Here is a 144179-nt window from a genome sequence, read left to right on the forward strand (position 1 = left end):
TTCTGTGTAGTTTATATTTGAAGATATTACTTTTTCCAGTATTACCCTCTTAGCGCTCCGAATGTCCGCTTGCATTTTCTACAGAAAGAGTGTTCAGAACGGCTCAATTAAAAGTATGGTTTTACTCTATTAGTTGAATGCCCATATCAGAAATAAGTTTCACAGAATGATTCTGTGTAGTTTTTATTTGAAGATATTCTTTTTCCCAATATAGGCCTCTTAGCGCTCAGAATGTCCAATTGCAGTTTCTACAGAAAGAGTGTTTCAGAACGGTCCATCAAAAGTAAGGTTCAACACAGTTAGTTGAATGCACAGAACACAAAGAAGTTTCACAGACTGCTTCTGTGTAGTTTATATTTGAATATATTCCTTTTCCAGTATTACCATCTTAGCGCTCCGAATATCCACTTGCATTTTCTACAGAAAGAGTGTTTCAGAACGGCTCAATCAAAAGTAAGGTTCAACTCTGTTAGTTGAATGCACAGAACAGAAAGAAGTTTCATACAATGCTTCTGTGTAGTTTATATTTGAATATATTCCTTTTTCCACTACTACCCTCTTAGCGCTCCAAATGTCCAGTTGCATTTTCTACAGAAAGAGTGTTCAGAACTGCTCAATCAAAAGTATGGTTTAACTCTGTTAGCTGAATGCTCAGATCAGAAAGAAGTTTCACAGAATGCTTCTGTGTAGTTTATATTTGAATATATTCCTTTTTCCACTACTACACTCTTAGCGATCAAAATGTCCAGTTGCATTTTCTACAGAAGGAGTGTTCAGAACTGCTCAATCAAAATTATAGTTTAACTCTGTTAGCTGAATGCACAGATCAGAAATAAGTTTCACAGAATGATTCTGTGTAGTTTATATATGAAGATATTACTTTTTCCAGTATTACCCTCTTAGCGCTCCGAATGTCCGCTTGCATTTTCTACAGAAAGAGTGTTCAGAACGGCTCAATTAAAAGTATGGTTTTACTCTATTAGTTGAATGCCCATATCAGAAATAAGTTTCACAGAATGATTCTGTGTAGTTTTTATTTGAAGATATTCTTTTTCCCAATATAGGCCTCTTAGCGCTCAGAATGTCCAATTGCAGTTTCTACAGAAAGAGTGTTTCAGAACGGTCCATCAAAAGTAAGGTTCAACACAGTTAGTTGAATGCACAGAACACAAAGAAGTTTCACAGACTGCTTCTGTGTAGTTTATATTTGAATATATTCCTTTTCCAGTATTACCGTCTTAGCGCTCCGAATATCCACTTGCATTTTCTACAGAAAGAGTGTTTCAGAACGGCTCAATCAAAAGTAAGGTTCAACTCTGTTCGTTGAATGCACAGAACAGAAAGAAGTTTCATACAATGCTTCTGTGTAGTTTATATTTGAACATATTCCTTTTTCCATTATCACCCACTTAGCGCTCCGAACGTTCAGTTGCATTTTCTACAGACAGAGTGTTTCAAAACTGCTCAATCAAAAGTATGGTTTAATTCTGTTAGCTGAATGCTCATATCAGAAAGAAGTTTCACAGAATGCTTCTGTGTAGTTCATATTTGAATATATTCCTTTTTCCACTACTACCCTCTTAGCGCTCAAAATGTCCAGTTGCATTTTCTACAGAAAGAGTGTTCAGAACTGCTCAATCAAAAGTATGGTTTAACTCTGTTAGCTGAATGCACAGATCAGAAAGAAGTTTCACAGAATGATTCTGTGTAGTTTATATTTGAAGATATTACTTTTTCCAGTATTACCCTCTTAGCGCTCCGAATGTCCGCTTGCATTTTCTACAGAAAGAGTGTTCAGAACGGCTCAATTAAAAGTATGGTTTTACTCTATTAGTTGAATGCCCATATCAGAAATAAGTTTCACAGAATGATTCTGTGTAGTTTTTATTTGAAGATATTCTTTTTCCCAATATAGGCCTCTTAGCGCTCAGAATGTCCAATTGCAGTTTCTACAGAAAGAGTGTTTCAGAACGGTCCATCAAAAGTAAGGTTCAACACAGTTAGTTGAGTGCACAGAACACAAAGAAGTTTCACAGACTGCTTCTGTGTAGTTTATATTTGAATATATTCCTTTTCCAGTATTACCGTCTTAGCGCTCCGAATATCCACTTGCATTTTCTACAGAAAGAGTGTTTCAGAACGGCTCAATCAAAAGTAAGGTTCAACTCTGTTAGTTGAATGCACAGAACAGAAAGTAGTTTCATACAATGCTTCTGTGTAGTTTATATTTGAATATATTCCTTTTTCCACTACTACCCTCTTAGCGCTCCAAATGTCCAGTTGCATTTTCTACAGAAAGAGTGTTCAGAACTGCTCAATCAAAAGTATGGTTTAACTCTGTTAGCTAAATGCACAGATCAGAAATAAGTTTCACAGAATGATTCTGTGTAGTTTATATTTGAAGATATTCCTTTTTCCACTATTACCCACTTAGCGCTCCAAATGTCCAGTTGCATTTTCTACAGAAAGAGTGTTTCAGAACTGCTCAATCAAAAGTATGGTTTAACTCTGTTAGCTGAATGCACAGATCAGAAAGAAGTTTCACAGAATGCTTCTGTGTAGTGTTTATATGAAGATATTCTTTTTACCTATATAGGCCTCTTAGCGCTCAGAATGTCCAATTGCAGTTTCTATAGAAAGACTGTTTCAGAACGGCTCAATGAAAAGTAAGGTTCACCTCTTTTAGTTGAATGCACAGAACAGAAAGATGTTTCACAGAATGCTTCTGTGTAGTATTTAGTTGAAGATATTCCTTTTTTGACATTTATCCACTTAGCGCTCCGAATGTCCACTGGCAGTTTCTACACAAAGAGTGTTTCAGAACTGCTCCTTCAAAAGTAAGGCTAAACTCTGTTAGTTGAATGCACAGAACAGAAAGGAGATTCAGAGAATGCTTCTATGTAGTTTTTATTTGGAGATATTCCTTTTTCCTCTATTACAATCTTAGCGCTCCGAAGGTCCACTTGCATTTTCTACACAAAGAGACTTTCATAACTGCTCAATCAAAAGTATGGTTTATCTCGGTTAACTGAATGCAGAGATCAGAAATAAGTTTCACAGAATGCTTCTGTGTAGTTTTTATTTGAAGATATTCTTTTTCCCAATGTAGGCCTCTTAGTGCTTAGAATGTCCAATTGCAGTTTCTACAGAAAGAGTGTTTCAGAACGGCTCAATAAAAAGTAAGGTTCAACTCTGTTAACTGAATGCACAGAACAGAAAGAAGTTTCACAGAATGCTACTGTGTAGTTTATATTTGAATATATTCCTTTTTCCAGTATTACCCTATTAGCGCTCCGAATGTCCACTTGCATTTTCTACAGAAAGAGTGTTCAGAACTGCGCAATCAAAAGTATGGTTTAACTCTGTTAGCTGAATGCACATATCAGAAATAAGTTTCACACAATGCTGCTGTGTAGTTTTTATTTGAAGATATTATTTCTCCCAATATAGGCCTCTTAGCGCTCAGAATGTCCAATTGCAGTTTCTACAGAAGGAGTGTTTCAGAACGGCTCAATCAAAAGTAAGTTTCAACTCGGTTAGTTGAATGCACAGAACAGAAAGAAGTTTCATACAATGCTTCTGTGTAGTTTATATTTGAACATATTCCTTTTTCCATTATCACCCACTTAGCGCTCCGAACGTTCAGTTGCATTTTCTACAGACAGAGTGTTTCAAAACTGCTCAATCAAAAGTATGGTTTAATTCTGTTAGCTGAATGCTCATATCAGAAAGAAGTTTCACAGAATGCTTCTGTGTAGTTCATATTTGAATATATTCCTTTTTCCACTACTACCCTCTTAGCGCTCAAAATGTCCAGTTGCATTTTCTACAGAAAGAGTGTTCAGAACTGCTCAATCAAAAGTATGGTTTAACTCTGTTAGCTGAATGCACAGATCAGAAAGAAGTTTCACAGAATGATTCTGTGTAGTTTATATTTGAAGATATTACTTTTTCCAGTATTACCCTCTTAGCGCTCCGAATGTCCGCTTGCATTTTCTACAGAAAGAGTGTTCAGAACGGCTCAATTAAAAGTATGGTTTTACTCTATTAGTTGAATGCCCATATCAGAAATAAGTTTCACAGAATGATTCTGTGTAGTTTTTATTTGAAGATATTCTTTTTCCCAATATAGGCCTCTTAGCGCTCAGAATGTCCAATTGCAGTTTCTACAGAAAGAGTGTTTCAGAACGGTCCATCAAAAGTAAGGTTCAACACAGTTAGTTGAGTGCACAGAACACAAAGAAGTTTCACAGACTGCTTCTGTGTAGTTTATATTTGAATATATTCCTTTTCCAGTATTACCGTCTTAGCGCTCCGAATATCCACTTGCATTTTCTACAGAAAGAGTGTTTCAGAACGGCTCAATCAAAAGTAAGGTTCAACTCTGTTAGTTGAATGCACAGAACAGAAAGTAGTTTCATACAATGCTTCTGTGTAGTTTATATTTGAATATATTCCTTTTTCCACTACTACCCTCTTAGCGCTCCAAATGTCCAGTTGCATTTTCTACAGAAAGAGTGTTCAGAACTGCTCAATCAAAAGTATGGTTTAATTCTGTTAGCTGAATGCTCATATCAGAAAGAAGTTTCACAGAATGCTTCTGTGTAGTTCATATTTGAATATATTCCTTTTTCCACTATTACCCACTTAGCGCTCCAAATGTCCAGTTGCATTTTCTACAGAAAGAGTGTTTCAGAACTGCTCAATCAAAAGTATGGTTTAACTCTGTTAGCTGAATGCACAGATCAGAAAGAAGTTTCACAGAATGATTCTGTGTAGTTTATATTTGAAGATATTACTTTTTCCAGTATTACCCTCTTAGCGCTCCGAATGTCCGCTTGCATTTTCTACAGAAAGAGTGTTCAGAACGGCTCAATTAAAAGTATGGTTTTACTCTATTAGTTGAATGCCCATATCAGAAATAAGTTTCACAGAATGATTCTGTGTAGTTTTTATTTGAAGATATTCTTTTTCCCAATATAGGCTTCTTAGCGCTCAGAATGTCCAATTGCAGTTTCTACAGAAAGAGTGTTTCAGAACGGTCCATCAAAAGTAAGGTTCAACACAGTTAGTTGAGTGCACAGAACACAAAGAAGTTTCACAGACTGCTTCTGTGTAGTTTATATTTGAATATAGTCCTTTTCCAGTATTACCGTCTTAGCGCTCCGAATATCCACTTGCATTTTCTACAGAAAGAGTGTTTCAGAACGGCTCAATCAAAAGTAAGGTTCAACTCTGTTAGTTGAATGCACAGAACAGAAAGTAGTTTCATACAATGCTTCTGTGTAGTTTATATTTGAATATATTCCTTTTTCCACTACTACCCTCTTAGCGCTCCAAATGTCCAGTTGCATTTTCTACAGAAAGAGTGTTCAGAACTGCTCAATCAAAAGTATGGTTTAACTCTGTTAGCTAAATGCACAGATCAGAAATAAGTTTCACAGAATGATTCTGTGTAGTTTATATTTGAAGATATTCCTTTTTCCACTATTACCCACTTAGCGCTCCAAATGTCCAGTTGCATTTTCTACAGAAAGAGTGTTTCAGAACTGCTCAATCAAAAGTATGGTTTAACTCTGTTAGCTGAATGCACAGATCAGAAATAAGTTTCACAGAATGCTTCTGTGTAGTGTTTATATGAACATATTCTTTTTACCTATATAGGCCTCTTAGCGCTCAGAATGTCCAATTGCAGTTTCTATAGAAAGACTGTTTCAGAACGGCTCAATGAAAAGTAAGGTTCACCTCTTTTAGTTGAATGCACAGAACAGAAAGATGTTTCACAGAATGCTTCTGTGTAGTATTTAGTTGAAGATATTCCTTTTTTGACATTTACCCACTTAGCGCTCCGAATGTCCACTGGCAGTTTCTACACAAAGAGTGTTTCAGAACTGCTCCTTCAAAAGTAAGGCTAAACTCTGTTAGTTGAATGCACAGAACAGAAAGGAGATTCAGAGAATGCTTCTATGTAGTTTTTATTTGGAGATATTCCTTTTTCCTCTATTACAATCTTAGCGCTCCGAAGGTCCACTTGCATTTTCTACACAAAGAGACTTTCATAACTGCTCAATCAAAAGTATGGTTTATCTCGGTTAACTGAATGCAGAGATCAGAAATAAGTTTCACAGAATGCTTCTGTGTAGTTTTTATTTGAAGATATTCTTTTTCCCAATGTAGGCCTCTTAGTGCTTAGAATGTCCAATTGCAGTTTCTACAGAAAGAGTGTTTCAGAACGGCTCAATAAAAAGTAAGGTTCAACTCTGTTAACTGAATGCACAGAACAGAAAGAAGTTTCACAGAATGCTACTGTGTAGTTTATATTTGAATATATTCCTTTTTCCAGTATTACCCTATTAGCGCTCCGAATGTCCACTTGCATTTTCTACAGAAAGAGTGTTCAGAACTGCGCAATCAAAAGTATGGTTTAACTCTGTTAGCTGAATGCACATATCAGAAATAAGTTTCACACAATGCTGCTGTGTAGTTTTTATTTGAAGATATTATTTCTCCCAATATAGGCCTCTTAGCGCTCAGAATGTCCAATTGCAGTTTCTACAGAAGGAGTGTTTCAGAACGGCTCAATCAAAAGTAAGTTTCAACTCGGTTAGTTGAATGCACAGAACAGAAAGAAGTTTCATACAATGCTTCTGTGTAGTTTATATTTGAACATATTCCTTTTTCCATTATCACCCACTTAGCGCTCCGAACGTTCAGTTGCATTTTCTACAGACAGAGTGTTTCAAAACTGCTCAATCAAAAGTATGGTTTAATTCTGTTAGCTGAATGCTCATATCAGAAAGAAGTTTCACAGAATGCTTCTGTGTAGTTCATATTTGAATATATTCCTTTTTCCACTACTACCCTCTTAGCGCTCAAAATGTCCAGTTGCATTTTCTACAGAAAGAGTGTTCAGAACTGCTCAATCAAAAGTATGGTTTAACTCTGTTAGCTGAATGCACAGATCAGAAAGAAGTTTCACAGAATGATTCTGTGTAGTTTATATTTGAAGATATTACTTTTTCCAGTATTACCCTCTTAGCGCTCCGAATGTCCGCTTGCATTTTCTACAGAAAGAGTGTTCAGAACGGCTCAATTAAAAGTATGGTTTTACTCTATTAGTTGAATGCCCATATCAGAAATAAGTTTCACAGAATGATTCTGTGTAGTTTTTATTTGAAGATATTCTTTTTCCCAATATAGGCCTCTTAGCGCTCAGAATGTCCAATTGCAGTTTCTACAGAAAGAGTGTTTCAGAACGGTCCATCAAAAGTAAGGTTCAACACAGTTAGTTGAGTGCACAGAACACAAAGAAGTTTCACAGACTGCTTCTGTGTAGTTTATATTTGAATATATTCCTTTTCCAGTATTACCGTCTTAGCGCTCCGAATATCCACTTGCATTTTCTACAGAAAGAGTGTTTCAGAACGGCTCAATCAAAAGTAAGGTTCAACTCTGTTAGTTGAATGCACAGAACAGAAAGTAGTTTCATACAATGCTTCTGTGTAGTTTATATTTGAATATATTCCTTTTTCCACTACTACCCTCTTAGCGCTCCAAATGTCCAGTTGCATTTTCTACAGAAAGAGTGTTCAGAACTGCTCAATCAAAAGTATGGTTTAACTCTGTTAGCTAAATGCACAGATCAGAAATAAGTTTCACAGAATGATTCTGTGTAGTTTATATTTGAAGATATTCCTTTTTCCACTATTACCCACTTAGCGCTCCAAATGTCCAGTTGCATTTTCTACAGAAAGAGTGTTTCAGAACTGCTCAATCAAAAGTATGGTTTAACTCTGTTAGCTGAATGCACAGATCAGAAAGAAGTTTCACAGAATGCTTCTGTGTAGTGTTTATATGAAGATATTCTTTTTACCTATATAGGCCTCTTAGCGCTCAGAATGTCCAATTGCAGTTTCTATAGAAAGACTGTTTCAGAACGGCTCAATGAAAAGTAAGGTTCACCTCTTTTAGTTGAATGCACAGAACAGAAAGATGTTTCACAGAATGCTTCTGTGTAGTATTTAGTTGAAGATATTCCTTTTTTGACATTTACCCACTTAGCGCTCCGAATGTCCACTGGCAGTTTCTACACAAAGAGTGTTTCAGAACTGCTCCTTCAAAAGTACGGCTAAACTCTGTTAGTTGAATGCACAGAACAGAAAGGAGATTCAGAGAATGCTTCTATGTAGTTTTTATTTGGAGATATTCCTTTTTCCTCTATTACAATCTTAGCGCTCCGAAGGTCCACTTGCATTTTCTACACAAAGAGACTTTCATAACTGCTCAATCAAAAGTATGGTTTATCTCGGTTAACTGAATGCAGAGATCAGAAATAAGTTTCACAGAATGCTTCTGTGTAGTTTTTATTTGAAGATATTCTTTTTCCCAATGTAGGCCTCTTAGTGCTTAGAATGTCCAATTGCAGTTTCTACAGAAAGAGTGTTTCAGAACGGCTCAATAAAAAGTAAGGTTCAACTCTGTTAACTGAATGCACAGAACAGAAAGAAGTTTCACAGAATGCTACTGTGTAGTTTATATTTGAATATATTCCTTTTTCCAGTATTACCCTATTAGCGCTCCGAATGTCCACTTGCATTTTCTACAGAAAGAGTGTTCAGAACTGTGCAATCAAAAGTATGGTTTAACTCTGTTAGCTGAATGCACATATCAGAAATAAGTTTCACACAATGCTGCTGTGTAGTTTTTATTTGAAGATATTATTTCTCCCAATATAGGCCTCTTAGCGCTCAGAATGTCCAATTGCAGTTTCTACAGAAGGAGTGTTTCAGAACGGCTCAATCAAAAGTAAGTTTCAACTCGGTTAGTTGAATGCACAGAACAGAAAGAAGTTTCATACAATGCTTCTGTGTAGTTTATATTTGAACATATTCCTTTTTCCATTATCACCCACTTAGCGCTCCGAACGTTCAGTTGCATTTTCTACAGACAGAGTGTTTCAAAACTGCTCAATCAAAAGTATGGTTTAATTCTGTTAGCTGAATGCTCATATCAGAAAGAAGTTTCACAGAATGCTTCTGTGTAGTTCATATTTGAATATATTCCTTTTTCCACTACTACCCTCTTAGCGCTCAAAATGTCCAGTTGCATTTTCTACAGAAAGAGTGTTCAGAACTGCTCAATCAAAAGTATGGTTTAACTCTGTTAGCTGAATGCACAGATCAGAAAGAAGTTTCACAGAATGATTCTGTGTAGTTTATATTTGAAGATATTACTTTTTCCAGTATTACCCTCTTAGCGCTCCGAATGTCCGCTTGCATTTTCTACAGAAAGAGTGTTCAGAACGGCTCAATTAAAAGTATGGTTTTACTCTATTAGTTGAATGCCCATATCAGAAATAAGTTTCACAGAATGATTCTGTGTAGTTTTTATTTGAAGATATTCTTTTTCCCAATATAGGCTTCTTAGCGCTCAGAATGTCCAATTGCAGTTTCTACAGAAAGAGTGTTTCAGAACGGTCCATCAAAAGTAAGGTTCAACACAGTTAGTTGAGTGCACAGAACACAAAGAAGTTTCACAGACTGCTTCTGTGTAGTTTATATTTGAATATATTCCTTTTCCAGTATTACCGTCTTAGCGCTCCGAATATCCACTTGCATTTTCTACAGAAAGAGTGTTTCAGAACGGCTCAATCAAAAGTAAGGTTCAACTCTGTTAGTTGAATGCACAGAACAGAAAGTAGTTTCATACAATGCTTCTGTGTAGTTTATATTTGAATATATTCCTTTTTCCACTACTACCCTCTTAGCGCTCCAAATGTCCAGTTGCATTTTCTACAGAAAGAGTGTTCAGAACTGCTCAATCAAAAGTATGGTTTAACTCTGTTAGCTAAATGCACAGATCAGAAATAAGTTTCACAGAATGATTCTGTGTAGTTTATATTTGAAGATATTCCTTTTTCCACTATTACCCACTTAGCGCTCCAAATGTCCAGTTGCATTTTCTACAGAAAGAGTGTTTCAGAACTGCTCAATCAAAAGTATGGTTTAACTCTGTTAGCTGAATGCACAGATCAGAAAGAAGTTTCACAGAATGCTTCTGTGTAGTTTATATTTGAAGATATTACTTTTTCCAGTATTACCCTCTTAGCGCTCCGAATGTCCGCTTGCATTTTCTACAGAAAGAGTGTTCAGAACGGCTCAATTAAAAGTATGGTTTTACTCTATTAGTTGAATGCCCATATCAGAAATAAGTTTCACAGAATGATTCTGTGTAGTTTTTATTTGAAGATATTCTTTTTCCCAATATAGGCCTCTTAGCGCTCAGAATGTCCAATTGCAGTTTCTACAGAAAGAGTGTTTCAGAACGGTCCATCAAAAGTAAGGTTCAACACAGTTAGTTGAGTGCACAGAACACAAAGAAGTTTCACAGACTGCTTCTGTGTAGTTTATATTTGAATATAGTCCTTTTCCAGTATTACCGTCTTAGCGCTCCGAATATCCACTTGCATTTTCTACAGAAAGAGTGTTTCAGAACGGCTCAATCAAAAGTAAGGTTCAACTCTGTTAGTTGAATGCACAGAACAGAAAGTAGTTTCATACAATGCTTCTGTGTAGTTTATATTTGAAGATATTCCTTTTTCCACTATTACCCACTTAGCGCTCCAAATGTCCAGTTGCATTTTCTACAGAAAGAGTGTTCAGAACAGCTCAATCAAAAGTATGGTTTAACTCTGTTAGCTAAATGCACAGATCAGAAATAAGTTTCACAGAATGATTCTGTGTAGTTTATATTTGAAGATATTCCTTTTTCCACTATTACCCACTTAGCGCTCCAAATGTCCAGTTGCATTTTCTACAGAAAGAGTGTTTCAGAACTGCTCAATCAAAAGTATGGTTTAACTCTGTTAGCTGAATGCACAGATCAGAAATAAGTTTCACAGAATGCTTCTGTGTAGTGTTTATATGAAGATATTCTTTTTACCTATATAGGCCTCTTAGCGCTCAGAATGTCCATTTGCAGTTTCTATAGAAAGACTGTTTCAGAACGGCTCAATGAAAAGTAAGGTTCACCTCTTTTAGTTGAATGCACAGAACAGAAAGATGTTTCACAGAATGCTTCTGTGTAGTATTTAGTTGAAGATATTCCTTTTTTGACATTTACCCACTTAGCGCTCCGAATGTCCACTGGCAGTTTCTACACAAAGAGTGTTTCAGAACTGCTCCTTCAAAAGTAAGGCTAAACTCTGTTAGTTGAATGCACAGAACAGAAAGGAGATTCAGAGAATGCTTCTATGTAGTTTTTATTTGGAGATATTCCTTTTTCCTCTATTACAATCTTAGCGCTCCGAAGGTCCACTTGCATTTTCTACACAAAGAGACTTTCATAACTGCTCAATCAAAAGTATGGTTTATCTCGGTTAACTGAATGCAGAGATCAGAAATAAGTTTCACAGAATGCTTCTGTGTAGTTTTTATTTGAAGATATTCTTTTTCCCAATGTGGGCCTCTTAGTGCTTAGAATGTCCAATTGCAGTTTCTACAGAAAGAGTGTTTCAGAACGGCTCAATAAAAAGTAAGGTTCAACTCTGTTAACTGAATGCACAGAACAGAAAGAAGTTTCACAGAATGCTACTGTGTAGTTTATATTTGAATATATTCCTTTTTCCAGTATTACCCTATTAGCGCTCCGAATGTCCACTTACATTTTCTACAGAAAGAGTGTTCAGAACTGCGCAATCAAAAGTATGGTTTAACTCTGTTAGCTGAATGCACATATCAGAAATAAGTTTCACACAATGCTGCTGTGTAGTTTTTATTTGAAGATATTATTTCTCCCAATATAGGCCTCTTAGCGCTCAGAATGTCCAATTGCAGTTTCTACAGAAGGAGTGTTTCAGAACGGCTCAATCAAAAGTAAGTTTCAACTCGGTTAGTTGAATGCACAGAACAGAAAGAAGTTTCATACAATGCTTCTGTGTAGTTTATATTTGAACATATTCCTTTTTCCATTATCACCCACTTAGCGCTCCGAACGTTCAGTTGCATTTTCTACAGACAGAGTGTTTCAAAACTGCTCAATCAAAAGTATGGTTTAATTCTGTTAGCTGAATGCTCATATCAGAAAGAAGTTTCACAGAATGCTTCTGTGTAGTTCATATTTGAATATATTCCTTTTTCCACTACTACCCTCTTAGCGCTCAAAATGTCCAGTTGCATTTTCTACAGAAAGAGTGTTCAGAACTGCTCAATCAAAAGTATGGTTTAACTCTGTTAGCTGAATGCACAGATCAGAAAGAAGTTTCACAGAATGATTCTGTGTAGTTTATATTTGAAGATATTACTTTTTCCAGTATTACCCTCTTAGCGCTCCGAATGTCCGCTTGCATTTTCTACAGAAAGAGTGTTCAGAACGGCTCAATTAAAAGTATGGTTTTACTCTATTAGTTGAATGCCCATATCAGAAATAAGTTTCACAGAATGATTCTGTGTAGTTTTTATTTGAAGATATTCTTTTTCCCAATATAGGCCTCTTAGCGCTCAGAATGTCCAATTGCAGTTTCTACAGAAAGAGTGTTTCAGAACGGTCCATCAAAAGTAAGGTTCAACACAGTTAGTTGAGTGCACAGAACACAAAGAAGTTTCACAGACTGCTTCTGTGTAGTTTATATTTGAATATATTCCTTTTCCAGTATTACCGTCTTAGCGCTCCGAATATCCACTTGCATTTTCTACAGAAAGAGTGTTTCAGAACGGCTCAATCAAAAGTAAGGTTCAACTCTGTTAGTTGAATGCACAGAACAGAAAGTAGTTTCATACAATGCTTCTGTGTAGTTTATATTTGAATATATTCCTTTTTCCACTACTACCCTCTTAGCGCTCCAAATGTCCAGTTGCATTTTCTACAGAAAGAGTGTTTCATAACTGCTCAATCAAAAATATGGTTTAGTTCTGTTAACTGAATTTACAGTTCAGAAATAAGTTTCACAGAATGCATCTGTGTAGTTTTTATTTGAAGATATTCTTTTTCCCAATGTAGGCCTCTTAGCGCTTAGAATGTCCAATTGCAGTTTCTATAGAAAGAGTGTTTCAGAACGGCTCAATCAAAAGTAAGGTTCAACTCTGTTAGTTGAATGAACATAACAGAAAGTAGTTTCACAGAATGCTACTGTGTAGTTTATATTTGAATATATTACTTTTTCCACTATTACCCTCTTAGCGCTCCGAATGTCCACTTGCATTTTCTACAGAAAGAGTGTTCGAAACTGCGCAATCAAAAGTATGGTTTAATTCTGTTTGCTGAATGCACATATCAGAAATAAGTTTCACACAATGCTTCTGTGAAGTTTTATTTGAAGATATTATTTTTCCCAATATAGGCCTCTTAGCGTTCAGAATGTCCAATTGCATTTTCTACAGAAAGAGTGTTTCAGTACGGCTCAATCAAAAGTAAGGTTCAACTCTGTTAGTTGAATGCACAGAACAGAAAGATGTTTCATACAATGCTTCTGTGTAGTTTATATTTGAATATATTCCTTTTTCCACTACTACCCTCTTAGCGCTCCAAATGTCCAGTTGCATTTTCTACAGAAAGAGTGTTCAGAACTGCTCAATCAAAAGTATGGTTTAACTCTGTTAGCTAAATGCACAGATCAGAAATAAGTTTCAGAGAATGATTCTGTGTAGTTTATATTTGAAGATATTCCTTTTTCCACTATTACCCACTTAGCGCTCCAAATGTCCAGTTGCATTTTCTACAGAAAGAGTGTTTCAGAACTGCTCAATCAGAAGTATGGTTTAACTCTGTTAGCTGAATGCACAGATCAGAAAGAAGTTTCACAGAATGCTTCTGTGTAGTGTTTATATGAAGATATTCTTTTTACCTATATAGGCCTCTTAGCGCTCAGAATGTCCAATTGCAGTTTCTATAGAAAGACTGTTTCAGAACGGCTCAATGAAAAGTAAGGTTCACCTCTTTTAGTTGAATGCACAGAACAGAAACATGTTTCACAGAATGCTTCTGTGTAGTATTTAGTTGAAGATATTCCTTTTTTGACATTTACCCACTTAGCGCTCCGAATGTCCACTGGCAGTTTCTACACAAAGAGTGTTTCAGAACTGCTCCTTCAAAAGTAAGGCTAAAGTCTGTTAGTTGAATGCACAGAACAGAAAGGAGATTCAGAGAATTCTTCTATGTAGTTTTTATTTGGAGATATTCCTTTTTCCTCTATTACAATCTTAGCGCTCCTAAGGTCCACTTGCATTTTCTACACAAAGAGACTTTCATAACTGCTCAATCAAAACTATGGTTTATCTCGGTTAACTGAATGCACAGATCAGAAATAAGTTTCACAGAATGCTTCTGTGTAGTTTTTATTTGAAGATATTCTTTTTCCCAATGTAGGCCTCTTAGCGCTTAGAATGTCCAATTGCAGTTTCTACAGAAAGAGTGTTTCAGAACGGCTCAATAAAAAGTAAGGTTCAACTCTGTTAATTGAATGCACAGAACAGAAAGAAGTTTCACAGAATGCTACTGTGTAGTTTATATTTGAATATATTCCTTTTTCCAGTATTACCCTATTAGCGCTCCGAATGTCCACTTGCATTTTCTACAGAAAGAGTGTTCTGAACTGCGCAATCAAAAGTATGGTTTAACTCTGTTAGCTGAATGCACATATCAGAAATAAGTTTCACACAATGCTGCTGTGTAGTTTTTATTTGAAGATATTATTTCTCCCAATATAGGCCTCTTAGCGCTCAGAATGTCCAATTGCAGTTTCTACAGAAGGCGTGTTTCAGAACGGCTCAATCAAAAGTAAGTTTCAACTCGGTTAGTTGAATGCACAGAACAGAAAGAATTTTCATACAATGCTTCTGTGTAGTTTATATTTGAACATATTCCTTTTTCCATTATCACCCACTTAGCGCTCCGAACGTTCAGTTGCATTTTCTACAGACAGAGTGTTTCAAAACTGCTCAATCAAAGGTATGGTTTAATTCTGTTAGCTGAATGCTCAGATCAGAAAGAAGTTTCACAGAATGCTTCTGTGTAGTTTATATTTGAATATATTCCTTTTTCCACTACTACCCTCTTAGCGATCAAAATGTCCAGTTGCATTTTCTACAGAAGGAGTGTTCAGAACTGCTCAATCAAAAGTATGGTTTAACTCTGTTAGCTGAATGCACAGATCAGAAAGAAGTTTCACAGAATGATTCTGTGTAGTTTATATTTGAAGATATTACTTTTTCCAGTATTACCCTCTTAGCGCTCCGAATGTCCGCTTGCATTTTCTACAGAAAGAGTGTTCAGAACGGCTCAATTAAAAGTATTTTTTTACTCTATTATTTGAATGCCCGTATCAGAAATAAGTTTCACAGAATGATTCTGTGTAGTTTTTATTTGAAGATATTCTTTTTCTCAATATAGGCCTCTTAGCGCTCAGAATGTCCAATTGCAGATTCTACAGAAAGAGTGTTTCAGAACGGTCCATCAAAAGTAAGGTTCAACACAGTTAGTTGAATGCACAGAACACAAAGAAGTTTCACAGACTGCTTCTGTGTAGTTTATATTTGAATATATTCCTTTTCCAGTATTACCGTCTTAGCGCTCCGAATATCCACTTGCATTTTCTACAGAAAGAGAGCTTCAGAACGGCTCAATCAAAAGTAAGGTTCAACTCTGTTAGTTGAATGCACAGAACAGAAAAAAGTTTCATACAATGCTTCTGTGTAGTTTATATTTGAATATATTCCTTTTTCCACTACTACCCTCTTAGCGCTCCAAATGTCCAGTTGCATTTTCTACAGAAAGAGTGTTCAGAACTGCTCAATCAAAAGTATGGTTTAACTCTGTTAGCTAAATGCACAGATCAGAAATAAGTTTCACAGAATGATTCTGTGTAGTTTATATTTGAAGATATTACTTTTTCCACTATTACCCACTTAGCGCTCCAAATGTCCAGTTGCATTTTCTACAGAAAGAGTGTTTCAGAACTGCTCAATCAAAAGTATGGTTTAACTCTGTTAGCTGAATGCACAGATCAGAAAGAAGTTTCACAGAATGCTTCTGTGTTGTGTTTATATGAAGATATTCTTTTTACCTATATAGGCCTCTTAGCGCTCAGAATGTCCAATTGCAGTTTCTATAGAAAGACTGTTTCAGAACGGCTCAATGAAAAGTAAGGTTCACCTCTTTTAGTTGAATGCACAGAACAGAAAGATGTTTCACAGAATGCTTCTGTGTAGTATTTAGTTGAAGATATTCCTTTTTTGACATTTACCCACTTAGCGCTCCGAATGTCCACTGGCAGTTTCTACACAAAGAGTGTTTCAGAACTGCTCCTTCAAAAGTAAGGCTAAACTCTGTTAGTTGAATGCACAGAACAGAAAGGAGATTCAGAGAATGCTTCTATGTAGTTTTTATTTGGAGATATTCCTTTTTCCTCTATTACAATCTTAGCGCTCCGAAGGTCCACTTGCATTTTCTACACAAAGAGACTTTCATAACTGCTCAATCAAAAGTATGGTTTCTCTCGGTTAACTGAATGCACAGATCAGAAATAAGTTTCACAGAATGCTTCTGTGTAGTTTTTATTTGAAGATATTCTTTTCCCCAATGTAGGCCTCTTAGCGCTTAGAATGTCCAATTGCAGTTTCTACAGAAAGAGTGTTTCAGAACGGCTCAATAAAAAGTAAGGTTCAACTCTGTTAATTGAATGCACAGAACAGAAAGAAGTTTCACAGACCGCTACTGTGTAGTTTATATTTGAATATATTCCTTTTTCCAGTATTACCCTATTAGCGCTCCGAATGTCCACTTGCATTTTCTACAGAAAGAGTGTTCAGAGCTGCGCAATCAAAAGTATGGTTTAACTCTGTTAGCTGAATGCACATATCAGAAATAAGTTTGACACAATGCTGCTGTGTAGTTTTTATTTGAAGATATTATTTCTCCCAATATAGGCCTCTTAGCGCTCAGAATGTCCAATTGCACTTTCTACAGAAGGAGTGTTTCAGAACGGCTCAATCAAAAGTAAGTTTCAACTCGGTTAGTTGAATGCACAGAACAGAAAGAAGTTTCATACAATGCTTCTGTGTAGTTTATATTTGAACATATTCCTTTTTCCATTATCACCCACTTAGCGCTCCGAACGTTCAGTTGCGTTTTCTACAGACAGAGTGTTTCAAAACTGCTCAATCAAAAGTATGGTTTAATTCTGTTAGCTGAATGCTCATATCAGAAAGAAGTTTCACAGAATGCTTCTGTGTAGTTCCTATTTGAATATATTCCTTTTTCCACTACTACCCTCTTAGCGCTCAAAATGTCCAGTTGCATTTTCTACAGAAAGAGTGTTCAGAACTGCTCAATCAAAAGTATGGTTTAACTCTGTTAGCTGAATGCACAGATCAGAAATTAGTTTCACAGAATGATTCTGTGTAGTTTATATTTGAAAATATTACTTTTTCCAGTATTACCCTCTTAGCGCTCCGAATCTCCAATTTCATTTTCTACAGAAAGAGTGTTTCAGAACGGCTCAATCAAAACTAAGGTTCAACTCTTTTAGTTGAATGCACAGAACAGAAGGAAGTTTCACTGAATGCTTCTGTGTAGTATTTAGTTGAAGATATTCCTTTTTCGACTATTACCCTTTTAGCTCTCTGAATGTCCACTGGCAGTTCCTACACAAAGTGTGTTTCAGAACTGCTCCTTCAAAAGTAAGGCTCAGCTCTGTTGGTTGAATGCAGAGAACAGAAAGGAGTTTCAGAGAATGCTTCTGTGTAGTTTTTATTTGGAGATATTCCTTTTTCCACTATTACAATCGTAGCGCTCCGAATGTCCACTTGCATTTTCTACAGAAAGATTGTTTCAGAACGGCTCAATCAAAACTAAGGTTCAACACTTTTAGTTGAATGAACAGAACAGAAAGAAGTTTCACAGAATGCTTCTGTGTAGTTTTTATTTGTAGATATTCTTTTTCCCAATATAGGACTCTGAGCGCTCAGAATGTCCAATTGCAGTTTCCAAAGAAAGAGTGTTTCAGAACGGCTCAATCAAAAGTAAGGTTCAACCCTGGTAGTTGAATGCACAGGACAGAAAGAAGTTTCACAGAATGCTTCTGTGTAGTTTATATATGAATATATTCCTTTTTCCACTATTACCCTCTTAGCGCTCCGAATGTCCACTTGCATTTTCTACAGAAAGAGTGTTCTGAACTGCGCAATCAAAAGTATGGTTTAACTCTGTTAGCTGAATGCACATATCAGAAATAAGTTTCAAACAATGCTTCTGTGTAGTTTTTATTTGAAGATATTATTTTTCCCAATATAGGCCTCTTAGCGCTCAGAATGTCCAATTGCAGGTTCTACAGAAAGAGTGTTTCAGAACGGCTCAATCAAATGTAAGGTTCAACTCTCTTAGTTGAATGCACAGAACAGAAAGAAGTTTCACAGAATGCTTCTGTGTAGTATTTAGTTGAAGATACTCCTTTTTTGACTATTACCCACTTAGCGCTCCGAATATCCACTGGCAGTTCCTACACAAAGAGTGTTTCAGAACTGCTCCTTCAAAAGTAAGGCTCAAATCTGTTAGTTGAATGCGGAGAACAGAAAGGGGTTTCAGAGAATGCTTCTGTGTAGTTTTTAATTGGAGATATTCCTTTTTCCTCTATTACAATCTTAGCGCTCCGAATGTCCACTTGCATTTTCTACAAAAAGAGTGTTTCAGAACTGCTCCTTCAAAAGTAAGGCTCAACTCTGTTAGTTGAATGCGGAGAACAGAAAGGGGTTGCAGAGAATGCTTCTGTGTAGTTTTTAATTGGAGATATTCCTTTTTCCTCTATTACAATCTTAGCGCTCCAAATGTCCACTTGCATTTTCTACAGAAAGAGTGTTTCATAACTGCTCAATCAAAAATATGGTTTAGTTCTGTTAACTGAATTTACAGTTCAGAAATAAGTTTCACAGAATGCATCTGTGTAGTTTTAATTTGAAGATATTCTTTTTCCCAATGTAGGCCTCTTAGCGCTTAGAATGTCCAATTGCAGTTTCTATAGAAAGAGTGTTTCAGAACGGCTCAATCAAAAGTAAGGTTCAACTCTGTTAGTTGAATGAACATAACAGAAAGTAGTTTCACAGAATGCTACTGTGTAGTTTATATTTGAATATATTACTTTTTCCACTATTACCCTCTTAGCGCTCCGAATGTCCACTTGCATTTTCTACAGAAAGAGTGTTCGAAACTGCGCAATCAAAAGTATGGTTTAATTCTGTTGGCTGAATGCACATATCAGAAATAAGTTTCACACAATGCTTCTGTGTAGTTTTTATTTGAAGATATTATTTTTCCCAATATAGGCCTCTTAGCGCTCAGAATGTCCAATTGCAGTTTCTACAGAAAGAGTGTTTCAGAAGGGCTCAATCAAAAGTAAGGTTCAACTCTGTTAGTTAAATGCACAGAACAGAAAGGAGTTTCATACAATGCTTCTGTGTGGTTTATATTTGAACATATTCTATTTTCCACTATTACCCACTTAGCGCTACGAATGTCCAGTTGCATTTTCTCCAGACAGAGTGTTTCAAAACTCCTCAATCAAAAGTATGGTTTAACTCTGTTAGCTCAATTCTCAGATCTGAAAGAAGTTTGACAGAATGCTTCTTTGTAGTTTATATTTGAATATATTCCTTTTTCCACTACTACCCTCTTAGCGCTCCAAATGTCCAGTTGCATTTTCTACAGAAAGAGTGTTCAGAACTGCTCAATCAAAAGTATGGTTTAACTCTGTTAGCTGAATGCACAGATCAGAAAAAAGGTTCACAGAAAGATTCTCTGTAGATTATATTTGAAGATATTCCTTTTTCCACTATTAACCTCTTAGCGCTCGGAATCTCCACTTGCATTTTCTACAGAAAGAGTGTTTCAGAACGGCTCAATCAAAACTAAGGTTCAACTCTTTTAGTTGAATGAACAGAAAAGAAAGAAGTTTCACAGAATGCTTCTGTGTAGTTTTTATTTGTAGATATTCTTTTTCCCAATATAGGCCTCTTAGCGCTCAGAATGTCCAATTGCAGTTTCTACAGAAAGAGTGTTTCAGAACGGCTCAATCAAAAGTAATGTTCAACCGTGGTAGTTGAATGCACAGAACAGAAAGAAGTTTCACAGAATGCTTCTGTGTAGTTTATATTTGAATATATTCCTTTTTCCACTATTACCCTCTTAGCGCTCCGAATGTCCACTTGCATTTTCTACAGAAAGAGTGTTCTGAACTGCGCAATCAAAAGTATGGTTTAACTCTGTTAGCTGAATGCACATATCAGAAATAAGTTTCAAACAATGCTTCTGTGTAGTTTTTAGTGAATATTTTTTTTTTCCCAATGTAGGCCTCTTAGCGCTTAGAATGTCCAATTGCAGTTTCTACAGAAAGAGTGTTCGGAACTGTGCAATCAAAAGTATGGTTTAACTCTGTAAGCTGAATGCACATATCAGAAATAAGTTTCAAACAATGCTTCTGTGTAGTTTTTATTTGAAGCTATTATTTTTCCCAATATAGGCCTCTTAGCGCTCAGAATGTCCAATTGCAGTTTCTACAGAAAGAGTGTTTCAGAACGGCACAACCAAAAGTAAACTTCAACTCTTTTAATGGAATGCACAGAACAGAAAGAAATTTCATACAATGCTTCTGTGTAGTTTATATTTGAACATATTCCTTTTTCCACTATTACCCACTAAGCGCTCCGAATGCCAGTTGCATTTTCTACAGACAAAGTGTTTCAAAACTGTTCATCAAAAGTATGGTTTAAGTCTGTTAGCTGAATGCTCAGATCAGAAAGAAGTTTCACAGAATGCTTCTGTGTAGTTTATCTTTGAATATATTCCTTTTTCCACTACTACCCTCTTAGTGCTCCAAATGTCCAGTTGCATTTTCTACAGAAAGAGTGTTCATACCTGCTCAATCAAAAGTACGTTTTAGCTCTGTTAGCTGAATGCACAGATCAGAAATATGTTTCACAGAATGATTCTGTGTAGTTTATATTTGAAGATATTCCTTTTTCCACTACTACCCTCTTAGCGCTCCGAATCTCCACGTGCATTTTCTACAGAAAGAGTGTTTCAGAACGGCTCAATCAAAACTAAGGTTCAACTCTTTTAGTTGAATGCACAGAACAGAAAGAAGTTTCACAGAATGCTTCTGTGTAGTATTATTTGAAGATATTGCTTTTTCCACTATTACCCTCTTAGCGCTCCGAATGTCCACTGGCAGTTTCTACACAAAGAGTGTTTCAGAACTGCTCCTTCAAAAGTAAGGCTTAACTCTGTTAGTTGAATGCAGAGAACAGAAAGGAGTTTCAGAGAATCCTTCTGTGTAGTGTTTATTTGGAGATATACCTTTTTCCACTATTACTATCTTAGCGCTCCGAATGGCCACTTGCGTTTTCTACACAAAGAGTGTTTCATAACTGCTCAATCAAAAGAATGGTTTAACTCTGTTAGCTGTATGTACAGATCAGAAAGAAGTTTCACAGAATGCTTCTGTGTAGTATTTAGTTGAAGATATTCATTTTTGACAATTACCCACTTAGCGCTCCGAATGTCCACTGGCAGTTTCTACACAAAGAGTGTTTCAGAACGGCTCAATAAAAAGTAAGGTTCAACTCTGTTAATTGAATGCACAGAACAGAAAGAAGTTTCACAGAATGCTACTGTGTAGTTTATATTTGAATAAATTCCATTTTCCAGTATTACCCTATTAGCGCTCCGAATGTCCACTTGCATTTTCTACAGAAAGAGTGTTCAGAACTGCGCAATCAAAAGTATGGTTTAACTCTGTTAGCTGAATGCACATATCAGAAATAAGTTTCACACAATGCTGCTGTGTAGTTTTTATTTGAAGATATTATTTCTCCCAATATAGGCCTCTTAGCGCTCAGAATGTCCAATTGCAGTTTCTACAGAAGGAGTGTTTCAGAACGGCTCAATCAAAAGTAAGTTTCAAATCGGTTAGTTGAATGCACAGAACAGAAAGAAGTTTCATACAATGCTTCTGTGTAGTTTATATTTGAACATATTCCTTTTTCCATTATCACCCACTTAGCGCTCCGAATGTTCAGTTGCATTTTCTATAGACAGAGTGTTTCAAAACTGCTCAATCAAAAGTATGGTTTAATTCTGTTAGCTGAATGCTCATATCAGAAAGAAGTTTCACAGAATGCTTCTGTGTAGTTCATATTTGAATATATTCCTTTTTCCACTACTACCCTCTTAGCGCTCAAAATGTCCAGTTGCATTTTCTACAGAAAGAGTGTTCAGAACTGCTCAATCAAAAGTATGGTTTAACTCTGTTAGCTGAATGCACAGATCAGAAAGAAGTTTCACAGAATGATTCTGTGTTGTTTATATTTGAAGATATTACTTTTTCCAGTAATACCCTCTTAGCGCTCCGAATCTCCGCTTGCATTTTCTACAGAAAGAGTGTTCAGAACGGCTCAATTAAAAGTATGGTTTTACTCTATTAGTTGAATGCCCATATAAGAAATAAGTTTCACAGAATGATTCTGTGTAGTTTTTATTTGAAGATATTCTTTTTCCCAATATAGGCCTCTTAGCGCTCAGAATGTCCAATTGCAGTTTCTACAGAAAGAGTGTTTCAGAACGGTCCATCAAAAGTAAGGTTCAACACAGTTAGTTGAATGCACAGAACACAAAGAAGTTTCACAGACTGCTTCTGTGTAGTTTATATTTGAATATATTCCTTTTCCAGTATTACCGTCTTAGCGCTCCGAATATCCACTTGCATTTTCTACAGAAAGAGTGTTTCAGAACGGCTCAATCAAAAGTAAGGTTCAACTCTGTTAGTTGAATGCACAGAACAGAAAGAATTTTCATACAATGCTTCTGTGTAGTTTATATTTGAATATATTCCTTTTTCCACTACTACCCTCTTAGCGCTCCAAATGTCCAGTTGCATTTTCTACAGAAAGAGTGTTCAGAACTGCTCAATCAAAAGTATGGTTTAACTCTGTTAGCTAAATGCACAGATCAGAAATAAGTTTCACAGAATGATTCTGTGTAGATTATATTTGAAGATATTCCTTTTTCCACTATTACCCACTTAGCGCTCCAAATGTCCAGTTGCATTTTCTACAGAAAGAGTGTTTCAGAACTGCTCAATCAAAAGTATGGTTTAACTCTGTTAGCTGAATGCACAGATCAGAAAGAAGTTTCACAGAATGCTTCTGTGTAGTGTTTATATGAAGATATTCTTTTTACCTATATAGGCCTCTTAGCGCTCAGAATGTCCAATTGCAGTTTCTATAGAAAGAATGTTTCAGAACGGCTCAATGAAAAGTAAGGTTCACCTCTTTTAGTTGAATGCACAGAACAGAAAGAAGTTTCACAGAATGCTTCTGTGTAGTATTTAGTTGAAGATATTCCTTTTTTGACATTTACCCACTTAGCGCTCCGAATGTCCACTGGCAGTTTCTACACAAAGAGTGTTTCAGAACTGCTCCTTCAAAAGTAAGGCTAAACTCTGTTAGTTGAATGCACAGAACAGAAAGGAGATTCAGAGAATGCTTCTATGTAGTTTTTATTTGGAGATATTCCTTTTTCCTCTATTACAATCTTAGCGCTCCGAAGGTCCACTTGCATTTTCTACACAAACAGACTTTCATAACTGCTCAGTCAAAGTATGGTTTATCTCGGTTAACTGAATGCACAGATCAGAAATAAGTTTCACAGAATGCTTCTGTGTAGTTTTTATTTGAAGATATTCTTTTTCCCAATGTAGGCCTCTTAGCGTTTAGAATGTCCAATTGCAGTTTCTACAGAAAGAGTGTTTCAGAACGGCTCAATAAAAAGTAAGGTTCAACTCTGTTAATTGAATGCACAGAACAGAAAGAAGTTTCACAGAATGCTACTGTGTAGTTTATATTTGAATATATTCCTTTTTCCAGTATTACCCTATTAGCGCTCCGAATGTCCACTTGCATTTTCTACAGAAAGAGTGTTCAGAACTGCGCAATCAAAAGTATGGTTTAACTCTGTTAGCTGAATGCACATATCAGAAATAAGTTTCACACAATGCTGCTGTGTAGTTTTTATTTGAAGATATTATTTCTCCCAATATAGGCCTCTTAGCGCTCAGAATGTCCAATTGCAGTTTCTACAGAAGGAGTGTTTCAGAACGGCTCAATCAAAAGTAAGTTTCAACTCGGTTAGTTGAATGCACAGAACAGAAAGAAGTTTCATACAATGCTTCTGTGTAGTTTATATTTGAACATATTCCTTTTTCCATTATCACCCACTTAGCGCTCCAAATGTCCAGTTGCATTTTCTACAGAAAGAGTGTTTCAGAACTGCTCAATCAAAAGTATGGTTTAACTCTGTTAGCTGAATGCTCAGATCAGAAAGAAGTTTCACAGAATGCTTCTGTGTAGTTTATATTTGAATATATTCCTTTTTCCACTACTACCCTCTTAGCGATCAAAATGTCCAGTTGCATTTTCTACAGAAGGAGTGTTCAGAACTGCTCAAACAAAAGTATGGTTTAACTCTGTTAGCTGAATGCACAGATCAGAAAGAAGTTTCACAGAATTATTCTGTGTAGTTTATATTTGAAGATATTACTTTTTCCAGTATTACCCTCTTAGCGCTCCGAATGTCCGCTTGCATTTTCTACAGAAAGAGTGTTCAGAACGGCTCAATTAAAAGTATGGTTTTACTCTATTAGTTGAATGCCCATATCAGAAATAAGTTTCACAGAATGTTTCTGTGTAGTTTTTATTTGAAGATATTCTTTTTCCCAATATAGGCCTCTTAGCGCTCAGAATGTCCAATTGCAGATTCTACATAAAGAGTGTTTCAGAACGGTCCATCAAAAGTAAGGTTCAACACAGTTAGTTGAATGCACAGAACACAAAGAAGTTTCACAGACTGCTTCTCTGTAGTTTATATTTGAATATATTCCTTTTCCAGTATTACCGTCTTAGCGCTCCGAATATCCACTTGCATTTTCTACAAAAAGAGTGTTTCAGAACGGCTCAATCAAAAGTAAGGTTCAACTCTGTTAGTTGAATGCACAGAACAGAAAGAAGTTTCATACAATGCTTCTGTGTAGTTTATATTTGAATATATTCCTTTTTCCACTACTACCCTCTTAGCGCTCCAAATGTCCAGTTGCATTTTCTACAGAAAGAGTGTTCAGAACTGCTCAATCAAAAGTATGGTTTAACTCTGTTAGCTAAATGCACAGATCAGAAATAAGTTTCACAGAATGATTCTGTGTAGTTTATATTTGAAGATATTCCTTTTTCCACTATTACCCACTTAGCGCTCCAAATGTCCAGTTGCATTTTCTACAGAAAGAGTGTTTCAGAACTGCTCAATCAAAAGTATGGTTTAACTCTGTTAGCTGAATGCACAGATCAGAAATAAGTTTCACAGAATGCTTCTGTGTAGTGTTTATATGAAGATATTCTTTTTACCTATATAGGCCTCTTAGCGCTCAGAATGTCCAATTGCAGTTTCTATAGAAAGACTGTTTCAGAACGGCTCAATGAAAAGTAAGGTTCACCTCTTTTAGTTGAATGCACAGAACAGAAAGATGTTTCACAGAATGCTTCTGTGTAGTATTTAGTTGAAGATATTCCTTTTTTGACATTTACCCACTTAGCGCTCCGAATGTCCACTGGCAGTTTCTACACAAAGAGTGTTTCAGAACTGCTCCTTCAAAAGTAAGGCTAAACTCTGTTAGTTGAATGCACAGAACAGAAAGGAGATTCAGAGAATGCTTCTATGTAGTTTTTATTTGGAGATATTCCTTTTTCCTCTATTACAATCTTAGCGCTCCGAAGGTCCACTTGCATTTTCTACACAAAGAGACTTTCATAACTGCTCAATCAAAAGTATGGTTTCTCTCGGTTAACTGAATGCACAGATCAGAAATAAGTTTCACAGAATGCTTCTGTGTAGTTTTTATTTGAAGATATTCTTTTCCCCAATGTAGGCCTCTTAGCGCTTAGAATGTCCAATTGCAGTTTCTACAGAAAGAGTGTTTCAGAACGGCTCAATAAAAAGTAAGGTTCAACTCTGTTAATTGAATGCACAGAACAGAAAGAAGTTTCACAGAATGCTACTGTGTAGTTTATATTTGAATATATTCCTTTTTCCAGTATTACCCTATTAGCGCTCCGAATGTCCACTTGCATTTTCTACAGAAAGAGTGTTCAGAACTGCGCAATCAAAAGTATGGTTTAACTCTGTTAGCTGAATGCACATATCAGAAATAAGTTTCACGCAATGCTGCTGTGTAGTTTTTATTTGAAGATATTATTTCTCCCAATATAGGCCTCTTAGCGCTCAGAATGTCCAATTGCAGTTTCTACAGAAGGAGTGTTTCAGAACAGCTCAATCAAAAGAAAGTTTCAACTCGGTTAGTTGAATGCACAGAACAGAAAGAAGTTTCATACAATGCTTCTGTGTAGTTTATATTTGAACATATTCCTTTTTCCATTATCACCCACTTAGCGCTCCGAACGATCAGTTGCGTTTTCTACAGACAGAGTGTTTCAAAACTGCTCAATCAAAAGTATGGTTTAATTCTGTTAGCTGAATGCTCATATCAGAAAGAAGTTTCACAGAATGCTTCTGTGTAGTTCCTATTTGAATATATTCCTTTTTCCACTACTACCCTCTTAGCGCTCAAAATGTCCAGTTGCATTTTCTACAGAAAGAGTGTTCAGAACTGCTCAATCAAAAGTATGGTTTAACTCTGTTAGCTGAATGCACAGATCAGAAAGTAGTTTCACAGAATGATTCTGTGTAGTTTATATTTGAAGATATTACTTTTTCCAGTATTACCCTCTTAGCGCTCCGAATCTCCAATTTCATTTTCTACAGAAAGAGTGTTTCAGAACGGCTCAATCAAAACTAAGGTTCAACTCTTTTAGTTGAATGCACAGAACAGAAGGAAGTTTCACTGAATGCTTCTGTGTAGTATTTAGTTGAAGATATTCCTTTTTCGACTATTACCCTTTTAGCTCTCTGAATGTCCACTGGCAGTTCCTACACCAAGTGTGTTTCAGAACTGCTCCTTCAAAAGTAAGGCTCAGCTCTGTTGGTTGAATGCAGAGAACAGAAAGGAGTTTCAGAGAATGCTTCTGTGTAGTTTTTATTTGGAGATATTCCTTTTTCCACTATTACAATCGTAGCGCTCCGAATGTCCACTTGCATTTTCTACAGAAAGAGTGTTTCAGAACGGCTCAATCAAAACTAAGGTTCAACACTTTTAGTTGAATGAACAGAACAGAAAGAAGTTTCACAGAATGCTTCTGTGTAGTTTTTATTTGTAGATATTCTTTTTCCCAATATAGGACTCTGAGCGCTCAGAATGTCCAATTGCAGTTTCCAAAGAAAGAGTGTTTCAGAACGGCTCAATCAAAAGTAAGGTTCAACCCTGGTAGTTGAATGCACAGGACAGAAAGAAGTTTCACAGAATGCTTCTGTGTAGTTTATATTTGAATATATTCCTTTTTCCACTATTACCCTCTTAGCGCTCCGAATGTCCACTTGCATTTTCTACAGAAAGAGTGTTCTGAACTGCGCAATCAAAAGTATGGTTTAACTCTGTTAGCTGAATGCACATATCAGAAATAAGTTTCAAACAATGCTTCTGTGTAGTTTTTATTTGAAGATATTATTTTTCCCAATATAGGCCTCTTAGCGCTCAGAATGTCCAATTGCAGGTTCTACAGAAAGAGTGTTTCAGAACGGCTCAATCAAATGTAAGGTTCAACTCTCTTAGTTGAATGCACAGAACAGAAAGAAGTTTCACAGAATGCTTCTGTGTAGTATTTAGTTGAAGATACTCCTTTTTTGACTATTACCCACTTAGCTCTCCGAATATCCACTGGCAGTTCCTACACAAAGAGTGTTTCAGAACTGCTCCTTCAAAAGTAAGGCTCAAATCTGTTAGTTGAATGCGGAGAACAGAAAGGGGTTTCAGAGAATGCTTCTGTGTAGTTTTTAATTGGAGATATTCCTTTTTCATCTATTACAATCTTAGCGCTCCGAATGTCCACTTGCATTTTCTACAAAAAGAGTGTTTCAGAACTGCTCCTTCAAAAGTAAGGCTCAACTCTGTTAGTTGAATGCGGAGAACAGAAAGGGGTTGCAGAGAATGCTTCTGTGTAGTTTTTAATTGGAGATATTCCTTTTTCCTCAATTACAATCTTAGCGCTCCAAATGTCCACTTGCATTTTCTACAGAAAGAGTGTTTCATAACTGCTCAATCAAAAATATGGTTTAGTTCTGTTAACTGAATTTACAGTTCAGAAATAAGTTTCACAGAATGCATCTGTGTAGTTTTTATTTGAAGATATTCTTTTTCCCAATGTAGGCCTCTTAGCGCTTAGAATGTCCAATTGCAGTTTCTATAGAAAGAGTGTTTCAGAACGGCTCAATCAAAAGTAAGGTTCAACTCTGTTAGTTGAATGAACATAACAGAAAGTAGTTTCACAGAATGCTACTGTGTAGTTTATATTTGAATATATTACTTTTTCCACTATTACCCTCTTAGCGCTCCGAATGTCCACTTGCATTTTCTACAGAAAGAGTGTTCGAAACTGCGCAATCAAAAGTATGGTTTAATTCTGTTGGCTGAATGCACATATCAGAAATAAGTTTCACACAATGCTTCTGTGTAGTTTTTATTTGAAGATATTATTTTTCCCAATATAGGCCTCTTAGCGCTCAGAATGTCCAATTGCAGTTTCTACAGAAAGAGTGTTTCAGAACGGCTCAATCAAAAGTAAGGTTCAACTCTGTTAGTTAAATGCACAGAACAGAAAGGAGTTTCATACAATGCTTCTGTGTGGTTTATATTTGAACATATTCTATTTTCCACTATTACCCACTTAGCGCTACGAATGTCCGGTTGCATTTTCTACAGACAGAGTGTTTCAAAACTGCTCAATCAAAAGTATGGTTTAACTCTGTTAGCTCAATTCTCAGATCTGAAAGAAGTTTGACAGAATGCTTCTTTGTAGTTTATATTTGAATATATTCCTTTTTCCACTACTACCCTCTTAGCGCTCCAAATGTCCAGTTGCATTTTCTACAGAAAGAGTGTTCAGAACTGCTCAATCAAAAGTATGGTTTAACTCTGTTAGCTGAATGCACAGATCAGAAAAAAGTTTCACAGAAAGATTCTCTGTAGATTATATTTGAAGATATTCCTTTTTCCACTATTAACCTCTTAGCGCTCGGAATCTCCACTTGCATTTTCTACAGAAAGAGTGTTTCAGAACGGCTCAATCAAAACTAAGGTTCAACTCTTTTAGTTGAATGAACAGAAAAGAAAGAAGTTTCACAGAATGCTTCTGTGTAGTTTTTATTTGTAGATATTCTTTTTCCCAATATAGGCCTCTTAGCGCTCAGAATGTCCAATTGCAGTTTCTACAGAAAGAGTGTTTCAGAACGGCTCAATCAAAAGTAAGGTTCAACCCTGGTAGTTGAATGCACAGAACAGAAAGAAGTTTCACAGAATGCTTCTGTGTAGTTTATATTTGAATATATTCCTTTTTCCACTATTACCCTCTTAGCGCTCCGAATATCCACTTGCATTTTCTACAGAAAGAGTGTTCTGAACTGCGCAATCAAAAGTATGGTTTAACTCTGTTAGCTGAATGCACATATCAGAAATAAGTTTCAAACAATGCTTCTGTGTAGTTTTTATTTGAATATTTTTTTTTTCCCAATGTAGGCCTCTTAGCGCTTAGAATGTCCAATTGCAGTTTCTACAGAAAGAGTGTTTCAGAACGGCCCAATCAAATGTAAGGTTCAACTCTGTTAGTTGAATGCACAGAACAGAAAGAAGTTTCACAGAATGCTTCTGTGTAGTATTTAGTTGAAGATATTCCTTTTTCCACTATTACCCTCTTAGCGCTCCGAATGTCCACTTGCATTTTCTACAGAAAGAGTGTTCGGAACTGTGCAATCAAAAGTATGGTTTAACTCTGTTAGCTGAATGCACATATCAGAAATAAGTTTCAAACAATGCTTCTGTGTAGTTTTTATTTGAAGCTATTATTTTTCCCAATATAGGCCTCTTAGCGCTCAGAATGTCCAATTGCAGTTTCTACAGAAAGAGTGTTTCAGAACGGCACAACCAAAAGTAAACTTCAACTCTTTTAATTGAATGCACAGAACAGAAAGAAATTTCATACAATGCTTCTGTGTAGTTTATATTTGAACATATTCCTTTTTCCACTATTACCCACTTAGCGCTCCGAATGTGCAGTTGCATTTTCTACAGACAAAGTGTTTCAAAACTGTTCATCAAAAGTATGGTTTAAGTCTGTTAGCTGAATGCTCAGATCAGAAAGAAGTTCCACAGAATGCTTCTGTGTAGTTTATCTTTGAATATATTCCTTTTTCCACTACTACCCTCTTAGTGCTCCAAATGTCCAGTTGCATTTTCTACAGAAAGAGTGTTCATACCTGCTCAATCAAAAGTACGTTTTAGCTCTGTTAGCTGAATGCACAGATCAGAAATATGTTTCACAGAATGATTCTGTGTAGTTTATATTTGAAGATATTCCTTTTTCCACTACTACCCTCTTAGCGCTCCGAATCACCACGTGCATTTTCTACAGAAAGAGTGTTTCAGAACGGCTCAATCAAAACTAAGGTTCAACTCTTTTAGTTGAATGCACAGAACAGAAAGAAGTTTCACAGAATGCTTCTGTGTAGTATTATTTGAAGATATTGCTTTTTCCACTATTACCCTCTTAGCGCTCCGAATGTCCACTGGCAGTTTCTACACAAAGAGTGTTTCAGAACTGCTCCTTCAAAAGTAAGGCTTAACTCTGTTAGTTGAATGCAGAGAACAGAAAGGAGTTTCAGAGAATCCTTCTGTGTAGTGTTTATTTGGAGATATACCTTTTTCCACTATTACTATCTTAGCGCTCCGAATGGCCACTTGCGTTTTCTACATAAAGAGTGTTTCATAACTGCTCAATCAAAAGAATGGTTTAACTCTGTTAGCTGTATGTACAGATCAGAAAGAAGTTTCACAGTATGCTTCTGTGTAGTTTTTATTTGGAGATATTCTTTTTCCCAATGTAGGCCTCTTAGCGCTCTGAATGTCCAATTGCAGTATCTACAGAAAGAGTGTTTCAGAACTGCTCAATCAAAAGTAAGGTTCAATACTGTTAGTTGAATGCACAGAACAGAAAAAGTTTCATACAATGTTTCTGTGTAGTTTATATTTGAAGATATTCCTTTTTCCACTATTACCCACTTAAGGCTCCAAATGTCCAGTTGCATTTTCTACAGAAAGAGTGTTTCTGAACTGCTCAATCAAAAGTAAGGTTCAACTCTTTTAGTTGAATGCACAGAACAGAAAGAAGTTTCACAGAATGCTTCTGTGTAGTATTTAGTTGAAGATATTCGTTTTTGACTATTACCCACTTAGCGCTCCGAATGTCCACTGGCAGTTTCTACACAAAGAGTGTTTCAGAACTGCTCCTTCAAAAGTAAGGCTCAACTCTGTTAGTTGAATGCAGAGAACAGAGAGGGTTTTCAGAGAATGCTTCTGTGTAGTTTTTATTTGGAGATATTCCTTTTTCCTCTATTACAATCTTAGCGCTCCGAATGTCCACTTGCATTTTCTACACAAAGAGTGTTTCATAACTGCTCAATCAAAAGTATGGTTTAGCTCAGTTAACTGAATGCACGGATCAGAAATAAGTTTCACTGAATGCTTCTGTGTAGTTTTTTTTTTGAAGATATTCTTTTCCCCAATGTAGGCCTCTTAGCACTTAGAGTGTCCAATTGCAGTTTCTACAGAAAGAGTGTTTCAGAACGGCTCAATCTAAAGTAAGGTTCAACTCAGTTAGTTGAATGCACAGAACAGAAAGAAGTATATATCTTCAAATATAAACTATACAGAAACATTCTCTGAAACTTCTTTCTGTTCCATGCATTCAACTAAATGTGTTGAACCTTACTTTTTATTGAGCAGTTCTGAGGACGCTTTCTTTAGAAAATGCAAGTGGACATTCGCAGCTCTAAGAAGGTAATCGTGGAAAAAGGAATATCCTCAAATATAAACTACACAGTAGCATTCTGTGAAACTACATTCTGTTCTGTGCATTCAACTAACAGAGTTGAACCTTACTTTTGATTGATCCGTTCTGAAACACTCTTTCTGTAGAAACTGAAATTTAACATACCGAGCGCTATGAGGCCTATATTGGGATAAAGAATATCTTCAAATAAAAACTACACAGATGCATTCTGTGAAACTTCTTTCTGATCTGTGCATTCAGCTAACAGAGTTAAAAGATACTCTTGATTGAGCAGTTCTGGAACACTCTTTCTGTAGAAAATGCAAGTGGACATTCGGTGCGCTAAATTGGTAATAGTGGAAAAAGGATTATCTTCAAATAAAAACTACACAGAGGCATTCTCTGAAACTTCTTTCTGTTCTCTGCTTCCAACTAACAGAGTTGAGCCTTATTTTTGAAGGAGCAGTCCTGAAACACTCTTTACATAGAAACTGCAAGTGGACATTCGGAGCACTAAGAGGGTAATAGTGGAAAAAGTAATATCTTCAAATAAATATTACACAGAAGCATTCTGTGAAACTTCTTTCTGTTCTGTGCATTCAACTAAGAGGGTTGAACCTTACATTTGATTGAGCCGTTCTGAAACACTCTTTTTGTAGAAACTGCAATTGGATATTCGGAGCGCTAAGAGGCCTATACTGGAAAAAAGACTGTCTTCAAATAAAAACTACACAGAAGCATTCTGTGAAACTTCGTACTGATCTGTGCATTCAGCTAACAGATTTAAACCATACTTTTGATTGAGCAGTTCGGAAATACTCTTTCTGTAGAAAATGCAAGTGGACATTCGGAGCTCTTAGAGGATAATAGTGGAAAAAGGAATATCTTCAAATACAAACTACACAGAAGCATTCTCTGAAACTACTTTCTGTTCCGTTCATTCAACTAACAGTGTTGAACCTTACTTTTGATTGAGCAGTTCGGAAACACTCTTTCTGTAGATACTGCAATTGGACATTCTGAGCGCTAAGAGTCCTGTATTGCAAAAACGAATACCTTCAAATAAAAACTACACAGAAGCATTCTGTGAAACTTCCTTCTGATCTGTGCATTCAGCTAACAGAGTTAAACCATACTTTTGATTGAGCAGATCTGAACACTCTTTCTGTAGAAAATGCAAGTGGACATTCGGAGCGCTAAGAGGGTAATAGTGGAAAAAGGAATATATTGAACTATAAACTACAAAGAAGCATTCTGTGAAACCTCTTGCTGTTCTGTGCGTTCAAGGAACAGAGTTGAACCTTACATTGATTGAGCCGTTCTGAAACCCTCTTTCTGTAGAAAATGCAAGTTGACATTCGGAGCGCTAAGATGGTAATAGTGGAAAAAGGAATATCTTCAAATATAAACTACACAGAAACATTCTCTGAAACTTCTTTCTGTTCCGTGCATTCAACTAACAGAGCTGAGCGTTACTTTGGAAGGAGCAGTTCTGAAACACTCTATCTGTAGAACCTGCAAGTGGACATTCGGAGCAGTAAGAGGGTAATAGTGGAAAAAGGAATATCTTCAAATATAAACAACACAGAAGCATTCTCTGAAACTTCTTTCTGTTCCGTGCATTCAACTAACAGAGTTGAACCTTACTTTTGATTGAGCAGTTCTGAAACACTCTTTCTGTAGATACTGCAAATGGACATTCTGAGTGCTAAGAATCTCATATTGGAAAAACCAATATCTTCAAATAAAAACTACACAGAAGCATTCTGTGAAACTACTTGCTGTTCTGTGCATTCAAGTAACAGAGTTGAACCTTCCTTTTGATTGAGCCGTTCTGAAACCCTCTTTCTGTAGAAAATGCAAGTGGACATTCGGTGCGCTAAGATGGTAAATGTGGAAAAAGGAATATCTTCAAATAAAAACTACACAGAGGCATTCTCTGAAACTTCTTTCTGTTCTCTGCTTTCAACTAACAGAGTTGAGCCTTATTTTTGAAGGAGCAGTCCTGAAACACTCTTTCTGTAGAAACTGCAAGTGGACATTCGGAGCGCTAAGAGGGTAATAGTGGAAAAAGGAATATCTTAAAATAAATACTACACAGAAGCATTCTGTGAAACTACTTTCTGTTCTGTGCATTCAACTAAAAGAGTTGAACCATACTTTTGATTGAGCCTTTCTAAAACACTCTTTCTGTAGAAATTGCAATTGGACATTCTGAGTGCTAAGAGGCCTATATTGGGAAAAAGAATATCTTCAAATAAAAACTACACAGAAGCATTCTGTGAAACTTATTTCTGATCTGTGCATTCAGCTAACAGAGTTAAACCATACTTTTTGTTGAGCAGTTCTGAAACACTCTTTCTGTAGAAAATGCAACTGGACATTTGGAGCGCAAAGTGGGTAATAGTGGAAAAAGGAATATCTTCAAATATAAACTACACAGAAGCATTGTATGAAAAGTCTTTCTGTTGTGTGCATTCAACTAACAGAGTTGAACCTTACTTTTGATTGAGCCACACTGAAACACTCTTTCTGTAGAAACTGCAATTGGACATTCAGAGCGCTAAGAGACCTATATTGGGAAAAAGAATATCTACATATAAAAACTACACAGAAGCATTCTGTGAAACTTATTTCTGATATGAGCATTCAGCTAACAGAGTTAAACCATACTTTTGATTGAGCAGTTCCGAACACTCATTCTGTAGAAAATGCAAGTGGACATTCGGAGCACTAAGAGGGTAATACTGGAAAAAGGAATATATTCAAATATAAACTACACAGAAGCATTCTGTGAAACATCTTTCTGTTCTGTGCATTCAGCTAACAGAGTTGAACCTTACATTTGATAGAACCGTTCTGAAACACTCTTTCGCTAGAAACTACAATTGGACATTCTGAGCGATAAGAGGCTTATATTGGGAAAAGGAATATCTTCAAATAAATACTACACAGAAGCATTCTGTGAAACTTATTTCTGATCTGTGCATTCAGCTAACAAAGTTAAACCATTCTTTTGATTGAGCAGTTATGAAACACTCTTTCTGTAGGAAATGCAAGTGGACAATCGTAGCGCTAAGATTGTAATAGTGGAAAAAGGAATATCTCCAAAAAAAACTACACAGAAGCCTTCTCTGAAACTCCTTTCTGTTCTCTGTATTCAACTAACAGAGTTGAGCCTTACTTTTGAAGGAGCAGTTCTGAAACACTCTTTGTGTAGAGACTGCCAGTGGACATTCAGAGGGCTAAGAGGGTAATAGTCGAAAAAGGAATATCTTCAACTAAATACTACACAGAAGCATTCTGTGAAACTCCTTTCTGTTCTGTGCATTCAACTGAAAGAGTTGATCCTTACTTTTGATTGAGACGTTCTGAAACACTCTTTCTGTAGAAAATGCAAGTGGAGATTCGGAGCGCTAAGAGGGTAATAGTGGAAAAAGGAATATCTTCATACATAAACTACACAGAAGCATTCTCTGAAACTGCTTTCTGTTCCGTGCATTCAACTAACAGTATTGAACCTTACTTTTGATTGAGCAGTTCTGAAACACTTTTTGTGTAGATACTGCAATTGGACATTCAGAGCGCTAAGAGTCCTATATTGGAAAAAGGAATATCTTCAAATAAATACTACACAGAAGAATTCTGTGAAACTTCTTTCTGATCTGTGCATTCAAATAACAGAGTTAAACCATACTTTTGATTGAGCAGTTCTGAACACTCTTTCTGTAGAATCTGCCAGTGGACATTCGGAGCGCTAAGAGGGTAATAGTGGAAAAAGGAATATATTCAAATATAAACTACACAGAAGCATTCTGTGAAACTTCTTTCTGTTCTGTGCATTCAACTAACTGAGTTGAACCTTATTGTTGATTGAGCCGTTCTGAAACTCTCTTTCTGTAGAAACAGCAATTGGACATTCTTAGCGCTAAGAGGCCTATATTGGGAAAAAGAATAACTTCATATAAAAACTACACAGAAGCATTCTGTGAAACTTATTTCTCATCTGTGCATTCAGTTAACAGAGTTAAACCATACTTTTGATTGAGCAGTTATGAAACTCTCTTTCTGTAGAAAATACAAGTGGACATTCGGAGAGCTAAGATTGTAATAGTGGAAAAAGGAATATCTCCAAATAAAAACTATACAGAAGCATTCTCTGAAACTCCTTTCTGTTCTCTGCATTCAACTAAAAGATTTGAGCCTCAATTTGAAGGAGCAGTTCTGAAATACTCTTTGTGTAGAAACTGCAATTGGACTTTCTGAGCGCTAAGAAGCCTATATTGGAAAAAAGGATATCTTCAAATAAAAACTACACAGAAGCATTCTGTGAAACTTCTTCCTGATCTGTGCATTCAACTAACAGAGTTAAACCATAGCTTTGATTGAGCAGTTCTGAACACTCTTTTTGTAGAAAATGCAAGTGGACATTCGGAGCGCTAAGAGGGTAATAGTGCAAAAGGGAATATATTCAAATATAAACCACACAGAAGCATTCTGTGAAACTTCTTTCTATTCTGTGCATTCAACTAACAGAGTTCAACCTTACTTTTAATTGAGCAGTTATGAAAAACTCTTTCTGTAGAAAATGCAAGTGGACATTCGGAGCGCTAATATTGTAATAGTGGAAAAAGGAATATCTCCAAATAAAAACTACACAGAAGCATTCTCTGAAACTCCTTTCTGTTCTCTGCTTTCAACTAACAGATTTGAGCCTTACTTTTGTAGGAGCAGTTCTGAAACACTCTTTCTGTAGAAACTGCAAGTGGACATTCGGAGCGCTAAGAGGGTAATAGTGGAAAAAGGAATGTCTTCAACTAAATACTACACAGAAGCATTCTGTGAAACTTCTTTCTGTTCTGTGGATTCAACTAAAATAGTTGAACCTTTCTTTTGATTGAGCCGTTCTGAAACACTCTTTCTGTAGAAACTGCAATTGGATACTAGAAGCGTTAAGAGGCCTATATTGGAAAAAGGACTACCTTCAAATTAAAACCACACAGAAGCATTCTTTGAAACTTCTTTCTCATCTGTGCATTCAGCTAACAGAGTTAAATCATACTTTTGATTGACGAATACTGAACACTCTTTCTGTACAAAATGCAAGTGGACATTCGAGCGCTAATACGGTAATAGTGCAAAAAGGAATATATTCAAATATAAACTGAGCAGAAGTATTCTGCGAAACATATATCTGTTCTGTGCATTCAACTAACAGAGTTGAACCTTACTTTTGATTGAGCCGTTCTGAAACACTCTTTCTGTGGAAACTGCAATTGGACATTCTGAGCCCTAAGAAGCCTATATTGGGAAAAAATATCATCAAATAAAAACTACACAGAAGCATTCTGTGAAACTTATTTCTGATCTGTGCATTCAACTAACAGAGTTAAACCATACTTTTGATTGAGCAGTTATGAAAATCTCTTTCTGTAGAAAATGCAAGTGGACATTCGGAGCGCTAAGATTTTAATAGTGGAAAAAGGAATATCTCCAAATGAAAACTACACAGAAGAATTCTCTGAAACTCCTTTCTGTTCTCTGCATTCAACTAACAGAGTTGAGCCTTACTTTTGAAGGAGCAGTTCTGAAACACTCTTTCTGTAGAAATTGCAAGTGGACATTCGGAGCGCTAAGAAGGTAACAGTGGAAAAAGCAATATATACAACTAAATACTACACAGAAGCATTCTGTGAAACTTCTTTCTTTTTTTTTTTTTTTTTTATTATTATACTTTAGGGTTTTAGGGTACATGTGCACAATGTGCAGGTTTGTTACATATGTATCCATGTGCCATGTTGATTTCCTGCACCCATTAACTCGTCATTTAGCATTAGGTGTATCTCCTAATGCTGTCCCTCCCCCTCCCCCCACCCCACAACAGTCCCCGGAGCGTGATGTTCCCCTTCCTGTGTCCATGAGTTCTCATTGTTCAATTCCCACCTATGAGTGAGAACATGCGGTGTTTGGTTTTTTGTCCTTGCGATAGTTTACTGAGAATGATGTTTTCCAGTTTCATCCATGTCCCTACAAAGGACACGAACTCATCATTTTTTATGGCTGCATAGTATTCCATGGTGTATATGTGCCACATTTTCTTAATCCAGTCTATCGTTGTTGGACATTTGGGTTGGTTCCAACTCTTTGCTATTGTGAATAGTGCCGCAATAAACATACGTGTGCATGTGTCTTTATAGCAGCATGATTTATAGTCCTTTGGGTATATACCCAGTAATGGGATGGCTGGGTCAAATGGTATTTCTAGTTCGAGATCCCTGAGGAATCGCCACACTGACTTCCACAATGGTTGAACTAGTTTACAGTCCCACCAACAGTGTAAAAGTGTTCCTATTTCTCCACATCCTCTCCAGCACCTGTTGTTTCCTGATTTTTTAATGATGGCCATTCTAACTGGTGTGAGATGGTATCTCACTGTGGTTTTGATTTGCATTTCTCTGATGGCCAGTGATGAGGGGCATTTCTTCATGTGTTTTTTGGCTGCATAAATGTCTTCTTTTGAGAAGTGTCTGTTCATGTCCTCTGCCCACTTTTTGATGGGGTTGTTTGTTTTTTTCTTGTAAATTTGTTTGAGTTCATTGTAGATTCTGGATATTAGCCCTTTGTCAGATGAGTAGGTTGCAAACATTTTCTCCCATTGTGTAGGTTGCCTGTTCACTCTGATGATAGTTTCTTTTGCTGTGCAGAAGCTCTTTAGTTTAATGAGATCCCATTTGTCGATTTTGGCTTTTGTTGCCATTGCTTTTGGTGTTTTAGACATGAAGTCCTTGCCCACGCCTATGTCCTGAATGGTATTGCCTAGGTTTTCTTGTAGGATTTTAATGGTTTTAGGTCTAACATATAAGTCTTTAATCCATCTTAAATTAATTTTTGTATAAGGTGTAAGGAAGGGATCCAGTTGCAGCTTTCTACATATGGCTAGCCAATTTTCCCAGCACCATTTATTAAATAGGGAATCCTTTCCCCATTTCTTGTTTTTGTCAGGTTTGTCAAAGATCAGATAGTTGTAGCTATGCGGCATCATTTCTGAGGGCTCTGTTCTGTTCCATTGATCTATGTCTCTGTTGTGGTACCAGTACCATGCTGTTTTGGTTACTGTAGCCTTGTAGTATAGTTTAAAGTCAGGTAGCGTGATGCCTCCAGCTTTGTTCTTTTGGCTTAGGATTGACTTGGCGATGTGGGCTCTTTTTTGGTTCCATATGAACTTTAAAGTAGTTTTTTCCAATTCTGTGAAGAAAGTCATTGGTAGCTTGATGGGGATGGCATTGAATCTATAAATTACCTTGGGCAGTATGGCCATTTTCACGATATTGATTCTTCCAACCCATGAGCATGGAATGTTCTTCCATTTGTTTGTATCCTCTTTTATTTCATTGAGCAGTGGTTTGTAGTTCTCCTTGAAGAGGTCCTTCACATCCCTGGTAAGTTGGATTCCTAGGTATTTTATTCTCTTTGAAGCAATTGTGAATGGGAGTTCACTCATGATTTGGCTCTCTGTTTGTCTGTTATTGGTGTACAAGAATGCTTGTGATTTTTGTACATTAATTTTGTATCCTGAGACATTGCTGAAGTTGCTAATCAGCTTAAGGAGATTTTGGGCTGAGACAATGGGGTTTTCTAGATATACAATCATGTCATCTGCAAACAGGGACAATTTGACTTCCTCTTTTCCTAATTGAATACCCTTTATTTCCTTCTCCTGCCTGATTGCTCTGGCCAGAACTTCCAGCACTATGTTGAATAGTAGCGGTGAGAGAGGGCATCCCTGTCTTGTGCCAGTTTTCAGAGGGAATGCTTCCAGTTTTTGCCCATTCAGTATGATATTGGCTGTGGGTTTCTTGTAGATAGCTCTTATTATTTTGAGATACGTCCCATCAATACCTAATTTATTGAGAGTTTTTAGCATGAAGGGTTGTTGAATTTTGTCAAAGGCCTTTTCTGCATCTATTGAGATAATCATGTGGTTTTTGTCTTTGGTTCTGTTTATATGCTGGATTACATTTATTGATTTGCATATGTTGAACCAGCCTTGCATCCCAGGGATGAAGCCCACTTGATCATGGTGGATAAGCTTTTTGATGTGCTGCTGGATTCGGTTTGCCAGTATTTTATTGAGGATTTTTGCATCAATGTTCATCAAGGATATTGGTCTGAAATTCTCTTTTTTGGTTATGTCCCTGCCAGGTTTTGGTATCAGGACGATGCTGGCTTCGTAAAATGTGTTAGGGAGGATTCCCTCTTTTTCTATCGATTGGAATAGTTTCAGAAGGAATGGTACCAGTTCCTCCTTGTACCTCTGGTAGAATTCAGCTGTGAATCCATCAGGTCCTGGACTCTTTTTGGTTGGTAAGCTATTGATTATTGCCACAATTTCAAAACGTGTTATTGGTCTATTCAGAGATTCAACTTCTTCCTGGTTTAGTCTTGGGAGGGTGTATTTGTCGAGGAATTTATCCATTTCTTCCAGGTTTTCTAGTTTATTTGCATAGAGGTGTTTGTAGTATTCTCTGATGGTAGATTGTATTTCTGTGGGATCGGTGGTGATATCCCCTTTTTCGTTTTTTATTGCATCTATTTGATTCTTCTCTCTTTTCTTCTTTATTAGTCTTGCTAGCGGTCCATCAATTTTGTTGATCTTTTCAAAAAACCAGCTCCTAGATTCATTAATTTTTTGAAGGGTTTTTTGTGTCTCTATTTCCTTCAGTTCTGCTCTGATTTTAGTTATTTCTAGCCTTCTGCTAGCTTTTGAATGTGTTTGCTCTTGCTTTTCTAGTTCTTTTAATTGTGATGTTAGGGTGTCAATTTTGGATCTTTCCTGCTTTCTCTTGTGGGCATTTAGTGCTATAAATTTCCCTCTACACACTGCTTTGAATGTGTCCCAGAGATTCTGGTATGTTGTGTCTTTGTTCTCGTTGGTTTCAAAGAACATCTTTATTTCTGCCTTCATTTCATTATGTACCCAATAGTCATTCAGGAGCAGGTTGTTCAGTTTCCATGTAGTTGAGCGGTTTTGACTGAGTTTCTTAATCCTGAGTTCTAGTTTGATTGCACTGTGGTCTGAGAGACAGTTTCTTATAATCTCTGTTCTTTTACATTTGCTGAGAAGAGCTTTACTTCCAACTATGTGGTCAATTTTGGAATAGGTGTGGTGTGGTGCTGAAAAAAATGTATATTCTGTTGATTTGGGGTGGAGAGTTCTGTAGATGTCTATTAGGTCCACTTTATGTAGAGCTGAGTTCAATTCCTGGATATCCTTGTTAACTTTCTGTCTCGTTGATCTGTCTAATGTTGACAGTGGGGTGTTAAAGTCTCCCATTATTATTGTGTGGGAGTTTAAGTCCCTTTGTAGGTCACTGAGGACTTGCTTTATGAATCTGGGTGCTCCTGTGTTGGGTGCATATATATTTAGGATAGTTAGCTCTTCTTGTTGAATTGATCCCTTTACCATTATGTAATGGCCTTCTTTGTCTCTTTTGATCTTTGTTGGTTTAAAGTCTATTTTATCAGAGACTAGGATTGCAACCCCTGCCTTTTTTTGTTTTCCAGTTGCTTGATAGATCTTCCTCCATCCCTTTATTTTGAGTCTATGTGTGTCTCTGCACGTGAGATGGGTTTCCCGAATACAGCACACTGATGGGTCCTGACTCCTTATCCAGTTTGCCAGTCTGTGTCTTTTGATTGGAGCATTTAGCCCATTTACATTTAATGTTAATATTGTTATGTGTGAATCTGATCCTGTCATTATGATGTTAGTTGGTTATTTTGCTCGTTAGTTGCTATAGTTTCTTCCTAGCCTCGATGGTCTTTACAATTTGGCATGTTTTTGCAGGGGCTGGTACCGGTTGTTCCTTTCCATGTTTAGTGCTTCCCTCAGGAGCTCTTTTAGGGCAGGCCTGGTGGTGACAAAATCACTCAGCGTTTGCTTGTCTGTAAAGTATTTTATTTCTCCTTCACTTATGAAGCTTAGTTTGGCGGGATAGGAAATTCAGGGTTGAAAATACTTTTGTTTAAGAATGTTGAATATCGGCCCCCACTCTCTTCTGGCTTGTAGAGTTTCTGCTGAGAGATCAGCTGTTAGTCTGATGGGCTTCCCTTTGTGGGTAACCCGACCTTTCTCTCTGGCTGCCCTTAACATTTTTTACTTCATTTCCACTTTGGTGAATCTGACAATTATGTGTCTTGGAGTTGCCCTTCTCGAGGAGTATCTTTGTGGTGTTCTCTGTATTTCCTGAATCTGAATGCTGGCCTGCCTTGCTAGATTGGGGAAGTTCTCCTGGATAATATCTTGCAGAGTGTTTTCCAACTTGGTTCCATTCTCCCCATCATTTTCAGGTACACCAATCAGACGTAGGTTTGGTCTTTTCACATAGTCCCAAATTTCTTGGAGGCTTTGTTCATTTCTTTTTATTCTTTTTTCTCTAAACTTCCCTTCTCTCTTCATTTCATTCATTTCATCTTCTATCAGCGATACCCTTTCTTCCAGTTGATCGCATCTGCTACTGAGGCTTCTGCATTCTTCGCGTAGTTCTCGAAACTTGGCTTTCAGCTCCATCATCTCCTTTAAGCCCTTCTCTCCATTGGTTATTCTAGTTATCCATTCTTCTAATTTTTTTTCAAAGTTTTTAACTTCTTTGCTATTGTTTTGAATTTCCTCTCGTAGCTCAGAGTAGTTTGATCGTCTGAAGCCTTCTTCTCTCAACTCATCAAAGTCATCCTCCATCCAGCTTTGTTCCATTGCTGGTGAGGAACTGCGTTCCTTTGGAGGAGGAGAGGTGCTCTGTTTTTTAGAGTTTCCAGTTTTTTTGGTCTGTTTTTTCCCCATCTTTGTGGTTTTGTCTACTTTTTGTCTTCGATGATGGTGATGTACAGATGGGTTTTTGGTGTGGATGTCCTTTCTGTTTGTTAATTTTCCTTCTACCAGACAAGACCCTCAGCTGCAGGTCTGTTGGAGTTTACTAGAGGTCCACTCCAGACCCTGTTTGGCTGGGTGTCAGCACCGGTGGCTGCAGAACAGCGGATTTTCGTGAGACCACAAATTCAGCTGTCTGATAGTTCCTCTGAAAGTTTTGTCTCAGAGGAGTACCCGGTTGAATGAGGTGTCAGTCTGTCCCACTGGGGGGGTGCCTCCCAGTTAGGCTGCTCAGGGGTGAGGGGCCCACTTTAGGAGGCAGTCTGTCCGTTCTCAGATCTCCAGCTGCGTGCTGGGAGAACCACTACTCTCTTCAAAGCTGTCAGTCAGACAGGGACATTTAAGGCTGTGGAGGTTCTCGCTGAGTTTTTGGTTGTCTGTGCCCTGCCCCCAGAGGTGGAGCCTACAGAGGCAGGCGGGCCTCCTTGAGCTGTGGTGGGCTCCACCCAGTTCGAGCTTCCTGGCTGCTTTGTTTACCTAAGCAAGCCTGGGCAATGGCGGGCGCCCCTCCCCCAGCCTCGTTGCCGCCTTGCAGCGTGATCTCAGACTCCTGTGCTAGCAATCAGCAAGACTCTGTGGGCATAGGACCCTCCGAGCCAGGTGCGGGACACAATCTCCTAGTGTGCCGTTTTCCAGGCCTGTTGGAAAAGCGCAGTATTAGGACGAGACTGACCCGATATTCCAGGTGCCGTCTGTTTTCCCTTTCTTTGACTACGAAAGGGAACTCCCTGACCCCTTGCGCTTCCCGAGTGAGGCAATGCCTCGCCCTGCTTCGGCTCGCGCACAGTGCGCTTCACCGACTGTCCTGAACCCACTGTTAGGCACTCCCTAGTGAGATGAAACCGGTACCTCAAGCAGAAATGCAGAAATCACCCGTCTTCTGTGTCGCTGGGGCTGGGAGCTGGAGACCAGAGCTGTTCCTATTCGGCCATCTTGGCTCCATCCCCGAAACTTCTTTCTCTTCTGTGCATTCAACTAACTGAGTTGAACCTTTCTTTTGAGGGAGCCATTCTGAAACACTCTTTCTGTAGAAACTGCAATTGGACATTCTGAGCGCTAAGAGGCCTATATTGGGAAAAAGAATATCTTCAAATGAAAACTACACAGAAGCATTCTGTGAAACTTATTTCTGTTATGTGCGTTCAGCTAACAGAGTTAAACCATACTTTTGATTGTGCAGTTCTGAACACTCTTTCTGTAGAAAATGCAAGTGGACATTCGGAGCGCTAAGAGGTTAATAGTGGAAAAAGGAATATATTCAAATATAAACTACACAGAAGCATTCTGTGAAACTTCTTTCTGTTCTGTGCATTCAACTAACAGTGTTGAACCATACTTTTGATTTAGCCGTTCTGAAACACTCTTTCTGTAGAAATGGCAATTGGACATTCTGAGCGCTAAGAGGCCTATATTGGGAAAAGTATATCTTCAAATAAAGAATACACAGAAACATTATGTGGAACTTATTTCTGATCTGTGCATTCAGCTAACAGAGTTAAAGCATTCTTTTGATTGTGCAGTTATGAAACACTCTTTCTGTAGAAAATGCAAGTTGACATTCGGAGCGCTAAAATTGTAATAGTCGAAAAAGGAATACCTCCAAATAAAAACTACAAAGAAGCATTCTCTGAAACTCCTTTCTGTTTTCTGCATTCAACTAACAAAGTTGAGCCTTACTTTTGAAGGAGCAGTTCTGAAACTCTCTTTGTGTAGAATCTGCCAGTGGACATTCGGAGCGCTAAGAGGGTAATAGTGGAAAAAGGAATATCTTCAAATATAAACTACACAGAAGCATTCTCTGAAACTTCTTTCTGTTCTGTGCATTCAACTAACAGTATTGAACCTTACTTTTGATTGAGCAGTTCTGAACACCCTTTCTGTAGAAAATGCAAGTGGACTTTCGGAGCTCTAAGAGGGTAATAGTGGAAAAAGGAATATCTTCAAATATGAACTACAGAGAAGCATTCTGTGAAACTACTTTCTGTTCTGTGCATTCAAATAACAGAGTTGAACCTTACTTTTTTTTGAGCCATTCTGAAACACTCTTTCTGTAGAAACTGAAATTGGACAATCTGAGCGCTTAGAGGCCTATATTGGGAAAAAGAATATCTTCAAAGAAAACTACACAGAAGCATTCTGTGAAACATCTTTCTGATCTGTGCATTCAGCTAACAGAGTTAAACCATAGTTTTCATTGAGCAGTTCTGAACACTCTTTCTGTAGAAAATGCAACTGGACATTTGGAGCGCTAAGAGGGTAGTAGTGGAAAAAGGAATATATTCAAATATAAACTACACAGAAGCATTCTGTGAAAATTCTTTGTGATCTGTGCATTCAGCTAACAGAGTTAAACCATACTTTTGATTAAGCAGTTCTGAAACACTCTTTCTGTAGAAAATGCACCTGGACATTCGGAGCGCTAAGTGGGTAATAGTGGAAAAAGGAATATCTTCAAATATAAACTACACAGAAGCATTGTATGAACCTTCTTTCTGTTCTGTGCATTCAACTAACAGAGTTGAACCTTACTTTTGATTGAGCCGTTCTGAAACACTCTTTCTGTAGAAACTGCAATTGGACATTCTGAGCGCTAAGAGGCCTATATTGGGAAAAATAATATCTACAAATAAAAACTACACAGAAGCATTCTGTGAAACTTCTTTCAGATCTGTGCATTCAAATAATAGAGTAAAACCATACTTTTCATTGAGTAGTTCTGAACACTCTTTCTGTAGAAAGTGCAAGTGGACATTCGAAGCGCTAAGGGGGTAATACTGGAATAAGGAATATATTCAAATATGAACTACACAGAAGCATTCTGTGAAACTTCTTTCTGTTTTGTGCATTCAACTAACTGAGTTGAACCTTACTTTTGATTGAGCCGTTCTGAAACACTCTTTCTGTAGAAACTGCAATTGGACATTCTGAGCGCTAAGAGTCCTATATTGGGAAAAAGATTATCTACAAATAAAAACTACACAGAAGCATTCTGTGAAACTTCTTTCTGATCTGTGCATTCAACTAACAGAGTAAAACCATACTTTTGATTGAGCCGTTGTGAACACTCTTTCTGTAGAAACTCTAAGTGGACATTCGGAGCGCTAAAAGGGTAATAGTGGAAAAAGAAATATCATCAAATAAATACTACACAGAAGCATTCTGTGGAACTTCTTTCTGTTCTGTGCATTCAACTAAAAGAGTTCAACCTTACTTTTGATTGAGGCGTTCAGAAACCCTCTTTCTGTAGAAAATGCAACTATACATTCGGAGCGCTAAGAGAGTAATAGTGGAAAAAGGAATAGCTTCAAATATAAACTACTCAGAAGCATTCTCCGAAACATCTTTCTGTTCAGTGCATTCAACTAACAGTGTTGAACCTTACTTTTGATTGAGCAGTTCTGAAAATCTCTTTCTGTAGATACTGCAATTGGACATTATGAGCGCTAATAGTCCTATATTGGAAAAAGGAATATCTTCAAACAAAAACTACACAGAATAATTCTGTGAAACTTCTTTCTGATCTGTGCATTCAACTAACAGAGTTAAACCACACTTTTGATTGAGCAGTTCTGAACACTGTTTCTGTAGAAAATGCAAGTGGACATTCAGAGCGCTAAGAGGGTAATACTGGAAAAATGAATATATTCAAATAGAAACTACACAGAAGCATTCTCTGAAACTTCTTTCTGTTCTGTGCATTCAACTAACAGAGTTGAACCTTACTTTTGATTGAGCCGTTCTGAAACTCTCTTTCTGTAGAAACTGCAATTGGATATACTGAGCGCTAAGAAGCCTATATTGGGAAAAAGAATATCTTCAAATAAAAACTACACAGATGCATTCTCTGAAACTACTTTCTGATCTGTGCATTCAACTAACAGAGTTAAACCATACTTTTGATTGAGCAGTTCTGAACACTCTTTCTGTAGAAAATGCAAGTGGACATTCGGAGCGCTAAGATGGTAATAGTGGAAAAAGGAATACCTTCAAATATAAACTACATAGAAGCATTCTCTGAAACTTCTTTCTGTTCCGTGCATTCAACTAACAGAGTTGGACCTTACTTTTGATTGAGCAGTTCTGAAACACGCTTTCTGTAGATACTGCAATTGGACATTCTGAGCGCTAAGAGTCCTATATTGGAAAAAGGAATATCTTCAAATGAAAACTACACAGAAGCATTCAGTTTAACTTCTTTCTGATCTGTGTATTCAACTAACAGAATTAAAATATACTTTTGATTGAGGAGTTCTGAACACTCCTTCTGTAGAAAATGCAAGTGGACATTCGGAGCGCTAATAGAGTAACAATGGAAAAAGGAATATATTCAAATATAAACTTCACATAAGCATTCTGTGAAACTTCTTTCTGTTCTGTGCATTCAACTAACAGAGTAGAACATTACTTTTGATTGAGCCGTTCTGACACCCTCTTTCTGTAGGAACTGCAATTGGACATTCTGAGCGCTAAGAGGCCTATATTGGGAAAAAGAATAACTTCAAATAAAAACTACACCAAAGCATTCTGTGAAACTTCTTTCTGATGTGTCCATTCAGCTATCAGATATAAACTATACTTTTGTTTGAGCAGTTCTGAAACACTCTTTCTGTAGGAAATGCAAGTGGACATTCGGAGCGCTAAGATGGTAATAGTGGAAAAAGGAATATCTTCAAATATAAACTACACAGAAGCATTCTCTGAAAGTTCTTTCTGTTCCGTGCATTCAACTAACAGAGTTGAGCCTTACTTTTGAAGGAGCAGTTCTGAAACACTCTTTCTGTACATTGTGCAATTAGACATTCTGAACGCTAAGAGTCCTATATTGGAAAAATGAATATCTCCAAATAAATACTACACAGAAGCATTCTGTGAAAATTCTTTCTGATCTGTGCATTCAGCTAACAGATTTAAACCATGCTTTTGATTGAGCAGTTCTTAAACCCTCTCTGTAGAAAATGCAAGTGGACATTCAGAGCGCTAAGATGATAATAGTGAAAAAAGTAATATCTCCAAATAAAAACTACACAGAAGCATTCTCTGAAACTTCTTTCTGTTCTCTGCATTCAACTAACAGAGTTGAGCCTTACTTTTGAAGGAGCAGTTCTTAAACACCCTTTCTGTAGAATCTGCAAGTTTACATTCAGAGCGCTAAGAGGGTAATAGTGGAAAAAGGAACATCTTCAAATTAATACTACACTGAAGCATTCTGTGAAACTTCTTCCTGATCTGTGCATTCAGCTAGCAGAGTTAAACCATACTTTTGATTGAGCAGTTCTGAAACACTCTTTCTGTAGAAAATGCAAGTGGATATTCCAAGGGCTAAGAGGCCTATAGTGGTAAAACGAATATCTTCAAATAAATACTACACAGAAGCATTCTGTGATACTTCTTTCTGTTCTGTGCATTCAACTAACAGAGTTGAACCTTTCTTTTGATTGAGCCGTTCTGAAACACTCTTTCTGTAGAAACTGCAATTGGACATTCGGAGCTCTAAGAGGCCTAGAGTGGGAAAAGGAATATCTTCAAATATAAACTACACAGAAGCATTGTGTGAAACGTCAGTTTGTTCTGTGCATTCAACTAACAGAGTTGAACCTTACCTTTGATTGAGCAGTTCTGAAACACTCTTTATGTAGAAACTGCAAGTGGACATTCGGACCGCTAAGAGACCTATAGTGGAGAAAGGAATATCTCCAAATAAAAACTACACAGAAGAATTCTCTGAAACTTCTTTCTGTTCCCTGCATTCAACTAACAGAGTTGAGCCTTACTTTTGATTCTTCAGTTCTGAAACACTCTTTCTGTAGAAACTGCAAGTGGACATTCGGAGCGCTAAGAGGCATAAAGTGGAGAAACAAATATCTTCAAACAAAACTAGACAGAAGCATTCTGTGAAACTTCTTTCTATTCTGTGCATTCAACTAACAGAGTTGAACCTTACTTTTGGTTGAGCCATTCGGAAACACTCTTTCTGTAGAAACTGCAATTGGACATTCAGAGCGCTAAGAGGCCTATATTGGAAAAAGGAATATCTACACATAAAAACTACACAGAAGCATTCTGTGAAACTTCTTTCTGATCTGTGCATTCAAGTAAAAGAGTTAATCCATACTTTTGATTGAGCAGTTCTGAAACACCCTTTCTGTAGAAAATGCAGGTGGACAGTTGAGCGCTATGAGGCCTACAGTGGAAAAAGGAATATCTCCAAATTAAAACTACACAGAAGAATTCTCTGAAACTTCTTTGTCTTCTCTGCATTCAACTAACAGAGTTTGTCTTACTTTTCATTGAGTAGTTCTGAAACACTCTTTCTGTATAAACTGAACGTGGACATTCGCATCGCTAAGAGGCGTATAGTGGAAAAACAAATATCTTCAAATAAAACTACACAGAAACATTCTGTGAAATTTCTTTCTGTTCCTTGCATTCAACTAACAGAGTTGAACCTTACTTTTGATTGAGCCGTTCTGAAACACTCTTTCTGTAGAAACTGCAAGTGGACTTTCGGAGTGTTAAAAGGCCTATAGTGGAATAACGAATATCTTCAATTAATACTACACAGAAGCATTCTGTGAAACTTCTTTCTGTTCTGTGCATTCAACTAACAAAGTTGAATCTTACTTTGATTGAGCAGTTCTGAAACATTCTTTCTGTAGAAACTGCAAGTGGACATTCGGAGCGCTAAGAGGGTAATAGTGGAAAAATTAATATCTTCAAATATAAACTACACAGAAGCATTCTGTGAAACTTCTTTCTATTTTGGGCATTCAATTAATAGAGTTGAACCTTACTTTTGATTGAGCAGTTCTGAAACACTCTTTCTGTGGAAACTGCAAGTGGACATTCGGAGAGCTAAGAGGCCTATATTGGAAAAAGGAATATTTTCTAATAAAAACTACATGGAAGCATTCTGTGAAACTTCATTTTGTTCTGTGCATTCAACTAACAGAGTTGAAACTTACTTTTGATTGAGCTGTTCTGAAATACTCTTTCTGCAGAAACTGCAATTGGACATTCTGAGCGCTAAGAGGCATATATTGGAAAAAGGAATATCTTCAAATAAAGACTACACTGAAGCATTCTGTGAAACTCTTTTCTGATCTGTGCCTTCAACTAATGGAGTTAAACCACAGTTTTGATTGTGCAGTTCTGAAAGAGTCTTTCAGCAGAAAATGCAAGTGGACATTCAGAGCGCTAAGAGGGTAATTGTGGAAAAAGGAATCTCTTCAAATATAAACTACACAGAAGCATTCTGTGAAATTTCTTTCTGTTCTGTGCATTCAACTAGCAGAGTTGAACCTTACTTTGGATTCAGCAGTTCTGAAACACTCCTTCTGTTGAAACTGCAAGGGGACATTCGGAGTCCTTAGAGGCGTAAAGTGGAAAAACAAATATCTTCAAATAAAACTGGACAGAAGCATTCTGTGAAACTTCTTTCTGTTCTGTGCATTCAACTAACAGAGTTGAACCTTACTTTTGATTGAGCCGTTCGGAAACACTCTTTCTGTAGAAACTGCAATTGGACGTTCGGAGCGCTAAGAGGCCTATATTGGAAAAAGGAATATCTTGAAATTAAAACTACACAGAAGCATTCTGTGAAACTCTTTTCTGATCTGTGCATTAAACTAACAGAGTTACACCATATTTTTGATTTAGCAGTTCTTAAACAGTCTTTCAGTAGAAAATGCAAGTTGACATTCGGAGCGCTAAGAGGGTAATTGTGGAAAAAGGAATATCTTCACATATAAACTACACAGAAGCATTCTGTGAAACTTCTTTCTGTTCTGTGCATTCAACTAACAGAGTTGAATCTTACTTTTGATTGAGCAGTTCTGAAACACTCTTTCTGTAGAAACTGCAAGTGGAAATTCGGAGCGCTAAGAGGCCTAGAGTGGAAAAAGGAATATCTTCAAATAAAAACTCCACAGAAGCATTCTGTGAAACTTCATTTCGTTCTGTGCAATCAACTAACAGAGTTGAACCTTACCTTTGATTGAGCAGTTCTGAAACACTCTTTATGTAGTAACTGCAAGTGGACATTCGGACCGCTAAGAGGCCTATAGTGGAAAAAGGAATATCTCCAAATAAAAACTACACAGAAGCATTCTCTGAAACTTCTTTCTGTTCTCTGCATTCAACTAACAGAGTTGAGCCTTACTTTTGATTCAGCAGTTCTGAAACACTCTTTCTGTACAAACTGCAAGTGGACATTCGGAGTGTTATAACGTCTATAGTGGAAAAAGGAATATCTTCAAATAAAAACTACACAGAAGCATTCTGTGAAACTTCATTTTGTTCTGTGCATTCAGCTAACAGAGTTGAACCTTACCTTTGATTGAGCAGTTCTGAAACACTCTTTCTGTAGAAACTGCAAGTGGACGTTAGGACCGCTAAGAGGCCTATAGTGAAAAAAGGAATATCTCCAAATAAAAACTACACAGGAGCATTCTCTGAAACTTCTTTCTGTTTTCTGCATTCAACTAACAGAGTTGAGCCTTACTTTTGATTCAGCAGTTCTGAAATACTCTTTCTATAGAAACTGCAAGTGGATATTCGGAGCGCTAATTGGCATAAAGTGCAAAAACAAATATCTTCAAATAAAACTTGACAGAAGCATTCTGTGAAACTTCTTTCTGTTCTGTGCATTCAACTAACAGAGTTGAACCTTACTTTTGATTGAGCAGTTCTGAAACTCTCTTTCTGAAGAAACTGCAAGTGGACATTCGGAGCGTTAAGAGGCCTATATTGGAAAAAGGAATATCTACACATAAAAACTACAAGGAAGCATTCTGTGAAACTTCTTTCTGATCTGTGCATTCAACTAACAAAGTTAAACCATACTTTTGATGGAGCAGTTCTGAAACACTCTTTCTGTAGAAAATGCAGGTGGACATTTGAGCTCTAAGAGGCCTATAGTGGAAAAAGGAATATCTCCAAATAAAAACTACACAGAAACCTTTTCTGAAACTTCTTTCTCCTCTCTGCATTCAACTAACAGAGTTTGTCTCACTTTTCATTGAGTAGTTCTGAAACACTCTTTCCGTAGAAACTGCAAGTGGACATTCGGATCGCTAAGAGGCGTATAGTGGAAAAACAAATATCTTCCAATAAATCTACACAGAAACATTCTGTGAAACTTCTTTCTGTTCCGTGCATTCAACTAACGGATTTGAACCTAACTTTGGTTGAGCCGTTCTGAAACACTCTTTCTGTAGAGACTGCAAGTGGACTTTCGGAGCACTAAGAGGCCTATAGTGGAAAAACGAATATCTTCAATGAAATACTACACAGAAGCATTCTGTGAAACCTCTTTCTGTTCTGTGCATTCAGCTAACAGAGTTGAATCTTACTTTTGATTGAGCAGTTCTGAAACATTCTTTCTGTAGAAACTGCAAGTGGACATTCGGAGCGCTAAGAGGGTAATAGTGGAAAAAGGAATATCTTCAAATATAAACTACACAGAAGCATTCTGTGAAACTTCTTTCCGTTCTGTGCATTCAACTAAGAGAGTTGAACCTTACTTTTGATTGAGCAGTTCTGAAACACTCTTTCTGTAGAAACTGCAAGTGGATATTCGGAGCGCTAAGAGGACTATATTGGAAAAAGGAATATCTTCAAATAAAAACTACACGGAAGCATTCTGTGAAACTTCATTTTGTTCTGTGCATTCAACTAACAGATTTGAACCTTACTTTTGATTGAGCTGTTCTGAAACGCTCTTTCTGTAGAAACTGCAATTGGACATTCAGGGCGCTAAGAGGCCTATATTGGAAAAAGGAATATCTTTTAATAAAAACTACACAGAAGCATTCTGTGAAACTTCTTTCTGATCTGTGCCTTCAACTAACAGAGTTAAACCATACATTTGCTTGAGCAGTTCTGAAACACTCTTTCTATAGGAAATGCAAGTGGACGTTCCCAGCGCTAAGAGGGTAATAGTGGAAAAAGGAATATCTTCAAATATAAACTACACAGAGGCATTCTGTGAAACTTCTTTCTGTTCTGTGCATTCAGCTTTCAGAGTTGAACCTTACTTTTGATTGAGCAGTTCTGAAACACTCTTTCTGCAGAAACTGCAAGTGGAAATTCGGAGCGCTAAGAGACCAATAGTGGAAAAAGGAATATCTTCAATTAAACACTACACAGAAGCATTCTGTGAAGCTTCTTTCTGTTCTGTGCATTCAACTAACAGAGTTGAACCTTACTTTTGATTGAGGAGTTGTCAAACACTCTTTCTGTAGAAACTGGAAGTGGACATTTGGAGCAATATAACATGAATATATTTTCACTTTAAGCATAGGAGTATAAGAGTAAGGGAATATGCCTGCAATTCCGCAAGGTTTGATTTTATCTTACAAGTAGTTCGTTATCCAGTCAGTAAGTGTTTGTTGTACTCGATCCTGTGCCAAGTGCTGGGAATTGAGGTATGGGGACATAGTTGTAGAAACTCGGCCTATTGAGATTCTATTCAAAAGGCTCTCCTCAGTATAAGTTAGTAAGCACATAAATAGACGAGATATTGACATATTATATGGTATGAAGAAAAATCAGATTGAAGATTTTTAAAAGAGGTTGAAGGTAAAGTGAGATAAGGTGGGATCAAGAAAGGCCTGTTTGAGGAAATTAATCTCTGGCCTGAAAGAGGAGAAGATGACAAGAGATTTCCAGGCAACCAGAAGAACACATGACAAGGCCTTCTAACAGGAGAATGTTCAGCGTGTATGAGTAGTAGAAGTCCATGGTGGCCGGAGCATATTAAGTGAGGGATGCATGACATGAGGTTATACACACATTTAGAGTTAGGAGGTCCGAATATGGGGTGTGAGCTTTCTTGCACAAGTATTGGGAAGCTTCTGCAAGATTTTTCTAGGGCATTGACCTGATGTTATTCCTTTCCTGTTTTCTTTTTCTTTTTCTTTTTTTGGTGATTACTTTCTTTGCTTTCTAGAGAACAGATGGTAGAAGGGGGAAGTGGAAATATGCAGACACATTAGGGATCCATCAAAATATTGAACTGAACTGATGGGTTTGGCCGTGGTTTGACCTAGAGTGGTTATTATAGAGAATGAGCAGAATGGATGCATTAGAGAGATTTCTCAAGTTTGATATGGTTGAGCTACAGATTGGATACAGGTAGGAAGATGGTAAAGGAAGGGATGACATCAGGTATACTTCGAGTTTGGTGTTGACAAGCAGGGTGCATGGTAGAGCCGTTTATGAGAAGGCTTCAGGAGAAAAAGGAGACTTGGAAACTATTCAGAAAGGTCAGAGACTGTGTTCTGAATCTCATGGTAGAAACAGGAAGGATTCTATTGTATACAGTAACAGGAAGGAGAATGCAAATGCAACTTTTTTGACCAGCTTTACAGAGTTCAGCCAAACAAGCCATACCTAGTTCAACCTCATGTTAGAGATGAGTAAACTGAACTTCAGAACCTGTAAACAACTTGCCAGAATCAAAAACGAGCCAGAAGAATATTTCGCCAATTACATGATACTTTGTTTATTTAAATAGTTATAATTATTTTAGATATTTTACTTTCTTGATTTTATTATTAAGCACAAATAACATTGTACTTAAAGTTTATCTCTATTTTTCACTTTTCTTATTTTATCATAATTTCAGGTAAAAATCAATCAAAAAATTATATTGAAATTGAAATACTGAATTTTATACTAAAGACAAGGCATCCAACTGAAAATGAAATTTTCCAGGTGAAAATTTCCAAATCATAAATATGTAGGGACAAAAAACTTTATTTATAAAGAAAAAGATAATTCTAATTAATTGATGATTCAAAGGTTTACAACTTTAAAAGTAAATATTATCTTTGAAGTAAAGTCCATTTAAATTATTTATGCAGCCAAAGTTTTAGTAATTGTATATGTATATCATGTAAACTTTTTCGAGAAAGATGGAATTGGAAATGTTAGAGTATTATGCGGAAAAAATCACCTAAAGGAAAAAATTATCTCCTCATGAAGGATTACTTTAGCCACTTTGACAGGTGTAGGTAAAAGAACACTAAATGCACATCAATATGATTAGGAGATGCACGCTTAGAAATACGTTATCATTGAAAAGAGAATTGTATTATCAGGTTTGCAGGGGCCCTTCTTATCCTTCATATTTATGTAACTTTGTCATCTATAGAAAGATTATAGGAATTTTAAAAATAGCTGATAGTTAAGAAACATCACCATAACACTGTGCTGAATGCATAGTAAAACATTTCCCTTCTCTCTAAAAGCCTTTTAAAATTATGTACCATAATCAGTATGGCCAGCAGAGGGTCATTTCCATGTTCAAGTTCCTCTGTTTCTCGAGGGTGAGAATCCTTCTATAGTCTTCTGAGGGTGACACTGTAGTGTTTTCTTAGCCTGATTATTTTTATCTATTTTTTCCGATCCTTTCCTTTGTATATTTACATTTTACATATTGAAAGTTATTTTTTCAAATATTTTATATGCAAGTTTACAAAGTACAACGACTGTACATTAAAATAACTTATTTATGCCATATGGAAGATTAAATATAATTTTACAATATCTAATATTGATTGTTTAGTTTCTAATCATTGATACTTGACATGATTTTTCCCAGCATACCTCAAAATATTCTTCAAAATCCTGCGAATTAATTCCTGTAACACTTCTGAGGTGTATTAATAAGCTAGAGATGTAAAGAAGATTTGCAGAGAAAATTAGGTTCCCAAATTAGAAATTTTGTCCCACTATCGACTAGAAACCTCTTGAAATGATCAAAAACAATAATAATGCATGTCATAGAGGAAAACCAATAAGGCTGCTGCAGCATGACTACCTCTGTGACCTCATACAAGTTACGTGTGGGTCCCTACTTCTGTGACCTCAGACAAGTTACGTGTGGGTCCGCACTTATTTTCTTCATCTCTAATAAATATTTGACAAATCTCATTTTCAAAAGTCTTTTAAGGCCTTTCCACCTTTATTTTTCAGATGGAGTTTTGCTCTCATTGCCCAGGCTGCAGTGCAATGTCATGGTCTCGGCTCACACAACCTCCGACTCCCGGGTTCATGTGATTCTCCTGCCTCCACCTCCTGAGTAGCTGGGATTACAGGTGCGCAACACAACGCCCAGCTAATTTTTTGTATTTTTAGTAGAGATGGGGTTTCACCATGTTGGTCAGGCTGGTCTTGAACTCCCGACCTCAGGTGATCTGCACGCCTCGGCCTCCCAAAGTGCTGGGATTACAGGCATGAGCAACCGCGGCCTGTGAGGGCTTTCTACTTTTAAGATGTCAGGACGTATAGCCTGGGAGGTAAATGGTAGTATATATATACATATATATATATATATATATATATATATATATATATATGTATATATATATATATATATATATGTATATATATATACACACACACACACACACACTGTATATATATACATATATACGGTATATTATACTATATATACATATATACTGAATATTATACTCTATATATACATATCTACTGTATATTATATATATATATATATACACATACACACATACACACATGAGACAGAGAGAAGAGATAGACAATTTCATGTGAAAATATAAACTGTTAACATAATATTTTGCTTCTCTGAGGAATATTTAGCATTGTTCTCAATCTTCTCTGCAGAATTTAAGCATTTTTCTCAGAACTCACCAGATAGAATGAGGGAGGGGCCATATGATACGAGCCAGAGATGAAGGGAGAACAATAGAGAGGGTGCTTTGGGAAAAATAGTACAGTAAGGCTAGGGAATACTTCTCTCCAACAAAAAGACCAAGGTCACAGCTATATCTCTTCAGAAGCCAAACTTTCTTTTAAAATGTCAATTTCCATCTATTTCTTGCTTCACAGACATTCCATTCATTGCTGGATTTCAAATAAAGCCTTTCCATGTGCAACCTTTCTATAGAAAAAGAGAAATATGGGGGACAGTACAGTCTAATAAGTGATTAAGAATATCTAGTGGACTTTCCCAGACTGTAAATCTTTACATATATCTGAGCCTAATGAGGTGATTTATTGTGCTATAATGCACAGTGAACTATACAGATGCTTCTTTTTGATCATGCTGCAGAATGGAACTAAATACTAAATACCAAATAGCACTCCCATGATTCTTATACATGTCATTCATATGGCATATTTATGCTTTTTTATATAGCAATTCTTATTCTTAGCTCTTAGGCAATTACGGAATCTTTTTGTCATTTTAATAATCATGCTCCATTTGAGTTATGCAAGGTAGAAATTCTAAGTAGAAAATCTTGTTTTTATTGAAAGTTTTTAGTAAACATTTTGGAAAAAGTCTGTTTTTTGATGCTACTTCTGCACGCTTTCTCAACATGATATTACTTGGTATTGTCCTTATTAACCATAGTACACCATATTCTGCAAATATTAGAGAGGGTTAAAAATCAGTCATGTATAAGTAAAGCTAATGAAATAGAAAGGAAACCATATTTAGGAAATGGAAGGCAGAAGCAAATGTATTAACCGTGAGTTAGAAACGGTTTAGTCTTTGGAATGAAGCAGCAAGAGTTTAAAAATCTGGTTTGTGATTCACTAGCTTTGTGACCTTGGAGAATTACTTCAGATTTCTGAGTATCAGTTTAGTAGGTGATATCAATTGCAACTTCGCAGAAATATCACAAGTATTAAATAAAGGACTTAGTATCTGGGAGAGCATAGAAAATTACTAATAGTTACATTTTTGTTAACATTACCGTTATTATTATCATACGTATAGTATTTTCTTTCACTGACAATGCATTTAGGACATAAGGAGAACTATAGAACAGTGCTTCTCCAACTTAAATGCAGAGCATGAATCACCTGGAGTTTTATCAAAATGCGAATTCTGACTCAGTAGTCCTGCAAACTAAGGAAATCTTGGTAATGCTGGTGCTGCTAGTTCACCAACAGACCACACGTTTTGCAACAGCTATATAGAATGTCCTGTTTCTTTTTTTAATCACAAAACATGGCAAGCTCTAAAATAAAGCAGAATAACAGATTTAAATGTTAATACTCATGTCCTCAATTTATAATTTCTCCCTCCCTAACAATGGTATAATTCTGATTAAAAATTAGCAAAGAAAAAAATGGAAATTAATCTTCCTATGTTTATTCTTTTAACAAATTCTGTGTGATTACTACTGGGTTACTTGCTGTAGGAAATAGAAAAATTGCTTTGACATAGATCTTCAAGAATCTGTCCCACTACAAGCTTATTTTTGTAGGAAGCTAAAAGATTTATATAAATAACCATAATTAAAGAGACAAATGAAGAAGTGCAATGAAAGACGTAGGGAAAGTGCTAGAGGAGTTCGGGGTGGAGGAAAATTATCCTCAAATAATATCTATGCGTAACATTATGCTATCTTCCCTAACCAGCGCTTGACCAGATTGTCACAGTGAACTTTGGTCCTTTCTTATATCTTAGTTTTGGTTCCCACATCCTTCTGTTTGGGGAAGTTCTTGTTTTCCTCATGTAATGACAACAACACTTAAACAATGTATACTAGATAAAAGGAACTATATTGCTTGCTTTATTTACATAGTTAATTTAATTTGTACAATGAACTATGAAGTAATCAGCATTATTTCCTTCATTTTACATATGAGAAAATGGAGAATCAGCGACATTGAATCATCTCAAGTTTCTAAAATATCCACTCTCACCAGGCTGTTTACCCTGTTTTTGTCTGTATGCTGCTATAACAAAATGCCACAGATTGAGTCATTCATAAAAAACAGAAATGTATTTCTCACAGTTCTGGGGCTGAGAAGTCCGAAATCAAGGCAGCGGAGATTTGGCAGTTGGTCCCGAGGTGGCACCTTCTTGCTTTGTCTTCACGTGACAAAAGTGGGCAAAAACGGACAATGTAACGACATGGCAGAAGAGACTGAGGAGCCCGGCATTCCTCTAAAGCATCTTTTACGAGGACGTTTATCTCATTCATGAGGGTGGATCCTTCTTCACTTAATCACTTAACCAAAAGCCCCATCTCTTGATGTCATTGTCCTGGGATTTTAGTTTCAACATACAAACTTTGGATGGGCACATAGGTTCAAATCATAGCACCCTCCAAATTATAATGCCTCTCTCATGCCTGTTCTCCTTGAAGTACCCTCTGGTTTTGCTCTCTTCATTCTTGCCATCACAGTTAACCCTTCAGTTCCATTTCTTTAAGTAATCTCTAAATTTGTAAGATGGTTCCATCTTTTTTTTTTTGTATATGGCAGTCTGTCAAACATATTTGTCATATGAACTAAGCAGGTAAATATGTAAATGCCAGCTAAATTTTAGTGAATGATATAATGGCCTAAAGTTGTATCTACCCTTCAGCCAAATATATTTACTTTTAGTAGCAATCTCCTGTCATATACAAAGTCACGACTCTAGGGGTAAACATTTTAGCCTGTGGGTAAGATGTAAAGCAGTGGTATGTTATAGTGACAACTCACTGTCATAGCACTGGGACATGCTCCTCTATCTGCTACAAATTGAATCAACAAAATATATATGATTTTGTCAGATTTAAATGTATGCTCCTGTTAGTAAAATAAAAGTATGGGAAAACTTTACGGAGTAGATTTAATAGAAATGTTTTCCTGAGTTATCTGCCTTCTTTATTTTTATGTTATGCTTTAAGTCTATGGTCAATGTATAGAGCTATGATTGATGTGCTTTTCCAATTCTGTTCAGATCAGACAGGTTAATTTTCTTCTTTTAAATCTTCTTGAATTTTGTCTAACACTTTTTGTTCCAATTTCTTACTAGATTATACTCCCTTCCCTAACTGCTTCATGATTACTTATACACAAACAATATTATGATATTGACACATTGAATTCATTTTAGGTGATGATTTTGGTCATAAACATGAGCAGGTTGTGAAGTGTTTCAGCCATCCCAGGGCATGGCTGTGAGTCCCTTGTCTAATGTTTCAAAAAAATCTTGAATTTGTGATGATGCTGTGATGGTCCCTCAGATATTCTTACACACATCTTTGCCCCTTGTTCCCTCTAACTTTCCTCTTCTGATAAAAAAGCAAACACTGCCAAGCTCAAATGGAATTACATTTGGATGCAAGTGTCACTATGCAATGGTTGCCAATAAAAGTACACAAGGAATTTTATTATGGTGAATTAAAGGCAAACAGACTTCAGAGAAATGAGCACGAACATGAAAATGGTGCATGGTACGCGGATCTCACTGGAAAGTCATTCGGTACACAATGTTTTCACTAGAAAAATCCATTAGCTTTAGCTAGAAATTGAAATTACTTTGTAGGAAATCAGAATAAAATATGTGAAAACATTATATTCTGTGCAAGATTAATACCACGCCTGGTGTTGAAAGGTTTGTGGTCTTGCTTCGACGATGCTAAAAGGTCAGAAACCACAAAGATGCATATGTGTTGTCGTTTGCACAGTTACTAATTTTTCTCATTATTTCCATAATGCGATGTGCTGTTTCAACAGAGAAACCCTCTGGAGAGTGGCTTGCACTGTTTTCAGGCAGCTCTTTTGCTTTCATGTTTTGGCCTTGGCCAGGGAATTCAGACAGACTTTTCAGTTATTTTCGACAAGAATGTATTCATTGATTGTTTTAAATAATAATAAATAGATTTTAAAATTACTGTACATTACTGCACTTTAAACGCCATGAGGTCAAGGACTCTAAAGTCTGGACATCATTGTATACCCTACATCTTGCACAAGGTTTAGAAAAAATGGCATGGACACCTATTTTTTGAATCAATAAATGAATACATAAAAGAATTCCAAACTCTAGTCCAAGGTTTTAGATTAATAATGTATTAAAATGCGTAAAATTTATAGACAAAACTCTTCTTATTTAGAAGTTTATTCTTTAGTTGGAGAGATAAAATATATGCACATAAAAGCTTAAGGAAAAATAATAAGGGTTTTGAAGTACTTACTATGTGAAAAATTTAGCATAAATCTTACATCCATTTATTTAACACATTTTATACGTTGCATTATTTATATATAGTGCTGATTGGTAGAATTCATATGTGAACGGAACTATAAAAATTTTGAGGATAAGCACTAGAAACACAGAATAAATAGAGTGTTAACATGCAAAACACAGAAATACTTAAATTGACTAGGTGAAAGAAAAGATTTCTGGTTCCATGTACACTGATTATTGAGGGATGAGTATGACATTATTATGCCAGAATCAATAAATATTTTAAATAGGGAGAAAACTATAATTATATATCTTTGTGTTCAACAGGAGTAGCAGTACTGATAAAGTAGAAGTTTGTTATACCTTTTTTATAGTCTTTTAAAGTTGTTTATAAATAAAATCTACTCTTAGTTAATTAATGGTTGATGTTCATTGAAGTGTTTTCAAATTTTTGACCTCTGAATTGCCTTGTACATATGGAGAAATAAAGCTTGCCTAGCATAATTTCTTGAGTGGAGAATGAATGATCTGGATAGATTTGTTGACAATATGTCTGTACTTATTTTATTAATTCTTTAATCTTCATGAAGAAAAATATAAAAGTCATATTCTAGTATTTTATACCATGGAAAAAATGTCTTATCCTTTTCCTAAGGAAAAATACATCATGACACAAAAGTAAAGTTAATTAAATTACTTACTTTATTAATTAACTGTCTATTATTTCTATGGGTTGAAGTAAATTTGATACTCAATGCTATTTAATCTAATTCTAAAAGCTTGAATGAGGAATGATTTTTTCATGTAAGGTTAGTTGAAATAAATTATCACTGATTTTCAGATTTAATATTAATTAGCTATTGCATATTCTTAATGGGAAATAAGTGTTTAAAAAGCCCTTTTTGGTAGCGAAAAGACCACGCCCATTGTAGACTTCTTAGAATACATCACATCTGGCCTCCTTTTTAGAGTGGGGAATTCAACTCATAAGTGGCTGGACATTGATTCTGAACATTTTGAACATTATTTGCCTGTCTTCACTCATACTGGTTGCTGTTCTTTTATAAGTAATCACCATGTTTAGCATGCACTTGAACTATTGTTACTTAGGGTGCTTGACTATTTACAAGTCTCACTAGGATTCTAGGTATTCATTAGTCTCGTGGTGTGTATTTGCTGATGGTCCTATTATCTTTGTTGGTTCAGTTACACAGTACCATCCAAGATGCTGCAACACATTATACACAGGCTATGGGTTGTGGGAGCTACAGATTTCAGTTATTATTTAGGCTCAGAAACTTAGAATCTCTGCAAGGTTGGACATGATCCTTAGTCTTGTTTTAAGACCGTCTTGTTTTAAAAGTTAAACCCAAATTCTTAAAATATAGAATAGGGGTGCTAGTAGTGCTCACAGAATTGTAGTAAAGATCAGCTGGGAAAGAAGAGCCTATTAAACAGAGCCTGGTATTTAATAAGTATCAGCTGCCTTCAATTAGGAATCTGTGTTGTCATGATTAGAAGATTGCTGGTTTATTTTACAGATCTGTAAGTATAGCCAAAATATGTCAAAATAACCACCAGAAAGAATCATATACCGTCCCTTGAACATTTCATCCCTAGAATCTAGCCAGATTAGCATCTCTATACTGGCAATACTGTTAACACAGATTGTGCTCAAACCCCTCATTGACTTTTCAGCACCTGTAAATTACTGGAGATTTAGGAAGAAGTCTGGGGTTATGGCTTAGTTAAGCTGAGTGGCCAGAAAGTGTGAGATGCTGGATGCCTCCTCCAGTTCATTTCCCCAGCGGCCGCACCAGGCGTATCCATAGCTCCGCTCCCGGGAGCTCGTCTCCGGCGTGGGGCGTGTGCGCACCCCTGGCCGGGCGGAGCCTGGAGCCTGCTCATTAGCAGCGCGGGCAGCTCGTGCGCCCGCAGGAGGGAGGCGGAAGCACAGCCCTGCGCCGCCAGCAGGAGGAGGGAGCGCGGCGGCTGCAGGCAGGGGAGGGAGAGGAAAGAACGGAGGGACGGTTCCCGGACAGAGCGGGAGGAATCGGGGAGCGGCCAGTCCAGGGGGAGCTGCTCCGCTGCGCTGCGCTCGTTATTCACAGGACGCGGCGGCGCTTCCCGGGGCCGCTTCCCGGTCCCCTGGGTGGAGGCTGCCATCTAAACCTGACTCCAGGTGAGTTCCCCAAAGAGGCGAAGCGAGGGGTCTCGAACCAGAGACTTGGAACTGGCGAGGCTGCTCGGCTCCCCAAGCGCTGCTGCCTTGACATTTCCCGATTCACGGGAGGTTTTGGGGGCGGCTGCACAGGCTGGAGGGGCGGAAGGGCGGTTGCGATCCTCAGCCGGCGTGGGGGCGTTCGGGAGGAATTAGCTTCAGTGAACGGGGTTTTAGGAGATGTCCCCAAGGCACGCGCTATGTACGCGTTTCTAGACGAGCTTTTGAGACAGAAATTTGGCTTCCCGGATGCCCGTTTTGGCCTTCTGTCCTTCCTTTTGCTTGCCTCATGCCCAATTTTCCAAGCCGAGGAAAGGACTGGAAGGGCGTGGAAGTAGGAGGTCTGGGCACAGCATTCGGCAGGGCAGCCCTGGTCTCCAAGTTTGGGGGTGGGGGGTGGGACTCTTTTCCTTTCAGCCTAATTTACCAGGGGAAAACCCGCAGAGCACCTTGAGGTGCCTTTGCTCCGCACCCTCCATAAGCTTATTAGAGGGAACTTGAGGCTCGCTAGACAACCTGTGACAGGTGACGGCAATTTAGCTTAAAAGCCATGTTGGTTCACTTCGTCTCCTCTTTATCCTTTGTTGCAAAATTGATACCTTTTTGGATTTCTTTAACAGCACAAAGTTTAAGTGGCCGGCTGACAGGAAATATTTCTTTTGAAAATGCTATGAGAAAAGTGATGAGTTAACGTTGAGAGAAAGGCAACTTTATTTTCTCGGAAGAACTTTGGGGAAAGAGATTGATAGAGAAATTCTGGGCATGAAATTATGGACATTTCCCACAGAACTTCCTTCATTTATTTATTTTTTTACATTTCCTTCATTTTTTTTTTTAATCGTGTGTGTGTGTATCAGAGAGACAAAATTCGTTGGAGGTATTAGGACTTTATTTGGTTTAGAAGTTTCTTTCTTACTAATAGCACTAATTTGTGATCTTCATGATTATAAGAATTTACTAAGTGTTTTGCTTTTAGGTGTTTTGGGTCTGTTTTTTAAAAAAATTCAATACTTACTTTGTGGGCCTTGCTGAATACCTCTCAATAAAATCGGTGGGCATACAGTTAGTGACATGACCCCTGTGGATTTAATAGCAGGTAAGTATACAAATGATAAGTTTAGGAAATAAATGTCAGAATCAACATTTAGGTGTGAAATTGAAATATCTTTCAAATATTTACCAAACTCTCTTATAGGATCCAATGTCATTTTATGGTCAAGAGAGCTTAAAGGTTTCTCAGATTGAGATATATGTATCTACTTTGTTAATCCAAATGTAATGTTTTATTTTGTTCTTTAATGACTGTTTGAATTCAACAAATAAAACTTGCATATTTAATGTAAGGTTCTTTCACATATATTACTTCTCCAATTTTTAATATAAATTTAAGGAGAAAAGCAATATTCCATTTTGTAGATGAAGAGACTGTGTCACAGAAGTATTACTTTACCTAGATTTCTGTAATTATTATGTTATAAACTTAGAAATTACATATTATTCTGGAACATATAAAATATATGAATGTTATAAACCATAAGAATTCAGACCTATGCTATTTAACTTCAAGTTTAGTTCTTTACCCAAACAATTGCATGACTACATTGAGACTACTGAAGTAATTATATATGAACACGCTATACGAAAAAATACTTAAAACATTTCTTATTTTTGTCGTTTCTCTTTGATATAAAATATACTATAATTTAATGGAGTTATATTCCATATTTAGATGCTCCTAACTTCCAAATAACACCTAAACTCCTAAAAACTGACCTGTGTCCTTCTTAATAGAAGTGGCTTGACCGGGAGACCCAATTTTTACTAAGAATATTCTTGGGATAATTTATGTCTTATAATCAAGATAAAGACAGGCCACATTTAGTTGTATTTTTAAACCACTTAGTGTGAAGTTGCAACGCAGACATAACTTGCTTTCAGGCTACACTGCCAGCTTTGCAGTGAATAGTCTTTAAGATTCCGTGGAAACATTGGCAGATATAGCTAATGTCTATCTGATGTAGGATTTATGAGAAAAGGAGAGGTAGAAACTGAATGCTCTTATATTTCATATGTGACCACATTCATAAAACTTTATTGATAAGTACTTTGTTGTCTGACACGGGCTGATACAAATAGGCTTCTTCAAGAGTTGAGGAAGAAAACTAAATCCCTATAATACAGCCTTTTTCCTCCTTTTCTTTCTTAAGCGGTAATAGTTGATCCTAGCTTTTGTGTGTCTATGCATGCTCAATACAGTTAGGGGTATAAGGAGAAGTTAAGCAAGAATATTGAATGCTAGCTAGGAAAGTTTTTGGAGTCTCAAATACTTTGGAACGATTTTTCACATTATATACATAAAATTCCTAGTTACATTTGGGAACTAAGTATATTATACACAACTTTGCATCTGATTACAGGATTCCCTGTACATTTATAGCTCAGGTATTCTGGAAAGAGTCAAGATAATTAGTTTTATGGCTCTTGCCCGTGTGACCTGTTTCTTTCTGGTCCTGATATTAAAAGGATGACTTAAATTTTCTGGAATGTCAAAATTTTCTCTTCCCTTGGATCCTACAAAATACTTCAAGCAGTGTATGTGTGATACTCGCTGTCATTCCAACATTTCCAATCCTCCTGAGAATGCTAAACAATGCCCTAGATTTCTTCCTTTGTAATTCTTTCAGATAGAGGGTTAGCTGAGTTAGGAAGAAAGGAGAGAGGGAGAGAAGAAGAGAGATGACATTTTATCCCTCAGGAAAGAACAAGACCAATTGTATTCCTAATTTAGAAATATTATTCTACAAACATTCCTGAACAAGAGGGCTTTGCATATACATTAAAGCAGAATACCTAGTCAACTTCTAGTTGTGCCATGTAGTGAAATGGAAGTAAGATGAGCAGGCCGAGATCATTTTTGTTGGAGAACTGAGACCACATGAAATAGGTAACAGAGTTACCCCAACTGGGGGGCAAGAGGACTTGAAAGTTTCCTCCATAAATTTGCAGTTAGTACAGGGCTGCTCCAGTGATCAGAGTCATGAATGCCCTAGAGTGTCTGTATAACCCTGTACACAGGCTGAGACAGCTCTAACGGCCCAGAAAAGCCTCTGGACAGAATCACTGCACCCTTGGACATTGTCCGACCGCATGTATGAGAATAGTGAGTGCTGAGGAGTTGTGGGTAGCTCGGTACAACTCTTGCTAAAGGAGTGTCATCAACATTCATTGCTGAAAGTGAATTTTTTCATTCACATATGTGATGCCTATTAGGTCATGATTTCTTGGATACCAATTTGTACAAGATATGAATTAATTTTTGAACATCCTTTCTTAAAAGTACCATGTTCATATAGTTGCTCATTTTAATATGAGTAGTTCAGATGGGACATAATAGAGTAAGGAAATGATTGAACATCCTAAGATCTAGTGTATATACCTTTGTTCATGATGAGATTCATCCCCTGTCCCCCTTTGTAGTGACACTGATGGCATAAGGAGTATTAGATGAAATTTAATGCAGAAAACAATGGGATATATGAATGGTAGATATGGTTGACAACCACCATTTTCACTGAAGTTGTTTCAAAGCAAAGAAATTTGGGATAAATTCATTTTATTTGCTCCTGAAGGGTAATTAGGAATAAGTAGGAATTGTGAAGAGGCTGTAGTGTTGACATTAAGAGAAGTTTTTGATTCTTAAAATAGGATATATTACACGAGAGTGAACAAACAGAAGATACTGAACAAATATTCTGTCATAAGTAAGTGATGGATTATTCGGACTTGTTGAACTATGTTTTTAAATGTATTATTTAAATATTTAAATATTATTAAAACCTTAAATAATATTTAAATATTATAAAAGTTGTAGAAAATTATGTTTTCAATACAAATATACACTTATAAGCTATATTGTAGATATGGGAGTAAACAATGCAATTTTTTTAACTGAGTGAAAAATTTAGTTTTTTAAAATTCCAAATGGAGCTAACAGCTTAGTGTGATACATATTTTGAATTTCAAAATTTGTAACCAAATAGGACAAATGTGTTGAACTGTACTTTTCTTGAAGAACCGTGATAAGAATGAGCGGTGAAAAAATTACAGCATACTTACCAGGGATCAAATACTTGCTTAGGGTTAATAAGAAAAATCTCAGCAAACGCTAGAAATGAGGTACACGATCTATCAGAGACCCATGATTAAAGTGGTATCTTGTTAGGTTTATGAGCTTGAAAAGAAACGGCATAGCTTCACTTTACCCCAGTTGCTTCTTTTGTAAAACGGGGAGACTAAGAGTGTGGTAACTCAAAATCCTTTGTTAATGATTTTCTTCTTAGAACAGTGCCAGGTCCAATTAGGATTAGATTGCTATTTTTATTATTGATATTTGCCCTAGTTCTGCCTTTTATTGACTGTGTGAAATTGGTGAAGATCCCTTTCTGAAGCTTTGTTTCTTACCTACAAGCTGGGAATAGAATACCTGCTATGAAGAGTGGTTGTTAGTACATTAGAAAGGCTGGATATTTGTTGATATAAGGGGCTCAGCGCATGGTAGAAATTTGATAGCATTTTTTTCTTGCCCTCCCATGTATTACTGTGGAGACATCCCACATATTATGTCCAAGTTTTTATTTTCCCCTCAAATGCAATGTCAAGCACAAAACATTCCCATCTCCCAATTCTCTTCTGATGTTCTACAACCATTAAAGTATAGAAAACTAGAATGAGTGTTTTTATAACTTTTGCTGTACTTAAGCATGTGGAGAGAAGAGCGCTAGATCACAGGACACACTTTGATAGGAAAAGGGAAATATTTACACTGCAAACAACTTTCTCCTCATGCTTAACAGTTTTATGCTGTCATTCTGTCAGCACCAAGTGAGATTTTTCTATTTAAATAGTTTTCTATTTGTGGTATGATAATTCATGTATGGACTTCATGTAATTAACATAAATATAATGGATGGTTGAGAAGTGGTTTATTTTTACCAAGAGGAAAAAATGTGTACACGATTTTTTAAAATATTGCTTTGAAAATATTTAAAATTAATTTTGATTCAGTTGGTGGAAGATAGCGTCACAAACTCACTGCTAGTGGTATTCTTGAGAAGTAATGTTTGAATTTTCTAGGTATTGTCCCCAGACTGGCTTAAAAGAATTTAATTTTAGATGTAAATTTTCTGCTTAACATGGAAGATTTTCCCTGAAAATATTAGCTTCATCAGATACATAGTTGCTTAGGGGTAGCTGCATGGAATTATGGGAAGAGTGAAATAGAAAAAAATTTTCATGTCTAAGTTATACATACTGGTGTAATCATATTGATTGGATGATAATGATAATTACAGCAATAATGTGATTGAAAGGGTAAGCAAGTAACATATACTACAGTTACTAATATAATCCTGTGATTGAGTTTACCACTTCGTTTCTCTTTCCTGGAAACCCTTAAGTTTGTCACTATTGCACTTTATTTCCTTTGCTTATTGTAGTGGTGTATTAGTTGTATTACTGCTGCTATAACAAATTACGACACATTTACATAACTTAACACATATTTATTGTCTTGCAGTTTCAAAGGTCAGAAGTCCAAAATCACTTTAATTAGGCTAAGTCAATGTGTCTGCAGTGTGGGTTCCTTCTGGAGGTGCTGAGGGGAGAATCCATTCTCTTGCATTTTCTGCTTCTGGTGGCACCTGTCTTCATTGTCTTTTCCCCATTCCTCCATTTTCAAGGTGCGTTGCTTTTATTTCTCTTTCTGTCTCCGCGCTGTCTCCTCCTTTAACTTTGAGTCCTTCTCTCCACTTCATCTAAGGACTCCTGTGATTACTTTAGACTCACGTGGATGATCTGGGATAATCACCTTGTCTCCAGATCCTTAAATGAATCGTATCTACAAGTCCTTTGGCTGTGTAAGGCAGCACATTCCCAGGGCCGGCAGATTAGGTGAAGAACATCTTTTGGGACTATTATGCAGCCTATCACAAGTGGTAATATCACTTTTATGCCTTGAGACCCTGAAATTAATGTACTTGCTTACGCATGGAAAAACAATGTATCTGTGGGGGTAACAGTTTATTTTTGAACCATTAGAAGGTATTGATGGGGAAGTTTTCATCTGACAACAGATACTGATAAATTAAATACCCTTAGATTTGTCAAAACTAGCTTTAGTAAAATATAAGTAAAAGTATTTGCACTGCTAGGGTCAAAAATATTAATTAAACCCATTATGTATCAAGGCCAAGTCCTGGATTAGTTAGGTTTAAATTAACCTAGAACATTATCTTCCATAGTGCTTAATTGTGAAGCTTAGTTCTTGTTGACAAAAGCTCATCCATATAAGAAAGCATCGAAAGGTTGGTGTTTTTTTAACCTTTGCAGAATATAACTTTTCAAAGGGATGTTAGACAGTAGTTCCATCACAATTGATGCAGTTCACAGACATTCTTTGTGAATATTTTATCTCATGAGTTATATCTATGACACTAATCATAGACTTCTAGAAGAAATTTAGCAATGGTCATGTCAGCCTTTCAAATCTTTCTGTAGCCTAGAAGAGGATCATTGCATAAGATAGATTCATTTTCCCCTTTATTCCATTGTTGCCAGAGAGAACTTGAAATGCCCTGTTCAAATTAATTTAATGCAAATGAATTCTTGCTGCCTCACAAGTAGTTTGTCCTTCATTTTTCTTAAAATTAGATTGAAAATGGATGTGACCTGCTTTACTGGTTGTTGTGCAGGAAGCGTTGTCCTTCCTGAAAGCTCCCTCAGTTGTCAAAATGAAGCCATTAAGAGTAAAGTAAATTATATTATCTGATCATAGTATCACAATTGACCTTAAAACAATAAATTTTATAATCAGTGCAAATTGCTGAATAGTGTTTGCAGTTGTAGAAATTTCAAAGGAAACCCTGGTTGAGATACAAAGCTGCTATAATCATTTTTAAAATCTTTGTTTTTCTTTTACTTTGGAACAGTAGTGCAGTAAGAACTTTTGCCTTATTGTTCTCTCTGCCTTCCAGAAACCCTCATTCAAATATTCTAAGTTTTTAAGTCTTTTTCATTTCTTTTAATATTGTAACATTTAACAATGTCAAAGAAAGTATAATTTTTCTGGAAATCAAGCTAAAAATAAAGAGAAGCCGATGTAAATGAACATCAAATTAACAAGATTGATTAGGAAAAGTAATTTTTGAAAAGGGCCCAAAATCCCTTTGCACATAAATGCAAAAGAATTTAGTGAAAGAAGGTGAAACTGGAGTAAAGAACTCTACGGATGCGTAAGTAACTCTTAATAAGAATGAGTAACGTACATGCATATCTTTAGCTCCCAGTTTCAGAGATACAGTAGTTGTACAACAAATGGTCCTTTCCTGCTCTTAAGGAAGCCTCTCCTCCTCCAGCCATGCCATTCCTCAGAGCAAGCTCTTCCACTGAGTTTTCAGCAACCATAAGTAAGAAGGATGGTACGATAGGCTGCGTGTACATATGGCCCTCATTAGCAGGCCAACTGTTCCTTTTGCCCACCCACATCACTGGGGACATATGGCGTTACTTTGACTGTTGAAACAAGTGTGTGTGGACATATCTTGGTATGAGTAAAAGACTGTTGATTGTCTTTCTCTTGTCGCTCGTGCAACCGTCTCCTTGTGGAGATCGTATTATCCATAACACTAGATTTGAGGATGATAAATGACGTTGTTATTATTAACTGAATTTGCCTCTCTAGTTTGATCACAAAACCAGCGAATGTTTGCTTATGGAACATGTAAAGCTTATAGAAGACGGAAAGCTTACAGAAAGAAATGATGGCTTTTCTAAGCATAAGAGTCAGGTCTTTTTCAATCAAAAACTAACTCATTCAAAAATTCAAGAGTTCTGTAAAACCAGAACAGCAGAGGTTTCAGAAATGCTATTGAGATCATTTATTATAAAATAGCCATTAATGAAATGTAATAGTGAGTCTGTTGTTGTGACTATGTGGAGAAATGAATGAGAAAATATAAGATAGGCTGGAATGAAGAGAGTCATCGGATCCCAGCATAATTCATTTTGTATAGTTCACAGTATTGTAACTTTAAAAAATTATGAATTTTTTCAGTACTGTGAATTCTGAATTTGCAATATGAGGCTTTTCAATCCTTGCAACAAGTGTGTATTTTTCAGTGGTTCTAGAATTATCGGGGCTTTCGAGCTGCTTCTGATAAGAAGGCAAGGCTAGAGGACTTGTGTTGAGGTGGCATTTGCACAGGACTTTAGATAACATACATCGATGATGTAGAGAGAAGAGCGGGTGATGTTGCTGTGGATTATAGGAGAAAGGCACCTTTTGCTCCCTCTGCTGACCTCTTTGTGTATTCAGCTGTGTAGCATATTTCTTGTATAATTACATAGTAATTTCACACACTACATTAAGAAAATCTGAACAATTTTTACTAAACTCATGTTTTCTAAATATTAAGTAAATAAAACCAATATTTGGCTAGGTAACATTTATAAAAACAGGATTTCTAGATAGATGATGATAAATTTTCATCTATATCTATAGAGCTGATAAATTTTCAAAACCCTTTGAATATCACTTGTACTACAAAGTCTCGTTTCAGTTTCAGTGCCATGGCACATTGATTAATCACCACTAAAGCGGTACATGAAATATTTGGCAATATAGGTATTTGGTAATGGTGATTGATGCACAGAATACGGCACCGTTATTATGCACTGGCCTTGAGAACTTTAGTTTTCATCTTCGATCACCTGATAGAGAACAAACTAACAGCTTTTTTCTTTCACCTTGCTGGAGAATAAACTAACAACTTCAAATTATCTGATCCATCCAAAAACTTATTTCCGTGAAACTCACTGATTTATTTATTATTTCGTGGGGATCACTATTATTTGCTGTAGTAAAATATCAAATGATCGATGTTTTATACCAACATGGCAGCTCACATGGTAGGCAACAGAATGAAAACAAACAGGTTTACTACCAAGAATTATACTATATTGCTTTTATTGACAGAAAAAGCATACAGATAATTTTATTCAGAGATTTTATGTGAATTATTTTGATAAGTGTACACATATATTTATAACTGACCTTTCTTTGTCAAGTGTGTGCCCACACACGTATCCATACTAAATCAATCTTAGAGATCTTATCCAAAGATTGAATTTCTTAAAGTGACTGTTCCAAATATGTATAATTTATGGCAAAAAAGTCACAAAATGGCAATACAAGGAGGCATAAAACTGAAGATAAAGGGGGAGATGATGGTTAAAAACACCTGTAAATGAATAATTGATTTTGATTTAAATTCTTTTTAGTTCTTAGCTGATGAAATGAATATAAATGAAATTATTATGCAAAACACCTCTATTTGTTGTATATGCATGTACATATATGTGTTACAAATACAAAACTGATAGGATATTATTTAACATATATTCACACTCATAATGTGCATATATGTACAAAATGAAAATGAGTGCTTGTTTTATATGTATGTATACACACACATACACATATTGCATACTTTCATTTTTAAAAATTTTACTTTAAGTTCTGGGATACATGTGCTGAACATGCAGGTTTGTTACATAGGTATACTTGTGCCATGGTAATTTGCTGCACCCATCAACCCGTCATCTAGGTTTTAAGCTCCACATGCATTAGCTATTTGTCCTAATGCTCTCCCTCCCCTTTCCCCACACCCACCTACAGACCCCAGTGTGTGATGTTCCTCTCCCTGTGTCAACATGTTCTCATTGTTCAGCACCCACTTATGAGTGAGAACATGCAGTGTTTGGTTTTCTGTTCCTGTGTTAGTTTGCTGAGGATGATGGTTTCCAGCTTCATCCATATCCCCGCAAAGGACGTGAACTCATCCTTTTTTATGGCTGTGTAGTATTCCATGGTGAATATGTGCCACATTTTCTTCATCCAGTCTATCATTGATGGGCATTATGTTGGTTCCAAGTCTTTGCTATTGTAAATAGTCCCATGATAAACATATATGTACATGTGTCTTTAGAGTAGAATGATGTATAATCCTTTGGTATATACCCAGTAATGGGATTGCTGGGTCAAATGGTATTTCTGGTTTTATATCCTTGAGGAATCACCACATTGTATTCCACAATGGTTGAACTATTTTACAAGCCCACCAACAGTGTAAAAGTGTTCCTATTTCTCTGCATCTTCTCCAGCATCTGCTGTTTCCAGAATTTTTAATGATCACCATTCTAACTGGTGTGAGATGGTATGTCATTGTGGTTTTGATTTGCATTTCTCTAATGAACAGTGATAATGAGCTTTTTTCATATGTTTATTGGCCATATACATATCTTCTTTTGAGGAGTGTCTGTTCATATCCTTTGCCCACTTTTTGATGGGGTTGTTTGTTTTTTTTTTCTTGTAAATTTGTTTAAGTTCCTTCTAGATTCTGGATATTAGACCTTTGTCAGATGGATAGATTGCAAAAATTTTCTCATATTTTGTAGGTTGCCTGTTCACTCTTGTGATAGTTTATTTTACTGAGCAGAAGCTCTTTAGTTTGATTAGATTCCATCTGTCAATTTTGGCTGTTGTTTCAAGTGCTGTTGGTGATTTAGTCATGAAGTCTTTGCCCACACCTATGTCCTGAATCATATTGCCTAGGTTTTCTTCTAGGGTTTTTATAGTTTTAGGTTTTACATTTATGTTTTTAATACACCTTGAGTTAATTCTTTTATAAGGTATAATGAAGGGGTCTAGTTTCTCTTTTCTGCATATGGCTACCCAGTTTTCCCAGCGCCATTAATTACATAGGGAATCCTTTCCCCATTGCTTGCTTTTGTCAGGTTTGTTGAAGATCAGATTGTTGTAGATGTGTGGTGTTATTTCTGAGGCCTCTATTCTGTTTCATTGGTCTATATATCTGTTTTGGTATTAGCACCATGCTGTTTTGGTTACTTTAGCTTTGTAATATAGTTTGAAGTCAGGCAGCGTCATGCCTCCAGCTTTGTTCTTTTTGCTTAGGTTAGCCTTGGCTCCACAGGCTCTTTTTTGCTTCCATATGAAATTTAACATAGTTTTTTTCTAGTTCTGTGAAGAAAGTCAATGGTAGCTTGATGGGAATAGCATTGAATCTATAAATTACTTTGGGCAATATGGCCATTTTCATGATATTGAGTCTTCCTATCCATGAGGATGGAGTGTTTCTCTATATGTTTGTGTCCTGTCATTTCCTTGAGCTCTGGTTTGTAGTTTTCTTTGAAGAGGTCCTTCACATCCCTTGTAGGTTGTATTCCTAGGTATTTTGTTTTCTTTATAGCAATTGTGAATGGGAGTTTACTAATGATTTGGCTCTCTGCTTGTCTGTTATTGGTATATAAGAATGATTGTGATTTTTGCACATTAATTTTATATCCTGAGACTTTGCCAAAGTTGCTTATCAGGTTAAGGAATTTTTGGGCTGAGGTGGTGGCGTTTTGTAAATATACAATCATGTCATCTGCAGACAGAGACAATTTGATTTCCTCTCTTCCTATTTGCATGCTTTTATTTCTTTCTCTTACTCGATTGCCCTGGCCAGAACTTCCAATACTATGTTGATAAGAGTGGGGAGAGAGGGCATCCTACTCTTGGGCCAGTTTTCAAAGGTAATGCTTCCAGCTTTCGGCCATTTAGCATGATATTAGCTATGCATTTGTCATAAATAGCTCTTATTTTTGTGAGATATGTTCCATCAATACCTAGTTTATTGAGAGTTTTTAGTATGAGGGGTGTTGAATTTTATTGAAGGCCTTTTCTGCATCTATTGAGATAATCATGTGGTTTTTGTCATTGGTTCTGTTTATGTGATGGATTATGTTTATTGATTTGCATATGTTGAACCAGCCTTTCATGCCAGGCATGAAGCCAACTTGATCGTGGTGGATAAGTTTTTGATGTGCTGCTGGATTCTCTTGCCAGTATTTTATTCAGGATTTTCGCATCGATGTTCATCAGTGATATTGGCCTGAAATTTTCTTTTTCTATTGGGTCTCCGCCAGGTTTTGGAATCAGAGTGATGCTGGCCTCATAAAATGATTTAGGGAGGAGTCTTTCTTTTTCTATTGTTCAGAATAGTTTCAGAAGGAATGGTACCAGCTCCTCTTTGTACCTCTGGTAGAACTCGGCTGTGAAGACATCTGGTCCTGGGCTTTTTTTGGTTGGTAGGCTAGTAATTACTGAGTCAATTTCAGAACTTGTTATTGGTCTATTCAGGGATTTGACTTCTTCCTGCTTTAGTCTTGGGAGGGTGTATGTGTCCAGGACTTTATCCATTTCTTCTAGATTTTCTAGTTTATTTGTGTAGAGGTGTTTACAGTATTCTCTAATAATAGTTTGTATTTCTGTGGGATCAGTGGTGATATCCCCTTTATCGTTTTTTAATGTGTCTATTTGATCTTTCTCTCTTTTCTTCCTTGTTAGTCTGGCTACCGGTCTATCTATTTTGTTAATCTTTTCAAAAAACCCACTCCTAGATTCATTGATTTTTTTTTGAAGGTTTTTTTGTGTTTCTCTCCCATTCAGTTCTGCTGTGATCTTAGTTATTTCTTGTTTTATACTAGGTTTTTAATGTGTTTTCCATTGCTTCTTTTGATTGTGATGTTAGGGTGTCTATTTTAGATCTTTCCCACTTTCTAATGTGGACATTTAATGCTGTAAATTTCCCTCTAAACACTGTTTTAACTGTATCCCAGAAATTCTGATATGTTGTGTCTTTGTTCTCATTGGTTTCAAAGAACTTATTTATTTCTGCCTTAATTTTGCTATTTACCCAGTAGTCATTCCTAAGCAGGTTGTTCAGTTTCCATGTAGTTGTGCAGTTTTGAGTGAGCTTCTTAATTCTGAGTTCTAATTTGATTACACTGTGGTGTGAGAGATTGTTTGTTATGATTTTCATTCTTTTGCATTTGCTGAGGAGTGTTTTACTTCCAATTATGTGGTTGATTTTAGAATAAGTGCTATGTGGTGCTGAGAAGAATGTATATTCTGTTGATTTGGGGTGGAGAGTTCTGTAGGTATCTATTAGGTCCACTTGGACCAGAGCTGAGTTCAAGTCTGAATATCCTTGTTAATTTCCTTTCTTGTTGATCTGTCTAATATTGATAGTGGGTTGTTAAAGTTTCCCACTATTATTGTGTGGGAGTCTAAGTCTCCTTGTAGGTCTCTAGGAACTCGTTTTATGAATCCTGGTGCTCCTGTATTTGGCATATATATATATTTAGGATACTTAGCTCTTCTTGTTGCATTGATCCCTTTACTACTATGTAATGCCCTTCTTTGTCCTTTTTTATCCTTGTTGGTTTAAAGTCTGTTTTATTAGAGACTAGGATTGCAACTCCTGCTTTTTTTTTCTTTCTTTCCATTTGCTTGGTAAATATTCCTCCATCCCTTTATTTTGAGCCTATGTGTGACCTTGCAAGTGAGATGTGTCTCCTGAATACAGCACACCTGTGGGTATTGACTCTTTATCCAATTTGCCAGTGTATGTCTTTTAATTGGGGCATTTAGCTCATTTATATTTACCGTTAATATTGTTATGTGTGAATTTGGTCCTGTCATCATGATGTTAGCTGGTTATTCTGCACATTAGTTGAAGCAGTTTCTTCCTAGTTTCATTGGTTTATATATTTTGGTGTGTTTTTGCAGAGGCTGGTACTGGTTTTTCCTTTCCATGTTTAGTGCTTCCTTTAGGAGCTCTTGGAAGGCAGGTCTGATGGTGACTAAATCTGTCAGCATCTGCTTGTCTGTAAAGGATTTTATTTCTCATTCACTTATGAAGCTTAGTTTGGCTGGTTATGAAATTCCATATGTACATCATGGAAACGAGTGCATGTGATACACACACACACACACGCACACACATTGCATACTTTCATTTTTGTGTCCATTTCTTTTCTGATTTTATCAGCAGCCAACTAAAGAAAATAGAAAAAAAAATTGGTAATTCGATCTTTCATGTTCTGCATCTTCCAGCTTCACAACTTATAGTTTTCTATTTTTATTGTTATTGTGATCAGAATGAAAATGTATACAATAGAATCAGAATCAGGTCAGAATCAACAAAAATACTATAATGTTTGTACATGCTTTCGATGCAGTTTGTCTCTGCAAAGGGTGTGTGTGTTTCTATGCACATGTGCATGTACACAAGTGTGTAAATAAGTGTTTTATTCATGATGGAGAAAGGCTGGTCAAAATGATTCTGAATGAGATAGCACCACTACAGCAGATAATTAGGTCTCTAGCAATAAAACAAGTCATTAAACATGTTTCTAAGCATCTACTCAGTATCTGGCACAATGTTAAGTAGTGTAAATATAATCATTAGCAAAATTCAGCTTCTACCCTCAATGGTATATGTGTAGAACAAATTGGTAAAGCTGGAGTACATTTCAGGACCAAAAACAGTTTCTGTGTAGTTCCCACTTCATCAAGACCATGTTGTATACCTCTCATACACTTAAGCCATAGGGAAGCAATTATTCCATCCATCCTTTTACAGGGTAGTGGTGGGGAAGAAGAGCTGACTGTCATGCTTGAATTCACATAATTTCATAATTAAATAATTTCATGTTACATAATCTCGATAAACCTAAAATCCAATATATGATAAAGATAGTGTTTCAAATCAGTGGATAAGTGATAAACAGTTCATAAAATGGTGTTCAGATAATTGGCTATATGTATTTTATAGTTGCACAAAGGTATAATATGTCATTAATAAATATTAATTCCATAGTGGATGTCAAATACACTTTTTCAAAATATAAAGAAAAAATACCATAGACAAATATCACTTGCAACATTACGGTTAAAATTAAATATCCAAAATAGCCCTAACCAATAACAGAAAATTTAAAAAAAAATTTATGGATTGGAATTTGTTAAAATATAAAACTTTTCTTTTTCAGAGGATACAATGAATATGTGTAAAAAGCAAATATCAAATCAGCAACAAGTGCTTGCAATTCACTTGACATATTTAAAATATGAGTAGTTCCAACAAATCATAAATAAATGATTAGTAGTCCAATAAAAAAAAGACAAAGTACATTGACAGGAAACTGTATGAAACTCATGAACACTAAATGTCTTAGATACTCTATTGTTAAACAAAATGCAAAAACAATAGAGAACATTATGAATATGGAGTTAATATTTAACAAAATTATTTTATCCATGTTATAAGTAAATATTTACATCCAAAAACCCTTGTTTTCTCTGAAAGTTGTCACTTATGAGTCTATTTTGAAAATGTTTAAAGAATAGTAATTAATTAACTTTAATAAATAGGTACTCCTATTGAGGGAAAACAGACATTTCCATAATTTTTCTTCTGTTTCTAATCTAGTAGATGGTAGGAAAATAATGACAATTGCATGTTCATACCTGGAGAATATGCATTCCATTTCTTTTAAACTTTTGCATTCTCAAAACTATATTGATACCTCAAAGCATACCCTTTGCTGTTGAAAACAGCCTTTCAAGTATAAAGACACACACATCACTTTCCTTAAATCTTATATAAGGCAAGGGCCTAGATTCCTATCAGAAAATGTATTTCAAGAATGCTTTTTTAGTAGTTCCTGTGGCCTTATCTTATAGAGGAAGGTTTTTTTTTAAACATACACACAGTATTTGATGCACATTTTTATTGGAAAGAGCTTTTATTTCCTTAAATGTTTTGTTGTCTAAGTGTGAAAAGTATCCTGCAGTGGAATTTAGTGGCACAGATGCTTATTGTGATAGATGAGATGAACTTGCTTCCCTAAGCATGCATGGGCATGAAATGCATCTGGCTTCTGTACATAAAAGTCAGTTATGTTCCCAAATGTGTCTCTGCATTTACACAGACGTTTAGGGGCAGACACCCTACTGTTCCCTCAAAAGGCGGCTCTGCTTAATTATGAAGTTCAAGTTAGACCAGAAGTTGGAAAATACTAAATTCCACATTGCAGACAGAGCCTGAGCAGGTGATGTCACCACTGCATTCTAAGGTGGCAAGTCCTCAGAGAAGTCACTTATCACCTTACCATGGAGAAAAATAACCGTGTCCAGAACACAAGAGGATGCTTTAAGGTAGCGTACAATCAAGTGTGCAAACCTGTGCAATACATACCAGATGAAATCCAGTTCAGAGGCTCAGGAAAACAAACAAATGAGGATATGCTTTAAAAAATAGGACTTAATATAAACAGTCGTGAGAGTAAAACTATTGCTAAGCACATAGGAAACATAAACCAGGCTTTCAGGAAGGAGTTTGGCACATGTGTGCACTGGTAGGAGGTGTAATGTGCAGAAATCCGGCCTTTTGTGGCATAGCAACTAAAGTTCCTTTTCTATTGTCCAGACAACCCTAAATATTCCTTTATGCAGTACTATTTTAAAAAGGCCATCTACTGTGCACAATGTGTTAGCATCAAGGACATGAAATTTATCTGGAATATACCAAAACTTTAATCAATAGACTAGGACCAAAGCTTTTAAAAACAGGTTTTCGTAGATAAATCATTATAAGTTATTATTTCCTCGCCATAGGTAAGGCATGATAGATAACTTTACTTTTTCTCAGTCACTTAGTGTGTAGGTAGAATAATGACCCTTAGCAGGATGACCTTTTGAATGTGTTGTTAGGCAGCATGGAAGCATTATGGTTAGAGGTGGAATTAAGATTGCTAATCACCTCACCTTAAACTGGAGCGATTATCCTGAATTATCTAGGTGGGCCCACTGTAGTCACAAAGAACCTTCAGACAGGAAGGCGGAGAGACCAGAGTGAGCAGAAGAGCTTGGGGAAACTGGAGCCGAGGCTGAAGTGATGTGCTGTGTCCAAGATGTGCAGAGGCCAAGAGCTCAGGGATACATGTGACCCCTCAAACCTGGTGAATTCTCTCCTGGAATCTCTAGACAAAATATACACTTGATGATACCTTGATTTTAGCACACTAAGACCCATTTTGGACTTCTGACCCCCAGAAGTATAAAGAAAAAAAATGTGTTGTTTTAAGCCTCTGAGTTTATGTTAATTTACTGTAACAGCAGTAAGAAACTAACACAGTAAGACGGCTTTTATTTTTATGTGATGTATAGAATTAAATTGGATATGCTAGGAAATATTGGAAATTTATTGATTTATTTTTTTGTCTGAGCTGGAGTCTGGCTCTGTCGCCCAGGCTGGAGTGCAGGGGCACGATCTCGGCTCACTGTAAGCTCCACCTCCCGGGTTCCCGCCATTCTCCTGCCTCAGCCTCCCGAGTAGCTGGGACTACAGGCGCCGCCACCACGCCGGCTAATTTTCTGTATTTTTAGTAGAGACGGGGTTTCACCGTGGTCTCGATCTCCTGACCTCGTGATCCGCCCGCCTCGGCCTCCCAAAGTGCTGGGATTACAAGTGTGAGCCACCGCGCCCGGCCAGGAATTTATTTTCTTAATATAGTTCTTCATATTAGAATAATGAGAACCATCGAGTAATGAAGTGTTCTATTTTGTGAAGGATGATTATATAAACAGTACGAAGGTTAAAAACCGGGCGGGACCGGCTGGGCACAATGGCTCGTTCATGTAATCCCAGCACTTTGGGAGGCCGGGGCAGGTGGATCTCTTGAGCCCAGGAGTCTCAGATCAGCCTGGGCAACATGTGAAACCCCATCTCCACAAAAATACAAAAACCAGGCAGACGTGGTGGCGGCGCCTGTGGTCCCAGCCACTCAGGAGGCTGCGGTGGAAGGATCGGAGCCCGGCAGGTGCAGGCTGTGGTGGACCGTGATTATGCCACTGCGCTCCAGTCTGGGTGACAGAGTAAGACCCTGTCTCCATTAAATAAATAGATAAATAAATATATATATAAGTAAAAGAGGAGGGTGTCTTTTGAAGGCTATTAAAGTCGTCTAAGTGTCCTCTGATTATATGAGGCTGGAATGGTGCATGGAATGTTGTGTTGAATAACCTGATACAGTCTCTGAAACTATAGAAGCATTAGTAATTTTAGCCTGAGAGTGCTATAATCTGGGATAATTTGGTCCAATACTTCCAGAGAGGGTTGAAGTTTTGAGATAGCTGGAGTTATTTCAGTTGAAGACCTGAATATGAGGCAACTGCATACTCAATTACAATTCAATTTCTACTCTTTATATAAGGTAGAAATGGGTAACATGTGGGACACTGTGTTAAAAGTAATGCAGCCATAGTGTAGTGGTAAAAGCAGATGAAAAGTACTATAATAGTCGTATAGATGAGGTACTGGTAAGAAGCAGAGTTGAAAAATTGGAGATAAATGTCAGTTTTCCAGAGCCATGGGATGAAAACCAAACAGGATTACAACAGATTCAATTCACTCAAGATGTCTAACTTGGTAATAGGTCAGAAAACTCAATTTGTCGTATTTTCTTAAAAGTACACAAAAATGTTCCTTTTGATAAAACACGTGTAATGCACCTTCGGATTTGATTTTTCTTTATGTTCTGTAAACTGCTCACAGTAAAACCGAAAAAAAGTCTGACAAATATGATGGTCCTTAAATCTTGTAGGAGTATGATGCTTCTCCAAAGAATAGAGGTTTTCCTAGGAAGGCCCTAAGCAAGGAATCAAGTTTCCTTTTGCAAGAAATAAAATTCTCAAAAGTTCCCTGCACCTTGGAAAGGCTCTGGTTGAAATTAATAGCACAACGTTATTTATTTAAATTTTAACTTTTAAGTTCAGGGGTACAAGTGTAGGTTTGTTACAGAGGTAAGCTTATGCCATGGGATTGGTTGTACAGTTTATTTCATCACCCAGATATTAAGCCTAATATCCATTAGTTGTTTTTCCTGATCCTCATAGCAAATATTACCCCCATAAAGTTTTATGGTTACTTTTTTCTTATCTTCTGATTAATGCCATTAGATTCACCAATTGAAATTATTTTTCAGTAGTTTAATTCCCTCTAGAAGGTTTAAAAAATGTTTCCGAATTTCCTAAGTCTTCTTTCTTTGTTAGTCTTCTAAAAAGCTATATTCAATAGAATTCATGTGCTTAGGTACAGTTTCACTAAAAGCGTATCTTCAACATTTGATCTGTTTAAAAGTTCTTAAGGTGTTAAGGAACATTAGGTATCAGAGTTTATGGCATTTGATTAATCTGAATAAATCTTGGCATCAAATTGAATTCAGCAAAAGTAACAGTGATAAATCAGAGAGCAATATTTGAAATGTCTCCAGGAAACATTTTAAAACAATTTTTAAGTTCACTAATTTGAGTCATTACACTTGGCCCTAATATGGTAGATTTTAAGTGAAGCTCAGTCGAACCTGGCAGATATCATATACAAACTTTTAATAGTCCTAACAATTCCTGTACCTCATTTGGATAAAGATTATTTCCAGAGCATCAGTGCTTTGACCAGAAAGGCATTTATTATTCTGTAACACTTTTCTTGAGAAATTAGCATGATTCATCGTTTGAGTACGCTCTCTCAGATAAGATTCTAATATTTGGGTGTGAATAAAACTTCAGGGCATTGAAAACAGCTGGAAGATAGACAATAGGGTGATCATCCTCTCTTGTCATTCTCTATCAAGGTCCTCTTTAATTATTGGCCTAAACAGCTATAACTTTATGGTGAAAACAAACCGCTCGGATATAGCGTTAAAGGTTGAAATAATGAATTATACATAAATCGATTTAGTTCAGTTATATTCTGTTGAATTGGGAGAACATCGAATTTTTAAATTTCTCTGCATTTCTTGAAGTTAGGAATAAAAGCTGGGGTGGGGTCTCCTGAAATAATGAGGTCTAGAATAATTTCTGTTTTTTTTTTTTTTTTTTTTTTTTTTTTTTTTTTTTTTTTTTTTTTTCTTGAGACAGAGTCTTGCTCTGTCGCCCAGGCTGAAGTGCAGTGGCGCAATCTCGGCTCACTGCAAGCTCCGCCTCCTGGGTTCACGCCATTCTCCTGCCTCAGCCTCTCCGAGTAGCTGGGACTACAGGCGCCCGCCACCACGCCCGGCTAATTTTTTTTGTATTTTTTTAGTAGAGACGGGGTTTCACCGTGGTCTCGATCTCCTGACCTCGTGATCCGCCCGCCTCGGCCTCCCAAAGTGCTGGGATTACAAGCGTGAGCCACCGCGCCCGGCCTAAATAATTTCTGTTAAATTTACTTTTTAGTAGGATAAGTCTACTAAAATCAATATGAATGGAACCTTCAATGTACCACTGAAGATAATTAATCTTTGAGAGGTTAAGTAACCATTACAAGGTAATTTACCTAATTAGCAACTAAACCAACCAAATTTTAGATTTCTTAACTTTAAGACTATTGCTCACATAGTCACGTAAAGTATATCTTCCACATAGTCACAGGCAATCACAAGCTAACACGAGCAGTTAGCACAAAATAGATGTTCCACATAGAATGCAGAACAAAAAAAGACACTTTAAAAATACTTTTCCCTTTTCCAAATTCATATTTAAAAAGTTTCTTGTGGAATTTCCCAAATGCCAGCATGGCCACATATAATACAGATTGATACTCAGACCTCTAATGAGAAACAGTTAGAATTATGCTAAACAAGGAACATTCTATATTGATTTCACAAATTCTCCTCTTTCCACTTATAGTTTCTCATAAAATGTAACATGTTTGTCTCGTGTGGAGTCTGTATAGAAAAAGTGTGATAACTGAAGATATAGACACACAGGTGTATGTATGTCTGTGTGTTCCTGTGTATTATAGCCTTTCTTTAATGGTTTTCTCTTTATATATATATATATACTTTAAGTTCTAGGACACATGTGCACAACGTGCAGGTTTGTTACATATGTATACATGTGCCATGTTGGTGTGCTGCACCCAGTAACTCATCATTTACATTAGGTATATCTCCAAATGCTGTCCCTCCCCCTCACCCCACCCCATGACAGGCCCCGGAGTGTGATGTTCCCCTTCCTGGGTCCATGTGTTCTCATTGTTCAATTCACACCTATGAGTGAGAACATGCAGCGTTTGGTTTTTTTTGTCCTTGTGATAGTTTGCTGAGAATTATGGTTTCCAGCTTCATCCATGTGTCTACAAAGGACATGAACTCATCCTTTTTTATGGCTGCATAGTATTCCATGGTGTATATGTGCCACATTTTCTTTTTTTTTTCTTTTTTTTATTATACTTTAGGTTTTAGGGTACATATGCACAATGTGCAGGTTTGTTACATATGTATCCAGCCACATTTTCTTAATCCAGTCTATCATCGTTGGACGTTTGGGTTGGTTCCAAGTCTTTGCTATTGTGAATAGTGCCACAATAAACATACGTGTGCATGTGTCTTTATAGCAGCATGACTTATAATCCTTTGTATATATATACATATATATATAAAAAAACTATATATATATATTTTGGGGACGGAGTTTCGCTCTGTCACCCAGCTGGAGTGCAGTGGCGCGATCTCGGCTCACTGCAAGCTCCGCCTCCCGGGTTCACACCATTCTCCTGCCTCAGCCTCCAGAGTAGCTGGGACTACAGGTGCCCGCCACCATGCCCGGCTAATTTTTTGCATTTTTAGTACAGACGGGGTTTCACCGTGTTAGCCAGGATGGTCTCGATCTCCTGACCTCATGATCCACCCTCCTCGGCCTCCCAAAGTGCTGGGATTACAGGCATGAACCACCGCGCCTGGTCTCTATTTAAGTTAGCTCTGTCCAGGGCAAACCAGCATTTCAAAGATACAAACTGTTTTTGCAAAAAACAGGTATACACCTATCCATAGTGCAGACATTATGTCTACTTATTTCTCTCTAAATAGATCTTTCATTTTAACAAGTACTTCACCTTCACAAAATTTAGTTGAGTCAGTGAACTCTTATCCAGATGCTATATCTTGGCCAGATTATCAAGAATTAAGCCTCACAGATAGGCTGTTTCCATTTCCTTTAACAAAGTTTATCAGTCCTGAGTTACTTCTTGATTTCTTGCCAGTGGCATATAATGATGACTCAGCCAAGTCAGTTCCCAGAGTTGGACTCTTTTTTTTCTTATACACAGGAAACTTCTTTTCCAAGAATACTTGTTCCAGTTGCTCACAATCTTCATAGTTGATGATTATAGAATGATCTATGTACTTTCAATGTACCTTCAAAAATGAGATCTGCAGCTGGATAAGACGTGTGTGTGTGTGTGTGTGTGTCTTAGTAGACTTAAACCGTTCATTGAATAAGAAGCCTAGTTGATAGTGTAAGGTGAGAGTTAGAAGAACAGGGAATTATTTGGTTTAAGGAATTGTGAAGAAATGTGCTATGCCATTAAAATTTTTCTCTACTTTTGTGTTAAATCTTAATTTTGTGCAGAATTTACTAAGCTGCAGGAAACTGTCAAAATTGACTCTTGCTAAGTTCCATATTGGTTTGTAATTATCTTAAAACAAAAGTTGGTTGATACTAAAGTGCAGTTTTTCCTCTAGCTTTCATAAATTGAGACAGGTCTTTTTCTCACCCTCCACATACCTATGTCTGGAAGCCGAGGTGGTTGTTCTTGGTTCCCGTTACAACTTCTAGACTGTTAATTTCTCCGCTCCTTGCAAATTAGACTGTTCCTTTGAAACTCAAACCCCTTGGAAATATCAGCCATGCCCCTTTGGTATTACCATCATCAACAGACCTCCCTCCTGGGCACTCTGGTCTTATTTTTTTTTTTTTTTGAGATGGAGTCTTGCTCTGTCACCCATGCTGGAGTGTAATGGTGTGATCTCGGCTCACTGCAACCTCCTCCTCCCGGTTTCAAGTGATTCTCCTGCCTCAGGTTCCTGAGTAACTGGGATTACAGGTGCATACCACCACACCCAGCTAATTTTTGTATTTTTGGTAGAGACGGGGTTTCGCCATGTTGGCCAGGCTGGTCTCGAACTCCTGACCTCAGGTGATCTGCCTGCCTCAGCCCCCCAAAGTGCTGGGATTACAGGCATGATCCACTGCACCCGGCCTCTTGCCATTTATTTAAGGCTTTAGATCTTTTGCTCAATATCATCTTCAGGCAAGTTCAGCCATCATTTTAGTGGCTCAGCTTTCACGTGAAAGGACCAGTACAAACCTCGGTTCCCCGTTTTTTGACATCTTTATTTCCATTACTTTTTTTCTTTCCTCCACTTTATTGTCATCAAATCTGAAACATTTTCTATAAGGGTATGTACCACCAGGATCTAGATGCAAATATTCTGCCTCCTGGACATCACTCCTTGCCAGCTCGTTGGCCCAGATGTCCTCATTCCTACAACCCTTCATTTTCACTGAGACTCTCCTTAGGACACAGATGCTGCTGCTCCCTCACGATCCATCCGTACTCTCTTGCTTTCAGTTTCCACGTTTTCCTCCTCAAATGCCGTAGTTCATTTTTAGCATTCCCTTGCAACTACCCTGAGCTTCATTTTCCCACAATTTATTTGTTTCTCTTTCTCTTCCCAAATTTTAAATGTTGATGTTTCTAAGGGTTCTGTCCTAATTGCTCTTCTTTTCTCTCCACACACATACTCTCTCTAAGCTCTAAACACTACTAAACAGCTAATAATTTCCAGTCTTAGAGTTTGGTCCAGACCTTTATTCTGGGAGTTGATGATTTACGTGACAATAGCACTCGAATAATTCAGAGGTAACATGTCCTGGTTTCCCACATGATAGTAAGTGGCACTGCCAGCCATGCTAGATGCTTATAAGTCATTTTTGGCCCTTCCTCAATATTCTGACAATATCCAATTCAACGTTCATTTAAAAAATATTTTGGTTCCAAATACATCTGTAATTTCCTCCACCTATTTTGATTTCCAATGTCCCCAGCCTAGCCAGAGCCACATATTTTCTTACCTACGCTTATTTTCTTAGGTCATCCTTAGTCAATTTACTTTAATTCTTATCTCCGACACCCTGTTAGCTACAGAGAAACCAAAGTGATCTCTTAACATGTCTTTCAGTTTCCAACTCTCCCACTTTTCTGGTGTACTTGGACTAAGATTTATGTTCCTCATCATTACTAATGAAGACCTGTACTGTTTCACATATCCTTCTCTTTCAGCCACGTCTCACATTAGTCTTTCTCCCTTCTGTACTTCATCCAGATTCCTACTTTTCAGTTTTTCATTTCATCCAATTCACAGGTTTCTTCTACATGCCAAGATCTTGCTCATATATTAGGGTCCTTGAACACTGGGGGTTTTTCCTATAAGACGAATCTTTCTGTATTGTATGAAAAGCTAACTCTTTTTATTCTCAGGTCTTAGCTTAAATATTCTCACTTGAAAGAAGTGGTTAGAATCTGTATAATCCAAATTAATATTTCTTTTTTTCTTTTTCTTTTGAGACAGGGTCTTGCTGTGTCACCCAGGCTGGAGTGCAGTGCCACAATCTTGGCTCACGGAAACCTCTGCCTCCTGGGTTCAAGCAGTTTTCCTTTCTCAGCCTCCTGAGTAGCTGGGACTACAAGCGCACACCACTACACCCGGCTAACTTTTTTATTTTTAGTAGAGATGGGGTTTTGCCATGTTGATCACACTGGTCTCAAACTCCTGGACTCAAGTGATCCATCCGCCTTGGCCTCCCAAAATGCTGGCATTACAGGCATAAGCCACCACGCCCGGCCCAAATTAATATATCTATATATAAAAATTATATGTATGAATCTTATATAATGTGAATTAAGATTATATCTAATGTTCGCCCCAACACCCTTGTTGGATATTCAGTCCCTTGCTTCACTTTGCATGTGAACACATTTTGTAATAATCTCTTCACTTTGCTCAGTTGGATTTCTGTGCCTGTCTTCGTCTTCAGAATTGAAACCCTAGGAGTACAGGACTGTGGCTTTCTTATTCACCACTGCAGCTCCGTAACTAAGAGAGCATCTGATACATATGTGTGAAGGGAATTGGTTAAATATAGACCACTAGGTCCAGTGGAGTCCACAGCCTATTCACTTCATGTAGTTTCCAAGAAACAAATGCTTCTCAACATATATTAATGAATGAGATATGGGCCAGGGTATCTGGTCTGGCTGGAGATGGCTTAACTTTGAGTTCACTTGAGAGGGTATCAGTGTGAGCAGGAATGCTTTCACTCACTTCAAGAATTGCATGGTGTTGGCCGGGCGCGGTGGCTCTCGCTTGTAATCCCAGCACTTTGGGAGGCCGAGGCGGGCGGATCACGAGGGCAGAAGATCGAGACCACGGTGAAACCCCGTCTCCACTAAAAATACAAAAAAAATTAGCCAGTCGTGGTGTCGGGCGCCTGTAGTCCCAGCTACTTCGAGAGGCTGAGGCAGGAGAAAGGCGTGAACACAGGAGGCGGAGCTTGCAGTGAGCCGAGATTGCACCACTGCACTCCAGCCTGGGTGACAGAGCGAGACTCCGTCTCAAAAAAAAAAAAAAAGAAGAAGAATTGCATGGTGTTAAGGGGAAGAATCACCCCGCTTCTCTGGGGAGACATGAGGGCTCTGTGGCTCCTGTGGGCTCTCAAACTGTTGGAAGATGATTGCTAAACCTGAGTTTTCAGGTCTCCTAGTTATATTCATTTAAACTTATACATGATTTGTCACTATTTTAAGTTGTTTTTCACTGAAAAGTCCGTCTGAATATAGAGCCTTATTTCATTCAGATCAGAAAAACTGGGTTTTGGTAAAATCTGTTTACCTATAATTTTTAAGTAAGTACAATTTTATAAACCAGTTATTCCTAACTTGAGAGGCCTGGAGGATTTATTACAATGTGTATTTCAGGGCCACATCTGCAGAAGTTTTGATACAACATTTCCTTACTAATCCCCCTGACAGCACATTTTAGCAGGCATCCTGTGTTATTCAGAAGCAGAACATTTATGCACTACACTTTGGGAGAGAGAAGTGCATGTTATGTTACCATTTAAAGATGCCTGGTTCTTGTGGGGCAAATTGGCAAATGATTTATCTGAACTAATGGCAGAGTGGAATTTTAATACTTTAGGGTTTTCAGGAATCTTAGAGCTGTTTTCATTTGTCTCACACATACAGCCTGAACCTTGAAGACATTAATGAATTTGTCACAGAAATTAAATTGGGCCAAAATTTACATTTGCAACCCATGTCTGTGCTCTTCATTCTAAAGCACAATGGCCTAGAGTCATATTTTAACCTCTAAGTTTCATCTTATTAAAAAATAAAATAAAATAAATAATTGTAAATACATGCATGTATTATACCTATATATACAATTTATATACATTACAATATTAATTTGAATTACACATGACATCACTAGTAAAGGCCAGTTACAGTTTAGACTGAGATAAGCCCTGTGAGAATTTACTAAGGTCAAAAAGACTCCTTTTAATAGTGACTCAGTGGCACCTACTCTAAGGACAAAGGCTCCAGTATGTATCCTAATCTAAGTTATTACTGAATGTGAGTCCTGTGATAGCTTCTAATGAAAATTTTCCATTGAAAAAAATCAATGTTAATAACTGGAACTCGAGAGCTGTAATGGGTTCTGCTGTGTTTTTCGGGCTTAGACTGTGTGCTATAATATGCTAAGAAGAGGAGTTGATGACCTGTGAGCTCTGGTCACTTCCTGATCTCATTTGACTCTTTGGTCTTTAGTTTTAAAAGGGTGATCAGAGAGGTTGCTTTATAATGGAGAAGTTGAACAAAAGGACCATCAACCTGCAGGCTCACTGGCACAGCGCAAGTTTCACCGGATAAGCATTTTAGTAAACAGGACTATTGCCAACAGCAATACTTGCAAGGAAGCTTTGTTACAGAGAGGATTTTTTTTTTTAAAGAAGCTGCTAGGAAAACTGACACTAGAAGCTAACTAGAGTCACTCTTTATAGATATCAATGAAATTGTAAGTCTGAAGACATTACTTACCTAGATACAGAAATGGACTTTATTTAAGAACCAACTTTATACATACCTAATATACCTAGGCTTGTTGATCAAGTTGGCTGGCTGGGGAAGAATAAAACCATCTAGAAGATCCACATGATGAGAGAAAGCATTCGGGGAGGGCAGACAGAGACATGATGCTGGCCACAGGTAGAACCCAGAGACGCTCTGTGATTGAAGTAGTTCTAATACCTGGAAGCTTCGATTTGTTCTTATAACGTGTCTAAAGCCATTTAATTCAAGACTACCCTTCCTAGTTGGTACCTGTAGATGTAATGCATCTCCTAAGGTATTAGTCTAGGCTCCACTGGACAAAACAACTACCTGGAGGTAGGTGGTGGAGCCTCCGGACTCCGCGACACATTTCACAATGCTGTTTACTCCAAAACACTGGCCTTATTGAACTAATCTAGCTATTGGGTAAGACGAGAAGTAATACACGAACATTCTTAAAGTCTGTTCTCTTTTGCCTTGTGACCTTAAACATTTCAAAGACCAACATGAACACTATTGAATAGAATTGTGTTTCCATCGTCATAACTAATCTGAAAGCCTAAGTTATACCTCTTTCACTGCACATCCAATCTATTTTATGGGCAGAAGAGCACAATGGGCTCAGCTATGCAGGCTTTAGGAGTTATTTTAACCTTTAAAGAACAATAGACACAAGTAAAAGTACATACATAAAGTAGGCATTTTATATTTAATTTTTATTTTCATATGCATGAAAAGTGTGTTCCAAAAAAAGATTAGAGAAATCCATGGCATGTCTTTCTGGTTAATGTTACTTTATTTTTTGGTTCATCTACGCTACTACTTACAAGTTACTTGTTTTTTTTTTCATGGAAAATTTTTTTTAAATGAATTGATTTTACTTTTCATCAGCACAGTTGTTGACTAATACCAAAGTTAGTTAGAAGGTTATGATTTTTACATTTATAGAATGTCAGGGGCAGCATTTAGACAATACATCATAGTAACTTGGCATTTATGAAATGTTAGTTTTCCATAAACATGAACTCAGAGAGGAAGGTTACATTTTTTTAAATTATAATAACATTTTGAAAACCATCTGTCCTTTAAAATGTTACTAAAATATATATTGGAACTGGTGTTTTAGATGCCAGTCCTTCCTGAAGAGTGTTTTGAGATTTTTTTCAAATACTGCCTCAGTTCTATATAAAATAGAAAATATTCTGCCTTGTAAAATGACTACTGGATGTAGGTAAGAAGAAGTTAAGGAAATATTACATAAAAGTAGATTTGCAAAGGTAATTTGCTGAAGGATTATTTACACTTTGATGAGTGGATCTGGATATTTTGATACTAAGTGAAAGTGGTTCCACTGGAATTAGAAGGGAATAGAGATCTGAAAGCAGGAGTGAAAAGAATGTGTGTAAGCCGGGCACGGTGGCTCATGCCTGACCTCAGGTGAGCCGCCCACCTCAGCCTCCCAAAGTGCTGGGATGACACGCTTGTTAAGTGGTACTCTAATTAATCAGTAACTTAAACCTCAAAAGAGATTCATTATGTACACAAAATTAATCTTGTGTAATCAAGTGTATAAGTAAAATTAATTGAAGAAATCAAAAAACGCAAGGTGGCTGACACCTGTAATCTCAGTGCTTTCGGAAGTCTAGGTGGGAGGATCCCTTGACTTAAGGAGGCTGAGACCAGTCAAGCAACACGGTGGGACCCCATCTCTGTAAAACAATTAGCCGGGGATGGTGGTGCGTGCCTGTAGTCCGAGCTACTTGAGAGGCTGAGGCAAAAGTATCGCTTGAGCCTAGGACTTGGAGTCTGCAGTGAGCTATGATCACACCACTGACTCCAGCCAGAGCAACAGAGGGAGACAATGAGAACACGTGGACACAGGAAGGGGAACATCACACTCTGGGGACTGTTGTGGGGTGGGGGGAGGGGGCAGGGACAGCATTAGGAGATACACCTAATGCTAAATGACGAGTTAATGGGTGCAGCACACCAACATGGCACATGGATACATATGTAAGAAACCTGCACGTTGTGCACATGTACCCCAAAACTCAAAGTATAATAATAAATAAATAATAAACCACAAAACACTTGTAATTCCAAATCCAGATATATAAACCACAGGAATACTTAGATAAACACACGTTATACACACATATAATATATGTATGATAAAATATACTTGTATGTTCAACTTGGGAAAGGTTGATGATTTTAGAAACAAACTAATAATTCTATTGCCTTGTGCTCTAATGATTTTCAATTTGAAGATTTATTTGGGATCAAATATATGAGGCTCCATATACAAGACATCTTTCTTTCCCCTCTTCTCAGCACCAGTTTTTGGCTGATTATTGGACTACAACTGGGAGATCTAGAACTAAATTCCTGCTTAGTGTTTACTTGTTCAGAGCATAGGCTTTGAAATCGTCCTGTTTTGCCTCAGTCTCCACAGTGGTACCTACTAACCTCATGTCTAGGGGATCGTGTAGCATTTCTCTAAGCCTTGTTTTCTTAGCTGTGAAGTGGTAAATTTTGGAAGTGCTTTGTTCATAGGATTTCTGTGGAAACTGAATTGGGTAAAGAATGTAAGGCATTTGGCACAGTAAAATAACCTGGATTACAGTAACTTTTCAAGGAGTGTTTATTAGTACTTAAACTGCCATTGTCATCAAAATTCTGTTTTTACATATGAACTTAGAAATGCCATTGTAACCTTCTCAACTCATTTGGTCATTTAAAATAGAGAGGTTGAGTTAGGTGTTTCTTAAATTTCTCTTTAGCTCTGATACTATGTGTCTGACGTTAAGTAATGCAAAGTTGGTAATTAAATCTTCCCCTTTCGTGATGTAGGAGAAAGGCATAAAAAATTTCTGGGTGACTGGATTCCCTTGCAAGTTTATTAGAATTGTAATTACGTAGCATTTTGAATAAAGCATTCATTCTGGAAATCATTAAGTTTATTTTTCTTAACTCCGTATTTTGTCAACTGTGGAAAAATTGGGATTTAGGAGTAACCTCTGATTTAAAATTCCACCTAGTAACCATCTAAATTGTAGTCTTGTAATTTCCTAACTTTGGTCTTGAAGGTGTTTATCATTCTTATGCGTTATTATACTGTATTATATATTTATGCAACATAAAATGTATAGTTTTAACTATTGCACATGTTTACATATGAAAGGTGTAGTTTTGAACTTATCATTATTAAATTTGCTAATTTTGCTTCACTATTCATTTTGGACACTTATCCATATTAGTACATGCAACTCAAGTTTATTCTTTTGAGCTACTGTATATCATTCAAATGTATGAATAAATAACCTTGCTTTGGTGGACATTTAAGTATTTTCATGTATCAGTATGAAAAACAGTTTCAAAATGAACATTCAAATATACATTGCATATATGTGTATAATATTTGTATATATGAAGGTTCCTGTGGGTCATATATCTGAAATCAAAATTACAAGTGTTTTGTACCTTCTATAATTAATTTTACTCTCAATTTTAAGTAAACAAGATTAGTTTTTGCACATGATGCATCTCTTTATTCAGTTAAAATTACTGACATAATTAGAATACCACTTAAAACTTGAGAATATTTTCAAGGGTATTTATGCAAAACTTACATAAATGTGTTGAAAAGTCCTTTTGTATATATGTAGAGATTACATGGTATGTTAAATTCATCAATTTGCCTAAATATCAAGTTATACTTAAGTAGTGTCCATACACCATGCTTTTGCTTGACTGAACTCCAATATGTATATCCGGAGTACTTTTTAACATTCATAGGTTAAGTGGCCTGTTTTGGAAAATAATATTAAAAATGTAATTCAGATGAATGCTTAAAGATTACAAATGAATGAGCTTTCGTATTAATCATCAATATGACAACCCTAAAGGGAAGCATGATTTTCAAATATACCTCCTTGTAGGCAGGATAATTCAGAAATGCACAGTGCATATTAGATATGGGATTTGAGTCATAGTGTATTTCTCTAAGAATGTAATTTATTGTACTTTCACATCCACCCCACTGAATATGCAGAGTTTAAGATGCAATGGCCAGAAGACATGAGCGTGTCACTAGAAGGATGTGGACGTGGGCTCCGGGGCTGTTGAAGATGACGGTGGTCTTTTGGGGTCATCTGGGGAAAGGACAAGGCCAAGGTAAGTGCAAGGATTTTCTAATTCTTTGCGAGTTGGATGCGAATTTCACTTTGTGATGAAATTATGTTGAGTCTTTGGTTTGATGTTTAAGCAATTTGTTACAATCTTCCGTCAGGTTTTTGTTACAGGGTATTGTAATATCTCTGCACCAGTTAAATTGAAATAGAATTAGGTGTGAGTAAATGCATCAAAATTGAAGCCATCTTTCTGAAATTGGCTTTTCTCTGTTGTAATTGATGATATGTATATATATGTGAGGTTTTATGAAGCCATATATATGTGTGTGTCTCTGTTGTAGTTGGTGATATGTATATATATGTGAGGTGTTACGAGGCCATAAATATGCGTGTGTGTGGGTTTTGGGTGGGTGGGTGTGCCTGTGAGTTTGTGTGTGTGGTATTTTACAAGAACACGTAGCATATAAAGTTGTCGTGATTTTGAAGAAAAGTTTTTGGACGTTTGTCTGTTTAGGGTTTTTATGTTTTTGGATGTTTGTCTCTTTAGGGTTTTTATGTTTTACATTTTAAAATTTCAAGAACCTATTCTTAAAGGATGCGATGTTCTTTAGAAATTAAATGAAAAATGTGACGTTTCTCATTCTTCTGCCAAGTGTATTTAGGGGAAATTAATGAGAGAGTGGAGCTGCAAGGTTGTGGCATCCTGAAATGTCTGTTGGAGCGTAGAAAAAGGCCATAGATTTTGTAATAAGGCTTTCAATACTGATTTCATCAATAGCTGTACGGAGTGGTTTGTGCCAAATCTAGTATCTGTGAATGTATTTTGTGATAAGTATTGTATTATTTTTGGAGGTGTGTTGCCTGCTCAGATACAAATTGCAATTCTGTATTTTATGTGATAAAACATCCTGACATCGCTGAAATTTTCTTTTCCTTTCGGGGCAAGTATATTCGGCATTGATTTCCTGCATTTTCAAGGCTTGAAATGAAATCTGTGAGCAGGAAGTTTACAGAGTTATTTCAAGGGATAGGTATATTTCTCCAGATAAAATTGAAAGTGTGCAGTGTTATTATATAATTGTGATGAAGTTGAGCTTTGCTAGTTTGAAGTATCTAATAAAGTTTAACACTTTTTAAAAGATCCTTCAAAAAAAGCAGTTTTCTTGCCATATGTAATATTGTTCAATGAAGTTTTGAAATGAAATAGATATTTTTCAAAACCACAAATGCATCTGTGCCTTTATATGAACAGTTGTATATACATGTAAGCAGATAATACATTTTGTTAATTAAGATCAGCTTTGATTTTAATTTTTCTTTCCTGTCATTCAGAATTTGTATTCACATCTAATAGAATTCTCATTTTTCTTTTTTGTGATAAAACTAATGTAAAATATATTCAATACACATAGTAGTTTTTTTCACCAAAGGTCTGAAACAAGAATATGTAGACAGTAGCTACGTTGGATTTCTGTGGCTATAAGAGTTGTCTATTTCTCTGGTAATGTGTAGAATTACTAAAATGCAGCATGACAACTGTTTCTCTGTAATAGCGATCCAACATGACATGTAGTATTACACAGGGTTGCTAAAACCTTCCTCTGACCATCATTTCCAGTAATTGTGGCTTGTTTTAGATGAGGAATAGGTTATTAGATATTTAAAATATTTGAGAAAAATAGGTATCTTCTCTCTTATTTACCCAAACCCTTTTATTTACTCAATATTGATGGCTCAAGTATTCTATCTTTCACTAGGGACAATCATTTATTAAAAAATGGCCTGAAATCAATTCCAAGTCTAGCTGTAGTGAAGCTTCTAGTGGGAAATGCAAATTAAGTAATTTGTCTTCTTTCTAAAAGGATAAATTAAAATAGACAATGATTCAAAGAACAAAACAACTTAATAGAAAACATAATGGAATGCTTTGATATTATGATTCAGGGAATTTTGCTTCCTTTGTGGTAGCTAGATTGAGTGAAGGAGATTGCTTAGGTATAATGAGCAAATCTTATAATTGCAAGTATAACCCAAGCTGCATATCATCATTTAGCTCAATAAGCCTCATTAAATATTAAATATTACCTTTTAACTTTTATGCAATTAAGCAGAATTTAAAATTAAAAGTTTTAAAAATTAAAGTTTTTATTACTAAGTATCTTTTAAAATACAAATCTCACAGCTCCTTATTGTCAAGAAAAGAACACATGAAAATTTATAAATAAGGTTTTCTCTCTATTAAGTTTACAGTCTTGCATGAAATACTGGTTATTGGGACCCACCATATCCAAGATTATGATTAAGTATCAATGAATTATGACTCTTGCAGCAAATATGCATGCAAATGTTATAAGATTATTTTCACATTATTTCACATAATTTCTTAAGCATAATAGGATAAGTAAATTATAGTTTCTACACAAGCTCTTCATATTTATGAATAGACCATGTTCTAAATGTTTCAGTCATTGGGGAATCCCAATGTCATATTTATGAATGGGCCATGTTCTAAATGTTTCAGTCATTGAGGAATCCCAATGTCGTATTTATGAATGGACCATGTTCTAAAAGTTTCTGTCATTGGGGAATCCGAATGTCATATTTATGAATGGACCATGTTCTAAATGTTTCAGTCGTTGGGGAATCCCAATGTCATATTTATGAATGGACCATGTTCTAAATGTTTCAGTCATTGGGGAATCTTCCTAGAGAAACCATGTGAGAAATTGTAGCTAAGCTCAAAAAATGGAAGGCAAAAATCGATTTAACGAGGAATGTAGATTAATGTCATAGTATTATCGCAACTGTGTGCAACCACTACTTATAAACAATGATAGAAGAAATGAAGTCTGAAATCTGAATTCCAAATAAGAATGTAGGGCCATTATCCGTCTTGGACCCTTAGGGTCAAAATAAGAGAAAAGGGATGAATGGTGAGTTGGAAGTAAGTCAATGATCCTTGTCAATTTTTTGTATCTGTCAAGAAAAGCATCTGCTTGAGGACATCCATTTTCCTACTTCTGAATTACAGAATAATAGGTGCTTATCCTGAATGTGACATTCCCTGACGTGGACTCTGTGTCTTTGCTGCTTAGGTGGTGTGTGCATGACAAAGTGCTTAACATCTGGAAACGGAGACAATTCTTAGAGAAAGATATTCATGAATTTTAAAAGGAAATATACCTACGATGGAAATAAAACAAATAGCATAAATATCTAGCTGTATTTTGTCTTTTTGGTAACTATTACAATATATACATTTTCAAACAACTAAGTTCAGCACTGACTTTGGGAGAATCTAGATAAAACTGAACTGACATATAATAAGCATTGGTGTAATTAATAGCACAGCGGGCAAAACCATGGGGGTATTTCCTGAGGAAGAGGGACTATAGAGAGGCGAAAGAAAACCCAGCTCATTCTGGGGAGTGCCAGGAGCAGTTATTATATTCAGAACTGAGAACTTATTTCTGACTCACCAACCCATAGTTCTGGCTGAAGTGCAGTGGTGCAGTCATAGCTCATTCACAGCCCCAAACTCCTGGGTTCATATAGTCCTCTCATCTCAGCCTTCTGGTAGCTGTGACCACAGGTGTGCACTACTATGCCCAGTCAGTTTATTTTATATTTTATTTTCATTTCATTTGTAAAGACTGGGTCTTGCTATGTTGCCCAGGCAGGTCACAAACTCCTATCCTCAAGCAGTCCTCTAACCTAGGCCTCCCAAAGTACTGAGATTACAGGCATGAGCCATTGCACCTGGCTCAAAAATATTTCTGTCTTAATGGCTTTAACAAAGAAGTGCTATTTTGGGGATATATACAATGGTGTGCTGTTTGGGAGTGACAAAAAAATAATTATAAGAAGAATGGAACGAATATGTCAGTATGTTTTCAAAAGCAAGTTAGCCCAAGTTTTTAAACAAGCATAATTTTAGAGTTTTTGTAACTAACTTAGGGTTTAAATGTAGCAAAAATTTTAAACATTATCATGAATACACAGAAAATTTTAATCAATTTGGTTTCCACGATGAATTTACATGCTTAAATTCCTCATTTCAATTTGCTGCTCGATATGAGAAAGTTTGAGATTTTGAAGAAGCAAGTGGTTCTTACAAATGTAGCAAACTTAAATTTTGAGGACAATTTAATTTAACTTCCATTTTTATGACCAGATTTTGAGTCAGCTGTTAAGCATTCAAAAAATAAAATCTGATAATATCTGGCAATTCCAATTTTCAGTTTTATTGATCTTCACCATGAAATAATATAGAAGGTAAGGGGCAAAATTTTGGAAAAGCAGATCACTTTGTTGTCCTATTTAGCAGGTTCCCAAATTATGCCATCTTGGAATCATTACAAGTAATTATACGAAGACAATATCTTGTGTTTTGTATTTCATTGTTACACATCCAATTGTTCTCTAGAGATATCAGAGAAAACCCACTCAAGAAGGGAAGGTTAGGTAAACAGCCCTCTCTCTCTCTCTCTGTCTTTGCCTCCATTTGGTTCCTTATATTCATTTCCCAGTGCATTTCAAAGTTACTTTTATTGTTCCCTTCATTTTCTCTTTCATTCCAGAAGTTTAAGTGATTGCATAATTCTTTTGACAGCTGAAGGTAGTATCCGACTTTGAATGAAAGGTTTACAGCTACGGCTTTTCAATTAGAAAATCTCAGATAATGTGATCTATGAGTTTTAATATCTTAGGATCGTGACCAGTAAGGAATAATCACTTTGAAAAACCTTGATGCTACCTAGAGTTTGTGTTTTGTGAGGTTGCTTGGTAAATTATTTTCATTTGATAATTGAATATTGCTTCAAGAGAGGTGAGCTCAGACATTTGGCAATGAATATTGAATGTGACATTTGGCAATGAATATTGAATGTGTATTCCAAGAGACATGACCTTAAAATATCATCAAGCTAAGTAGTAGTGAAATTGAACTCTGCTGTATAATGGAAGTCAGTGTTTATTACGTCTTTGTGATATATAAATATTTTTACATTGTGGTAGATAATAATTTGTATGGGAACATTTAATTGAATTTAATTTATCCTATGGCAGAATTATGTTACATAGGTCATTTTAGTTTTTGATTTAAGCATCTTAAAATTATAAATGCAAATATTCAACACATAAAACCCACATGAATACACACTCCCAAACATTTGAAATCCTAACAGTCATTTCCAACACCTATTTCCTACAAAAGAAGTCAGCTATTCTTAGAGAAGACATGCATTCCCATAGCTTGAGAGGTGCACACTATAAGGTAAACAGAGAAAGGATTACAGCAGTTTAAGAATACCAGCGGATTTACTTTAAAGACAATAGACTTTTGAATTACTTGTCTTCAAAATTTGGTTTCTTGAGAAAATTATCTGTGTAGATTAATCATGCATTTCAGATACTTTCCAGACATCTGAATGTTGTTTTCTTAAAAGTAGCCAGCAAGCCTTTTTATGCAGTCTGCATGGGAGATAGTAAGAGATGTGTATGCTGTATATCTACTAGTAGAGATTTGTTTTTGAGTGCTTCCTTAAAAAATTATTTTTTCTGAAGAAAGGGATTTCTTTTTTATAATTTAGATTAGATGATTTTAAATGTTTTTAGGTTTTAACCTCTCTGATCATCAGGGTCATTGCCGTGGAAAAAATGCAAGTTATAGCATATTACATTTTTATAAGGAAGGAAGTTGATAATTTAGACCTTTTTCTTTTACTAAATTGAATTACATCACTCAATATTTGGATGGCATTAATTCACAATAGTAATAAATAAATCTTACTATTCAACCTAATAAAGTATGATTTCCTTCACATTTAACTTAATTTGTTCTTTAAAACATCTCCTAATGAAGGTTTTCTCATCTTCTGAAGCTGAATTTATTTAGGAAAAAATATTTTAAACACCGTCCCAAGTGATATAACTATTTTTATTGAGCTTTGATGTTCTATTTGAACATATTTGAAGACTGTACAAGCACTCAATTTAGAATTAAGATTTTATTTGGAGATTTTGGTTGTATTTGAAATCTGTTGTGGAATTAAACATGAAGACTACGTCAATTTACTAGATGTCATTGTCTATGACACATTTTAGTCTTATCTTTCTGTCTGTATGTAAAGAGGAATAGAAATAATTGGTATAAACAGGAAAAAAGAAGTAAAGTGGTAGGATCAGATGTGAGAAATATATAAGCTAAGATACACTTTGTTTGTTCGTTTTTTGTTTTTCTGAGACAGAGTCTTGCTCTGTTTCCCAGGTGGAGTGCAGTGACACAACCTTGGCTCACTGTGGCCCCCACCTCCCGGGCTCAATGGTTCTCCTGCCTCAGCCTCCCGTGTAGCTGGGATTACAGGTATGCATCACCACACCTGGCTAATTTTTCGATTTTTAGTAGAGACTAGGTTTGACCATGTTGGCTAGGCTAGTCTCAAACTCCTGACTTCAAGTGATCCACCCACTTCAGCCTCCCAAAGTGCTGGGATTTCAAGTGTGAGCCACCAGGGCCAGCCTAAGTTAAGATATTCTAGAAGCTAATAATAGTAAAATATAATGTAAATTGTTTAAAGTTAATCTATATATGAATTTTTTTCTAGGACTTTCCTGCCAGAAAAGTAGGAATAGAATGGCAGAAGGAACGAGGTTCCTTCACAAGGAGGCACACATTCTATTTCACTTTATCCTGTGATCAGTCTCATAACCATCTCCTGGTGTGAAGTGCTAAAACTGTGCTTTAAGAATAACTTAAGTCCTTTATGTACAAACTAAAGTATGAGAGCCTGAACCTTGGAAACCAAGAGATTCCAAAAAGCCTTATGTGTGAGACTGGGTGTCACAGATCTTGGCAGAAATTACTGCTTATTCTTAATTCTTATTGTTCCTTTCTAACACTTCAACTTATAATGCCAATATCTACCCCAGCCTAAAGACAAGCTCTAGAATCACTTGTGTTACTTATTACATTTCTTTTAAAAAAACTCATGAATTACACATGAATTTCAAAGTTGCCAACTGAGATTCCAAGTACTTGAAAAAAAAACCTGGCACCTTTCCATTATAAAGGCTGTACGCAGTCTTCATAGTGTTTGTCTTTAAGGGACGTGCCTCATCCATCAGCAACTTTTCTTCCTTAAATCATCATATCTTGCCTAAAAATGTTTTCTCAAAAGTTAGGAAGCACTAAGATTTGCAGATTGTTATATCACATCTTAATCTACGTATCAACTCTCGCATTATCAAAGCATGAACTGTTCTGGGTTTTCATAGTTAATTATGTTTGTGATAATAACTGGGATGCAATTGTTTTTCTTATGATGATTTTGTACTTGCTTTTCTTATGGTAACTTCTGATGCTTGTTTGTAAGATCTTCCTCTCTTCTCTCCATCTGGTTATCTTCTTACCTTCTGTCCTTTAACTCAGATGTCACCCACACTGTGTGTCTTTCTGGATTGCTTCTTATTTAACTGTTGCTTCTCATAGTTTACATACCTCCTCCTATACCACACTATCGATATTTCTCAAACTGCACTATATGCTGGGATGTGTCTTTATTTATTTATAAGCTCCTTGATAATTCGGACTATATATTTGTATATTCAAAAAATACATATGAAGTGTTTACTTTGGTTCAGGAGTTATTGAGTGAAGGAAATTGACCAAAACTCTGCCATCGTGAAGCTCGCATTCTAACTTAGGGAGACAGATAACAGACAATGAGCCACATAAATATGCAAAGTATCGTAAGTTAGATGGTGAAAAGTAATCCTGGATGCGGATCAGATAATTTTCAAAGGGTAATTTTTAACTGGGTAGTCAAGAAAGGCCGCACAGAGAAGATGGTAATTGGAAGAACAAGGTGGTGAGAACTGCTGAGTCTGGAGCAAACACACAATTTGGAGTAGTAGAAGATTCCAGAAGTAACAGAATAGAGGTGAAGAAGTGGGAATTGTGTGGAGTCTTACTTCCTGTTGTAATGACCTTGGCTGTGCTTTGAAGTGAGGTGGAAAGTTGCTAGGGACCTTAGTTTTCTTTTCAATAATTCATTATGAATTTTGAACGGTCACTATCAAAGACTCAATAATTTTGCTTTATTACTCTTGCAATTGACTACAACATAGTGTATTGAAGAAATGTTAAATTCTAATTTAAACTGATTGAAATAGGTTTTTATCTTTTTATATTTCTCATCACTGAATATCTCATTTTTAATTAATTTGAAAGCATTCTAGGATAGTCAGCCAATGCAATTTAGCATAATGCATAACTTATTATTCATCAGATTTAGGTATTTAACTGAAGATGCTAATTAGGAAAGTAACTTGTTCTGTTGGGTGATTTTGATAAAGCTACTTTCAAATTATTATCACATCTATTGATGTCATATTAAGTTGTGTTTCTGGAAGCCAAATTTAGGCAGTGGTAATGAGTTAATATCTCTAAGTGGATACCTTTTATCTGTACAGTCAAGGATACTTGAAAGTGGAAAAACATACTGGCTTCAAGTCTTGGGAACTAGGACTTACCGGAAATGTGTTTGTTTGTTTTGTTTCCTGGTGTAATTGTCTTCTCGGAAAGATGGTGTTTCCTTTTCAATCGGAAAAAATTGATCCTATGCTGCTTTACTTTAATGCTTTGCTTTTGTCAAAATAGTGTTTTCTTAGGAAAATTAACCTATCATAATATAATGGAAAGAGAAATGCTGAAGACACAAAATGACGTCCATGTTAATATTGAGTAGGAAGCATCAAGGGGCATGAGAAGAGGGAAGCAAAGAGAGGGAGAAGAGAAATATATAGTGTAACAAAAATTAGTAAGAAGGATTAGCATATACATGTAGTCAATAAGTCAATAAATGGCTGTTTATAGAAAGCCTACCAGGCAGTAGGGGATATAGCAGTGAAGAAGGCGAAGACACAATTGGCTATACTGTAGTGAGGAGGGAAAGAGGACGAAGACATACAAATACCTAAACAAAGCAATGGTGTGAAGGGCTATAAGGTCCACTACTACGAAGATTACATGTGATAACATGGCTGAGTAAAACTGGCAAGGAGGAAGGCACTGATCTGGCTGTAGGTATTTCAGAGCATTTTTCTCTCTGAGGAGGTAATATTTCATTTGAGAGTTGAGTGAAGACAAATAGGAAGGTACTTTGAAGATCTGGGGTGCTCTGAGCAGAAAGAAGGGCAGATATAAAGATTCTGTAATTTAAAAAGAGAGCTTGATAGTTTCTTACAAAGAAAAGAAGGCCGGTTTGGCTGGAATGTCCATGAAGGAAGAGCATGGAGAGAGATTACATGAGTGTTCTCAGGGACCAAATCTAGATCTTATATCAAAGTGTGAATATAAATTAACTACATTGAAAAGTGTATGATGGATGTGTGATACGATGAGGTTAGCTCTTAGGAGGGTGTACTATTGTGGAAGGGTACAATAGTGAAGGAAGGGGGTTCATTTAGCTGACTATTGCACCTGTCCAGTTGAAGGATGGTGGTAGTTGGGATTATGAGTGTAGCAATAAAGTTGGAGAAAATCAGCTGCGATTGGAAGTTGATTTGAAGATGATTGAATTTACTGAGCAAGAATTATATCAAGGTATTTGGATTTAGGGACATGGGGGATTATGGTCACTTTTAGTGATATGGCAAAGTCTTGATGACATGAGGCAGTTTGCAAGTGACAGAGGTGTGGGTAGGTGCGTATGTGTGATTGATTTTACATTTTTTAATCTTAAATTAAGACGCTAGTTAGAATCCAAGTGGAGACATCAAGTAGGCACTGACAAGTTGACTTGGCTAGAGATGTGAGTTAGATCATTGTAGCCTATAGATCATGCCTAAAGTCATGAATCTAGGTGAGGGGTTGGAAAACTATTATAGCCCATGAGCCAGATCTGGTCTGCCGCCTGTTTTTGTATGGCTCATGAGTTATAAGTACGTGTGGCATTTATAAATCTAAAATGTAAAATACAGGGAAATTTTTCAGCAGGGAAAGTTCCATAAATTTGCCTCTTGGCAACACAAAGCCTGCAATATTTACTATCTGGCTCTTTGTCAAAAATGTTGCTGACTCCTGATCTGGATGAAACCCTGTGAGGAGAGAGTGTTGATAGAAGAGAGAGAAGCATCATAGTGGAAATTAAAATTATGTCAACTGAAGTGTGTAGGGTAGAGAATTTAAGCCTGAGTATAACAGTAAGAGATTTAAATAACAGTAAATTCATTATCAGCGTGATCAATGAAACCTTTGGCGGCAAAGAGGAACTATCTTCATCAGACCTTTCACTCACTCATAGAAAGATCTTAGGCAGGAAATATAACTTGTTTGAAGATCTGAGATAAGGCTAATGTAGTTTGGACAAAGAAAGCCAATGGGAGGATGACATTACGTCTGGCCAAGGATTTAGGGAAGAGCCAAATACTTCAGGCTTTTTAAAGTGATCTTTAGATAAAGAGGAGGTCATCAAGGCATTCCGAAGTTGGAAGATCAAATCACATCTGATGGGAAAAAATCTGGCTGTATGTGCATCTAGGATGTAAGGAAGCCAACATGGATGTGAAGTTAAAATTGTCCATTGCAAATAATAAAATGAAGGCCCCAGGTAGCCTTGGCAAGGGCAGATTTGGTACAAAATCCTTATTGGAATGGGCTTAAGCAGTAACGGGAATACGGATCTAGCTGTTGTGTTTAGTGGAATTTTATCAGTCTTTTTGTTGTGTATGATATATAGATGGTCAAAATAAGGAACTTCCACATTTTCGGTTTTTGTTTTATTTTAATTGAGATTTGAATTAAAAATAAGAAACTTTTATTTTCAAAATTGGAGACTGTGTTTAAAAAGTATAGAGTAGGGCTAGAAAAAAAACATAAAACTCTCCTGATGCGGAGAGGGCTAATCATGACTCTAATAATAATAAAACACTTTTCTGATAATTTTTTGTGTGTTTCATTATTTATATATGTATGGGAAGTTGTACCCTAGCCACATGCCAATTCACCTGGTGAACTTGCTCTTCAACGTGGCACAAATATTTCCTTCTATCTTTAGCCTTCCGGGGTTTCTCACATGGACTATTGGCTCTTCCTACTTGAACCTGCTGGTAGTACCCTGTAGGACACATGCTACTTCATGACAACAGGCACCACGCTGTAGGGGAATTACCACACCTGTCAATCACTATCTCTAGAATGTGGCCTTTCATGATCCCTGATATTTCATACTGTTTCTCCTGTAACAATATTTATATTGAAAAAATAAACATGTTCTTCTATCTTTAATATTTTATATCTTATAATTTGAATATCCCATTTTTATTATACTACTTAGCTGCTAAGTTATGTTATAAAAACAAGTTTTAATTATCTGCAAACACCTTCAAATCTAATCCTTACCGGTGAAGACTGATGTCTGGTTAACATCTGCTAGGACATTTATTTCCATAAAGTATTTATAGCGCCTTTTTGTTATTGATTGGTATGATAAATGTGTAACTCTTACACAAAGATAAAATTTTTAGATTTTCGTATTTAAAATACTGGTTATCAAAAGAAAAACCCAGATGTTATTTGTTTATGTTTCTGCTTGAGGTACTGAATCTATTTCAAGTCATATTTCTCAGTATTGATATACTTCATTTTGCTGAAATAACACACTATCTTTAGCTACTTTTTTTCTCAGTATGTCTCCTTGTCACTCACCATTTTCGCCTCATCTCACTTCTCATCTTTATTTCTTTTTCTTTGGTCTTCTTTTACTTTAGGGATTCTTTCAATTTAGAAGTGTTCTTGTTTTCTGATAATTACTATTCTTCTTGGATGTACACAGATATCCTTTTCCGTTTCATTTGTGAATTTATCTCAGAGGCATTTTGTGTGTGCCTTTTACTCATAGCTTCTCAGAAGTCCCTTTCGAGGTTACCGATTTAACATTTCATGTACTATAAGGTTTGCATGGCATGGTGGCAGCTGACTTTTGCCTTTACATGGATTGAAATGTTCACTCAACATGGATTGGTAGAATTTTTTTTTTCCTTAAACATTACATTGCCTTGTAAACAAACAAAAGCCAACCCAAGACTCAAAACAGACATTAGTATTGGTGCCCCTGGAAATAGCTGCCTTCTCACTAAAGTAGATTTTGTCATCCAACTTTATGTGTTGTTGAACACACATGGTGCTATATGAGCAGTCACTCACTAGTCTAGAAAATATTGCTGTGACCAGTTACCAGAAAAATCAATTCAGATTGCTCTTCACATGCCACAGATGACCCTTCTGAAAGCCATTTGAATTCATTATAAATTATAGTTATATTAGTATGACTTTAATTCATTTGTAATCTGAACTTTATGTGCAATGCATTTTTTCTCATGTTTAATCATTTTTGAATGCTAAATCATTTGCAAACAAATGGCTTGTCCTTGAGAAAGAATTTAAGGCTGAAAGTACATTAAGTGCCATCTGGGTATCTGTGTCAATGGTTTTGTCACTACGTGTGTGTGTGTGTGTGTGTGTGCGCATATCCCCTACTTTATCACATTTATTTGATAAAATTGATATGCAATCTCTAAATCATTGTGTCTCCAACTTTTGTTATCCCACAAATACAAATTTTTGTCCTAAAATTGGTGGTACCCTTTGTAAAACTGGAAGCTCCCATTTGTGCAAAGGAAGGAAAAATAAAACAAACAAATTCAATAAAAAAGTTAAAGGTCAGATTCCTTTTATAGCTGCTGAGTTCCTTTCTTTCCTTTCCATCATCCTCACATTCCCAAATCTCAACAAAGTTAAGAAGTTAAAACACACATCATGAGATGTTATGTTCACCTTGTTCAGGAACTGAAGGATTACATAGACAAGACTATACCTTAGTAAGTAGAGGGAGAAATATGAAGATATAAATAGAATATGAAAATTTATTATAATGCAGTTCTATTCTAAAGTGTTTCCTAGGCAGGCTAAGAGTATGTTGCCAGGAAATGTTAAGAGACCCACTCCATTATATAGAAGAGGATGTGTGTAGATCTCTTAATTCTGAAATGTTTAGAACTGAGTACAACAGGTCTTCTAATAACGACGTTTCATTCAATGTCATTTCATTATAATGTTGATGAGAAAAAACAAATTGATTCCAATTGGGGTTCACTGTCTGTGTAGAGCTTATGTATTCTCCCCATGTCTGCATGGATATTCTCTGGATGCTCCAGTTTCCTCTCACTTCCCAAGGCTGTGCATGTGAGGTTGATTGACGTGTCTATGTGGTCCCAGTCTGAGTAACTGTGGATATGTGTGAGTGCACCTGCAATGCGACGGCGTCCTGTCCAGGGCTGGTTCCCACATTGCGTCCTGAGCTGACGGGATAGGCTGTGGTCAACTGCAAACCTAAACTGAAATAAGTAGGTAAATAATGATTTTACTAGCTTTTATTAATCTGAAATGTATGAATAGCTGAAATTTATTTCAGCATTTAATATTAGAAGTGTTTTGATCTTTATTTACAAGTTTGTTGACGTTTTAGTTACCAAAAGCCATAGAAGCTGAACTCTTTTGATGTCAACCTATGGTAAAATCGGTTTCGCTTACTGTATTTTTGTACCAATTAACCATCCCCAATTTATCCCCCTGTATGCGTGTATCAAAACATCACTTGACCATAAATCTATACACCTATGACCAGTTTTCAAGCACCTGTCGATGATGTTAAATGAAGACTTATTGTAGTCCTTTTGGCATAACAAAGATGTGTGTGTTTTGTTCAAGATTGGAAAAGTTCTTTCTGTAAAGAACTAGACAGTAAATATTATCGGCTTGGCTGGCCATATGTAGTCTCTGTCTCTCCTTCATCTACTCATTCTTCTTCTCCCCTTCCTTCTCCTTCTTTAAACACTTCCAAAATGCCAAAACAATTTTTAGCTCTCAGCCATATGAAGCAAGCCATTGATTAAATTTGGCTTGTAGGCCCATAATGTGTGAATTCCCTTACATCATCAGAATGCCACATATATATGAAATTTGACCTATGAGAAATTAGTGGTGCTCCCAGCAGAGAGAAATTAGCCTAAGTTAAGTTTGGGCTTTGGAATTCAGGGGAATGCCATGCACAAAAATGCTCTGCTTTTAAAACTAGTTACTAACAGTCCATTTCTGATATCAGAAATACATGAAAACTACCAATTGAACGGACATTATTCACTACTTTAGTGCTGCTACTCATGTGTGGTGGAAAAAGAATCCAGAAAGTTTTCCTTTCCGTTTGAACATTCATGCAATAAAAATTTCCAAATCTTTTTTTGAACCAATTTTTATCTGATAGCTCTCTTGTGTACTTTATAAGTACCTTTTGCTGCTTATTCTCAGTAACTGTATTGAAACAATCTGTTTTCCTTTATCAATCAAAATAAAATAAGAAATTTAGCTTAATACTAATATTAAGCTGAAGTGCAAGATATATGAAAATAGAGAAAAGAAGCAGGATAAACTGACCTTTTGATAACTGCAGAGGACAGCAGATCAAAGACTGGACTTTAACGTCTTACATTTTCAGAATCTATCACAGTAAGTCCACTGGGTCCAGAAATAGGTTTTAATCCTAGATTGAAATGACTCACAATGCTGTCATGACATTGAGTTTGATGGAAAAAGTGAATTTAATGTTTTTCTCAATATTTTTTTAAAATCGATGATTGATTTAACTATAAAATGGACTGATTCTGAAGAACTCATTCTGACACTGGAGGTGAAAATGCTTTTACTCTAATCATTAAAATCAATTTCTCTAGATATCTGACTTTATTCTGCTTTATAACATAAAGAATGAAACTATATTCATTAATGAAGTGTAATCTAGCAAAGTGGCATAAGCATAATTATCAGTCACTTACTAAAATTGTGTGTTTTTTTCCATTGCATGAAAACCCTGCCTTGTTTTAATTTGTATCGACTTTTTAAAAGCAATTTTAGGTTTGTAGAAAGAAGTGAATAAGCATTCACACGTCATCCTCAGCCTCTATCCCAGTTTCCCCGATTTTTAACATCTTGCAATAGTGTGGTACATTTGTTAAAGTTGATGAGTCAATATTGGTACATTATTATTGACTAAAGTATGTAGTTTATATTAGAGTTTACTCCTTGTCTTATGAATTCTATAGGTTTTGTCAAATGTGTAATGACAAATAATCCTCACTACAGTGTCACACAGAATAATGGATTCACTCTCCTAAAATTCTTCCTTGCTGCATCCGTTCATCGCTTCCTCTACTAATTTATGTAGAAGATAAATTAGTAGATTGAGATGATGGTTATAGGAGTTTAAAGCACAGATAGAAAACTAGATTGTCCTACCTACCCAGACTGTGCTTCTCACTCTCACTGTGCCCTTTCTTAACCTTTGGAAATGCTTTTATTCATATATAAAATAGGCTATAACTTCATATAGTTGTATTACAAAAAGTTAATGCACAGAAAAAGACTTGTGCTAGGTATATGGTTTCTTCTCAGTTAAATGGAAGCCATTGCATGTGTTTGTCAATAGAATTCGTCATACTTTATCTCACATATCTTTACGTCATTGTTGGCACATGACATGTTTAGACTGCACAAATCTCCTCCAAATCCCTAATAGCCACTGATCTCTTTACTGTCTCCATAGTTTCGCTTTCTCCAGAAGGTCATGTATTTGAATCATACAGTATGTAGACTTTTCAGACTGGCTTCTTTCACTTGGCAATATGCATTTAAAGGTTCCTGTGTGTCTTCTGTAGCTTGACAGAATAATATTCCATTGCCTGGATATACCACAGTTTATTTTTCCATTCACTTCCTGAAGGACATTTCGATTTTAGTGATCATGAATAAGGCTCCTGTAACATTCATGGGAAGAAGGTTTTTGTGTGCATGTAAGTTTTCAAATCCTTTAAGTAAATACCAGGGAATGTAATTGCTGGGTTGTGCAGTAGGAGTGTGTTTAGTTTTATAAGAAACTGCCAAACTGACTCCCAAAGTAGCTGTACTATTCTGCATTCTCACTAGCAATGAATAAAAGTTCCTGTTTCTCCTCACATTTGCCAGCTTTTGGTATTATCAGACTTTTGGATATTGGTCATTTTAATAGTCATGTAATAATATCTCATGGTTGCTGTGACTTGCAGTTCCCTAATGATACATGACTAGTAACTTCAATATTCCTATTTGACAGCTGTATTTAGACCTTTGGCCTATTTTTTAAATGAGTTGTTTTCTTTCTTATTTTCGAGTTCTTTGTATACTTTAAATACCACTAATTTATCTGTTATGTTTTGAAAATGTTTTGAATAGGTTTTGAAAAGATTTTCTCCCAACCTGTGGCTTTTCTTTTCATTCTAAGCACAGTTTGAATAACAAAGGTCTTTAATTTTAATGATGCCCAATTTCTCAATTTTTTCTTTTTCTTACCCAATAAATCAGAAAGCTTTTTATCATTTCACATGACTTAATATTCAGGCAAGGTCTATATAGGCCCCTTTCAAACAGTCATAAAGTTTAGAAGCTCTCACCTCACAAACAATAACAACAACAACATAGAAACAAAAATGACAGCTTTTGATGTTGTCTCAGTAATTTCTCAATTCAAGAACAGATTACGGAGCTTTATAAGCAATACGTATAAATATCAATTTCACAATAAAATACCTTATGATATTTATCAAATCACCTTAGTTTTGGTCACTTATTACTATTAGACTAAAATATAATTTGTCAGACATGAGAAATCTTTTTTAGTATTTTTTAGAGAACCAAGTATTTATTTTAGCCTTTTCAGTTCTTCCCTTGCTATTTCTCCAGTATAGTCATTCCAATTGTCTCTATAGATGTATTAATACCAGGTACATAGTAAACACAATTATCTCCCACGTGTACCCCAACCCCCTTCCCTGTTCATGCAGTGAACATAAAGGAAGCAGGTCAAAAGGAAGCAGGTCATGTACCCTGTGATGTGCTGGGCTGTAAGGAAAGGTACACAATTAATTTACCATGTCTGAGTTTTCTTCTTCTCTGTATTTGTTCCATTTAATGCATGTATGTTTTTTATTCCTCAGGCCTCTCCAGTCCTAACACACTCAGGGATACTTGATACAGCTATAAGGCTGTGTCTTTATCAGGTACCTTTGGGTTACCTCCGGCCAGGGGTGGGAAATAGAGGAAGTGAATGTCTGTATCCTCATTATGTATCACACAGAGCAGAAACATAAAGAAGCCTGTGCCATGAATGGGTCTCTTCTTTCTCCAAAAACCACCTGCCCCTTCAACTCTCACTGCTTAAAGGAAAATCTTGTATTAGTCTCCCCATTTTCTCCTCAAACTTGCTTTAGCAAAGCAGTTCCTAAACCTCTGTTAATGTATGTCCCCACCCCTAACTCAACACACAGTCTTATGTCACATCACAGAAAAGAAGTTCAAAACAAAACAAAACAAAGCCACAGTCTTATAAGAAAAATAGGTAAGTTTTACAAAAGTTGTGTACTGTATCTCTGCTTTGAATTTTGTCATTGGCCAAGGATGGTAAAACTCCTGGAAAACTATAAAACAGGAACTTACTTAATATGTTTTACTCAAGATTTTTCAAATATTTTTGGAAGGATACTTATTAACATCTTGCAGAGGTAATGTTACATGCAAAACTTAGCATAAGACCAATCAGGTATTCTATGCAATAATGCAGATATATGAAAAAATAATATAATGAAATAAATGACTTTTCAAAAGGCATTGATCCTAGATCCACATTCTTTTTTTGGTTCAGGTGAGGCAATTAGAATGTGAAAAAAAGAAGCAGAGAACAACTGTCTTATGAGAGGGACGAATGCTCCTGGGTGGAAAGTTATTAGAAGATAAATTAGTAGATTGACCTTTTTGCCGTCTATGTAGGTTTTTTTTTTTTTTTTTGTGCTAGTACCAATAGAAACAAATTCATTTTATTGTTTGTGTCACTGGAAATGTATAACTTAGTGGTAGCTATATAGCAAACTTTCAATATGTAATAATAAGAGATTAGATGTAGATTTAATATCATTATTTAATTTATTTGCTTGAATACCAGTGAGGAATTTCCACTTAAGCTCTCGTTTTCAAGATGAGTGTTTAATTGAATTCCAGAATTCATTTTGAAATAGAACTTTGTGTAGAATATGAATTTCTTTGCAAGAAAAATTATTTGTACACTTGGGTTTGAGAACAGTTTAATGTCAATATAACTTCTTTCCAGGCTTTCATTTCCTACTTTTTGATATGGGAATAATCTCATGGCGTGATTGTGAAAGTCTTAAAAGATAATGTTTGGGGGGAGGGGAAGGGATAGCATTAGGAGATATACCTAATGTTAAATGATTAGTTAATGGGTGCAGCACACCAACATGGTACATGTATACATATGTAACAAACCTCCACGTTGTGCACATGTACCCTAAATCTTAAAGTATAATAAAAAAAAAAGATAATGTTTGCAAAGATACTCTGTGCACTCAAAGCGTGCTCTATGAACTTCATTGCTGTTCACATTTTGGGTTTATGAGGCTTCCATTTGCTGGCAATTCAAATGTGACTCTGAGTTAGATGCCGTGGTGTGGGAGATGATGTTTATTGGAGTTTAAAGCACAGATAGACAACTAGATTGTCCTGCCCACCCAGACTGTGCTTCTCACTCTCACCGTGCCCTTTCTTAACCTTTGGAAACACTTTTATTTACATATAAAATAGGCTATGACTTCATATAGTTGCATGGTGAAAAGTTAATGCACAGAAAAAGACTTGTGCTAGGTATACGGTTTCTTCTCAATTAAATGGAAGCTATTACCTGTATTTGTCAATAGAATTCATCATACTTTATCTCACATATTCAGTGCTTTACATGATTTTTGGCACATGGTATGTTTAGACTGCAGAAGGGTTAATTACGCCAAATTTATCTATCTACAGTAAATATAGCCCAAGGTACCTTGTTTAGCTGAGCCAAAGTTTGCATTTATTAAAAATGTAAATTTTATCTTGAAATGATGCCTGATCTCACAGAACTATGGGTTCCAATCTCTAAATCACCGTGATCAGTAGTAAAACTATGTACTCTGTGTCTATCCTACTAGCTATATTGCCGGGATCTGGAGCATGACTTTTGGGTCTTTCTGTAATGCCTTACCTCTCATCAAAATTCACAAAATTCACAAGATCTGCTCTCTGGATTGTGAGACTTTTGCATTACAAAGAAAAAGGTGCTGTCCTAATGGCATTCCAAAGCCATTTGAAATGAGTTGCTTTCGTTTCCAGGGAGTCATTTTTATGTTGGTTATCATTACTTTACCTTTACCTTTTAATTTGGAAATGTTAAAATCCATTGCCATGCTCCTTGGAATATAAAGATCATATAGGGTCATTGAGATGAGTCTGAAAGTATCAGTCACTGGAGACCTTCTAGTGGGATAATGTTGTTAATATTGCTGATATTCTATTCTTCACATTTCCTCCAGTAAAATGTAAAGTGACCAAAATATAAGCGTCACGCAGGCAAAGATCCTTTTATTTGTTCAACGAACACTGCCTTCACATAGTTGTCAGTTAATATTCACTACTAGAATGCATTTTGAATGGCAGCTCTTTTATTTGCCATTACCGTTGGCCTACTTTATAGCAGTTGGACAAAAAAATTGGACAAAGTGTGTTGATCTTTTATGAAAAAATAGATATCTTTCTTTCTTTCATTGTTGCGTTTTCTGTGGGCAAGTTGATAGACACTGTAGTCCTGAGGGCATTTTAGGGCATGCAGTTGAAGTTACTAGATCCTTTAGAGTTTATTTAATTGTAATATGAAACTTTGAGTTTCTGTTTCATTATTAAATAATCTATTTTATGATAGTGTTACTTAACTAAGTGTGCAAGGCCTACAAATAAACCTAATAAATATCTTACAAACTACCTTAAAATAAATCTAACATTTTTTACTGAAATATTTTTAAACATGTTGAAGTTGGAATGCCAGGTAATTGTATACACACACACAGACACATAAACACACACTAGGTTTTCATTTGGTTTCTTTGTTCCTATTATTGAAATTCCTATGCTAATAACCATATCAATTTATGAAACTCATTTTGAGAAAAAAGGCCTAAAATATAACTCATTTTTAAAATGATTTTCTCTTAATTTATAATGTAATACTTTAATAAAATATGGTAGGGCAATTTTGTATAAATATTTATGCTAAGTTTTCTACATAAGTTACTGCATATAGTCTAATTTTTAATAGAAGGGTTTTTTTTTGCTTCAGTATCCACTTTAAAGTCAATGACATTTAGTGGTTTTTACTTTACAGTTCTAAGTTACTTACGCTTAGTATTGCCTAGGTTTTCTTGTAGGATTTTAATGGTTTTAGGTCTAACATATAAGTCTTTAATCCATCTTGAATTAATTTTTGTATAAGGTGTAAGGAAGGGATCCAGTTGCAGCTTTCTACATATGGCTAGCCAGTTTTCCCAGCACCATTTATTAAATAGGGAATCCTTTCCCCATTTCTTGTTTTTGTCAGGTTTGTCAAAGATCAGATAGTTGTAGCTATGCGGCATCATTCCTGAGGGCTCTGTTCTGTTCCATTGATCTATGTCTCTGTTGTGGTACCAGTACCATGCTGTTTTGGTTACTGTAGCCTTGTAGTATAGTTTAAAGTCAGGTAGTATGATGCCTCCAGCTTTGTTCTTTTGGCTTAGGATTGACTTGGCGATGCGGGCTCTTTTTTGGTTCCATATGAACTTTAAAGTAGTTTTTTCCAATTCTGTGAAGAAAGTCATTGGTAGCTTGATGGGGATGGCATAGGCGTGGGCAAGGACTTCATGTCTAAAACACCAAAAGCAATGGCAACAAAAGCCAAAATCGACAAATGGGATCTCATTAAACTAAAGAGCTTCTGCACAGCAAAAGAAACTACCATCAGAGTGAACAGGCAACCTACAGAATGGGAGAAAATTTTTGCAACCTACTCATCTGACAAAGGGCTAATATCCAGAATCTACAATGAACTCAAACAAATTTACAAGAAAAAACAAACAACCCCATCAAAAAGTGGGCAGAGGACATGAACAGACACTTCTCAAAAGAAGACATTTATGTAGCCAAAAAAACACATGAAGAAATGCTCCTCATCACTGGCCATCAGAGAAATGCAAATCAAAACCACAGTGAGATACCATCTCACACCAGTTAGAATGGCCATCATTAAAAAATCAGGAAAAACAGGTGCTGCAGAGGATGTGGAGAAATAGGAACACTTTTACACTGTTGGTGGGACTGTAAACTAGTTCAACCATTGTGGAAGTCAGTGTGGCGATTCCTCAGGGATCTAGAACTAGAAATACCATTTGACCCAGCCATCCCATTACTGGGTATATACCCAAAGGACTATAAATCATGCTGCTATAAAGACACATGCACACGTATGTTTATTGCGGCACTATTCACAATAGCAAAGAGTTGGAACCAACCCAAATGTCCAACAACGATAGACTGGATTAAGAAAATGTGGCACATATACACCATGGAATACTATGCAGCCATAAAAAATGATGAGTTCGTGTCCTTTGTAGGGACATGGATGAAACTGGAAAACATCATTCTCAGTAAACTATCGCAAGGACAAAAAACCAAACACCGCATGTTCTCACTCATAGGTGGGAATTGAACAATGAGAACTCATGGACACAGGAAGGGGAACATCACGCTCCTGGGACTGTTGTGGGGTGGGGGGAGGGGGGAGGGACAGCATTAGGAGATACACCTAATGCTAAATGATGAGTTAATGGGTGCAGGAAATCAACATGGCACATGGATACATATGTAACAAACCTGCACATTGTGCACATGTACCCTAAAACCCTAAAGTATAATAATAAAAAAAAAAAGTTACTTACGCTTAAAAAGTCATCTGACTTTTAAGTTAATGTCCAACTTGATTGCTATCTCTCTGTATCTCATCGATGTGTTCTTGAAAGTAGTTAGATTTTGAAAGACATTACTAAGAGGGCTTTTTTTCATCTTTGGAGCGTAACTTGGGGTAAATGGTTGTCTTTCGTCTTTATCCTCCCCTCTACCCACAACTCCCCATCCCAGATCATTAGCTGAACTTGTGTGCTCAGGTCAATGTTCTGTTTCACCTTTCTTGTCAAATTACTAGATACAACTCTCTTCAGTTATATACTGTACAAACAGAATCTCATCTTTTTAATCTCTCTCTTTTAAACAAATATGTTCACCCTCAGATTTGTTGTTATTTAGAACAGGACTTCCTATTAGGAATATAATAATTTTCATTCGTGTGGAATCTTCAATACAAAAAAAAAACAGAAAAACACGTATCAATGGTTTGCATGTGTCATGCTGATGGTTAGGGGGCAGCTGATATTAGAAAAAGTGACACTGTATTTCTGAACACAAACCTTGTTTCATCTTAGAATTTGGTGTTGAACCAGTTTTGTACCTCATTGCTATAAACATTAATGAGTTGTTAATATGTGATTAACTGCCTTGGCCAAACTCAAAACCTTACTCACACATAAAATACACACAGAGAACTTATTTTTATTTGTTCAGTCACTCCTTTAGTCCTTCATTTATTTCACAAACATTCATTGACACTTACGTGGCAGCACTCTTAGAAGAATAGAATATACCCTGTTAAATCAGACATGATACTTGCTTTTGTGGAGCTTATGCTTTAATGGAGAAACAGAAAGTCAAGCAAAAACTCAAACTATATAACTTTAAATTGGATATGTGCTAATGAAGGAAAATGTGGCAGTGTAAGAAAAAATAATAGGGAGTTAAAGGATAAATAGGAGTTTGGTGGATGAAATTTATGAAGGGCTGAAGATTTCAAACAAAAGAAACTGATGCAGGAGGGTGCAGCTTTGGAGTCAAGAATGAAGTTCTAGGAGATAGCAAGGAAATGGTAGGAGAGGAGGTCAAAGTAGGTAGGATTTTATATATTATCAATGGGAAAATATTGAACAACCCTAAGCAGAAACGCAATGATATATGTTCATCTTCATTACAAAATCTTCTATCTTTAGTAGACCTGTTTTCAGGCAAAATTTCATGAGAGAATAGTAACAAAGAGAAAAAAAGTGGTGTTCTCAGATTATCTCTAACTCGCCTGATGACTTTAAGTTAAATGACCTCAACATTTTGTGAGGCTTTTCCTTCTTATAAAGTGAGGAGTTTAGATGAGGTGAGGTGTCCAATTTCATTTAGCTTCAATTTCCTGTAATTTGACAGCTGTCAAGTCATGCTTTGATTTGTTCTGTTTGTGAGCCAGGGTAACTTTAAGGCAGTATATTAACTAGGAGAACTATTTCTTTACTTTTAAACTTCAAAATTATGATGACGTAAGTATTTTAAAGAGCATTTAGAAAGTAGACAAATGAAAAATTTTTAACATTTTGGAATGCTTCTTTTATTTCTTTTTGAAACCTAGGTTTTTGGTGGTAGTGGTGATATTTATTTTTGCCAAACTAACTATTCCATGTAATTTTGTAGCATTTTGGGTTGATGACCACCGTAAGTCTAGTATTCCTATATGTGTTAAAATTTATCTTTACAATTAATATATTTTCACTGAATTATTTAATTAAAAATTAAACTACGATTTCTAATACATGTTCAGTGAGATATTATTAGGCATTACCTGAAAGGGATTTCTGGAGAAAGAAAGAATTTCTGGTTAAAAGCAGTTGAGCAGGTTTTCCTAGAGTGATTCTCTCTGTCTCTAGGATGGAGCTACAGCATAAAATATCCTATAAATTTACTTCACAAATTAGCCCTTAGATTTCATGAATTACTTATAATTTTTTTTGTAGACCACAGTTTCTTTGCTCTTCAGTATTACACTTGCTTATGTGAGTTTCTAAAACTAAGTTTAATTTTGGAAATTCTTAATTTGATGTTTATATTTTGAATTGTGTTTAAAATTAAGTTTAGTAAAAAGCTAGGTTTTTCTTTCTACCTACAAATTCAGTGTCCCGTCAATAGAAAAAAAATTCTCAATAATATTTTGAAGTTACTTTAGTCTTTGTCATTAAAGAATAAAAATTTACCAGGCAGAAATGCCCCAGAAGCTACCTATGGAGGAAATATTATTATTACCTACTAATATGAATATACAAAACAGTCAATTATGTGTATAGAAGTTAAATGTATATAAAAGTTAAATATTTATAAATGATACAGGACTCACGTATTTGTATGCTCTGACTGCTGTGCAGTCACAGTCTGATAAATTGATAAACAGAGTTTGCAGTAAAGAAGGAGTTTAATGATTGCAGGACAGCTGAGTGAGGATATGCGAGCACCCTCAAATCTGTCTTTCCAGAGAGTAGTTGGTTGGGGTGAAGGGATTGTAGAGGACCACGGGCTGGATAAATGGGGTCACTGACTGGTTTGGGCTAGGGGGATTAAATCACCAGGATGTGGAAACTTCGCCCTTTAGTGAGTCAGCTTCTCCTGGAGCCCTTCGGAGGAGCTGATGTCAGTAGTTTCACTGGTATGTAGGATCTGAAAGAATACCTCAGAGAGAAAACTTAACATTTCACAATGCTCAAGTTGTTATCTATGAGTAGTGAAGTTTAACTGTAATCTTGTGACAGGATATAAATGATTGTGGGACTGTACCTAATAAACAATTATGAGGAAGCAGGACAGATAGCAAGTTAACTTAATGTTTAAGGCTGGATGTGTTGGAAGCTTATTTTTATTTCATCCCCTCCCTCCTTTCCCAAATAATTTTATAAAGTTTATAGGGGTGGTTTATATATATATATGTATAAATATCTTCTAATATTTTATCAGTTAATAAAAGCTCACATTTTCTAGACATTTTTGTTGATTAAGCTAATAAGATGGCTTTTACCAATGGATCTTGAAATGTGGTATGCTAAATGAATTTCTGTTTTCAAAAAGAATTGTGCATGATCAATAATTCACTAAAACAGTAGGCAAGTAAACTATATCACTAAGACAGTAGGAAAGTAAACTATATTTTTAAATTTACTAGTGGTGCAATCTTGGGCAAGTCACCTGACACTTTATGCCTTAATTTCTAAAAGAAAAAAGAGAACTTCCTAAATTACAGAGTTGGGTTCAAATATGAATGAGAAATATAAATATGAAGGTATTGGAAATATTAGAAATAGGAATATGAAGGTATCTGCTATAGTGTTAGTGACTGACATGTACTTAACTATCATTGACAAAATTATTATTCTTTTCTTTTTTGAAATAATGGAGACATAGTAGAGAAGATTTTGTTAATTTGAGGTATTTTAACTCTTTATTCAGTAAGTTCTTTGTAAAAATTTATAGGAAGAACTGAAGGGATATAAAGGGTTCATAATAAACACAGCAGATGATTTCTGATCCTTAAATCCAGAAACTGGGCCCTAGTCTATTTTACTTTCTTATTTCTTGCAAACTACCTAGAAAAAGTTGGAGAACGGCACTATTTTGCTTATTGATCTCAGCTTCAAAAATTTCAAAATGTAGTTTTTCATTAGTAGTAGTAATTCAAGCTAGAACATATAATATATTCAATATTACACTAAGTGATTTACTTTTATATAAGTTATTTCATTTAACCTTAAGAATACTTTGTGGATATATTTATATTTATTTTTACAGATTAATAGATTGTTATTAGCAGAGGTTGGGTAACTTGCCGAACTCTGATACATTGCTAAGGAGTGACTGACCTATAATTGAGCCAGGTTTCTTCTAAATACTATGCTCCACTGTAAATACATGAGATTACAGGTTAAAGTTTGAGAATTACTTCTAAGTAAGAAATAGCTCACTCAATTTTAATATCGATTCTGGTAAAATTCTTTATAAAGGGTTTAGCATTCTTTATAATGTTTGGGGTTGGGTCAGGGAGAATATAATGAAAAGAGAACAGAGCAGATAAGAAACATTTTGCATATCTGACTTCCAAACTGATCCTCTAAATAGATTTTTTTATGCTATCTCATCAAATTGAAACTTTTTGATGGATATAGAAACAGAAAGTATTGTATTAAAAATATTGAGATAGATTGAGGAGAAAGAAGATTTTTTTCAATAGAATCAAACTATATTATTTAAGGTATATTTCTGTGTGAATCTTGAAAGTAGGGAAAGAAATATGTCAGCAAAAATACTAGAAGTAATTTATTATTTGATTGTCACAAAAACATTGATTGATTAATATGTAGCAATCACTAATCTAGGATGCTCTTGCTCTGACTTATATTCCTTTCCCAAATATTCCAAACCATGACCTTGTATTAATAAAAGAAGACATTAAAGTAGTATATTGATAGTTTACAAGCACTTAGAATTTATATTTTGAAATTTTGTGGTGATCTGATGAGTGACCTTGAGTCTCAAAATTAGAGAAGTTTCTAATAATTCTGGATTAAATAAAATGTGAAGGGAGTTAGTCTTGAAACAAAAGGAAAAGAACTCATCCATACAAGGAAACGACTTTGTGATTAACACCTGACTTTTCATCAGAAACAATGATAGTCAGAACACAATGGGATAGCACATCCAAAGTGCTGAAAGAAAGAATAAGTGTCTTGTTCTGTTTATGTTACCAAAGTTGTAATGTGCGTAGGATTTATATTTAAAGGGGAAAAACTTTAAGAGGAATTAGACATAGTCAGTGGAAAGTATATGACCAATAATATGTTCTAGATCTGGCTTTGTTAGATATAATGCGTTTAACTTTGGATAATTCAGGAATCCTTTGCAAATCTTTGTTTCTTTGCCTCCAATATAACTGGGCTGGAGTCAACACTAAAAAGCTTGAACTCTCAATATTGTGTATATCTGTTATTTCAAGTTATCTTTGCCTCTGATATAACTGGGCTGGAGTCAACACTAAATGCTTGGACTCCAAATATAGTGTATATCTGTTATTTCAAGTTAGTATATTTTGTTTCCTTCTTGATGGAAGCTTGTCTTATTTTGTTCTCTACAGTCTGTATTTTTTTCTTTTCATAGTTCTGCAGCATTTGTTTTCCAAATATAAAAATAATTCTTTTGTGCTGTGTGAAAATATGCATCCTTTTATTTCAGCTGCCAGACAGATGTTTTATTTCAAGTGGGAGACTATGATTTTTCTCTATAGATGATGGGTGGGGTTTTGTTGTTGTTGTTGCCATTTGTTTGTTTGTCTAACTTTACTAGTAGGTAGATTATTTGAATGACTGATCTGATTAACCATCATTCCTTCTAAATCTGTCTCCTTTCCTTCAGGTCTCTCATCTGAACACATTAGAAATTCTCAGTACAGTTGGTATTGTGCCCAGCTAAATCCATCTGATTTTTGTTTTTAAAAATGGCAAGTTGATGTAACATTTCATCATACTATATAAAAGAGAAAAATCAGAACAAAATGTAATTGACAGTTTTCTGAGTTTCTTTTAGTCTTACGTTTTGAAATTGTTTTTGTCTATTTTTATTTAGGGTCTCACTCTGTCACCCAGGGTGGAGTGCAGTGGTGCAATTATGGCTCACTGTACTCTTGATCTCCTGGGCTCAAGCAGTCCTCCCAACTCAGCCCCCAAGTAGCTAGAACTACAGGTGTGTGCCACCACACCCAGCTTTATTTTTTATTAAAGAAAAACAATTGTAGACCTTAGCTTTCATTATGTTGCTCTGGCTGGTCTTGAACTTCCAACCTCAAGTGATCCTCCCACCTTTGCCTCCCAAAGTGCTGGGATTAAAAGTGTGAACCACCTCACAAAACTGTTTTTTTAAATTATCATTAGAATACTTGATAAAATAAAATAAAATAAACATCTGAAAATGATGCTGACATAGTTGGGTGCTGGCTTTAAAAAGTCCATTATGTCCGTTTTCTAAGGTGGCACTTAAACACATGCACGCACGTACGGACTGGGTGGCTTAAACAACAGATATTTATTTTCTCACAGTTCTAGAGGCTGTAAATCCAAGGTCAAAGTGCTCCTCTGAGGACCATGATGGAAGGATCTGTTTTAGGCCTCTCTTCTTGGCTTGTAGGTGTCTGGCTTCATGGAGTTGTACTTCTGTGCATGCATGTAGCTGATTTTTACCCCTTTCCAAATTTTATTTTATATGGACTTCATTTTTGTTGGATTGGAACCCACCCTGAGGGCCTCATTTTAACTGAATTCTTATTTAAAACATCCAAATATGGTTACTTTCAGAAATACTAGGCTTTAGAATTTCACCATATGAATTTGGAGAGAGGGGAGCACAGTTCAGCCCATAACTAACACACGGTAAGTAACTATTGACCAAGTTACTCATGTTACTCAAGAGAGATAATTCACTTTGTTAATACAAAGCAATTTTTTTCCTCAGTAGGTGTAAGAGTGTGTCACACAGAAGTAGCATTTTAACATATAAGATACGTAGCTGAGCTCTAAATATAGGAGACAGTATGATAATTTTTACATTTCAAATTCTCTGCCTGCATTAGAATATTTTTGCAGAATGTGTAAAACAATCTAATGAATTGATTGGAATGTGTGGGAACAAGAAATATGGTTGTGGTTTTTACATAAAGCTTTTATATAGTTCCCTTAAAAATATAATTCTCATTTACCGATTTCCCTAAGGCAATGGGTATATTGTGTTTTATTATTTTTGATCCCTTGATTTTTCTGACTATGGTTCACAAAAAAACCATAAGATAAAGTACCATCCTGTACCTTATTTTCATGCGACAGATTTTTTCTGCTAAATTAATAGTTTGTATATTATTTTGTATATATTTGGTATAATTCTGTTAATATTTTATATATTTTTCATATTTGTATATGAGATGCAGATGCCTTAGACAACATGAAAATATCTTTGAACATCCCTATTTTACCAAGGAAGAAAGATAAGCAAAGCACATGATTTAATAGATTTTAGAATTAACTGGTAAGTTACATGAGTTTCAATTTCCCAGAACTCTAATATATATCCCTGCATTCTTACCATGAAATAGACAGAAAACACCATTTTGTTGCATATTGTTGCATTTATTTATATTGAACACATAATCTCAAAGTTTATATTTTGCCACCATTTATGCATGAATTTTTCATGACAAATATTCCTAAGTATTCCTATTATAGGTATATGTTTCCCAGAATAGTGGTTTCAGGAAGTCGTACTATTATCCAACTGTCAATTTACTTATTTATTTATTTTATTTATTTTTTCTGTTTATTTTTAAGGCTAAGTGCGAGTGGAAAAGAAAACAAGAAATCTGTAACTGGTTGTGATTAATTAGTTTTGAACACCACTACATTTGGACTAGCCTGCTAATTTATTTTTCATCTATACTTACCTCATCAGCACTCCCTAATTCTTGCTTATCTTAAGCAATTGAAATTTTCACTCAAGCTTTAACCTAGTTAGAAATATATTTTTCTAAATTTCAAACTCCATACTGTTAAGGTCATACCTTTCTGAAATGTAGTAACATTTTCACTACTGTTTAAATCCAAACATTTCTAACTCTGTGTTGCAGATATGGATATGAAGAGGCCTACTGCTACAAGTTTATATAGGCTGGCTATTTTGCACTTTAGTGACTGATTACTGTTTCTTTAGGATTGGACATATTTGTCTTTTTCTATAGTTACCATTCATTGAATTGTTAAATGTGTGGTCAATAATGTATATGAGCTATTCAGATATGTGTGACGTGCACGTGCACAGGGGTCTTTGTCCTTTGTGATTAGTATAACTGTGCATACCCATCTTTTTGTGAGTCTCTTGGTCATTCAAACTCAGCTACTCATCCTGTACTTTATCTTCATGCAACATTTTTTTTTCTGCTAAATTAATATTTTGTATATTTTTATTTTGTATATATTTGGCATACTTCTGTTAATATTTTATATATTTTGTATATGTTCATATGAGATACAGATGCTTTAGACAACATGAAAATATCTTTGAACATCCTTATTTTACCAAGGAAGAAAGATAAGCAAAGCACAGGATTAATAGATTTTAGAATTAACTGGTAAGTTACACAAGTTTCAGTTTCCCAGAACTCTAATATATATCCCTGCATTCTTATCGTGAAATATACAGTAACAAGGAATGAAATTAATGTATTAAAGTATCTTAATCTATCCAATTAAATGGCATTTTGTAAAGGACTTTAATGCTCTTTTGACATTGAAATAAAGTGAGTTTATCTTGAGATTCCATAAGATAATGAAGAGCTGGTAATTACATCTTTACATTTTATTGCTCTTTAAATGGCAGAATCTTCATTATTTCTGCAAGAGGTCACAAGCATGTTCATCTTAACTTGACTATTATACCAATAAGGCTTTATTAATACATCTATAGAAGTAGCCAAATCATTCATTCCATGACTAGGCAATTAAGTAATCCTGTTAAGCTAAAGAAGTAATGACTCAAATGTGTTGGGTAAAACTGTAAGACACAATGTCAGCAAGGTGAAGTAACTTCTCTTTAGCACTTTGCCTAAATAACGATTTTTTTTAAAGAGACATATGCAAAAAAACATGAATGTATCATGAATTAATTTGTGCATGGTTTCCCTATAAAATAGTCACAGTAGCAACCACAATTATGGTAAATTAAAAGTTGTAAAACTAAATGTTTTTAGATCAGTAGTTTTCTCTTTATTGCTGTTTTCAATTTAATGCTGGCCTATTTTTCTGTGCTTCCATACAGACTTTATAATTAGTTGGATACAGTGGTTCTATGATTAATAAAATATAGACTGTGGTGCTGCCACGTTTGCATTTGAATCCTGCCTCAGCCACCCAATATGGCATGAGTGATGTCAAGTCAGAACCTGGGTTTTCTCATACAGAAAAATAGTCATAGAAACATCAATCTCATAATGTTTTGTGTTGGTTAAATAAGAAAGTTATGTAAAACTGTCAAAGCACAATAGCTACACATGACAGGCATTCAAGTATTAGTGCCTATATTCTGATCTCTGTTGCCCTCACTTTTCTATTCCCCCAAATGATAACAGAAGCTACATTTAAAATCACTATTCCACTCTATAATTTCTGTTGTGGAAAAATAGAGAAATCTGTATTTTCTTATGTAGTAACTTTTATCTGCATATCTTCTTGAGTCTCTAGAGTTATATAATTTTCATATATACAATTAATTTGACCTCCGGTCTCTACAGATAGTTTATCAACACACTGCTACACATAGACCCAGGTCTTTGATTTCCACAGTGTGTGTGTCTGCATGTGTATTTATTAATATGCTTTATTTTCTGGCTGTTGAGTTGATGGGAGAAAAGTGAAGAAATCATAAGTAAAATTTTTACTCCACGATAAGGTGCTGATTTTTCTTTTAAGGAGTATACCAATATAACTATTTAAACTTGGAACTATTAAGCTATCTTTTTTCTCTTTTTTGTAAGTATCTCAAGCTGAAATGACGGTCAGCAGGATGAGGCACATGCCAGTATATGCTGCCAATTTGAGATAGTTCATATCCCAGGACTTTTTTAGAATTGTCTATATGCCAGTCCTGAGAAAATTTCAGTTACTTGCAGAGTTTTCCTTTGTGCAGAAGTGAACTCAGTTCAGATATTTTGACTTCACTACTAAAAGTGTGTAAGTCAATTTTCTATAACTGGAGACAACTGACTCAACTTTTAAAATAATTCTAGGTGTCTCTAGGATTACTGTATATTAACGCAAAAAGGGTTATAACCACATACTACAATAACTACAATAATTAAAATAACATAAAATTACAAACAAATTCATGGCACTTCTATTTAGTAGGTATGTATGGCCCTTTCACATTTATTTATCCTAATAATTTGTTCTGATGGCAAAAAGGTACCCAAGTAGGAAGAATAATGTTAGAAGGCATGGAGTAACCTTGCATTTTTCATTATAATTTCATATATAATTTCATTTTTCATATATAATTTTGTTTTTAATGCATAGTTACCATGCATTAAAAACCAACCTTCTTTTTAGCCTCTTTAAATAAACACAGTTAACCCAATCAAGATGGCAGAGATTTTCAGGGATCACCTCATCAAGTTGCCCATTTCTGAGAGTATTTGGAAGCAGATATTACTAAAAACAGTAGTTAGGGTGCCATAATTGCCTTGAGGTAATATTGACTATAAGTATCTTCAGTGTCCAGAAGTTTTCCTGAAAAATAACTTCAAATATAAACTTCACGTGATAATTTATTTTTTAAAATTACAATAGTTTATTTTTGTTTCGATGTTTTCGAAAATGGTTGCGATCAAGGTGACACATGCATACATGATCAGAGAGGCAGTTAATTAGGACGATAGATGCCTGAATCAAGATTTGCTGTTCTGTTTGTGTTTCATATGTTGTAAAAATAATATATTCACAGCAAAGTTTTTGATGGTTTGGCTGTCAACGCTATGGATGTTATTACTGTCCCTCAGGCTTTGCTGATGAGTCTACATGTATCAGGTTGTCTCCTTCCTCTACTTATCTTCCGTCATTGCCGCTCTAATAGGATTGAAGTAATTGTAAATCTCTCCCATTGAGTTATTTTTTCAAGTTTTGAAATTTTTAGTGTATAAATTGTTAAGTTTTGATAACCTACATTTTAGTTTATTTACTTATTTTCATGGTACATATTTAAGGCATAAATATATGCCGTGAAATTATTACTACAATCAAGCCAATTAACATATCCATCACCTTTCATAGCTTTATTTTTATGTGATTGGCAAGAGCACCTAAATAATATACTTTTAGAAAATTTTCAGTATAGAATACAATATTATTAACTATTGGTATCATACTATAGGTTAGATACAACTTACTCATCCTACATGACTGCCAGTTTGTACCCTTTGATCTGCTTTTTTTCGTTTCCTCTTAATCCTTATCCCTGATGACCACCATTCTACTGTTTCTGTATACTTGGCTTGTTTTTAGATAGCACATAGAAGTGAGATCATGAAGCATTTTTCTTTCCATGTCTGGTTTTATTTTACTTAGCATAATGCCATCCAGGTTCATCCATATCATCAAAAATGGCAATTTTAATCTTTTTTTAAGATTGAATACTATATACATAATATTTATATTATTATTACAGAGTTTACAAGATTATAATATGATATATAACTATATATCATAATTTGTTTATCCAATTGTATTCATAGCCTGACTATTATGAAATATACTGCAATAAACATGAGAATACAGATATATCTTTCATACACTGGTTTCAGTTCCTTTGGGTGTATACCCAGCAGGGGGATTGTGGAGTCATACAGTAACTCTAGTTTAAATTTTTGAGGAACCCTCATACCGTTTCCCAAAATGGATGTATCAGTTTACATTCCCACCAGCAGTGAACATGGGTTTCCTTTTTCCACACCCTCATCACACTTCTCTCTTTTTTATATAATAACCATCCTAACAGTTGTGAAATGATATATTTGTTTTGATTAACATTTTTCTGATTAATGATGTTGAGCACCTTTTCATACACTTGTTGCCCTTCGTATGCCTTTTAAATAACGTCTATTCAGATACTTTGGGTATTTATCAGTCGGATTGTTTTTTGACATTGAGTTGTGTGAGATTTTTATTTCACATGTCAACCCCTATCTGACATATGGTTTGTAAATATTCTCTCCCATTCTGCAGGCTGTCTTTTCATTTTGTTGAGTGTTTGCTGTGCAGAAGCTTTTTATGCACTGCATTTTGATGCAGTCTCACTTCTTTATTTTTGCTTTTGTTGCCTGAGCTTTTGGTGTGATAGCCAAAAAAAAATTGTCAAGGCCCATATCAAGGAGTTGATTTCTCTGTGTTTTCTCCTGGGAATTTTATACTTGCAGGTCTTACAGGTAGGCCTTTAATCTACCTTGAGTTGGTTTTGTGTACAGTCTAAGATAAGGGTCCAGTTTTATTCTTTTATATGTAGATAACCAGACTCTCACTGTTGCTTCTTCACAGGAACCATTCTTTGCCCCAATTTTGGCCAAGTACCTTCTACACCACCTTCAAGTCTAAGTGCAACAGAAAATGCAGCTTTCTCAGAAAAAACATTTATTGTTCACTCATAATTCGGTCTTTAATAGACATATCCAATAGAATATACAGTTTGCAAGATTAAAAACAAGGTTTATATTGCTTCATAAGGAGCAAGCACATTTTTGAAGCGCAGGGTAATTCTTGACAATGAAACCTGCAACTCATTATGATTTTTAAGTTGTGTGACGTGGATACCCAGCATTTTCATGATGAGGCTGTGCTTTCTTACATTTTCAGTGATGAAGAAGACATGCCAACAGAGGGTTAGTTCCAGATAAAATGAAATGTTCCAAACAGTATATATTGTTTATTTGAATCATCTGTGGGGGAAGGAAAGATAATTTTCCAAAGGACATTCCTCCTAAATTCTGTCTTAAAGTTGTTTGTAAGTAGAAGATTGAGTTTATATTACATTACAAGACCATAATGTCTTTATTAAATTCACTGTGCAATCTTTAATCAAATAAGTAAATGCATTATTTATTTCCAAGTTTGAAGCACACATTCTCTTCAGCTGAAATGCCAATTCTGGAGGAAAACATATCCAATTATATATGAAACTGAAGGCCATTTTTACTTTTTATTAGTCTTGTAGCATTTAAAGACCAAAAGCCTGTCTTATATCTAGTTGCATGTTTTCAGGAAATATGCTTTTGGAAACTATTCTCATGAATATGAAATTAACCTCAATAAATAATCTATTTTTGAACTCTTATTTCTTGCTAATTAAATATCTTTGGCCAAAACATTTTTAATCCTCCTATTTGCTCTTTGAGAAATTTTGACAATAAATTCAAAACTTTTAATGGAGAATATTTAAAAGGTCTTCTTAGAATAAAAAAAATTTTACTTTTATTCTTCATCAAAGTTGTGTATCCCTATATTTCTAATGTTTAGGACATAAACAATTAGGTGTGATTATGACCACTAAATAACTAAGAACAATATACATTTTTAGATTTCAGGCTTTAAAAGTAAAACACTTGTTAGAATTTTATGGTTAAATCATGTTCTTTGTACCATGAAAGAAAAGAAAATCATCGTGTTATATATCAAAATAAAATAATGAGGTATCATCTCTCTCAGAGATATCTGAACAACATCATAAAACCTGGACATGTTTCTTTTCAGTAATATTTGAGTGATGAAGGCATCAAAAACTTGGAACAAAATAAGATTAAAGCAGAATAATAGCTTAAATATTAGGTCTAAATTCTAGTTCTCTTCCTTGTGGCAAAACTTTGGTCAAGTAAGTAACCTCTGATTTCTCATTTTCTTCATCTATAAAGACAGAAAAATTCAATTTATCCTACTTTGCCAAACTCTGTGAGAAACCTGCATAACCTTGAAATTTTGTGGTAGCATAGAATTTTTTAAGCATCTAGATTATTAAAAATTCATTTAAAAATTAGCTGTTTTTTGAAGTACAAATTCTAATAAATTCTATAACTTTGAAAAAATAATTTTTCAAGTTTGGAAAACTTCAGGCTATGTGGCTAAATCAGAGGGCAATACAGCATGTATACACCAATATATATCAAATTTTTCTTGTAACATTTTAGAGATTCTTAAGTTTTACAGAAGCTTATTCACAAAAAGGGTTGCTACAAATTCAGAAATATATCCTTCAGCCTCTTCCATTAATTGGAAAACATTATATAATCAGAGTCCCACCTGTCCAAAGTACATAATAAAATATAGCATCCTGAAATAAGTATTTGTTATTTTTATTGCTTCTGTTGTGAAATCGAAGCTTATTGCAAAGTAAATCAAATAAATTATTCTGTTCTGTGTTTATAAAAGTGAGATTTCAGACCCAATTTTAGATAATTTGCCATCATCATGGAAATGGAAAACGTTGCTAAGTCAGTTATTTGTTCTTTCTTTCCCTTCTCCTGGGGGTCCAGTAAATGATTATTGAAAAAGTGCTTATCAAAAAACTATTTTGAGCAACATAATTTAGAAGCAATATTATTAAGACACAAGCATTTTTAAGAGAGTTAAGAAATATGCATAGAAATGATCAATAAAATCAAAATGTGTGAAATAGCACACAATAGTATACTTGATTGTTATGGGGGTGCAAAGTTAAAGTATTCTAAGGTGAGTGTGAAGTTCTGGAAAGTACTTTTTGGCCATTGACGAGGACTTTGTTTCAATGAAGGAAGCAAGGAGGGAGTGTTGAGGCAGGGACACTGGGCATCATGTTGAACAAGTAGTAAAGACCAAAGACAGATTCTGGAAAATGGATGGCCTCTTGAGAGAAAAATTATGTTTGTGCTACCAGCTTGAGTTATTACTCTTATATAAGCAACTTCTAAATAAATGAAGCCGAATTTGATTATGTTAGGGATTGCCTGGACAGAGACTTGGGTTTTGGAGAAATTCAGGGCATAATTTTCTTGAATTCAAATCATGTAGATCATTGATTCTCAAAGAGTGATCTTTGATCCAACAACATCGGTGTTACATTGAGACGTCAATTCTTGGACCCCCAGATCTGTTGAATCAGAAACTCAGGAAATCTCAGCAGTCTCTTTTGCAGCACGTCCCCTGGGTGACTCCATTGCACAGTGGAGTTTGAAAACCACTGCTGTGGACAAACAACCGAAGTCCCTCTAAGGCCGTCTGGCACTAGCTGTTGCAGCCCGTTAAGTGTGGCTCCTGCAGGACCATCCCTTGTTCACTCTGTCTATTAAAGTTTAGTGGCAGATGGAAAGATAACGAATGATAGGGTACAATTTTGTATCTAAACCATAATCTGCGAAATAATCTATTTTCAATCTTCTAACTAGAAGGTACTTCACTCGAATTTAAGCTATTCTAAATAACAACATTTTTCTGAATTAAGAAGACATAGAGTCAAAGGACGAGGCAATCAATTACTGATTAGTGGTTAGTTAACAAGAAATAAATAAAACTATTATCAGAATGTCATTTACATAAGCAAAGCATAGCCAGGTAGGTAGATCATATTAGAAAGATTATAAGATGAATAACTACACATCTATTCTGTAACACTAGAAATTATAAAAATGACAAAAATTTAATTATCAAATGAACAAATATTGTAAGATTCCTGCACAGTGGTTTATCTTCATTATTGGAAGAGTGCTTTAGTACAAACTTTCAGGGCTCAGTTTGGCAGAATTTATCAAGAATTTTAAAAATATGGCCATTGACACAATAATACGGTTAAACAATCATCTTAAGGGAATAGAAATCTAAGCCAAGAACTAAAGAACCAGGAACTGAAAAGGCAAAAGGGACTAAGTGATGGAAAGAGCAAGAGGGAGTGATGTGAGACCTTGCACCAAAGATAAAACTTAAAACTACAACAACGAAAAGTATAGCTAGACTCTGTTACCTGAATATGAACATAAAGGAAAAGTAACAGTCAAAATTTTGTCTGGAATAATAGAAATGTTGTAAAAACAGGAGAGTAAGAAAAGGAAACTGATTGTATAGAATGTGAAGTGTGATTGTGGATTCCTCTCTGATACAGAGAGTTCATCAAGCACTGACAAATAATTGTGTGTGTGTGGATAGACTTAAATTCCCACAAATCAGCACCATTTATTTTATGGCCACATGATGCCATAATATATAGACATAAAACCATGAAATCATAAAGCAAGAAATGAAATTATACATGGAATTGTCAACTTTGTCAAAATAAAAACATGCCTAGAAAAAATGAAAAGTTAATTCAGCAAAACAATGCATAAGGTTGATTATCTCACACTGGCAGATTCATTGGTAATTACATAATAATAAATATTATTAGTATCATTATTGATTTGCAGCATAGTGTTGAACAGAGCACTCTCTAGAGCCTGACCAATTCACATGAACCTTCATCCCGTCACTTTGTGGTGAACTCAAGTAATTTAGCCTCTCACAACCTCAGTTTTTCGATCTCTAAAATAGTGATAAGGTAATGCCTATCTTTAATCAGGGCTAAATGGATAAATTATTTATAGGGGTTGGGAAGGTGCTTGGTGTTGTAATTACTCAATAAATAAAATATCCAATAAATTTTTTAAAATAAAAGTATAAAAATTATGTAAGGTTTATAATCATAAAAATACTCGAATCCAAAGATATTTACAACACAATGATGTATTCTTTTTAAAAAATAGTAACATGTAGGTTAGCTAATATTTGGTGTCCTATATATGAACAACAACAACATAAGGCTACATGTGAAAGAACCAAGTGGATGTCCACTTCAATAAGAGTGAGGGGTCAGAGGAAGGTAAGTTTGTGCTTCGTGATAAATAGTGTTGCACGGAGGCAAGTTCAGGGACGTTTCTTAGAGGAAGTAATTTGGGCTTTATGGAAGACTAATTGTAAAGTAAGGTTGAGAGCAAGGGTATTCAAATGCTGAAATATGATCCATGCAAAGTATGAAAATGTAAAGGGTTGTCCAGGTGGCAATGTGCAGAGTTGTGGCCATTCGTGATGGCAGATATGGTTTTGTTTGCCATCTCTAGTTGAGTCTAGTACAGCTGATTTTGGCCAGACTATCCAGGAATTTGATGATCCAATTAATGAATCTGGTGTCGGAGTATAAAGATAGAATTAGGCTTTTAGGAAGACTAACGTGGCAATAGTGTGTGTTATGAGCGACAGGAAAGAGGAATTGCCCTACAGAAGGCCTAAAAGCCCAGAAACTAAAAAGGCAAGGAATAGTGATGGAAGGAGCAAGAGGGAGAGATGTGAGACCTCGCACCAAAAATAAAAATTAAAACAACAAAAAAAGTATAGATAGACTCTGTTACCTGAAAGCAACAGTGAAAATTTTGTCTGGAATAATAGAAATTTTGAAAAAACAGGAGAGTAAGAAAAGGAAACTAATTTTATAGAAAGAATGTTAATTTGATTTTGGATTACTGAAATGACAGCAGGCCATGGAAATGAAAGGAGCTAAGTAGCAGAGGGAATTGGTGATAGGAAGTTTTAGATGGAGTGGCTTCCGATTCATCAAATAAAAATAATAGTTGAGATTTCAGAGGTAGAAGAAAAGAGAAAATTTGAAGGCAGAAGATTAAAATTAATTACCCAGGGTTAGAAAAAATTCGTAAAAAAGAAGCAAGTAAAGATGGTGGGAAAGGGCTCCTGAGTAGTTAAGGTAGGGATGAGGGAGGAGAAAAACCATGGTAATGTGGTTATATAACATGAGAATAATATGGAAGGAAGGGGTAATTATTTTAAAGAAGAAAGTGAAGGAAAACAGCAATAGGTAATGGTGAGGACCAAATACTGCGAACAGCTTACAGTTTGCTGAAACTGAAGGGACATTGGGATTGACCATTGTGAGGTGATTATGATTGCTAAATATAGTGCATTTGGTGAATACAAAATGTAGAGGCTGAAAGAAGTAATGTATGAAAATATTTCAACGCAAGAAAGAATAGATTCAGGCATTTGGTAAATGTAAAACATAGTAGGCACAAAATGCATAGCAGTGCATAGAAACAGATAAGTATTAATTTTTTGTTCAGAGGCACTCAATTACAAAAGAAATTATGTTCGCTGTTGCAATTATTATCAGCATAATAGGAGGAAATATTATGCACCCTGTATTTTGAAAGGTAGGTGCATTTGAACAGTTGAGAGTAGCTATACTTCAAAGTAGCTATCATGGGAATGTTTCGGGGGTTAAAATCATTAATTAAGTAAAATTTATCAAAAATTTGTCAAAGTATTGTTGGCATTAACAGACAATTTAATTTTATGAATTATGGCTTGTCTTGTAATTCTATGTACTGCGTCAAATGTAAATTTGGCTAAACAATGTTTCGGATTTTACTGTTAGCAGTTATTCTCTAATGTTAGGTAAACATTTATAATGTTTTCAATTATTTGAGTTTAATTTTGCAAGAGATTTATTGAAAAGTTTAGTGAGTTGTAAATTTCCATATTGCACAATAAGAGGCAGTTTTGAGAGGCTAAAATATGTAGATACATTTACTTTCACAACTTTTTAGACTTAAGTCACATTATATTTATTCGATGGCAGCAGGAAAATAGTTGTTGATGCCATGTAAAACATAGAGAGATGTGTGTTTATACAGATAGTGTTTTTGATAAATTGATGAGCTTTATTTTATTTTTGTCGGGCTATAACATATTTTTAACCTGTCCTCAAAATATAAATAATAACAAGTAAAATGAACTTGTTAACAAGTATAATAATCTTTTTCAAAATGGCTGAAAAAGATTGAATTATTTTTGAGGTTCATAATGTATGCTTAAAATTTGGAAGAAGATACATACTTTGGGATTAGAATTGGCTAGATATAAAATAGTTGGCAGATATCTAGACAATTATCACTGTCATATATTGGTTTATTTTGTAATTGGGTACAATACATGAATATTGGCAAATTGGGTAAATAAGGTCTTCCACAGATACAAATTTAAACATATTTGTACAAATTTAATAGTTTGTTGGCCTCTTTATAGGTACTTTTGCAAGGCCAAATTCTTTATCAAATTATTTATATTAAAATGAATAATTTTTATAAATGACTAAGATATTCGAATATTTGAAGAGCAATTTCATCTACCCTTTATTTATATGTACTAATATATTTTGGTAGCCTCTCTTTAGATCAATTTCATCTACTCTTTATTTATATATACTCTTTATTTATATATATATACTTTATATATACTCTATTTATATATACTTTATATATATATATTAAATATACTTTATTTGTATATATATAAACTCTTTTTTTCCCATTATTTGGCTATCACTAGTAACCAATGTTTATTTTTTGAAGTAATATGATCCTTGATATCAACAATTATGACATTCAATCAACAATGTGGTTGATAGAAGCCTTAAGAAAATTACCTGCTCTGATTACTTCTCAGTGAACAGGAGATGCTAACATGACCATATAGAAATAGTGTGTGAGAATTAAATCAAAGATTATGTGTGAATCTGTGATCTATAATTTATTAGCATAAAATCACTAAACAGCAAAATCCCATCTGGCTATAATTGGGAGAGATACTCACTAATGGAAGACAGGAAGTAGTATTAATCTGATTTCTACAGGACCAGGGGGCTTTTTATTGGTTGAGCCTAAGTTGGGCCATAAAACTCCAGTCACTGCCATGAAATTCTGAAAATCATTGAATAGCAACTCTCAGTGTACATGAAGCAGAAGTCCCATTGCCAGGTAATAGAGGTCTTTGGCTTGTGCCTATGAGCTTTCATTGGAGAGGAGAGAATAGTGTCAATATCCATGCAAATGGGAACAGCAGAAGCACAAGTTATAAAACTTAATTAAAAAGAAACTCTGCCGAGAGTTTACATCTGACTATGCATATACCATGACCCAGAAACTCAATAAAAATGTGTACATGTGTTTAAAAAACCGTACTGAAATGTTTGTGTTAGCAGTATTCAAAATAGCCACACACTGGAGATCACTCAAATGCCCAGAAAATGTAGAAGAGATAAATTAATTATTACACATTCATGCAGTGTAATACTATTAAGCAATAAGATTGAACTACAACCGTGGGCTGTAGTTAAATGACTCTCCAAAATACAGTGTTGAGTGAAGAAATCTAGACACAGAAGATACATACTGTTTAATTCCACTTATACAAAGTAGAAAGGAAGGAAATTTTTTGTGACTCTTGGAGTGGAAGAGACGAATTTCAAAGACATTAGCAATATTTCTTATCTGATTTGACTATTGGCTACATGGGTATTGACGTATGATACATTCTCCAAATGTATTACATGTTAATAAAAGTTTAAAAATCAATTTTTCATTGTCACAAAGAAAGAATGGTTATTTTCAATAATTCATATTAAAAACAAAATCTAAGGAAGTTCCATTGTGACACAGAGCATTGTAAGACAAGGAGTATGTAATATACGGAAGAGGAATTAGAAACAAAAAGAAGACTCGGAGGAAATAAAAGGGAGGGAAATCCACTTATGAATGGCAGAAACCATGTTTCTTTGCCACACGTCTGTGGAAAGGGTTACTCCATACCATAGAATGGAATAATTAAAGACTCATTATCTATATGGTGTGTTTTATTTTTAGCTGGTTGCCTCTAAAGTTACGTTACCTATCAAGGAAATGGCTTAGTGTTTGCTTCCCATTATGTAGCTTAGGTATTCTCAATTATCCCTCTGTTCTTTATAATGTGTTGTGTGGATCACTCTTTCATATAGTATCAAAGAATTGCAAAATAATACTTTTGTGCATAGAGTTCTACAATATGATTAAAAGCAACCATTTCAGGAAAACATGCTAATTAACAGATCAAACACTTAACGAAAGGAATTCTCGCCTGGCCTAACTCTGTCTCACAAATGTGCCTGGCAGCATAATAGACACTTGATAGGTTCTGATACGACTAGAGCACAGATCACAAGAAAGGTCCAAACATACACCAAACACATAGCTGAAAAGTAAAGTTGAAAAAAAATTCATGGTCTGTGCTTGGTAGAATGGATTATCTCAACCTACTACTACTTGTCAGAAATATCTAACTTAAAGTCAAATAGCTAATTGTAGACATAAAAAAGTTGCGTCTCCATATTTGGTTTTCAGTTGATTCAATGGAGAACAATTTTAGTTTTGAATCCATAAAGTTGAAAACTCTTCCTTTTTGAAAATGCTTAAAAAGGCTTTTCTGCCACAAGCAACTCTTTCTACATGCCATATTTTATACTAGTTAGAGCCATTATTTGAGTTTACTTAAAATATAAGGATATGAATTCAGCTAAATAAATGAGTAGGGGTATGCTAGTTGCAAGTTAACTAGGATGGATCAATGTTCATGATAAGGAAATTTGAAAAGCGTGAACTGCCATATTGATACATACACATCAGCATATACTTTGTACTCAAAGATCCAGAAAAGGTAGAGTGACAAAGATAAATTGCACTATACATTACTTTCTGCTATTGATTATTTTCACTATTTACAACTTGTGGTATTTTGGGTAACAATGAGACATTCTTGTATACCACATGAACAATTTTGAAAACAATGAGTAAATTATTATAGCTTTAACATTTTCTCATTGAACTTGTCAATTTAGAGACACTATCCTGAAACCAGCTCTATGGAAAGATGTTATAATGTAAAGGAAGTTAAATGAGCAAGAAGTAATACAACGTTAGTTAAAATATGTCCCAATTTTTCAAAATAGTGATATATTACACATCAAAACAGTTTGTAAAGCTATATCTGAAAAAATCAGCAATAGTAGTTTTCTGTAGATATTAAACTTTACCATCGTAAATATGGTGTAGAGAATTATACTTCAGAGTAACTTGAATTGGAATCATGGTGCTTCCACTTAAAAACTGGTTGGCTTTTGTTAAACATTTCACTTCTTTGTTTTTCTGTTTTTTCATAAGTCTAGTGGATATAATAATGGGCTCTCTTTTTGCAGGGTTTTGTAGAGTAGTCAATAATTTTTAAAAAGTACTTACAATGCCAAAATTATTCAATAAGGTTTAGTTATTATTTTACTAATATTTTATGTTAGCTAGTATTTCAAACTTCGAGATCTTTCATTTTTAATTTAATATGCAATTGATGGTGTTCAACAAAATTTTACCTATGTTTTACAAAAACAAAATATATTTTTTTTTATTATACTTTATGTTTTAGGGTACATGTGCACAATGTGCAGATTTGTTACATATGTATCCATGTGCCATGTTGATTTCCTGCACCCATTAACTCGTCATTTAGCATTAGGTATATCTCTTAATGCTGTCCCTCCCCCATCCCCCCACCCGACAACAGTCCCCGGAGTGTGATGTTCCCCTTCCTGTGTCCATGAGTTCTCATTGTTCAATTCCCCCCTATGAGTGAGAACATGCGGTGTTTGGTTTTTTGTCCTTGTGATAGTTTACTGAGAATGATGTTTTCCAGTTTCATCCATGTCCCTACAAAGGACACGAACTCATCCTTTTTTATGGTTGCATAGTATTCCACGGTGTATATGTGCCACATTTTCTTAATCCAGTCTATTGTTGTTGGACATTTGGGTTGGTTCCAAGTCTTTGCTATTGTGAATAGTGCCGCAATAAACATGCGTGTGCATGTGTCTTTATAGCAGAATGATTTATAGTCCTTTGGGTATATACCCAGTAATGGGATGGCTGGGTCAAATGGTATTTCTAGTTGTAGATCCCTGAGGAATCGCCACACTGACTTCCACAATGGTTGAACTAGTTTACAGTCCCACCAACAGTGTAAAAGTGTTCCTATTTCTCCACATCCTCTCGAGCACATGTTGTTTCCTGATTTTTTAATGATGGCCATTCTAACTGTTGTGAGATGGTATCTCACTGTGGTTTGGATTTGCATTTCTCTGATGGCCAGTGATGATGAGCATTTCTTCATGTGTTTTCTGGCTGCATGAATGTCTTCTTTTGAGAAGTGTCTGTTCATGTCCTTTGCCCACTTTTTGATGGGGTTGTTTGTTTTTTTCTTGTAAATTTGTTTGAGTTCATTGTAGATTCTGGATATTAGCCCTTTGTCAGATGAGTAGGTTGCAAAAATTTTCTCCCATTCTGTAGGTTGCCTGTTCACACTGATGGTAGTTTCTTTTGCTGTGCAGAAGCTCTTTAATTGGATCCCATTTGTCAATTTTGGCTTTTGTTGCCATTGCTTTTGGAGTTTTATACACGAAGTCTTTGCCCACGCCTATGTCCTGAATGGTATTGCCTAGGTTTTCTTGTAGGATTTTAATGGTTTTAGGTCTAACATTTAAGTCTTTAATCCATCTTGAATTAATTTTTCTATAAGGTGTAAGGAAGGGATCCAGTTTCAGCTTTCTACATATGGCTAGCCAGTTTTCCCAGCACCATTTATTAAATAGGGAATCCTTTCCCCATTTCTTGTTTTTGTCAGTTTTGTCAAAGATCAGATAGTTGTAGATATGCGGCATCATTTCTGAGGGCTCTGTTCTGTTCCATTGATCTATGTCTCTGTTGTGGTACCAGTACCATGCTGTTTTGGTTACTGTAGCCTTGTAGTATAGTTTGAAGTCAGGTAGTGTGATGCCTCCAGCTTTGTTCTTTTGGCTTAGGATTGACTTGGCGATGCGGGCTCTTTTTTGGTTCCATATGAACTTTAAAGTAGTTTTTTCCAATTCTGTGAAGAAAGTCATTGGTAGCTTGCTGGGGATGGCATTGAATCTATAAATTCAGTATGGCCATTTTCACGATATTGATTCTTCCAATCCATGAGCATGGAATGTTCTTCCATTTGTTTTTATCCTCTTTTATTTCATTGAGCAGTGGTTTGTAGTTCTTGAAGAGGTCCTTCACGTCCCTTGTAAGTTGGATTCCTAGGTATTTTATTCTCTTTGAAGCAATTGTGAATGTGAGTTCACTCATGATTTGGCTCTCTGTCTGTCTGTGATTGGTGTACAAGAATGCTTGTGAATTTGTACATTGATTTTGTATCCTGAGACTTTGGTGAAGTTGCTAATCAGCTTAAGGAGATTTTGGGCTGAGACAATGGGGTTTTCTAGATATACAATCATGTCATCTGCAAACAGGGACAATTTGACTTCCTCTTTTCCTAACTGAATACCTTTTATTTCCTTCTCCTGCCTGATTGCCCTGGCCAGAACTTCCAACACTATGTTGAATAGGAGCGGTGAGAGAGGGCATCCCTGTCTTGTGCCAGTTTTCAGAGGGAATGCTTCCAGTTTTTGCCCATTCAGTATGATATTGGCTGTGGGTTTGTCGTAGATAGCTCTTATTATTTTGAGATATGTCCCATCAATACCTAATTTATTGAGAGTTTTTAGCATGAATGGTTGTTGAATTTTGTCAAAGGCCTTTTCTGCATCAATTGAGATAAACATGTGCTTTTTGTCTTTGGTTCTGTTTATATGCTGGATTACATTTATTGATTTGCATATGTTGAACCAGCCTTGCATCCCAGGGATGAAGCCCACTTGATTATGGTGGATAAGCTTTTTGATGTGCTGCTGGATTCGGTTTGCCAGTATTTTATTGAGGATTTTTGCATCAATGTTCATCAAGGATATTGGTCTGAAATTCTCTTTTTTGGTTATGTCTCTGCCAGGCTTTGGTATCAGGACGATGCTCGCTTCATAAAATGTGTTAGGGAGGATTCCCTCTTTTTCTATCGATTGGAATAGTTTCAGAAGGAATGGTACCAGTTCCTCCTTGTACCTCTGGTAGAATTCAGCTGTGAATCGGCCGGGCGCGGTGGCTCACGCTTGTAATCCCAGCACTTTGGGAGGCCGAGGCGGGCGGATCACAAGGTCAGGAGATCGAGACCACGGTGAAACCCCGTCTCTACTAAAAAATACAAAAAATTAGCCGGGCGTGGTGGCGGGCGCCTGTAGTCCCAGCTACTCGGAGAGGCTGAGGCAGGAGAATGGCGTGAACCCAGGAGGCGGAGCTTGCAGTGAGCCGAGATTGCGCCACTGCACTCCAGCGTGGGTGAAAGAGCAAAGACTCCGTCTCAAAAAAAAAAAAAAAAAAAAAAAAAAAAAAAAGAATTCAGCTGTGAATCCATCAGGACCTGGACTCTTTTTGGTTGGTAAGCTATTGATTATTGCCACAATTTCAGAACCTGTTATTGGTCTATTCAGAGATTCAACTTCTTCCTGATTTAGTCTTGGGAGGGTGTATTTGTCGAGGAATTTATCCATTTCTTCTAGATTTTCTAGTTTATTTGCATAGAGGTGTTTGTAGTATTCTCTGATGGTAGATTGTATTTCTGTGGGATCAGTGGTGATATCCCCTTTTTCATTTTTTATTGCATCTATTTGACTCTTCTCTCTTTTCTTCTTTATTAGACTTGCTAGCGGTCTATCAATTTTGTTGATCTTTTCAAATAACCAGCTCCTGGATTCATTAATTTTTTGAAGGGTTTTTTGTGTCTCTATTTCCTTCAGTTCTGCTCTGATTTTAGTCATTTCTAGCCTTCTGCTAGCTTTTGAATGTGTTTGCTCTTGCTTTTCTAGTTCTTTTAATTGTGATGTTAGGGTGTCAGTTTTGGATCTTTCCTGCTTTCTCTTGAGGGCATTTAGTGCTATAAATTTCCCTCTACACACTGCTTTGAACATGTCCCAGAGATTCTGGTATGTTGTGTCTTTGTTCTCGTTGGTTTCAAAGAACATCTTTATTTCTGCCTTCATTTCGTTATGTACCCAGTACTCATTCAGGAGCAGGTTGTTCAGTTTCCATGTACTTGAGCGGTCTTGAGTGAGTTTCTTAATCCTGAGTTCTAGTTTGATTGCACTGTGGTCTGCGAGAGAGTTTGTTATAAATACTGTTCTTTTACATTTGCTGAGGAGAGCTTTACTTCCAACGATGTGGTCAATTTTGGAATAGGTGTGGTGTGGTGCTGAAAAAAATGTATATTCTGTTGATTTGGGGTGGAGAATTCTGTAGATGTCTATTAGGTCCACTTTATGTAGAGCTGAGTTCAATTCCTGGATATCCTTTTTAACTTTCTGTCTCATTGATCTGTCTAATGTTGACAGTGGGGTGTTAAAATCTCCCATTATTATTGTGTGGGAGTTTAAGTCCCTTTATAGGTCACTCAGGACTTGCTTTATGAATCTGGGTGCTCCTGTGTTGGCTGCATATATATTTAGGATAGTTAGCTCTTCTTTTTGAATTGATCCCTTTACCATTATGTAATGGCCTTCTTTGTCTCTTTTGATCTTTGTTGGTTTAAAGTCTATTTTATCAGAGACTAGGATTGCAACCCCTGCCTTTTTTTGTTTTCCATTTACTTGATAGATCTTCCTCCATCCCTTTATTTTGAGTCTATTTGTGTCTCTGCACGTGAGATGGGTTTCCTGAATACAGCACACTGATGGGTCCTGACTCCTTATCCAGTTTGCTGGTCTATGTCTTTTAACTGGAGCATTTAGCCCATTTACATTTAACGTTAATATTGTTATGTGTGAATCTGATCCTGTCATTATGATGTTAGTTGGTTACTTTGCTTGTTAGTTGCTGCAGTTTCTTCCTAGCCTTGATGGTCTTTACAATTTGGCGTGTTTTTGCAGGGGCTGGTACCGGTTGTTCCTTTCCATATTTAGTACTTCCTTCAGTAGCTCTTTTAGGGCAGGCCTGGTGGTGACAAAATCACTCAGCGTTTGCTTGTCTGTAAAAGTATTTTATTTCTCCTTCACTTATGAAGCTTAGTTTGGCTGGATAGGAAATTCTGGGCTGAAAATTCTTTTCTTTAAGAATGTTGAATATTGGCCCCCAGTCTGTTCTGGCTTGTAGAGTTTCTGCTGAGAGATCAGCTGTTAGTCTGATGGGCTTCCCTTTGTGGGTAACCCGACCTTTCTCACTGGCTGCCCTTAACATTTTTTCCTTCATTTCAACTTTGGTGAATCTGACAATTATGTGTCTTGGAGTTGCTCTTCTCGAGGAGTATCTTTGTGGCGTTCTCTATATTTCCTGAATCTGAATGTTGGCCTGCCTTGCTAGATTGGGGAAGTTCTCCTGGATAATATCTTGCAGAGTGTTTTCCAACTTGGTTCCATTCTCCCCATCATTTTCAGGTACACCAATCAGACGTAGGTTTGGTCTTTTCACATAGTCCCAAATTTCTTGGAGGCTTTGTTCATTTCTTTTTATTCTTTTTCCTCTAAACTTCCCTTCTCTCTTCATTTCATTCATTTCATCTTCCATCAGGGATACCCTTTCTTCCAGTTGATCGCATCTGCTACTGAGACTTCTGCAATCTTCGCGTAGTTCCCGATACTTGGCTTTCAACTCCATTAGCTCCTTTAAGCCCTTCTCTCCATTGGTTATTCTAGTTATCCAGTCTTCTAATTTTTTTTCAAAGTTTTTAACTTCTTTGCTATTGTTTTGAATTTCCTCTCGTAGCTCAGAGTAGTTTGATCGTATGAAGCCTTCTTCTCTCAACTCATCAAAGTCATCCTCCATCCAGCTTTGTTCTGTTGCTGGTGAGGAACTGTGTTCCTTTGGAGGAGGAGAGGTGCTCTGTTTTTTAGAGTTTCCAGTTTTTCTTCTCGGTTTTTTCCCCATCTTTGTGGTTTTATCTACTTTTTGTCTTGGTGATGGTGATGTACAGATGGCTTTTTGGTGTGGATGTCCTTTCTGTTTGTTAGTTTTCCTTCTACCAGACGGGACCCTCAGCTGCAGGTCTGTTGGAGTTTGCTAGAGGTCCACTCCAGACCCTGTTTGGCTGGGTGTCAGCAGTGGTGGCTGCAGAACAGCGGATTTTCATGAGACCACAAATTCAGCTGTCTGATAGTTCCTCTGGAAGTTTTGTCTCAGAGGATTACCTGGCCGAGTGAGGTGTCATTCTGTCCCTACTGGGGGGGTGCCTCCCAGTTAGGCTGCTCAGGGGTGAGGGACCCACTTTAGAAGGCAGTCTGTCCGTTCTCAGATCTCCAGCTGTGTGCTGGGAGAACCACTACTCACTTCAAAGCTGTCAGTCAGACAGGAACATTTAAGTGTGAGGAGGTTCCTGCTGACTTTTTGTTTGTCTGTGCCCTGCCCCCAGAGGTGGAGCCTACAGAGGCAGGCTGGCCTCCTTGAGCTGTGATGGGCTCCACCCAGTTCGAGCTTCCTGGCTGCTTTGTTTACCTAAGCAAGCCTGGGCAATGGCGGGCGGCCCTCCCCCAGCGTCGCTGCCGCCTTGCAGCTTGATCTCAGACTGCTGTGCTAGCAATCAGAGAGACTCCTTGGGCATAGGACCCTCCGAGCCAGGTGCGGGACACAATCTCCTAGTGTGCCATTTTCCAGGCCCGTTGGAAAAGCGCAGTATTAGGATGGGACTGACCCGATATTCCAGGTGCCATCTGTTACCCCTTTCTTTGACTAGGAAAGGGAACTCCTTGACCCCTTGTGCTTCCCCAGTGA

This window comes from Symphalangus syndactylus, chromosome 12 (assembly GCF_028878055.3).
Source record: "Symphalangus syndactylus isolate Jambi chromosome 12, NHGRI_mSymSyn1-v2.1_pri, whole genome shotgun sequence".
In the NCBI taxonomy this organism is placed as follows: domain Eukaryota; kingdom Metazoa; phylum Chordata; class Mammalia; order Primates; family Hylobatidae; genus Symphalangus; species Symphalangus syndactylus.